Consider the following 130,385-nt stretch of genomic DNA (forward strand, 5'->3'; position numbering starts at 1 on the left):
TTCCCATCAATAGTGGAAAAGCGTTCCTTTCTCGCCACAGACCCTCCAGCATTTGTTATTGGTTGATTTCTTAATAGCCGCCATTCTTTCTGGTGTGAGATGGAATCTCAGGGTTGTTTTAATTTGCACCTCTCTAATGACCAGTGATATTGAACATTTTTTCATATATTTTATTTGACACTTCTTCATCTGAGAAGTGTCTGTTCACTTCAAATGCCTATTTTTGTCTTGGGTCTTTAAATTTGGGGAGTCTGATTTTTTTGAGTTCTTTACATATTCTAGATGTTAGTCCTTTGTTGGAGCATCAGCTGGCAAAACATTTCTTCCCACTCTGTGGATTGTCTCTTCACTCTGTTGGTAGTTTTTGCTGGGTAAAAGCTTTTTTTTGGTATCAGGGATCGAACTCGGGTCCCTGCGCTTGCGTAGCAGGCGGCAAAACGACTGAGCTAAATCCCCGGCCCAATAACGTTTTTGTATTTTTTTTTTTTTTTTTGTACCGGGGATCGAACTCTGGTCCTTGCGCTTGCAGGGCAGGCGGCGGAACCACCAAGCTAAATCCCTGGCCCTGCATAAAAGCTTTTTAATAAGATGAGATGCCAACTGTTGATTCTTTGTAATATTTCCTGTATGATGGGGTTCTGTTCATAAAGTCTTTGCCTACACCTGTGTCCTCTAGAGTTCTACCTATTCTGTCTTCCAACAGATACAGTGTTTCTGTTTTAATATTTAGGTCTTTGATCTATTTTGATTTTAGTTTAGTGCATCGTGAGAGATATGGGTCTAGTTTTAATCTTAGGTGTGTGGAAAGCCAGTGTTTCCAGCACCATTTATTAAAGAGGCTATCTTTCTTCCAGTGAAGGTGTTTGGCCCCTTTGTCAAAGATAAGGTGGCTGAGTGTGTTTGGAGTTGTTTCTGCATCTTCTAATCTGTTCCACTGATCCTTAGGTATGTTTTTTTGCCAGTACCATGCTGTTTGTTATCACAGTAGCTTTGTAGTATAATTTCAAGCCAGGGATTGTGATGCTCCCTGTCTTGCCTTTGTTGCCCAGAATTGCTTTTGCTATTCTAGGACTCTTCTGGTTCCAAATGAATTTTGGGATTGTTTTTCTAATTCTGTGAAGTATGCTATTAGTATTTTGATAAAGATTGCACTAAATCTGTATAACAATTTTGGAAGGATGGTCATTTTCACTATATTGGTCCTTGAACCTAAGAATAAGGGATATCTTTCCATTTTCTGGTATCCTTTTTGATTTCTTTTTTCAGAGTACTATAGTTTTCAATGTAAAGGTCTTTTACTTCCTTTGTTAGACTGATTCCTAGATATTTCTTTTTTTTTTTTGGATGCTATTGTGAAAGGTGTTGTTTCCCTAATTTCTGTCTCAGTAAGTTTGTTATTTGTGTACAGGAATGCTATTAGTTGTGTTTTTTTTGGTACTGGGGATCAAACTTGGGACCTTGAGCTTGTGAGGCAGGCGCCAGAACCACTGAGCTAAATTCCCGGCCCCGCTATTAGTTTTTGAGTGTTGATTTTGTATCCAGCTATGCTACTGAATTGGGTTATTAAATTTAAAAGTATGTTGGTGCAGTGTTTGGGGTCTTAAATCATGTAAATTGCACTTTTATATGTAGTAGTGGGGATTGAACTGAGGGTCTTCACATTGAACTACATCCCCAGCCCTTTTATTATTTTCTGTTTTGAGACAGTGTCTTGCTAAATTGTGCAGGCTGAGTTCAAACCTGCATTCTTCCTACCCCAGCCTCTCTGAGTGCTGGGATTATAAGTATGCCTCACCATGCCCAGCTAATTGAACTTTTTTACCAGTGAAATAATCTTGAGGGGTTTTTTTGGTTTACACTTGACATTATTTAAAGTGATGTTCAGGGCCAGGGATTTAGCTCAGTGGTTCTGCCTGCCTCGCAAGTGCAAGGACCAGAGTTCGATTCCCGGTACCAAAAAAAAATGTACAAAGTGATGTTCAGTGGATAATATTCTCCTAATAATTGAAAATATGGTTGTCATTTTCTTTTTCTATGTAAAATAAAAATTAGCTGGACATTGTGGCACATAACTTGCAATCCAAGCACTTTGGGAAGCTTTAGAGCCTGCTTCTAAGCTAGATCTGAGGCATCAGGTAACCAAGAAAATGGCTGGGAAAGAAGGGAGGGCCTGCCTTGGAGCCCCCTTTCTGGCACTATATCCACCTTGTAAGTTAAACATTAGCCCAGGATCAGGATGCCCAGCTCTAAACACAATGGGAAAGCGTAACCAGGTAACCTAGCTGATACACAGTCAGTCCCCTAGCAGGTGCCTAAGTGTTTTTCTGCAACTCTTGGCCAAGCCTAACCCTAATTACCATGACATTGACTATGATTTGATCCCTCTGTCGGCTTTGTACCCCAGAACAGTTCCTCTATGAGACATAAAAGGTAAAAAAACTCCACTGCTCCACCCCAAACACCTAGCCCCTCTTGGGGCCTTGAGCTCTCTTACTCGAATGCTTACACTTTGTGGAGTGTATCTTGTCTTTTCTCTTGCAAATAAATCATTGATCCTGCTGCAATTCTTGGGTGTCCTGCTCAGTTCTTTGTTTAAGACATCAAGAGCCTGGACAAGAACCCCAACTGGGTAACAGAAGGGCTGGAGTCCAGCCTGGGCAACTCAGTGACTTAGCAAGACTCTGTCTCAAAGTAAAAGATAAAGAAAAGTCTGGAGGGCCGGGGATTTAGCTCAGTGGTTTCGCCGCCTGCTGCGCAAGCGCAAGGACCCAAATTCAATCCCCAGTACCAAAAAAAAAAAAAAAAATCTGGGAATGTAGCTCAGTGCAGAAGCCCTGGATTCAATCCTCAGTGTTGCATAAATTAATACTTGAAGTGATTTTTTTCATCTGTGTATCTCTCATAGCAGTAAATTTGTGTCTTGCAAATACTAGACATCAAATAAACATTTATTAAACCAACACATGAATAATAAAAACTAATTTTACCATTTCTTAAATGCCTATTAGGTGCCAAATGGAGCAAACATATTTTGCATTCACTATTACTTAAGTCCCAAAATAAAGCCATCTGATAAAGACCACCTGTGGTCTGACAAAGTTGGGTTTATTGACTTGCTGCTGCCAAGGAAACTGCCCAGAGGAGGAATCATGTGGCATGTCACCAAAACACAGGAAGAGGGTAAGTCATTCTAGAATTTGGAGGAAAGATGGAGTGTAGGTAGAATTTAAAAGAAGCTGTATTTTGGGAGAGGGTTTGTTTTCTTTTGCTCTTTTCTGTTAAGAGACATGCTGTATAATTTTGAAGGAAAATCGTGTCATAATTAAATTATCGGTAGGGCTGTCTGAGGCCTAATGTCTCTCCATGAGGGCCGGCTATGGCATGTGGAAACATAACTCTGTGTGCCTCCGGTCACAGCTGAGGCCTCAATGGTCCTGTGATGCTGTGACACTCCAGGGCAAAATTACATCAGCTGAAGACATCCTGGTTCCTTGAGAATCCAGTAGTAATAATAAAAAGAAAAAGGTTTCACCTGGGAAAAGGACAAATTCCTTCTTAGCCTGCTATCTCATCCCACCTACAACTGTAAGAATGCTTTGCCCATCTCACCTCAACAGCCTACAATCCTCATCAACCTAAGATCCTCATCAACCTAGGATCCTCATCACCATAGGATTACCACCACCCTCAGAGTCACCTGAAGTGCACCCAATAAATAGTGGCTAACTCAGAGTGTCTTTGTCTTTGCCTACTCTGGCACTCACCTCCCAGCCCCCCATGTACTTTGAAAGTGTGTCTCTTTTTCTTTCTTTAGCCCTCTCCACATCCCTCTATGCAGATAGGAGGACTGATCAGCCCCCAATACTTTTTGAGATACTGGGGATCAACCTTAGGGCCTTGAGCATGCTAAGTAAATGCTTTATGACTGAGCCATTTCTGCAGCCTCGAAGCAATGTTTTGATAGCTTATGTGTAAAGGGATTATCATCAGGCCTGAGCTAACAAGAAGACCCGGGATCCTGTTTCCTCGGAAATTACAATGTGAAGATAAATATGGAATGTTGTATTTGGAAACCTCTTATCTGAGGCTCTGCACCTGGGTTAGAAACTGAGGCTGCTTCTCTGTGTCAAAGTAACTCATATTTTATAGGTAAGAACAGAATATTCTATTCTTACTGACACTTCAAGCAGCAAGTTTTCTAAAAATCTAGGACTTTAGAGAATAAGATCTCTCCACAATATCTTTTTGTTAATTAACAAAAAGTCTTTCCATTGCCCCCATCGAGGTGAGATTAGTGCCCTGGTACAGATAAGGAAACAGAGGTTCTAGGTACTTGGGCAAATGGAAGAATCTGCATTCATATGTATCCCACAACCCAGCAATTCTTCTCCTAAGTATATACTCAATAGATTTGCACATATACATCTTCCAAAAGCCACATTCATGGCAGAATTTTTTAGAACTAAGCAGCATTTTTCAGTACTTAGTTTTATTGAATTATAACTGATACACAATAGAATGCACGGATACAAAATATTCAATCCAGTGAATTTTGACACTTGTGCACATTCTTGTAGTAGCAGCCAAACTGAGATAGACATTTTCATCATCACCCCACAAATTATCTTCAAATTATGCTCCTTTCTAATTAACTACCCTTATCCCCAGGCGTCATTTTCTGATTTTTATCCCTGCAGATTAATTTTGCCAGTTCTGGGACTCCATACTTTATGTATTTTAGTGTCTGTCTTGTTTCAATTAGTGTTTATGAAGTTTATTCATAATGTTGTGTGTATAAGTAATTTGGTCTTTTTTACTGGTGGGAAACATAAGTATACTACAATTTAAAATTGTACATTCTCTTACTGCAAGTTATTAAAAGTCAGGTAATAGTTTTGAGGAAGATAGGGAGTGAGTAGGAATGGGCATATGAGGTGAGCCTACAGATTTCTATTTCTCGATCTGGGTGTTGTTATGTAGATTGTTTACTTTGTGAGAATTCATCCAGCCATTTACTTGGGAGGTGTGCCCTCTTCTTTATGATATGCCTTGTCAACAAGTTTGCTATTTTAAAACTAAAGCATTACTATCACCAGTCTGGTGAGCTTCTCTGGGTAAGGGTCAGTGGAGAAATTAAGTTACAAATAAGACTGCATCAAAATTATGGCATCGATACAATCACTTTGGATAACAGTGTGACAAACTCGTATGAAACTAAACATAAATGTTCCATGCCACCCAATAATCCTACCAATAGGTGTTCACACAAGAATGAAAACATGTGTCAACAGAAAGACCTGCATGCAAATGTTTAAGGCAGCTTTGTTCATAATAACCAAAAAAAAATAGAAACAGCTTATGTAAAACAAAAAAAAGAGAAACAGCTGACATGTCCACCAGCTGCTGAATAGATAAACAAGTTGTCCAGTACTCCCACACAGTGGAAAACTATCAGCTATAAAAAGAAACTACTAAAATGGATGTTTTGGCATATGCCTGTAATCCTAGCACTCTGGGAGGCTGAGGCAGGAAAATAAAGAATTTGAGAACAGCCTAGCAATTTAGCAACTTAGTGAGATTGTCTCAAATAGAGAATAAAAGGGATGGGCCGGGGATGTAGCTCAGTGGTGCCACCACCTGCCTCGCAAGCCCAAGGTCCAGAGTTTGATCCTTGGTACCAAAAAAAAAAGAAAAAAAGAAAAAAAGTAAAAGGGATGGGGATGTACCTCAGTGTGAAGACCCTGGACTCACTCCTCAGTACCACAAAATAGGAAAAAAAAAACATGTAAAAAAATTACTGAGCCATGCAATAAAATGGTGGGATCTCAAAAATATGTCACATGAATGAGGTTACAGAAAAGACCACACACTGTATGATTCTGTTTATATGAATCTGGAAAAGGCAAAGCTTTAGGAAAAAAAGATTGATGTTTGCTAGGGGTGAAGGGAAGGGGATTACCAATGGATACAGGGAAGTTTGGGAGATGATGGAATGCTTTATATTTTGGTGTGGTGATTACACAACAGCATAATTTGCCAAAACTCAATGTTATCTGTTCACAAGCCAGGCATGGTGGTGCATATCTGTAATTGTAGCACTCTGGGAGGCTGAGGCAGGAGGATCACAAGTTCAAACCCAGTTCGGGCAACTCAGAAACTTAGCAATTGCCTGCCTAAAAGGGGGGGGGAGGGGTTTTGGGATGTAGCTCAGTGCAAAGGCACTGGGTTCAATCCCCAGTAGTGCCAAAAGTATTTTTAAAAAATAAAGTTAGAGCTTTTGTCTTGCTTTCTCAGGTCTGGTTTAATTTCAGAATTCACTCCCTGTGTGGCAGATTGTATAAGATGGCCACCACAATAGCTTTTCTGCTTTGTCACTTTCCCTTCAAGGGAAAGGATCTGTTTGTCCTTTCCTTAAATGTAGGTGGGCTTCTTTCTAACTGCTCTGACCAGTAGAGTATGGCGGATGTGAGCTTGGAGTCTTGAGGTACCAGGTAAGAAGTCCATGATCTTGAGGCCGCCATGCTGGGGAGGGTGAACCTATGGGTCACATCAGTTCTCTATAGCACAACCAGACCCCCATTCACTGGTGCTACAGTAGAAGGAAACTGAGCCTTTGGAGAGGAGATTCTACCCCATGGAGTGTCCTTCAGCCTTTGAATCTTGCTGTTACTTGGGAGCTAAGGCACAAGGATTGAAAGTTTGAGTCCAACCTGGCTGATGTAGTAAAATCCTATCTCCAAAGCAAAAAGGGGTGGGGATGTAGCTCAGTGGTAGAGCACTTGTCAGCATGCATATAGCATTAGATTCAATTTCCTAGGAAGAAAAAAAGGAAAGGAAGGAAGCAGGAAGAGGGTGGGGGTGGGGGGATTGTCACACATCTGTAATCTCAGCATGCTGGAGGCTGAAGCAGGAGAATTGCAAGTTCAAGCCTAGCCTAGGCAACTTAGTGAGACCCTCTCTCAAAATTTTTTTAAAAAGGGCTGGGATGTAGCTCAGTGGAAAGGGCATGGGTTCAATTCTAAAATTCCAAGGAAAGAAGGGATGAAGGGAGGTAAGGAAAACAAAAACCAAAAATTTTACTTGTCAATATGAATTTTTATTAACACACATTTGTCAAAGTCTGTACAAACCAAAACATTCCTGTGTTTTAAAATGTCCATTATTATAAACATACAAAGAAACAAAAGGTGTTACCAAAAGTTAGCTACTCAATTTTATGGTAAACAGTATCATGATTTTTAAAAACCAAATTTTAAGACTGAGTTTTCTTCTTTCCCTTTTAAGAACTTATGGAAAGTTAGAAAATGTGTGGATTTGCTTTATATTAAATGCCAAGCCATTAAAAAGAGATTTAGTATAAAACTAAATGTGTTTTTTATATTGTCATACTTCACATAACAGAATTTCTCAGTCTTTGAAATTTAAAAAAAATCATGACTGTCATTTTTTTCACAATCTTTTCCCAATGCAAATGCATCTGAAAAATATTATCTGACGGTTTTATCTCTACCTAAAAGTTTCTCATTCAAAAAGTTACAGAACTATTTAGCACTGTAGTTTCCCTTGCTTAGAAGGAAAAAATTACATCCCCTACTAGGTGATATATAAATAACATGGTCCATTGTATCAGAAGGAAGCCATCCATTTTGTATCTTTGTCCAATTATGTGCATGGCTCCATTTAACGCAAATGCTATTTTAAATTATGGAACATTTGGTTTTAACAAGTTAAATTTACTGCTACAGTTTTGGTAGACTGAGGTGCAAATGTCATCTGCCCTCATGATTACCTTTAATGCCCCTTTGCATTAATGACTCTAGGGTAGTTAGTTCTGTCCTGTTTCATGGCACATACTACACATCCCTAATTTCTTTCAGAAATATCACATTAAGGACCTGAGAGTATGGCTAACAATGCAAATGTATCCCCTTTCCTGGAAAAGTAAATCCACATGCCTATTGGGTGAAGAGAAACACAGCACTCCCGACTCTGGTCAAAGCCACCTGGCCTCTAAGAAGCACCTGTTTCCAATACATTTCCACTGTACAGGAAGTGTACAGGCTGGGGTGGGTGCAGAGGAGTGGGAAGAAGGTACCGTGACATCGTTTCTCCCAGTAAGACCCACAGCCTATTCTTCAGTAGCTTGTACTGACCCCAGAAATGCTCTATAGTTCAAAGACCCCATCTTGTTTTTTTTTTCATTACTGAGGATTGAACTCAGTGCCTTTACACTGAGCTATGCCCCCTGTCCAAGACCCCATTTTGAATCTGCTCATGTAAAAAGAGTTTTCTGACAATAGCTCAGTATGACAACTGATAAGAAGGTAAAGGGTATTAAAAAACAAAAGGAAGTGGCAGTGTGAGACTTTAAAATCAATCATGTAAAAGAATAAGGAAAGGGGTGGGGGAGGGAAGTGTCCAGTACAACCTGGACAACCATTCTTTCTGCCCTTACTTAAAAAGACAGACTGTTCAAATCTTTGCAACCACCTTTAAGTATCTCCTTAAATGCTCTTCTAAGAAATCCTCCAAAAGGCACTTAACTCCACACTTCTGCATTAAATTCAGCTTAGCAATCAGTTTTAAAGACTCTAAAGTAAGAAACAAAAGATCTGATTCTTTTACTAAAAGCTAGAGAATAGGACTGTCCCTCCCCCGCAAAGAGGCATCACTTTTACAAGAACTATCTAGGCTACCACTGTTCCTTTGTCAAGAAAAAGTTTCTTTTTTTAAAAAATAAATAAAACTCTGGCTATACATAGTACAAAGTTCATACATAATATACCTGGAAAAAAACCCAAGAGTATACCCTGAAGCAAAAGGTTTATTGGAGAGAGGAAACCTCTCTCATTGTACCAGTCTTAAAGTGGCAGTTTTCCAAAGTTCAGAGGTGGCAGTGATAGATAATTAATGCCAAACTGTTTGCTCACGGGTATGGCAGGATGCACTGATGGACAGAAAAAAATCATTCTGCACATAACACTGAGCAGTGATCACCACAAAAAAGACAAAGAGTAGTACCAAAACAGAGACAAAGAAGGAGGCGGGGGGGGGGGGGAAGAAAAAGAGAGAAAGGAAGACAGGAGAGGCAGGAGGTAGAGAGGAGGAAGAAGAGTAGAAGGAGCAGATGAGAGAAAGAAGAGGCAAGCCTGAAACCCAAACACTCAAGCATGCAGTCCTAACACAGCATAAACCAGGTGTTTCCATTCAGCCCACCACAAAAAGGGTAACTATAATAAAATAGAGATTTTGTAAGAAAGCCTGCAGTTCCCAGAGAACAGCCAGGTCTCCGACCCTAACCCAAGGTGACTCCATTTGCTGTTGCTGGGGAGCAGCCTGTGGTCTGTCATGGAGAGGTTATAGCTCCTGACTTCTCAGACTTCTTGCTCTTGGACAAGGCAGCTGCCTGCTTCAGGAGCTCTCGGTTTTTGGCCTTAAAAAAAATTAAATTAAGTTTAATGGATAATATTAATAAATAATAGGATAAATATTCCATGCAGATGTGAAATCAGACAACGTAGAGGATCAAGCAGTGATGAACAAAACTAATTTCAGAGCTCAAAAATAACAGAAAGCTCCAGAGTTTGACACTTCAGAGGCTAATGGGGGAATCTCAATCTCTTTAGATCCACTGTTGGGTTTTGTTTTTTTTTTCTGTACCAGGGATCAAACTTGGGACCTTGCGCTTGCAAAGCAGGCGCTGGAACCACTGAGCTAAATCCCCAGCCCTCATTGTTGTGTTTTAAAAAATGTATTTATTATTTATTTGGACAGGGTTTCACTACGTAGGTCAGGCTGGCCTTGAACTCACTTTGTAGCCTAGGCTTGCCTCAAACTCTCAGTGATCCTCCTGCCTCAGCCTCCCATGTGCCAGATTACAGGCGTGCACCACGCCTGGCAGGCCCACTGCTTACACTTGATCTTAGCCAGAAGGCTGAGAAGTGATAGGCCCACTGTTTTAAAAAGGTGCTTTATTCAGTTCAAACAAACCAAGGAGGGCCTTAATGAACTGGAAGAACAGAAACTGTAACTCAGACACCTAAAATCCTATCTGGTACATTAAAAAACTCAAAAAACACATTTATTAATTCTACTATTTTTTTTTTTCTTTTGGTACCAGGGATTGAACTCAGGTCCTTGCGCTAGCAAGGTAGGGAGCATAACCACTGAGGTAAATCCCCAGCCCTAATTCTACTATTTCTGAGAGGAAAAGATCAGAACACATTCAAGAGTAAAACAATAAAATATATCCAAAAAAGGAATTTGTCAATATTTTGAAATTTTTTTTTTTTTCAGAAGAATACTTAAAATACAGTCAGGCAACTACCCCAGATCACCACACAGAGTAAGCAGAGTCACCTGCAATTGTTCTGTGACTTCTTTGTGGGTTTTCTCCATCTGGTTCATCTTGGCCCTCATCTGAGATTCCTGGTACTGAAAATCAGCCTTCAGCTCTGTAATCTAAAGGAAAAAAGGCAGTGACCAGAAGAAATTATTGCACAGTGAAAAATGTTTTGGTATCAGAGAACTAAACAGTCTCCCAAATTCATGAACTCACCAGGGCTCTCCTGTAGCTACACCTATATCAAGACAGGGAATATTCTATTTTTTTCTAAAGCTTACCTAAACTAATATTTCCTTTTCTTTTTTTTCTTCCTTTTTTTTTTTCTTTTAGGAGATAAGTGTCTCACTGTTTTCTTTTCTTTGTTTTCTTTTTTAATTTATTTTTTTATTTTTATCTTTTCCTTTGGTTTTTTGAGACAGGGTCTCCCTATACAGTCCAGGATGGCCTTGAACTCACTATGTAGTCCAGGCTGGCCTCAAACTCATAGTGATTCTCCTACCTCACCCTCCAGAGTAGCTGGGATTACAGGAATGCACCATTCTGTCCAGCACTGAATTAACATTTCTGATACATAACCACTAGCAAGTTTTTAAGATTTTAGATATTTAATATATAACAATTTCTCCAAATAAAATAATATATAACTAATGGTTTGAGAAAAGCCATGAGAGTAAAAGATGCAGCCAATTACTGAACTTTTACCATGTTCCAGAAAACCTGATTTTATTACTTCATTTGTTTTTTTCTTTTTTTGTGACACTGTTTTGTTATGTGTTTCAGGGTATCCTTGAACATACAGAGATCCTCTTGCCTCAGCAACCTGAGTGCTGGGATTATAGGTGTGCACCACCAGGCCTGCCTCCTTTTTTTGGTTTTTTTGAAACGAGGTCTTGCTGTGTTGTCCAGTCTGGCCTCAAACTCATGATCTTCCTGCCTCAGCCTCTGGGGTTATCCATGGGTGCCACCACACCCAGCTTCATTAAATCTTTATGATAACCTTGTAGGGGCAGTGTTGCAATTTTATAGATGGGAAAACTAAGGCTTAGAAAGAATTAAGTAACCTGGGCAAGAACATCCACTGTGTGAGCAAGTGACAGCTGAATGTCAAACTCTAGACTCACTTCTACTGACTATGCTATTCAAGGATCACAGGGGACATTAAACCAGAGAGGTGATGTGTGAGCTGAGTTCTGAGGTACAGTAGCAACAGGCACATAAGGTGAGGAGAAAGGGGACACAAGCAAAGGGAATGGTATGGCCACAAGCAGAGATGATTGAGGATCGACAGGGCAGAAAGTGAGGCCAGACAGGCAGCCATGATGCAGGAAAAGTCTGTTACCCCAGCCATGAGGTGTGACCTTAGTCTTGAAAGTTACGGGACACAATCTTATTACTTGTTTTTGCAACTTTCCAAACCCTAGTTTTGCAAAGCACTAGGAGCAGGTTTTGATTTTATCTCTATTTTGCAAACATCTTTTTATGTGCCATTTTGATCTGGGCACATAAAGTATACTTGGGTCCACTTTCATCTGCTAGTCCCAAGCAAAGCAGAAAGGATATGGGTATCTTCCTGTGATGCTCCACCTTACTGGCAGAATGAAAAGCAGCAGTCTTAGAAAGACTTGTGTTCATTCCCTTGTTCTGTCATTCATTAGCTGAGCAATTTGGACACACTATTCAACCTCTTTAGGTATATTTGCTCATCTGCAAAATGAGATGGAAATTAAGTGAGAAGAATACATGAATTTATTTAATATAAAGTGGATACAGAGGCATATGCTTATAGTTCCAGCACTTGGGAGGCTGAGGCAGGAAGACTGCTTGAGCCCAGGAATTCAATGTCAGCTTAGATGATATAGAGAACCTGTCTCAAAAAAAAAAAAAAGAAAGAAAGAAAGAAAGGAGAAAAATAAAAGAATCTAACAATATAAATGTTTTTGTTAGCCATTTAGAACCAGTCATAGCATTCTGAATTTGGCACAAGACAATATATGATCTTAGGGAAAAAAAATAGAGATGGGGAAGGGATTGAGGCCTAAGAAGGGAAACTACTGGAGGCATTCCTCATCTATGAAATGATGGCAATAATTCTTACTCAAAAGGTTGTTATAAGCTGGGCGTGGTGGCACATGCCTATAATCCCCACACTCAGGAGGCTGAGGCAGGAGAATCACGCAAGTTCAAGGCCACCCTGGGCTACACAGTAAGTTCAAGGCCAGCCTGAAATACATAGTGAGACCCTGTCTTAAAAAACCAAAACCAAAACCAACAAAAAAACAAACAAAATGGTTGTTATAATAATAAAAAGTTGAGACTTCCAGGAAGATGGTGGAGTGGTGAATAGCAGAGAAACAGTTTCTCCAAAATTTGGTGTTGAGATGCTGGAATATAGCAATGTGAAGAGAAGGAGGGAAGTGGGTCCTCTGGACCCAGCAAGGATTGAAGTGAGAATTGAAGCCCACAGGGACAGGGAAGACAGACCTCAGTGCAGAAGGAAGAGGAGGCGAGACTGAGATTGCCTAACAGTCCCAAACAACACTATATGCCAGTGACAAAAATTAGGGGCTGGGCCAAATAGGCAGTAACTGCTCATTCTCAATAATTGAAGAGGTAGGATTTTTAAAAAATCAATTTTACTTTATTTTATCTCATTCTCCTCCTCAACCTAAGGGTTCTCAATACTACCAATAAAGCTACCTACCATGAGCAATTACAAGCACCAATCTAGGAACTAAAAAAAAAGAGAATATAAGAAGACACTTAAACAAGATGCAACCTCAGACTTCCAGCTCACCAAAGGCAAACCCAGAGGGCAATGAGGTGGAACAATTCAAAAGCCACCCACATGAACTCTCTGAAGTGGTTAACAGCGGAAATAACAAAACAGATGAATGAGGCTCTAGAAAAAATCAAATCAGGAGTAGTTTCTCAGATAACTAGAGATGGTGACCATAATGAAAGACATGGATAGTGACTCTAGAGCATATATAGATAATAAAACAGGAGAGCTCAGAGAAAATAATGGAAACTATAAATGCTCAGCATAGGAAAGAAATGGAATCCATGAAACAGATTTAAACAGATATCCAGGAGATAAAAAAGGTCCATTGAAAGTATACACAGCAGAATGAGCCAACAGGACAGAATATCAGATATAGAAGACAGGATTGCAGTTACTTATCCTGAAAAGAAAGTTTTCTTTTTTTTTTTTCATACCGGGGATTGAACTTGGGACCTTGCTCTTGTGAGGCAGGTGACAGAACCACTGAGCTAAATCCCCAGCCCGAAGTTTTCTTAAAAATAACAAGGCCAGGGATTCAGCTCAGTGGCACCGTGCCTGCCTCGAAAGCGCAAGGTCCTGAGTTTGATCCCTGGTACCAAAAACAAAAACAGGGGACCATGAGAAATCCATCCAACATGGGCCGGGGATTTAGCTCAGTGGTTTCGCCGCCTGCTGTGCAAGTGCAAGGACCCAAGTTCGATCCCCAGTACCAAAAATATAAAAGAAATCAATCCAACAGCTGCTAGATGATGCAAAGAATAACAACATAAGACTGATCAGAGTCAATGAAAAAGCAGGAGATAGTGCAAGTGACATAAAAAAAAACAAACCTGTTCACAGAAATAATGCAGAAAACTTCCCAAGCATGGAAAAAAAAATTTGACAAGCAGGTAAGTGAGGCATACAGAATTCCAATTACCCACAATGCAAAAAAAAAAAAAAAAAAAGCTGTTGAGAGAAAAGAAACAAATCACCTCTAAAGGAAAGCCCATCAGAATCACGTCAGACTTCTCAACACAAACCCTGAAATCAAGGAGAGCTTGGAGTGAAGTATTTCAAGTCCTAAAAGAAAACACCTCAAGCCTAGATTGCAAAATTTATGAACTTTTAAAATTGATGAAGAAATAAGATACTTCCATGACAAAGAACACCTGAAGAAATTCATGACCAACAAACCAGCACTCCAAAAAGCTCTGAAGGACATTCTAGAAAGAGATAACCAGGATTACAATTCCAAGAACTCCAACAGAATGAATCCAGGCAAGGCATATAATTAAACAGAGGGGGAAAAAAGGAACCAACAAGAAGAAAATAATATGAGAGGCTGGGGATTTAGCTCAGTGGCACCTGCACATGCCTCACAAGCACAAGGTCCTGAGTTCGATCTCCAGTACCAAAAAGCCAAAACCAAAACCAAAAACAAAAAACACAAACAAACAAAATTAACCTCTGGGCCAGGGATTTAGCTCAGTGGCATTGCGGCCTGCCTCACAAGCACAAGGACCTGAGTTCGATCCCCAGGACCACAAAAAAAAAAGAAAATAACATGATAAGGATAAGTCAGTACATATCAGTTGTAACCAACAATGTAAATGCTCTCCATTCACCAATTAAAAGAAACAGACTGGCAGAGTGGATCAAGAAGCAAGGGCCAAAAATATGCTGCATACGAGAAACACATTTAATTGAAACAGAAATTCACAGACTGAAAGTCAAAGGATGAAAAGCAATGCTCCATGTGACAAGAACCCCCCAAAAAGCAGGGGTAGCTCTTCTATTTACAGACAAAGTGAATTTCAAGCCAAGACTGACTAAGAGAGACAAAGAAGGGGCTGGGGATTTAGCTCAGTGGTGCTGCACCTGCCTCACAAGGCCAAAGTCCTGAGTTCAATCCCTGGTACAGGAAAAAAAAAAGAGAGAGAGAGAGAGGGAGAGAGAGACAAAGAAGGTCACTACATCCTTGCAAAGGGAGTAATCCAAGAGGAACACCTATCAATCATAAATATATATGCTAATTTCCATAATGAACATTGATGCAAAAAATCTTCAATAAAATACTGGCAAACAGAATGCAGCAAATCACCAAGAAGATTATACACCATGACCAAGTAGGATTCATCCCAGGGATGCAGGGATGGTTCAACATATGCAAATCAATAAATGTAATACACTGTATTAACAGAGCCAAGGACAAAAACCATATGATCATCGCAATAGATGCAGAAAAAGCATCTGACAAAGCCCAACACTCATTCATGATAAAAATTAGAATAGATGGTCTTTATTTCAATCTGATAAAAGCCATCTATGACAAACCAATAGTTAACATTATACCAAATGGACAAACTGAAGACTTTCACTCTAAAATCAAGGACAAGGCAACGATGTCCACTGTCACCACTCTTAATCAATATAGCTCTGGAAACATTAGCCAGAAGAATTAGACAAGAGAAAGAGATAAAAGGAATAAGGATAGGAAAGAAAGAAGTTAAATTATCATTATTTGCAGATGACATGATATTCTACACGGAAGACCCCAAAAACTCCACCGAAAGATTTTTAGATTTAATAACCAAATTCAGTAGCATAGCTGGATACAAGGTCAACACTTAAAAACTAATAGCATTCCTGTACACAAATAACAAGCTTACTGAGACAGAAATTAGGGAAACAACACCTTTCACAATAGCATCCAAAAAAAAAAAAAGAAATATTTAGGAATCAGTCTAACAAAGGAAGTAAAAGACCTTTACATTGAAAACTATAGTACTCTGAAAAAAGAGATTGAAAAGGATACTAGAAAATGAAAAGATATCCCTTATTCTTGGGTAGAAAGTCCAATATAGTAAAAATGACTATTCTTCCAAAATTGTTATACAGATTTAGTGCAATCCTGATCAAAATACTAATAGCATACTTCACAGAATTAGAAAAAACAATCCTAAAATTCATTTGGAACCAGGAGAGTCCTAGAATAGCAAAAGCAATTCTGGGCAACAAAGGCAAGGCAGGGAGCATCACAATCCCTGGCTTGAAATTATACTACAAAGCTACTGTGATAAAAACAGCATGGTACTGGCAAAAAAAAAAAAACAGACCTAAGGATCAGTGGAACAGATTAGAAGATGCAGAAACAACTCCAAACACACTCAGCCACCTTATCTTTGACAAACGGGCCAAACACCTTCACTGGAAGAAAGACAGCCTCTTTAATAAATGGTGCTGGAAACACTGGCTTTCCACACACCTAAGATTAAAACTAGACCCATATCTCTCACCATGCATTAAACTAAAATCAAAATAGATCAAAGATCTAAATATTAAAACAGAAACACTGTATCTGTTGGAAGACAGAATAGGTAGAACTCTTGAGGACACAGGTGTAGACAAAGACTTTATGAACAGAACCCCATCACACAGGAAATATTACAAAGAATCAACAGTTGGCATCTCATCTTATTAAAAAGCTTTTATGCAGCAAAAACTACCAACAGAGTGAAGAGACAACCCACAGAGCGCGAAGAAATGTTTTGCCAGCTGATCCTCCAACAAAGGACTAACATCTAGAACTCAAAAAAATCAGACTCCCATAATTTAAAGACCCAATCCAAAAATGGGCATCTGAAATGAACAGACATTTCTCAGATGAAGAAGTAGAAACACCAAATAAATATATGAAAAAATGTTCAATATCACTGGTCATTAGAGAGGTGCAAATTAAAACAAACCTGAGATTCCATTTCACTCCAGAAAGAATGGATGTTATCAAGAAATCAACCAATAACAAATGCTGGAGGGTCTGTGGGGAAAAAGGAACCCTTTTCCACTGTTGGTGGTACTGTAGACGGGTGTAACCACTGAGGAAATCAGTGTGATTTCTCAAAAAGCTAAAACTAGCAGTTCCATTCAACCCAGCTATTCCCCTTCTTGGTATCTTCCCAAAAGAATTAAAAGCATCCTACCACAGTGATATATGCACATTCATGTTTATAGCAGCACAATTTGTAATAGCTAAATCTTGGAAACAGTCCAAATGCTCACCAACCAATGAATGGATAAAGACTTTTTTTATACAATGGAATACTACTCTTCTACAAAGAAGGATAAGGTTGAGACATTTTTAGCTAAATGGATGCATCTTGAGTCCATACTTTTTTTTTTTTTTTTTTTTGGTACTGGGGATAGAACTCTGGTCCTTGCGCTTGCACAGCAGGTGGCAAAACCACTGAGCTAAATCCTCGGCCCTTGAGTCCATACTCTTATGTGAAATAAACTGGGCACACATTGTTTAAATACCACATTGTTTCTCTGGTGTGAGAAACCAAAAGTGTAAATGAGGACCAAAATGTATAGCAGATAGGAGGAACCAGGAAGAAAATGTTCAAATGGGAAAGGGCACAAAGGAAGGAGAAGGAAAGGAAGGAACAAGAAAAAAAAAAAAGAGAATAAAAGGAAATAAATGGAAACAAAGCTTTTATAAATAAGGAGGGGTAGAAGAGTTGAAGGGAGGGAAGGGAAATGGGAAAAAATAGCAAGATATATCATGTACAGGCAGAAATTTTCTATGATGACTGGTATCAATATGTATATCTAAAATGTACGAATAAGAAATAAAAATTAAAACAAAAGAATGAGGTAACACATATCCTAAGATGCTGTACTTAGAATGGAGACAAAGTAAGCATCCAGTAAAAGCTAGCTATTACTGCATTAATGCAAAAATGAGATAATCTCTAAGAAACTGAAAATAAGGTAATAATAAACATGAATTAGAACAAGGACATAAAAAGCTCCCTTCAAGAGAAAGGATAACTCTAAAGACCAAAATAAGACTGATCTTACCATGAAGATATGAATATAATAATAGAAAAATAACATAGCTGGGTACAGCAGCACATGCCTGTAACCCAGCACATGCCTGGGAGGATGAGGCAGGAGAATTCCAAGTATGAGTCTAGCCTGGGCAATTTAACAAGACCCTGTTCTCAAAATGAAAAATAGAAAAGGCTAAGCCAAGCATGGTGGCACCCGCCTATAATCCCAGCACTTGGGAGACTGAGGCAGGAAGACTGCCACAAATTCAAGGCCAGCCTGGGCAATATACAGTAGTAAATTCAAGGCCAATCTAAATTACATAGACCCTGTTTAAACAACAAAAAAAAGTAATATCTTAATGTGAAGATAGAATGTTAATAATGAAGATATTGAATTATTAATGTGTTTGAAGTGGGTCCCTTAGTAAGGGAGCTGCCAGTGATGAAGCAGTAGCATAAGAATCATGGAAGAGGGTCCAGTTGGACACTGTCCAGGGAGGAAGGAGACCTGGCCTACAGACTTTGAGTATTACTGTCCCATGGACACAGCCACCCCATAATAGAGATAGAGACATCGAGTTCTTTGAGCCTGAGAGCATTAAACATTCCAATTACATAAATACTATCTCTTATCCCAACTCCATGTTCACTCAACACCCTCTGATTACATACACTCTCCCAAGGTAGGTCACTCTGACAATAGTATGTTGTTATATACTCCATTGTGAATTAGGATATGAACGCTGTAATTTTATACATTGTCTCTGTGGTTTGGCTAGCCAGTGTCCTCTCTGAGAAGGGGAAGCTCCCTCTAAGTGCTAAGAAAAATCAACTTTCTGAACTTATGTGGCTGAGCAGACTGACCAAGGTAATGCCATCTGTGAGTCATGGTGGCAACATCGAGCCTTGCCCCAAGGTATCCCAACCTTGCTGTGGAATCTCTCTCCAGGCATCAGTGGCCAACAAGTATCAGCTGAAGTGAGTCATCACCTCCCATTTCACACACCTTAACCCTTGCATCATTCTATAAGCCATGTCTTCACTAAACATACCTTCTTCTCTTTCTCTAAAATCATCTGATCCTTTTGATGCAACATCTTCTTCAGAGTAGCCACCTCTTCCTTCAGTTGGGCGATGATGACAAAATGGTCAGTGCCTGGTGAGTCCAGAGCCAGGTCTGGAGAAAAGCTGAGTAGAAAAATGCAAGGGAAAAACATCTTAACTTGGATGGATAAATGTCTCTACCTGAGTGTGCAACCCAGGCCACTTGATTGTGAGCTCCTCCAGTGATAAAATAACTATCTGAATTCCCAGCATTAAGCACATTGCTCCAGACCCACCAGGACTAACAGCATTTGCTGAAGCACACAGCTTGAGTGGTCACCAACACAAACTACAACCCACTTACATTTCTACAGCATCTTCTCTCCCATTCAGTACTAAAATGAATGCCACATTTCCCAGAGCCAAGGACACTGTTCAGGTTGACTAATGATCCAAATTGATTTACTGGTGAAATAGTCATCATGTCCATAGTTGGAGAACTTCCCTAGAATTCTGGATAGATTACAAATTGTAAGCTCAAGTATTTAGGGATGTGCTCCAGAGCCCAGTGATGAGGTATAGCTCTGGAGAAGCTACTGGATTCTGCCTTCGGTATAGTCGCCTTTTGTAAAAAGAAGAAATTAACAGGAAAGAAACCAACTTCCCCTATGCTACAACAGACCTGCAGACTATCATTTCCAGTATAGAGAATTCTGTGACATTTAGTTAGGAAAGGAACAAAGGGGGATTGAACTCAGAGTCACACTGTAGCCTGCTTTTTCAAAGGATTCCTTCTAGTCACTGGAGCTGGGGATGCCACATCCTTTTAGCAGTCTCATAAACAGAGAATCTGTAAACCTCTGAAACTGTAGTATATGTACAATCTTGGCTTCCCATATAATGCACAGTTTTTTGGATTAAGATCCATAGCTTTCAACGGCTGGTCATAGAAGCCTCAGACCCAAATTAAGTTAAAGAATCACTACCAAGAGGGTCAAATTTTGCCCTTCTCCAGAGAATTCCCAAAGGAAGCTCTTTACTTCTTCCAAGACTTTTTTTTTTTTGAGACACGGTCCAAGCTGCCCAGGCTGGCCTCAAACTTGTGATTCTCCTGCCTCAGCCTCTCAGGTGGGATTACAGACAGGCATGCACCATTCTAGGACAATCTTTAAACACAACCCTCTTTTTCCTAAGCAGACTAGAATACTGGAATATTGATTCCCAATTCCCTATGACAATAATGACAATAGAGCAACAACTTATAGTTTCCCTTTACAGCTGGCAGGTTGGTTGATGTATGTATGTATGTATGTATGTATGTATTTGTTGTGGTACTAGGGACTGAACTCAGGGCCTTTACACTGAGCTATATATCTAGCCCTTATTATTATTATTATTTTTTGTAGTACCGGGGATCACACTTAGGTCCTTGCGGTTGCGAGGCAGGCAGTGGAACCACTGAGCTAAATCCCCGGCCCCAGCCCATATTCTATTTTTAGCCAGGGTCTTGCTAAATCACAAAATTGCCTAGGCTGGGCTCAAAGTTGTGATCTTCCTGCCTCAGCACCACAGGCAGCTAGGATTATAGGTGTGTGAGGATGCTGGAATTACAAATGTGCACCACAAATAATGAATATTTCAGAAACAGGACTAATAATACTTGCTATACAAGTACTCAGTAAAAAGAAATTTTTGGTCTATATGACATTAAAAAGGATTATCAAAAATCCTCAAAGGACTGTCAGAATGCTTTTTGAAAAGTGAATGAAAAACAGGAAAAAAAAATCTCCAAAAACTAAAAAGGATGAAAACATGTAATTTATCTTGAGCAATGAATATTTAAAACAAATACAAATAAGAATAGAATGTTAATATTGTGAATGTAGGAACATTCAAATGAAACTTGTACACTGTATGTATAAAAATTTTTGTGGCAACAAACAGAAAATTTTTTCCAAATTACTTTCATAAGTCAGTATGACATTTAGGGTGAAATGATCTTTAATACCCTTTCTGGAGGGTATCATAAAAGCTCATGTAAAGGATCAGCATCTTACATGAGGAAGAGTTGTTGTTAGTGGCCAAATACAATAAAGCAGTCTGAACTGAAAGCCTGAGTTCTAGCTTGGTGAATCCATGGCAATGGACAGGAAGAAGAGCGGCAATATCCCAAGAACGAAATAAGCTAATAAAAAGTAAATTTTATGGATTGTTTGGTTAAATTAGAGGGCATAAACGAACTTTTTCCAGGTCATTCAAACACAGCCTGGATCATAACTGAGGACAAACAGAAATGATGGATCTAAAATATATAGGTCTTGTCTTAAATGTCTGGCCTTTCTATTGTTTTTGTTGTTATTGTTGTTCTATTGTTTTTTTTGTTGTTGTTGTTTTGAGACAGGGTCTTGCTATGTAGCCCAAGCTGACCTTGAACTCTCCATCACCCTGGTTCAGCCTCCCAAGTGCTGAGAATACAGGTGTGCACCACCATGCCTGACTTGAATGCCATGCTTTATAGGCCATTCAAAAGTTCATTCCTAGCAGGGCGGGCATTGTAGGGCACACCTGTAATCCTAGCATTTAAGAAGAAGCAGGAGGATTCCAAGTTGCTACCTGGCAATTTAGCAAGACACTGTCTCAAAATAAAAATTAAAAAACACAGGATTCAGCTCAGTAGTAGTTTCTCTAGGTTTGATTCCTAGTACCATCACAAAACAAAATATAAAAAATAAAGCCAAGTGTGGTAGTGCATGTCTGTAATCCCCGCAGTCAGGAAGCTGAAGGAGGATGATCATAAGTTCTAGGCCAGCCTGGGCTACATAGTGAGTTCAAGGCCAGCCTGGACTACATAGTGAGACCCTGTCTCTAAATCAATCAATCAATCAATCAATCATCTAGATATCAGTACTACAGTGTAACACTCTGAAAAGGTTCACCAATAGCTTAAATTAGCTCCAAAGCACATCCTAAAAATCATTCCTATAGGAACAACATAAGTATTTCAAATGATATATAAAATATAAGTATTTTTTTTCTACAGTGAAAAGTGTTTGGTTCTGACATCCTAGTATCAGTGCAAAGGAGTTACCTAGTGAACTGCTATTCAACTGTTATTAAATCTAGTTAGTTACAACTTCTTATATGTAATGGCAAGATTCAATTGATGAACAGGTATCAGTACTGTAGTGTAGCACTCTGAACATGTTCACTGACAGCTTAGACTAGCTCCAAAGCACATTTTATGTATACGTAAAATGAAAATGAAATGAAATAAAATGTAAGTTCATTCCTACTTGGGAGGAAGTGGGAAGATTGCTTGAACCCAAGAGGTTTTTTTTTTCCTGATACTGGGGATTGAACTCAGGACCTTGCACTTGCCAGGTAGACATGGCGCCGCTGACCTAAATCCCTGGCCTGAACCCAGGAATTTTAAGACCAGTCTGATGACATAGCAAGACAGTGTTACATTTTTCTAGAATGGCTCAGACATCAGTAAAGCTGACTGGAAAGATGGTCATCATGGTTGCTTACCTCATGTTATCTGAATATGTAAGTTAAGCATTTCCAAAAAGTTTAACCCAAGAATATTAAAATCAAACTAGTTGTAAAGAGACACTATCTATGTAGGATCTGAAATTGAGTCAATGAAAAAGGCAATGGGAAAGAGTAACTTCCCAGATGTTTTGTAGTCTGCTAAATTAAAAAATTCAGCCTTGGTATGAATCTGCTTCATATCCACCACTGGCTGGGAGGGAGAACTGTGAATGGAGTAGTTTCAGAATGGGGATGATTCCAAGGATTTTAGGGCAGTGTGTGTCAGGTGGTCTCACTTCAAGATGCCCGGGCCTGGAGGAACAGGAAAATGGTTGGCCCCAAGACGCTGTTGGGAAGCAGCCCATTGCACCAACATGGATGGGGCATTCTGGATATTAGGACAAAGCAGCTCGTAAGAGGAAGCATCGCTGAGAAGGAGAGAGGAAAGCGAGGAATAAAAATGTGCATTCAGACAGGTTGAAAATGAAAACTATTTAAATGCATCTCATTTTCTGCTGATCAAGCATTTGCACTGGGCTGGCTTTCTGAATGCTAAGGAAGTGTGGATCACCCCCCTCACAGACAGAACACTGCCTCAGCCCTGCCTTGTCTCTTGAAACCAACTGCTGCCCTGACTGGAGGAGGCTACAGGCACAGACCACAGTGAAAAGTGTTCAGCTCTAACTTCCTAGAATCAGTGCAGAGGAGTTACCTAGTGAACTGCTATTCAACTGCTATTCAATCCAGTTAGTTATAAGTTCTTTTGTTGGAGACAGGGTCTTGCTATATAGTTCAGGCTGTCCTTGACCTCACTATGTAGCCCAGGCTGGCCTTGAACTGATGGCAATCCTCCTGCCTCAGCCTCCCAAGTGCTGAGATTACAGGAATGTGCCACTATGCCCTGCTTCAGTTACAAGTTCTTATATGTAAAGATAAGATTCAATTGATAAACAGATGATAGCTTAGACTAGCTCCAAAGCACATATGAAAACACATTCCTATAGGAACAATATAAAGCATTTCAAATGATGTACACACAAATTCCAACTGGCTCACCTGTCTCCATTAGTTGTAATTGATTCAAACTTGGATTTTTTCTTTGGGATTTCATTCTGAATTGAAGATGTAGAAAGTGTTTTCTGGCTTTTAACAGCAAAAAGAGATACACACATTAGAAATCAAAGATTAATAAACCACCACGATTAAAATCTGTCAAATGGACCAATGTAAGATAGAGGCTCTTCTGTGCAGAGCTTGTATTTTCAATTATGAAAATCTACCAAAGCATTGATTTTATAGGTTCATAATGCATGGGTAATTTCCATAGGACCAACATTTTGGCTTTTATAAATATTAGATGCTTTATTAATATACATGAGAACAGAACTGTTAAAACTTCAATGACAAGTATAATCTGTCTTATGCTTTCAAAAGCACTTTTCCTTTCACTGGCTCACATATATCTCCCATCTTCGAGGTCTGACAGTTATTTCTATTTTGCTTCCAGAAACTGAGCTCATCAAGGTTAACTGACCTACTCAAGGGTATACGGCTAGTTAGTAGTAAAGCTGTGACTAGAAATCAGATCAAAATATTTGAATTCCTGGTCTTCCTCACTACAAATCTACTACAGGTATCTGAGTCCCACAATAAAATCAGTTTTATCCCCAATAAGGTTATCTAAAATTGGTCTTCAAAGAAAAGCTTGAAGACTTCCTGGTATGCAACCTTTCATTTTGATGGGTGTTCAGTTGTCAAGCCCAGAGGGCTCTCCAGATCTTTCCTTACTTGACCTTTCTCCAGTATATGATTCCACCAATCATCCTTCTTGAAACTTTAGCTTTTCTTTTTGGGAGGAGTGGTACTGGGAATTGAATGCAGGGCCTTGTGCATGCTGTGCACATGCACTACTGCTGTGTTATATCCCCAACCCTTTTTATTTTATTTTGAGACAGAATCTAAGTTGTCTAGGCTAGCCTCAAACATGATCCTCATGTCCCAGCCTCCCAAATAGCTGGGATTACAGCTGCCCAGCTTTCCTCCTACTTTTGTAAGAGCTACTTCTTAGTTCTTTGTCCATCTCTTAAATACTGAATGCTTCCAGAGTTCTGTTCTCAGCCCCAGTCTGAGTTGTATCATCCAAAAACATGGTTTTAACACAGTATTGAACACAGTGTCTCCCAAGATCATTTTCACTAAAATTATCTGGGATGAGGCTGCACATGGTGGTGCACTCCTGTAACCCCAGCACTCAGGGAGCTGAGGCAGGAGGATCACCATAAGTTCAAGGCTATCCTGGGCTACATAGTGAGTTTAAGGCCAGTCTAAACTACACAGCAAGACCTTGTCTCAAAAAGCAAAACAAAAAAATTGTCTGGGATGTTTGTAAAATGATGCAGATTCCTGGACTCTATCCCAGATCCTACTGAATTGAATCCTGGGGCGGAGTTGTAGGAATCTACATTTTTAAATAATCTTACTCCCAGTGATTCTCTTTTTTTGTTTTTTGGTACCGGGGATCGAACTCTGGTCCTTGCGCTTGCACAGCAGGCGGTGAAACCACTGAGCTAAATCCCCGGCCCTTCCCAGTGATTCTTATGTACTACCATGGTCCATGTCCAAATTTCTCTTCTGAGTCTAGGATTAGCTCCTATAATTATTCTTGGTGCTTCAAACTCAGCTTTTCAAAACTAAACCTTTTCTCTTCTCCCATTCTTTTATTCTCTTTCATTCAGTTGAGGACCTAGTAATATTCATCCAAATAAAAAACCTGGGAATTACCTTTACCCATGCAACTCCTGCCCATTTATTTGTACATTAAATTATCCAAATTGCTCCTAATTTTCCTTCCAAAGTACCTTCCCAAATCTGCCTCTTCAGTCTTCAGTCCCACTGTCATTCAGGTGAGGTTCTTATAACATCTCTTATTGGTCTTTTATCAAAAAAGCTTCTTAATTAGCCCCTGGTCCCTTTTTCTTCCCATGCATTCTCCACTAGTCAAGTTTAATTCATCTGAATGCAGATTTGGTTCCTCTCCTGAATAGATCCCTCCCTACAATGGCTGTCCACGAGCCCAGGATCAAGTTCACACTCCTTACCCTGTCTGCAGGACCTTTTCCTCCCAATCCTCACTGCCGAACCACAAGCTCTGGCAGTGTAAAAGGACTTAAAATCTTCCCAGGTTCTGTGAGTTCTCAGGCCCTCCATTGTCTTTGCAAATGCTATTCCTGCAGCTGAGGGGGAACAGCAATCCTTATCTGATGATTCTAACTTATCCTGAGATCCAGCTACACCTCAGCTCTTCCCCAAGCCTGCCCTGTCTGACTTTCTGAGGCAGTTAATTACTACTGCCTCTCATGGCTGTATTTTTTTTATTTTTATTATTATTATTATTATTATTATTATTATTATATAGTTCAGACAGGCCTTGAACTCACTATGTAGCCCAGGCTGGCCAGGAACTCTCAATCCACATGCTCAGATGGAATTACAGGTGTGTGCCTCTGGGCCCAGCTCTTATGCCTGTATCTCCAGGTTTCCACTGTGGTGCTCACTGCATTACCAGATGCAGGTGCAATAATGTGATTACCAGTCTGTCTTCTCTACCCCACTGTATACTTAGAGAGCAGCATGACTCTTTTATTCCTCTGTATTCCTAGCAGAGTCACTGGGCCCTGAGAATACATTAATAATTTGCTGAATAAACAAAGTCATAATAGCAATAATAACAAAAAATAACTACAATGTATGGAATATTTCCTTATATGCTAGTTATAAAACTAATTACTATGCATATACTATATAATTTATCTTCACAACAACTGTATGAGGCAATACTAATATTTCCCTCATTTTATAGACGAGAAAACTTGCCCAAGATTCCCACAGAGAACTCAGAAGAGCCAGGATCCAATCTAGAGCCGAAGCTTTTTTTTAAACTTTCTTTTTTGTGGTACTGGGGACTGAACCCAGAGCCTCACTCACACTAGGCAAGTGCTCTGCCACTGAGCTACACCTCCAGCCCTTTTTTGAGACAAGTCTCACTAAACTGGCCCAGGCTGGGCTTCAATTTGCAATCTTCCTGCCTCAGCCTCACAAGTAATTGGGATTAAAGGTGCATGACACTGTACCCAAAGCATAACCAAAACTCTTAATACTGTAGTTACTCTGAAAGGAAGTTTAAGTCATCAGTGAGAGGACATCTTTTGATTGGTTCTTACTCTGATAAACCTAGAACATCTATTAACCCCCCTAAACAAGTATATATTTAGAAAGGTGAATCCCAAGAAGCCATCCTGGGTATGATGGCATAAGCATTCCAGGAGGCTAAGGCAGGGGCAGTTCAAGCCCAGCCTGGACAATTCAGTATGACCCTGTCTCAAAATTTAAAACTGGCTGAGGATGCACCTCAGTGTGAAGGCCTTGTGTTCAATCCACAATATCTCTCTCTCACACACAGACAAAAAGAAAAGAAAAAAAGTGTATCCCTCAGAAAGTAAAGTGTCCAATTTCCTAAAGAGATATCCCACTCTAAGGCTAAAAACACTACATGTGAAGTAGAGTAAGTGCTACAAATCAAAATTCTTCTTATGGGCTAGGAGAGGAAAAAAAATTAGGAAAGCTTCTACGAGATGGCTTTATCCATGCCCATCTGTGCCTCACATCTCACCTCCCAGCAACCTGGCCTATCTTATGCACCCGGGTCACCTGTTATAATGGCTGCCGCCACTTAAGCGGCTGTACTGCTCCTTCTCCTGGTGGCCGGCCCGAGAAGAGCTGCTCAGGTGCTTCCTTTGCTCTTTGGTCTTCTGAAGGACACGTTTGTATGAAAGTGTGCACAGCCAGCACAGCAATTTCCCATCTACCTGAAAGACAGGAGACAAAGACAAGGAGATGTACTGGAGTAGCTGAGAATGTGGGCACTGAAGCTAAAACTTCCAGGTTAAGCTCTAGCTCTGCCACTTGTGGGGTGTGTGACTATGAGCAAGTCATAGAGAGCTGCTGCAAGGCTTTAGTGACATAATGTACACAAAGTACTCAGAACAGAGCTTGGCATATAAAGGTAACTTAATAAAAACAATCTCTAATTTTGGGGGGTGATAGTACTGGTGATTGAATGCAGGGCCTCATGCCTTAGGCAAGAACTCTCCCATTGAGCTACATCCCGATCCTTTTCTAAAATTTTACTTATTTATTCATTTTTGAGACAGGATCTCACTATGTAGTTCAGGCTAGCCCTGAACTCACTATGTAGTCCAGGCTGGCCTGGAACTCATAGCAATCCTCCTGCCTCAGCCTCCTGAGTGCTAAGATTACAGGTGTTCGCCACCACATCTGGCTAAAATTTTATTTTGAAACAAGGTCTCACTACGTTTCCCAGCCTGGGCTTGAATATGTGAGCCCTCTGCCTCAACCTTCCAAGTACAGTAGCTGAAACTACTATAGGCCTGCACCACCAGGCCTGGTTACAGCCTCTAATTTCATAGATTTTGTTTTGTTTTGTTTTTCTTCGACTTAGCAAATACAGACAGAGGTTCCTATAAGAATTTCTGGGCCGGGGGTTTAGCTCAGTGGTGCTGCTGCTTGCCTTGCAAGCACAAGGTCCTGAGTTCGATCCCCAGTACCAGAAAAAAAAGAATTTCAAAAGACACAAATATCTCTATGCTGCTCATTGAGGAAAACTCATCAGGGAGAAGAAAAGATATAGAAAATGAAATATAAAGTCTATACTTCACTTTTTTTTTTTTGGTACCGGGGATCGAACTCAGGTCCTTGCGCTCGCGCAGCAGGCAGTGAAACCACTTGAGGTAAATTCCTGGCCTATACTTCACTTTTTAAAAAATTTGACAAAAATTGTATAAACTTATCCACAACATGTCTTGAAATGTATATATTGTGAAATAGCAAAATTGAATTAACACAGACATTACCCCATATAGTTTCTTATGAAAACACTTAAGTCTACTCTCATAATTCTTAATACAATTGTTATTAGTCACCATGCTGTACAACAGATCTCTTAAACTTTTCCCTCTTAACTGAAAATGTATACTCCATACTTCAGTTTTGTTTGCACTGCTGGGGATTGAACCCAGGACTGCTCTACTACTAAGCTACATCTCCAGTCCCCTTTTTATTTTAAAAGACAAAGTCTCACTAAATTTCCCAGACTGGCCTCAAACTTGTACCTTCCTGCTGAAGCCTCCAGAGTAGCTGAGGTTACAAGTATAGACCACTCCACTCCATACTTGTTTTAATACCTTATAAATGGCTCACAAAATGGTGTGCTGGATACCTTCTCACTATGGAAAAAACATCCCAAGAGGAAGACCGAGGATGAGTAGTTTTCAGATCCCACTTCCTGGTGGCAGTCTACCATGGCAGTTGGAATTAAAGTTGATTCCTTTAAACAGAAGCAGCTGTGCACCAGGGAGCAGGGCCCAAGCATAGAAAGGCAGAATGCGGCTTCCATGACCTGCTAATGGCCAGGGTGCCTCTGCAAAGACGTTGGACTGCAAAACCATTTGTGGTGCAGTTTCCTAGAGGTGGTGGGGCTGCAGGGCTGGCTGGAATTACTCAGACTAGGGAGGGACTCTGATGCATTTATAGTCTGCATTTCTTTTTCCTGAAATTGGACCTTATGCTCCACCCTGAACGTGGTCGATTACATCATTACTATCTAAAGTATTGTTTGGATTTGGGGGGGTGCTTTGAGACAAGGTCTTATTATGTAGTTCAGGCTGGCCCTAAACTCACTGGGTAGCCCCAGGTGGCCTTGAATTCACTGTGATCCTCCTGCCTCAGCCTCCCAAGTGCTGGGATCACAGGCATGGGTGTGCCACCATGCTTGGCTCCTCCAATTCATGTAAGAGCAAATAGGTTGACTACTAGAATTCAAAATAAACATTGGCTGAGGGGAAAAATGTTATACTTCATTGTTTTGATGTATAGAAGATGGGAACAACTGCTAGAACTAGAATTGAGAATACCAGGGCTAACACTCCTCCAAGTTTATTAGGAACTGAACATAGAATAGAGTACGCAAATAGAAAATATCATTATGGTTTAATATGTTAGGGTGTACTAAGAGGATCTGCAGTTATTTATCTTGGCGACAAAAGCCTCTTTGTTCCCCATCCTCTACCTGGCACGTTCAACCTGTTGCTCACTGTTTCTTTTTTTTTTTTTTTTTGGTACTGGGGATCAAACTCAGGACCTTGCGCTTGCAAGGCAGGCGGCAGCACCACTGAGCTAAATCCCCAGCCCTTTGTTTTGTTTTTTAAGACAGGGTCTTACTATGTAGTTCAAGCTAGCCTTGAATTCACGGTGATCCTCCTGCCTCTGCCTCCCAAGTGCTGGAATTACAGGCATGCTCCACAATGCCTAGCATCTTACCATCTTCTCCCTTTTAACTCTACCATTTATCCTAGTAGAGCTATTCTCATCTCTCACTGCTGCAAGAGCTGCCCAGTGATCAACCTACTTCTACTCCTGGGGCCTTATAAGCTATTTCCACATAGCTGCTAAAGAGGACTTCTTAAATGTAAAACTGATATCTTATCTCCTTAGCACCCAAGGATTTCTCCTTGTACCTAGCATAAAATCCAAACTTTTACCATGGCCCGTGTGACTTATATGTAGCCTATACCTATGTCTATAAGCTCATTTATTTTCTTTTCCTTTTGTTTATTCTGTGATTTTTCTATTCTTCCCACGTACCAAGCTCATTCCTGCTTAGTCTTTGCATAACTAACTGGTCCTCCTGAGTAACTGAGATTATAGATGTGCACTACCTCACCTGGCTCCTCTATTTCATTATAGCATTTACATCTAAAATTTGTTTATTCATCTCTTTTGTCTTTCATTCATTTCTTTCTCTCATATACACATAAGCTCCATAAGTGTTCGGTCCTATTTGTTTATTTCATTAATGTATGTATGGCTTGTGTCTAAATGTCTCCCCAAAGCCTCATGCAGTTATAGGTAGGGCTTTTTCAGAGGTGGCTGGATCTAGAGTATGTGATGCTGGGATTAAGTGTGTGATGCTGGGATCAAGGGTGTGACTACTAAATTAGTCAAATGATTGGTTTGGCATAGTTCTTCGAGAAGATAATAGGAAGGCCCTCCCTGGGTGCCAGTGCTACCCGCCCTAAAGGTAGGTAGCCTAGACAGAATATAAGGGACAAAAAGAGGGCTGCTGGGGTCACCTGTCACTCGCCGCCTTCTGCCATGAACTCTGCCATGCCACCTTGCCATGCCCCCCGCCTCAGATCCAGCCAACTCTGAACTGAAACCTCTACAAATTGTAAGCCAAATAAACTTTTCCTCCTTTAACTTTGCCTGTTGAGTATTTTGTCTCAGCAATGAGAAAAAAGTAACTAAGACAGTGTATTTCCAATATCTAGAACTGAGACTTGGTATTTGTTAATGAATATACAAATGAACTTTGAACCCAAACTCCAATCTAGTTCATGTCATGGTTATGGAGTACGTCCTTATAGTCTGATTTAAAAACACCCTAGAGGACTTTGCCCAGAGAAGAGGTTCCAATCAAGAAAGGCTTTTAGCTGAGGGTGGTGGCACATGCCCGTAATCCCAGCACTTGGAAGGCTGAGGCAGGAGGATTACTGCAAGTTCAAGGCCAGTCTGGGCTACATAGGGAGACCCTGTCTCAAAAAACAAAAAGAAAGGTTTTTAAAACAAAGCAAACGAGAGTAAGCACTGAACATGAAAACTGCACAGAATATCACATGACACTTTATTTTAGATCTCTGCTTTAAACTTTAAAAGATAATTCTCTGTGAATAAAACTATCAAACACAAGGGCCGGGGATTTAGCTCAGTTGTTCCGGCACCTGCCTCGAAAGCACAAGGTCCTGAGTTTGATCCTGGTACCAAAAAAAAAAACCCAAAAAACAAAAAACTATCAAACATAACCACAGAGAACAATGACTGAGCACTTACGACGTACCAGATTCCTTTTTTTTTTTTTTTTTTTTTTGGCGGGAGGCCCAGATTCCATTCAAATGGACTTACACATGATGGCTCAGCCTTTCTAACAACACTGAAGTTATCCCCATTTATAATGAGGAAACTGAGGCACCGACAGATTAACTTGCCCAAAGTTTCACAGCTAATAAGTGACTTAACCAAGTCTTTCACTCCTGCATTAAGTCCAGATTCACACATCCCACCTCCCCCACCAGTACTCAGGATTGAATACAGGGCCTCGCACATGCTACGCAAATTCTACCGTTGAGCTACTTCCTCAGCCCTTTTAAAAATTCAATTTTGAGACAGGAATTTGCTAAACTGTGCAGGTTGGTCTTGAACTTGTAATCCTCCTGCCTCAGCCTCTCAAGTAGTTAGGATTACAGCCATGCACCATCAGGCCTGACTCAGATTACTCTCTGTTTTTCCCACTGTTTAAAATCAGTGCATACTTGATTAACGAGTTGCATTCTGGCAGATGTATACATGCACCTGGCATACTTTAATCATCCCCACTCCTTGTTTCACACTCTTCTGAGCTAGTTCAATGTGTATAATGTATTTTGATCACATTTATGCCCCCTATTAGATCACCCACTCTTCCTCTCTAAATTTAGTCCTCCTCTCCTAAAGTTTATTATCATGTGACTGAGGATATCTGACAATATACAAACGCTTAAGATGGGGTTATAACTAAAGACAAAAACAAACTTAAATTCTAGTATAACTAGATTAACAAAAATTAGCTATTGTGATTAATAATAATACATAATAACTATTTATTCAGTTATATTATGTGCCAGGCTCAAAAATACGTGTTTCGTGTAACTATTTCATTAAATATCTCCGTGTTCCTACAAGTAGCTACTGTTATTCCCATTGGGTAAAATAAGAAAATTGCATTTGAGTGTAACTTGCCCAGGGTCATTTAGCTAGCCCCAGAGGTGGTATGAGACTCAGGTCTAGGGGACTATAAAGCTTGAGCTGTCCCTCAGACCTGGGTAACGTACTATTATAAGCTCTCTCGATTACTATTTCAGCCTCTCTGGTATCTTGATTCAGGGAAAGGTAACCTGGTTGGCAGGGAGGAATACTCTGGTCTGGTCACAGGGAACTTATAAATTATAAGGGAATCCATTATAAATTAATGAATTTGCTTAACAAGTTAGCCCTTGAAAGCCTAAGCACCTCTGGGCACTGAAAAGGAGTTTCTATACTTCATTCTTTTTTTCTCAGTCAGGATTTTGCTATGTAGGGCAGGTTGACCTCAAACTCTTGATCCTCCTGCCTCAGTCTTCCAAGTGCTGGGACTATAGCCATGCACCATTAAATTATACTACATTTTTTAATTCAACAAGTATTTATTAATAACCTACTATGTGCCCAGCCACTGGAAATATAGAAGAGAACAAGATGGACAAAGAGTTCACTTAGTACCGTAATAAGCAAGATCATTTTTCATAATGTTACATACTTTGAAGATAGTAAAACAGAGTGTTAATGATATAGAGTAACTGTGGGGGCTAGGGCTTTATCTCAGTAGTAGAGTAGTTGCCTAGGATGCAACAGGCCCTGGGTTCCATCCACAGCACCACACACACACATACAAAGTAACTGGAAATTAGTAAAAGGTCTGTGTGAGGAGGTGGCATCTGAGTTGAGACCAGACATGAGGAGCCACTTATGACACCCTGGAGAGGGGCACATCAGGCAAAGAGAACAGCCAACACAAGGGAGGGGGAACAAGACTGATGAGACTGGCATGTCTACAGGACTGAAAGGCAGCCATTATGGCCAAACAAGGTGGGACAAGAAGCACAATGGAAGCTGAACAACGTGGGGCAAAAGGCACAGTGGAAGCTGAGATTGAGAGCTGGGTATGAGCCTTGCAGGCATGGATGTGGTTTGGATTTTACTCTAAGTATAACTGGAAAGCAGTGCAGGGTTTTCATCAGGACAGTAATATTCTGACCAAACTCTAAACCATTTTGATTCTACCAAGGCATCACCATTTCAAATACAGCTTCCCTCTAATGTCATTTTCTTGTAATGTGTAACTTCAACAGAAAGATTTACAGAGCCAGACAGCAGTAATGGTCCATTCTATCTTGCTAAGTCATAATCTCTCCTTTACAGAATTCTACAGATGTCTGTCAATTATCACTTACAATACAGTATCCCAATTGCAATGAAATCAATCAGTATAATTTGGATTCTTATAAAAATGCTGGAATATTACGGTTTATGTTTGATAAATGAAGAAAACAGTCTATCTTCTACAAAGTCAACAGCAGAATCAGGAAAGGAATTCTCTTTATATCTTTTTAACACAATTGGCCTATTTTAATTTCTCTGAAAGAAAAAAAACCAAGAAAAACACAGAGGCTTACCTTCTTTCTATCATCCTTTCTGTCAAACGCACACTGCTGTTTGCACTGTTCACAAGAATATGGTGGTCCATACTTCTTCTCTGAATTTGTGCAGCGTTGGCATTTATTGCCTATAAATGCTGCAATTATGTTGCAATACTGACAAGGTTTGGGCTTAAAGAGGGAAAAAAAGGACAAGTAAAGACATTATAAAATAGCTGTACATTTTTAAAAACAATTTCTATTGTGTAGTCCATTGTTCATGGTAAAAATACATTGCTGGCTGGGGATTTAGCTCAGTGGTTCTGCTGCCTGCCTCCAAAGTGCAAGGTCCCAAGTTCAATCCCCAATACCAACCCCCCCCCCAAAATCATAAATTTGCTTTTATATTGATCAAATGAAGCCCCCCCCCCTTTTCTAGACAAGTTCTCGCTACGTAGCCCCGGCTGGCCTCAAACTCGCAGCAATCCTCTGTGCCACCATGCCCAGCTACCTCCAAATTTCTGAAAAGCCCTATTTGGCTCTATCAGTGTATTTACATGTCAGAACTGCAAGGACACAGCGTCCTGAACCCTAACAGTAAGAGGAAAAAAAAATCATTCATCAAAATAAATAGACAACTGTTACCAAACAGAGAGGTCATGATTCTTCTTTCCCCTCTTCTTTTAACTCTGGCCACTGAAGCCACTTGAAGAAAATTATAATCATAATCCCAGCAGAGTGACTATAATATAATCACAGAACTCCATAATAATAAGTATTAACTAAGTCTGAAAGCTGAGAAACTGGAAATATTGACATCATATTCTAATAAAAATATTCTACTGACGTTAATAGTCCATAGAAGACAAGGTGCCAAGAGAACCAAGTACTCACTGTTAGATACAAAGAAATCCAACTTACCGTTCCATACAACTGTACATTCTGAGCACATTTCTTGCATATCGTATTGGTTTTACTGTTAAAGAAGAAAAAGAGACACAAAGATTTGCTTAGAACATCTGAAAATTCATTTCTCCTTAAGCCCAAGGAACTTGTTCATTAGTGAAATATGGACTGGATACTTGGTTAATTCAAGTCTGAGTATCTGGTCAACAATTCTTTTAATTATTATGTGATTATTTATTTTGTTATTCCAAATAAAATAAGGCTTTAGTTAAAATAGCGAGTTATTTCTGATTATGACATTTTGTAAAATGTCCCTGTGTAAAATTATCAGATATGGAGAAGACCCTCAAAAGTATCATGTTAGACTGAAATGGACTAGAAGAAAAGAAATTAATCTCCTTGCTGGGCATGGTAGAGCTCATCTGTAACCCCAGGACTTGGGAGGCTGAGGCAGGAGGACTACCAAGAGTTCAAGGCCAGCCTGTGCTACATAGTGAATTCAACATGTGGTGATGCCAGACATAAAGCACTGAGCCTACCATGGGAGCATGACAAGGGCTGCAGATATCTTTTCAAAGGAGCTCTGAGCCTGAGGATTAGACACATGAACCAGGCTCACTCTCCCATGCTGAAAAAATTTATAAACAAGAAGTTATCATTGAAATTAAATGGTGACAGATATGTCCAAAGAATATTGCAAGGATTTGATCCCTTTATGAATCTTATGACGGATGAATGTGTGGTAACTAGCGGGCAACAGAACAATGTTGGAATGGTGGTAATACAAGGAAACAGTATCATTTTGGAAGCCCTGGAACGAGTTTAAATAATGACTGTTCAGCAGAGAAATCCATCCCCTTCTTCAAAGCACTAGTTTCACTATGATGGCAAATTGGGTCATATACATTTTCATATTAAATTTTTTGTTAAATAAACTTTTGTAATAGTCAAAAAAATATTTTTCACAGCATTTTTCAGCCATTTTTAAAAAGTGGTACAAGAAGTGAAGTACAGAAGCTGGGAATGTAGCTCAATATCAATTTGCTTACCATACATAAGGCCCTGAGTTCAATCTCCAGCATCAAGCAGAAAAAAGATCTCTAGAAAGAGGATTAGTATCAGTTATTCTGTGATGCTGAATAGTATTTAGATTTATACCTGGCTTTGCTACCGAAGGAATGAGGCATATGTTAATATACACCTGACATCTTAGAAAAACGTACAAAGAAAAATAATCACTAGGATTCACCTGCATTTTTTTTTTTGGTACTGGAGATCGAACTCAGGTCCTCGCATTTGTGGGACAGGCGGCTCGCCTCCATTTTTGTGTAGTGTAAATTAAGAGCCAGAGCTCATGACTGGCTCAGTGACACACATGTAATCCTAGCAACTTGAGAGGCTGAGTCAGGAGGACTGCAAGTTAGAGGCCAGCCTGGACAACTTAATGAGACTCTGACTCAAAAAAAAAAAGGGGCTAGGACTGGGGATTTAGCTCAGTGGTTCCGCCGCCTGCCTCGAAAGCGCAAGGTCTTGAGTTCAATCCACTCCCCAGTACCAAGAAAAAAAAAGTGGGGGGGGGGGCTAAAGATACAGCCCCATGCTAGAGCATCTGCCTAGTACTTGTGAGGCCTTGGGCTCAATCTCTAGTACTACTAAAAAAGGAAAGTCAAAGCTCCTAGCTCACCCCCTACCACACTAATTAATTCAAGATGGATCATAGGGCTAAATGCAAAAGTAAAACACAGAGCTTCTGGGCTGGGGATTTAGCTCAATGGTTCCACCGCCTGCCTCCCAAGCTAAGGACCCGAGTTCAATCTCCGGTACCAAAAAAAAAAACCACAAAGCTTCTAATTATATTCTGTATAATTCCATTTGTATGAAGTTCAAGAACAGGCAAAACTAATCAATGGTAGAAATGACAATCAGAATGGTGGTTGCCTAGAGGGAGAAAGGAGAGTAGAGACTGATGGGGATGGAAGATGAGAGGGCTCTAGAATGATGGTCACATTCTGTATTCTGATAGGATTTGAGGTTGGGGATAGGGTCTTGCTATGTAACTCAGGCTGGTCTTGAACTCACTATGTAGCTCAGATTGGCCTCCAACTCCTGGCGATTCTCCTGCCTCAGCCTCCTGAGTGCTGGGATTACAGGTGTGTGGCATGGTGCTGGTTTATACACAAATATTACCTCAAAAAAAAAGTGTATTGATGCACACCTGTGTAACACCAGCACTCGAGAGGCTGAGGCAGGAGGATCGCTGTGTGAGGCTAGCCTGTGTTACACAGTGATTTCAAGGCCAGCCTGAACTACATTGAGAGACCCTGTCTCAAAAAAGTAAATATATAAATTAAAATAAAGAAAGAACTGGGAGGTCTGAGTGTGTAGCTCAGGGGTAGAGTGCATAGTATGCACAAGGCCCTAGGTTCAGGTACCAGGTTCTAACCTAGCACCACAAAAAAATCTTAAATTAAAAATCTTAAAGAACCGTAAACAAATATTTAACTCTAGTAAATGATATGATGCTGAAGTGTTTAAGGATTAGGTACACTGATGTCTGCAACTTTGAAATGCATCAGAAATAGATTGATGTAGCAAATGGCAGATGAAGAGATGGGGAGATGTGAAATTATATTTAAGGCTTGAGTAGGTATACGGATGTTCACTAATTGAAACTTTTTTGTTGCTATTTGGAAAATATCCATAATAAAACTGTGGGGAAAATATTTCTAGAATTGAACTTAGGCTTATTAAAATAGATCTAGTATGGGCTGGGGATTTAGCTCAGTGGTTCTGGTTCCTACCTCGCAAGTGCAAGGTGCCAAGTTCGATCCCCGGTACCAAAAATAAAAAATTTTTAAAATTTTAAAAAATAGATCTAGTATGAGCTAGCAAAAAGACTCCACCCTGGTGAAGGCAGGATCACCTACAATTACAAAGATTTCACCAAAGTTGAACTTGCTATAGCAATAAATCACTTTGCTGCTACTGAAAATTCCCCCAATGATGTGTGTTCCCTCACACCTAAGTGTTTTCACACTTTTAAAAATGAGATTCACACAAGGAAAATGTAAAGGCAAGTGAATTTTGAATGTGACTAGAGTTAACAAACCTTTTAGGATTGTCACATTTCTAAAAAGTATCTTTTTTGGCATTAAGGGTTTCTTCAAGCTTTGTATATATCAATACTTGAGCATGGAGCCCACGTTTTACTGCTGTGGGATTTGTTGCGTAGTGTCAAAAAAATCATAACCGCAATATAAAATGATCAATTGGGCTGGGGATACAGCTCAGTGGTGCCATGCCTGCCTGGCAAGTACAAGGTTCTGAGTTCGATCCCCAGTACCAAAAAAAAAAAAAATTTTTAAGCAATCAGGGGCTGGGGAATGTACTTCAGTGGTGGAACACTGCTTAGCATATCCCAGTCACCAGAAAAAAAGTTTAAGCCATAAGCATTCAAACTGAGCTAGGTGGCAAATGCCTGTATTCTCAGGTACTCAGGAGACTGAGGCAGGGAGAGTGCAAGTCCCAGGGCCAACCTGGGCAACTTAAGAGAGATTCTGCTGGGCCGGGGATTTAGCTCAGTGGTTTCGCCGCCTGCCTGCCTGCCTGCCTGCCTGCCACGCAAGCGCAAGGACCCGAGTTCGATCCCCGGTACAAAAAAAAAAAGAGAGCGATTCTGCCTCAAAAATAAAAGGGCTGGCAGCCAGGCCTGGTGGTCCATGTTTGTAATGCCAGCACTCTAGGAGCATGAGGCAGGTGAATCACAACTGAGGCCCAGCCCAGGCAACCTAGCAAGACTCTGTCCCAAAATTTAAAAAAAGAGCTGAGGATGTAGCACAGTATGACCACTCTGGGTTTGATCTCCAGTACCACAACAAAACAAACAAACAAATGGGCTGGGCATATAGTTGAATGGGAGAGCCCACGCCGAGTATGTACAAAGTCCTGGGTTCAAGCCTCAGTACTAGAAAAAAAAAATTTAAACAATCTGTGGGCAATATCTAGGGAATAAGTGTATTATATGCCCTTTAGTGTAACAGGAAACTGAAGAATCTGTGCATAAAGTATTTGACTACAGATCTGTATTTTACAATGTAACTGATTACAGATCTTTCTATATATGAAATGCAAACAGACTGTAAGAGCCTATTACCATCTTTCATAGTCAACCAAAACTCTACCTCTCCTGCTGGTACTCAGTCCTGCAGTAGGTGCACTTCACAACAGGGTGTGCAATCCGACATTCCTGAAATGAAATGAGGATATCATTTTAAAAGGCACTCAAAAATGGAAACAGCCTTCAGTAGGAAGAATAGCTAGGTACTATCCCTAGCCCAGCCACTATGCTTGAGTGACTAACTTTCTGGGTCTTATTTTCCTCCTCTGAAATATCTGCATCACTGCCCAGCCGTTGATGTGGGAGTTAAGAAAGAATTTATGTGGAACTAGTCATAAACTGTAAAACAAACATAGGAACAATCTCCAGCTTGGGAATCAGATTCCAGTCCTGGCTCTGTTGGTGTGCTTTTGAGCAAGTTTATTTGTGAAATGAAAGTGCTAATTTATTTTTTTAAAGCTAAAAAGCACATTTAAGCACTTGCGTTCTCTTAGAGCCGGTAAACAAGAGCGGTAAAAAAAACAAGTGTGTGTTTTCTCAGACCTGGTAAAAAAGAATAGCCATGGCCCTCTGAGGCACGGTAACATACAATTAAAGAGTTACTTAAATCAGGCAAACTGGATTCTTTGAGGGTTATCCCAATATCACTTTCAGCGAGCTTGCTTTTACCTTCTATCTTACATCAACTCCACTCAAATAGGCAATGTGGGATGAAGGAACTTGAGGAAAAAGGAGAAGTTGGAACTTCAGGTATAAGAATTTGGTTAAAGCAAGGACTGAAAGCCACCAACTGGATGCTGAAAAGTCATCATTCAGATTTGTGTTCTTGGTTGGGAGGGCTCTAATAAAGCCTTGCCACCCCGTTCCTGAGACCAGCCGAAAAGTGCCCGTGAAGCATCGGAGTTCGAAACACCGGAGTTCAGTCCCAGGCGGGACAGGGTGTCGTTCCTTCCTTCGTCTGCAACATGGGCGACCGCGGCGGCAAGGAAGGCAGCTCAAACTGATTCTCGGCACTGCTGGTCAGGGGCATGCAGAGACCCGCTCTTTCCTCCCTAGACCTCACGGGGTCCAAGAACAATCCCCTGCGGTTGCTAAGCACCGGGGTACGCCGGCCGCGGGGGCTCGGACTCGGCCCAGGACTCCGCCGCGAGCCCCGCCCGCCCCCAGCGGGGCAGGTGTAGCTCCTCGGTTAGGCAGGCGGGCGAGCCACACCCAGCCAACCCGAGGGACCACCGCCGCCGTCCCTGAAGAGCCGGGAGTTCCGGGCCGCGCCTCCTGCGTCCCCAATTCCCGGCCGCCCCAGCCCGCGCACCTTGCACAGCTGCTGCCCCTGAGACAGCGCCTCGAAGGGGAAGCGCTGGTGGCACTTGGTGCAGGCGTAGAGCGCCGCCATGTCTGGCCCGGGCCGTGCTCACCGCCCTGCCGGCCCGGCCTGCTGCTTTATCTGACAGTCTGAGAGACAACCTGGTGGCAGCAGCGGGCTGCGGGCTGCGGGCTGCGGGAGGGCCTAGGCGGGCGCAGACAGGCGCGGGCGGGCCGGGGAAAACCGAGGCGGGCGCGAGGGCTCTGGAAGCCGGTTCACTGGTTCACTTTGATGTCGATCACGAAAAGGGGCGGAACACCGAGCTTTTGACTACTCTCCTTCAGTCTGGGCTTTAGTACGCCACTCTGACGCACAAGGAGATGATTATGTAAAGCTCAGTCACGCGGGGGCGCCGCCTGGAGCTAGACAGTCTCCAGACCCAGAGCCCGGTAACGCTTGGACTCCTCCCACTTCTTTCTGCGTTCCCGCCCTTGCTCCGCCCCTCCTGGGCGGTGGCCTCAATGTCGCTTCTCGCGATACTTTGGTGGAGTTGTGTTGCTCTGTTTTCCACGGAGCTGCCTTCTGGGAGGACGAGGAGTTGGATTGGACCACTGAGGGACATTGTTGAAACTGGAACTTGGCCACCTCCCAGCGTCTGAAGATGAAGAAATCCTCGGTCATCGGAGCAGGAGAAGCTCGTGAACCCATCGCATTCAAGGGAGAACAGTAAACTGAGGAGAACTCAGAAAAGTGCTTGAGACCCGCCCCAAAGGAGAGACCTCTCTAGTCATTGAGTCCCGCAGCCTGGAGGCCTGCTCAGAGTGGGATGCAGTTGTCCTAGATCTGCTTCCTCTTTTTTTCGTGTTCCTCCCCCAACCCCAGCTTGTCTGGCATGCAACCACCTGGGGTTTCCTGACAGTAGAGGAAAGGAAGCTGCGCTAGTACCTCTTGCCTCTTGTGGGCTCCCATCCTTGCACTTATAGGGGCTGCCCAAGGAATGATGGGCTTGTTTTTGAGATGTTGGCAACGCCTCCTGCTGTGCTGACCTGTCCAGTTCCTGCCCTTTAACTTCTCTAGGGCTTACTTTTGGCTCTGCCGATCTCCTGTACAGTAGTACTAATTGCAGTTTTACTTCCACATATGTTTTTTGTTTTTTTTCCCCCCGTATGTTTTTTTACAGTTGAATTCGCACAGCTTCAAATTCCCTGCCCTACACAACGTACTGTGTTTGAAACCCAATCCAGCTCCCTCTTGTAAGCTTCCCAAAAAGATGTGTATTAATCAAATGTGTAGGCACTGGAGTCAGAAAAGATTCAAGAGCCGGGCATGGTAGTGCACTCCTGTAATCCCAGAACTTGGGAGGCTGAGGCAGGATAGCCTGGGGTTCGAAGCCACCATGGGCTACATGGTAAGTTCACGGACAGACTGAACTACATATAGAGACTCTGTCTCAAACCAAAAACAAAACAAAAGAATTTTTTGTTTTGTTTTTTGGTACCGGTGATCGAACTCGGGACCTTGAGCTTTCGAGGCAGGCGACGGAACCACTGAGCTAAATCTCCGGCCCTAACAAAAGAATTTTTGAAAGAAATAAAAATTTAAAAGCACTGTTGCACATCTACAGGCCATGTGACCTTGGGCCTACTACTGGACTCATATCCTCATTTTCCTCAATTGTACAGTTGTGCAATTGTACAGGGGCTGCGGAGAGATCATGAGATCAGAAACATTACTTGGTGGAGACTATTGGGAAATTACTGCTTGATTTTAAATCCCAGCTCTAACACTTAGAAGCTGTTAACTTTGGGCACATTAAAACAAAACAAAGCTAGGCATGGTGGCACACCCTGTAATCCAGCTAGAGGGAGCCTGAGTCAGAAGAATGGCAAATTGGAGGCCAGCCTGGGCAACATGGCAAGGCACTGTTTCAAAACAAACAAGAAACAATACACAGAACATGTCACACTAATAAATCTTACTTATTAGAAGAAATTGCATTTCTTCTAAGGAGTTGCTGGTGTCCTGGGTCATCTAAACAGCTTCCCTTCTTACACTATATACACTGCAGTGGGGATCGAGCCTCTCTATGCTGCTGCTGGCCCCAATTCTGATTTCCACTGTACACCAGTTTTACAGTTATCTGTTCGGCATCTGACTGTGGCATTCACAGTATGCCCTGAAAACACTAATTGGGTCCACTCTATTGCCTTTACCCACTACAGGGCTAATTGGCCCATCCATTTAGTAAATCTTATTGAGTGTTTACCATATCCCAGCCTCTGGCTTAGGCACTAGGGGCACACTGGTGTGTAGAACAGCCATGAAACCAGGTGCAGTAGCACATGTTTGTAATCCCAGCACTCTGGGAGACTGAGGTATGAGAATCATGAGTTTGAACCCAGCCTCAGCAACTTAGCAACTTGAGACCTTGTCTTAAAATAAAAAATAAAACAGGGCTGGAGATGTAGTTCAGTGAGAAAGCCTTAAGTTTAATCCTCAGTAAAACAAAACAAAACACAAAAACCAGACATGATCTCAATCCTTGTGAAGCCAACAATCTAGTAGCAAAGACAGCCAAAAAGCAAGGACTGTGGATTGAAAAGACATGCTGCAAGGATACAGAACATCTCGGGATAAGGGACAAGGTAGGTGGAGTCACTTAGGTAGGAAGTTCGGGGAAAAACTTTCTGTGGAGGTGCCAAGATCTGAAGGTCAAGAAGGACTTAGCCAAGAATGTTCTAGGTAGAGGGAAAGGGGAAAACCTTAAGATGGAACAGAGGTTGGCGTGGTCAAGAAGCAGAGAAGTGGGTATAGTTGGGGCTTAGTGTAAGGGCAGAGGGTGAGTGGAAATGTCAGCAGGGAAGGCAGGGCTGGTTATATAGGTCTGTAGACTCTGATAAGAATATGGATTTCTTCAAAGAACAGTGTGCAAAATGCAATGAGAAAGAAACCATTGGCAGTCTTAAGTAACATAATTGAATTTTTTTTTTTGGTACCAGGGATCGAACTCGGGACCTTGCACTTGCAAAGCAGGTGGCAGAACCATTGAGCTAAATCCCTGGCCCCAGACAAATCTTTTAAAAATACAAATTCAAGGGCTGAGTTCAATCCCCAGTACCAAAAAAAAAAAAAAAAGAGATTTGTCTGGCTGCTAGGAGGAGAATGCTAAGAGGTCATGCAGGAGGCTATTGCAGCCATCCAGGTGAGAGGTGATGGTTAAAAGTTTGCAGTGGAGAGAAGTGCACAGTTTCAAGATAAAGTTTGGAGGCGGAATCAACAGACATGGGGATAGACCCGATTTGGAAGGTGGTGAGGGAAAAGAAAAAATTACGGTCAGTGGGCCCAGCTGTTTGCATGGCCACATTTTCAGCAAAAGGAAAGACTAGAAGCACAGGTTCCAGTGACAAACCTAGAGTTGTGTTTGACATGTTAAATTCTAGACAACTATGGGACATTCAAAGGAAGAAATCAGCTAGCAGCAGGCTCTGTTCTACAAATCTCATAAAGAAGAGGTTTAGGATGAGGAAAGATTTTTTTGTTTTGCGAAAATTTTTCATTTTTTAAGAAATGGAAAGTAGGCATCTTAATGCACACCTAGCACTATAGGAAGCTGAGTCAGGAGGATTGCAAGTTTGAGCCCAGCTTGAGAGATCTACTACCTTAGCAAGACCCTGTTTCAAAATAAAAAAAGGAAAAAGGGCTGGGGATGTAGCTCAGTGGAAGGCCTTGGGGTCAATCCCCAGTGCAACAATATACAAAAGACAGAGAGAGAGAGATAGAGAGAGAGAGGGAGGGAGGGAGGGAGGGAGGGAGGAAAGAAAGGTAGAAGGAGGGAGGCAGAGAGAGAAAGAATGGGGAAGAGGGAGAGAAAAGCTTACTGTGTTGCCCAGGCTGGCCTCAAACTCTTGGGTTTCATCAGTCCTCCTGCCTCAGCCTCCTGAGTATCTGTGACCATAGGTGCATGCTACTACATCTAGCAAAAGTAGTTTTGAGCATATTATCAGCACATATGTGAAATTCAGTGCCCTGAGACTAGATGATGTGACTTTGGAAGCCTAGAGAGGGAAAAGAGCAATGCCCTTCCTGAGCAGGAGAAACTCCACCCAACAGTTAGAGGTCTTGTTAAGGAGGAATCACCCGCAGAGCAGCTGTGAACCACGGACCCTGGAGGAGAGTGGGAGACTCTAGTCAACAGGATGTTCAGCCACTGGGAGGGCAAAGCAAGGACACTGACTGATGTTTCCCGGACTGACCTGAACATAAACCTGTCCAGGTTTGCTGAATGTCTGCCCTGCCAAAACTTGTCCCTTCTTATGCCACCTCCCGTGTCTGTAGCAGCAGCCATCGGGCATCCTGGAGAGAGCAGAGAGAAAAGATTTCCAGCAGTTTTGTTCATGGTAGAAAAAGAAGAGTTTTTAGTTTAGTTTGGTTTGGTTTGGTTTGGTTTGGTTTGGTACCTGGGATTGAACTTGGGTCCTTGCGCTTGCAAGGCAGGCGGCGGAACCACTGAGATAAATCTCCGGCCCTTAGAAGAGTTTTTTTATTAAAGGAAATAAGTGTCCACTGGCAGAATAATGGATGAATTAATGTTACCACATACGGGGCATCGTGACACTTTGGGGGGTGGGGCACAGCTTCACCTGGGTCACCTCTTTCAGAGTGTCATTGCTTGCTTCTGTATCCAATCTCCAGAAAATCTTCACATTAAGAAGGATGGCAAGGGGCCCAGGGATTTAGCTCAGTGGTTCCAACATCTGCATCGAAAGCGCAAGGTCCCAAGTTCGATTCCTGGTGCCAAAAAAAGAAAAAAAGAAAAAAAGAAGGACGGCAAGAAACCAGAGACACTTATAGCTAAATGGATGCATAGTGAGGCCATACTCTTAAGTGAAATAAATAGGACACAGATGTGTAAATACCGAATAGTTTCTCTAGTGTGAGAAACTGAAAGTGTAAATAAGGACTAAAAGGTATAGTAGATAATGTGAAAAAGGAAGAAAAGGTCTAAAGGAGTAGGGGAAGTGGGAGGAGTAGGGGAAAGGAAAGAAGGGAAAGGAAAAATTATGAGAAAAGGAAAAAATGGAAACAAAGTCTGTAAATAGGGAGGGATGGAGGGGGTGAAGGGAGGACAGAGAAATGGGGAAAAAATAAGAACCAAGATACATCATGAAAAGGTACAAGTACCCAATGATGAATGTACCTGTAATGTATACCTGAATTGTACCAATAAACTTAATGAAAAAAAGAAAGAAAGACAGCAGAGGTCCAGAATGGAAGTGGAGGAGCTGATAGAAATTATAACTTACTCTGCTACAGACATAAATTCTCATCCACAAACTGAGCCATAAAACATTTAAAAAACAATTTTATTTCTATTTTATTTCTTCAATTAACATGCACTAAACAGCTCATATTGGGCACAGTGCTGGGCCTTAAGAGATAGAGCATAAAATATGACCAAGACCTTCCCTTCGTGGAGCTTCCATTCTAGTGGTGGAGAAGACAGATGATATCTGAGAAAACAAATGAGTGACACAGTTGCAGTTGATGCTGTGTGTTCAGACATAAAGCAAGGAAGGGTACTAGAGGCTGGTGGGAGAGGTTCTATTTCAGGTGGAATGGTCAGCAAAGACTTCCCTGAGCTGGTGGCACCTAAATGGAGTGAAGGAGTCAGTCATATGAAGATCCAAGGAGCGGTATTCCAGGGAGAGGGAACAGGAAGTGCAAAGAATCTGAGGCTTGGGCCGGGGATTTAGCTCAGTGGTTTTGCTGCCTGCTGTGCAAGCTCAAGGACCCGAGTTCGATCCCCGGTACCAAAAAAAAGAACCCGAGGCTGGAAGAGCTATGTATGTGGATAGCCAGAGCACGGAATGGGAGGGTTGGAGCAGATAGAGCAGGGAGGTGGCAGCTGGGAGACAGATTCTCTAGGGCTTTTATGGCCATGGTAAATAGTTTGGATTTTGTTCTTGGTGTGGTAGGAAGTCACTGGAGGGTGCTGAGCTGGAGAGTCTTGCAGTAATTCACATGTTAAAAGATCACTCAAAATAAAGCTAAAGTTTTTGATCACTCTGGGTTTTGTATGGGACACAAGTGAGAATAAAAGCATGGAGGCCAGCTAGATAGCCAGATGCCCTGGCGACTGGAACTTGGCTATGAAAAGCAGCCAGTTTTTTCTCATTTCTTTCTCAGTGTAGTAAAAGACATGATTGAGGGGTGGTGTTGTCTAGCTATATAATTCAGGCTGATCTTGAATTCACTATGTAGCCCAGGCTGGCCTAGAACTTGCAGTGATCCTCCTGCCTCAGCCTCCTGAGTGCTGGGATTATAAGTGTGTACCATCATGCCCCACTAAAATTTTTTTTTTTGGTAATGGGGGTCGAACTCGGGTCCTTACGCTTGCGCAGCAGGCAGTGAAACCACTGAGCTAAATCCCCGGCCCTAAAATTTTATTTTGAGACAAGTTCTTACTAGGTTGCCAGGCTGGGCTTGAATTTGTGACAACACCTGGGTCTAGTAATATTTAAGTGTACAGTTCTGTGGCATTAATTACATTTCACAATGTCATGCAACCACCAACACTATTTCTAGAATGTTTTCATCACTCCTATTTCACTCTACCCTCTTGGCAATCCGTATTTGATTCTCTATCTCCATGAATTTTCTTATTCCAGATACTTTACTGGTCTTCATATAATATCTGTCATTTGTGTCTCTTTGTTTCACGTAGTATAATGTTTTTAAGGTTCATTTGTGTTGTAACATGTGTCAGATCTTCATTCCTTTTTTGTGGCTGAATAATATTCCACCCCATGCATTTACCATATTTTCTTATCCATTCACCTGTTCATGGGCATTTGAATTGTTTCCCCCTGTCTTAATCCATTTTGTGCTACTATGACAAAATACCTGAGACTGGGTAATTTATAAAGAACAGGAACATATTTCTCATCTTTTTTTTTTGGTACTGGGGATCAAACTCAGGACCTTTAGCTTTTGAAGCAGGTGCAGTGCCACTGAGCTAAATCCCCAGCCCTATTTCTCATTTTTTTAGAGGCCAAGAAGTCCAAGATCAAGGCACTAATAGGTTTGGATGTTTAGTGGGAGCTGCTCTCTGCTTCCAAGAAGACACCTTGATGCTGCATCCTCTAGAGGGAAAGATCACTGTGTCCTCACACTTCACAAGGCAAAAAGGCAAAAGAGAGCCCAGGCCTCTTTTATAGGGGCCCTAATTTCATTCAAGAAGAAGGATCCAGCCAGGTGTGGTGGTGTATGCCTCGAATCTCAGCACTCTGGGAAACTGAGGCAGGAGGACTACAAATTTGAACCCTGCTTGGGCAATTTAGCAATTTGGTGAAAACTGGTCTCAATATAAAAAATAACAATAAATAATTTTTAAAAATTTTAAAGGGCTGGGTATGCAGTTCAGTGCAAAGGGCTTGGGCTCAATCTCCAGTATTACTTAATTTTTTTAGAGACAGGATCTCACTATGTTGCCCAGGCTGTTTCGAGGTCATGGACTCAAGAGGTTCTCTTGCTTCAGCCTAGGTACCTGGGACTGCAAGGGTGTGTCACTGCAGCCAGCTTGTTTTCAATTCTTTTGGGCATGCTCCTATGAGTAAGTAAAATTGCTGGATCACATCTTGATTCTGAAAGAGTTTTCTTTCTGAGGAACTGCCAACCCTCCACCCCTACCCGGTGGTCACACATTGTGATTCCCAAGAGCAGTGAAGAAGAGTTCTAATTTCTCTGCATCCTCACCAATATTTATTTCCCATTGTTTTCTGTTATTTTGTTGTAATAGCCACTTAAGTATAAAGTGCTATGTCATTGTGGCTTCTATGCGCATTTCCCTACTGATGATGATGGACATCTTTTCTTGGGCTAATTGGTCATTTGCATATCTCCTTTGGAGAAATGTCTACTCAGATCTTTGCCCATTTTTTTTAGAGTGGATTGTTTGGTTTTTGTCGTTGAGTTGTAGGAATTCTGAATATTAAACCTATATCATGTATATGATTTGCAAATATGCTCTCCCATTCTATGGGTTGTATTTTCATTCTCTTGGGGTGCAAAAGGCTTTAATTTTGATAAGAATTTGATTTATTTAGTTATTTATTCTCTTTTGATGTCTGTGCTTTTGGTGTCATTCTTAAGAAACCATTGCCAAATCCACGATCATGAAGATGGGATAAATTTTGAGACTAGAATTTACATGGCTGGCTGAGCAATTGGAGGTGGTACGAGCAATAGAGAGAAATCCAGGATGCATCCTAGGTTTTTGGCATAAGCAGCTGGGTGAACAGTGATCGGATTTACGGAGATGGGAATAGTGGAGAAGCTGATTTGGAAGGAACAGCAAGGCTTCTGTTTTGGCCATGACAATTTTGGGAGGATTGTGAGATGAGGAGCAGTTAGAGATACAAGCCTGGGGTGCAGGGTAGCAGCCAGGGCTGGAAGTATCATTTGAAATCATGAAGGTATCAATGGATTTAAAAGCCCTGAGATCACCTGGGGAGTAGGTGAAGAGAGAGAAGCGTTCCAAAGACAGAGCCGGAGCTCCCAACATTAGGAGGTTGGGGACTGAGGCTGGCATGGCCGAGGGAAGGGGTGGTAATCCCACAAATGAGACTGAGAAGGTACGGACAGCGAGCACTGAAGAAACCAGGAGAGTTTCAGGTCTCAGGAACCAAGGGAAGAAAGGGCTTCAAGAAAGAAATTATTGGCTGTGTGAAAGGCTGATTAGAGCTTTGGCAGGATATAGATGAGTTCGATGACCTTGGCAAGACTGGTTTCACTGGCTTGGCAAGAGGAAAAGCCTGACTAGAATGGGTTTTAATTCTATTTTAATTATATTTAGATAAAATGGGCGGGGGAGGGGGAGAAAGAGATAAAATGAGAACTGTGCAAGCACAGCCAGTGAGAAGGATTTAGAGAAATTTTGCTACAAAGGAAAACAGAAAAATAGGGCAATGGTTGAAGGAGGCTGGGAGGGTCAGGGGAAGGGTTTCCTTTTATGTTTTAATTTATTTTTTCTTAGATGTGGGCTACTACAGTAAAGGGGGAAGTTAATGATGCAAAAGCAAGAGGAGAAATTTTGCGGGAGCAAACTCTTTGAGTAAGTGGGGGGTGGGATCCACTGTACAAGTGGACAGTTCGTCTTGAACAGGAGCAGCAGGGATAATTTAGGGGGACCCCTGCATATTCTTCGGGAATAGTGCCTAATCTCTGAGAGGTTCTTGAACCAAAACCAGGTGGAATGGAACAGGAGGAGGAGGATCTATTCTTTGCTGTCTGGCTATACCAGCATCCTCTTTCCCATCTGGTGTCAAGTCATAAAGAGAATGAACAACCACTCAGTGGCTTGAACAAGACCAAAGTTTATTGTTTTCCTATAGAATGGTCTAAGGGCCAGTGTGTCAAGTTAGCAGGGGACTGTGCCCCATGTAGCCACCCAGGGAGGGACCCACTCGATCCACTGTTGGCATCGTTGGAGGCTGGTTCCTGTGGGCTCCTGGTGGGAGAAAAGTAGAAAGGGCTTGGCCTTGGCCTTCTCTCTTCTCATCCTAGGTGATCTCATTTAGTTTTTGGCTTTTCTGATGACACTGAAATTTGTCTCCAGTTTGGCCTCTTCCCTGAACTTGGCATCTACATTTAGACATCAGTAAAGCCTCTTAAACTTGATATTGTTCATGATAGGTCTCCCACTACCTCAGCAGCTATTATGTATATTATTATATACATATTATTATGTATATTATATATATTATGCCCTCTTCCTATTATGCCTGGCCCCTCCCCTGTATGATATCATGCCAAGATGGTTGCTCCCACCAAAGAATAAATCCTTCTTCCCAGCATGCACCTGTTCTGCCTAGAAAGTAACCTAATATTTGCTCACCTCCTACCACCTAGTGACATCACCGGATCCTCCATTCCCTAGTCACTACCTCACTCAACCCCGCCTCAGCGCCTACAAACCCCACCCCAGTCTCTATAAAAGACTCTCCCTGCCCCAGCCATATTGCTTTTGTCTCTGCTTTGTTCAGAGACAGCCTGGCAGATCTATTCCCCTCATAAAGGCTTGTTGTGGCCTGGTCTGGTCTTGGGTTTTGGCCCTTTTACCTGACAGTCCAAAGTTCCCTTCTCCTCCTGCTCTCCTCCCTCTTTCAGTTAATGACAGTTCTTCTCTTTCAGTTGTTGAGGCCAAAAGACTTGGTATTATTATTGACTTCTCTTTTTCTCTCAGACCCCCTGTCTAGGCTCTCAGTAAGTACTATTAGCTCTATAATTATTAAAATATCAGATATCCCTCACTAGTTGAAATCCTGTCATCCAAACTCAGAAAGTAGAAATGCAGATAAAATTTTTGAACTATCTTTCAAATTTGAGAGGATTCTGCATATCACAAACTCCCCAAAAATACCCAAAAATAAAGAACCACAGGAGTGCATTTCTTCCTAAGGACGTGACATTCAAGATAAGGGTGTGTTGGTGCCCAACTGTAATCTCAGCACTCGGGAGCTGAGGCAGGATGATCGTGAGTTCAAGGTCAGCCTAGGCTGCATTGCTGCATCCTGAGACCCTGTTTCAAAACAACAGCAATAAAAGGATATAAGCATGGCACTGCTGTTATTGGATGAAGAGTCCTAGGGGAGTTGTTTTATAGGTTCCTAATGTCTCAAATAAAGATTTGAACAGGAGTGATAAGAGTAAGCTTTTGAACATACAAGGTTTTTAGAGGAAGTGTCAAGGTGTCTAAAGCCCATAGGGGAGGGATGGGTGAGGGAGGGTGGGGCATGCGGGGGTCATCAAAATGCTCTGCAATGTGGACTCAGGCCAGGGTCGCGTACTGTACTTGTGGTACCTGTCTGGGGTCTTTAGGGGAACAGGATGACTTTTAGACGTAATTGTCCTTACTCTGTCTGGTTTTCAATTCTTTGCCCCACTGCTTTCTATGGTTTACTTGTCCTTGTTCTCCCTCCTAACTCACTGGCACAGCACAACTTGTAAATCATAAACAACTACTTCAGGATTACCACAGTTAGGCTCCAGGGACTGATTCTAAAATTTCTTGCCCTGTGTCCTGGAAAAAGAAAAGTGGACTATGTTGATTACTGTAAAGGTTCACAGGTAGATACTACTTTGGAGTCTGGGGAAGATGGAGATGTGAAACAGAGTAGGTAAGAGACAAGACAAATTAATTGACTTGCCAAATCCTTTCTGATAGCACGGATGGAACTGATTCTTATATAACAGAAATAACCATTCCTAGTAGTGTCCAGTGCCCATTTTCTTACTTCTCCTCCAGTTTCAGTTAGTATTCCAAACTGGAGATATTCACAGATCACCTTGGTACTCACGCCAGTCATACCCGGCAGCTGAGAGATGTTTTCCAATTAAACAAGTCTTACTACTCATCCTTGTGTGTATAGATCCAGAAGAAACATGTGTGGAGCATCACACCAATTCTTTCTATTGGCATTTAGATGGATAGTGAACACCAAAATGTCAGAACGTTTTATTTGAAAAAAAAAAAAAAAAGATTTCAGAGCCAGGAATGGTGGCACAAATTTGTAATCCTAGCACTCTGTGAAGCTGAGACAGGAAGATTGCAAATCTGAGCCCAGCCTGGGCAACTTAATGAGACCCTGTCTCAAAATTAAAATAAATAAATAAATAAGTAGCTGGAGATGGAACTCATCTCTGGGTTCAACTCCCAGTACCAAAAAAAAATTTTTTTTTGAGGGACTGGGGATTAGCTTAGTGATAGAACATTTATTTAGTTAGCATGTGTGAGGCCCTGAGTTTGATCTCTAGAACTGAGGGAGGGGACAAAAAGAAAGAGATTTGCTTTTTTTTCCCCCTCGCTACCAGGGATCAAACTCAGGAACTTTTGCTTGCCAGGCAGGTGCTGCTGCACCACTGAGCCAAATCCCTGGCCCTTGCTTTTTCTTTTTCTGGAGATAGGGTCTCACTATGCAGTGCAGGCTGGACTTGAACTGACCATGTAGCTCAGGCTGCCCTTGAATTTGTGCCAATCCTCTTGCCTCAGCCTCCTGAGTGATGGGATTACAGGTGTGCGCCACCATGCCTGGCTTGATTAGATTTTTTAAAAGACAAAATATTTCATTTTAAGCTGTTGTCGTTATCATTATTATTATTATTACTGGTGCTGGGGCTCAGATATGCTAAGCACATGCTTTATCACTGAGCTATACTACTAGCCCAATAATTTTCATTTAAAATGTTATAGTAATGTGCCTTTTTTGCTTTATTTTTAATAATCTTAAATATTTTGCAGTAAAAAAATATTTTGCAGTAACTTTAGTAATACCTTAAGTTTTTATTCTCATGTTTATTTTTATTCAATTTTTAAAATAAAAATATATTCAAATTTTGTATACTTTGAAAATAAATAATTATACTTTTTTTTCTTTTTGTGCTGGGGATTGAACCCACAGCCTCCTTTTCATGCTCTGAACTGTACTCACAGCCCCTCAGTGTTAATTCCTTCAATCCAGGGTTGGCAAACTTTTCTGTAGAGGACCAGAAAGTAAATATTTTAGGTTTTGCAGGTCACTGTGGTCTCTGTGGCAACTCCCCTGGCGCTGCAGGACAAAGGCAGCCATGAGGAATACGTAAATGAATGAGCGTGGCTCCGTTCCAATAAAACTTTATATACAAAAACAGCAACAGGTCTGATTTGGCCCAGGGCTACAGTTTGTCAATGGTTGCTTTAGACTGTTACTGTCAAGAAAATACAAATTCGGTGGAAATTTTTTAATTATAATTACATCTTAGTGATTGTGCTGAGACTATGTCAAGAAAAATACATACGAGGTGTCACTGCCCTACAGCCAAAGACTGCCAGAAACACCTGTAATTAAACAGTTGGACTTATTATTCATTGCCCTGAGGGAGAATACACAGCACTGGGAATCGGGCAATATCTCAGAAGGTATCAGGAAAAACCTATCAGGATCTGGGCTTGGGTTGAGTGATTATTTGAAAAAAATTGAGGGGTTGCTGTAGATTGGATGTCAAAAAAGCAGGAACAGGGCCAGGGATTTAGCTCAGTGATTCCGCTGCCTGCCCTGCAAGCGCAAAGATCCCTAGGACCAAAAAAAAAAAAAAAAGGAACAATTCTCTGATTGGGACTCTCAGTAAATCCCACCTATAGGGAGGGGAGATGCACAGGGTGGAGCGTGTATAATTGGTGAGAAGTAGCAGTCACTGAATTTAGCGAAGAGAATGAATTTTGTGAGTAGCACAGAGACCATGTTGTCTGCGCTTGGACAAAGTATAAAATGGCCTTGCTCTGCCTTATTTTATCATGGTCTCAGCATAACTTTTCCTGAGATTGGTGTGCTGTGAGATCATTTACGTTTAATAATGTGGCTTAGTTCCAAATGCCGGGCCAATCTTACAGGGTTAGTGCTGCCTTTTTTTTTTAATAGGAAATGTACAATAATTTATCATTTCTGTACATCATTATGGTTTATGTCTAGATGTCCCCTCAAAGCCTCATGTGCTCATAGGTGGAGCCTTGGGGAGGAGACAGGATCACAGTCTGACCACTACTCAGTGGATTCATCCAGTGATGCATTTATTGCTAAATGTGATTTGGGAGGTGAAGCTTGGTCTTGTCACTGAGCTGGTTCTGAAGGTCACCAGGGCTGAAATAAGGAACCTGTCCCACTCTTGTAGAATAAGTTTGCAGGGTTTTGTTTGTTTGTTTGTTTGTTTTTTGTTGTTACTTGGGATAGAACTTGGGTCTTTCCACTTGCGCAGCAGGTGGCAAAACCACTGAGCTAAATCCCTGGCCCAAGTTTGCAGGTTTGCTGCCTTCTGCCACGGAAAAAGAATTTTCAGAATGTGACTGTAAGAGGCATGAAAAGGGTTTATAAGATAGAGATCTTAGGTTGCACTTAGCAGTGGATTGTGGGTGCTGAGGTGCCTTATGAGCAGAGTTGGGTATATTTAAGGGGGTGTCTTCCAGGTTGGTGATCTAGGATATGTGTTCTTACTGTCCGTCGGGTTACAATGCAAGCCATCTGCACGTGTTTGAAGTTGCCATCTGCTGCCTACCAGTATTGCTTCTTCCTTGGGGGTGAAGAAAGTACAATTTACAGGTAGAAAGGACCTGTCCAGAGCCAGGGTTTACAGGCTTACTGTCTTTAAAACCTTTAGGAATTGTGTTTTTTTTTTAGTGAGTTTCCTGGAAGGGAAAAAGGCCTGAATAACTTTGTGTCTTGAGGCTGCAGGTAAATATAATTTTTAAATCTCAATTTTCTTGTCTCTCTCTCTTTTTTTTTAACCTAGTTTTTATTTCTTTTGTCCTGTCTCAGTTCTTTTTCTTCATTTAGCACTGCCCCTCTGAGACTCATCCATACTGTTGAGGTATCAATAGCACCATTATGCTGGGCATGGTGATGCACACCTGTAATCCCAAATCACTCAGGAGGCTGAGGCAGGAGGATGGCTGTGAGTTCAAGGCCAGCCTGGACTATATAGTGAGTTCAAGGCCAGCCTGAACTATAGGGAGACCTTGTCTCAAAAAACAAACAAACAAACAAACAAACATAGCATCTTTCTGTTGCTCATCTAATATTCCATTGTATGAGTAAAATACAAGTTAGTCTCAATATGACCAGTTCAGACTGGTTCTGGCTCATTTTGCTGTGACCTTATCATAAAAAATAAAACTCATCTTTATAAAGAATATACTTATTTTTTGGCAAACAAGATGTTCTAGTCTTATTTTATTTTATTTGGAAACGGTCTCACTATGTAATCCAAGCTGGCCTTGAATTCACTATGTAGCCCAGGATGGCCTAGAACTCACAGCAATCCTCCTGCCTCAGGCTCCTGAGTGCTGGCATTACAGGTGTGCGCCACAATGCCTAGGCATGCAATCTCATTTTATGTGTGCATGTGGGTGAGGCAAATTCACATACCATAACTTAACCCTTTCAAAATGTACAATTCAGTGGCATTTAGTACATTTGCAGTGTTGTGCAGCCACCACCCTAAATTCTGAAATATTTTCATCATCCCAAAGAGAAAACTTGTACTCATTAATTCCCCACTCCTCATCCTTAATAGCTCTATTCTAATTTCTTCCCCCATGAATTTGTCCATTCAAGATGTTGTATTTCACATACTTGGAGGTACACAATAGATCACCTTTTATAATTGGCTTAGTTTACTTTGTGTTTTTGAAATTCATCCACGTTGTGGTGTGAATCAGTACTCCACTCTGTTCATGACTAAATACTATTCCATTGTATAAATGTACAACATTTTGTTTATCTATTCATCTGCTCACAGGCAGAGGGGCCCTCCTCCCTGGAGGCAGTGACATGGAAGGTGACATTCTGCTTGAATGAAGGAAGGGGTGACCCACATAGCTGACTGGGAGGAAAGTGGTACAGGCAGCAAAGAAATAGAAAGGGTCCATCAAGGAGCCTGGCACATAGTAGTATTATAGACAGCTAAGTTAGGTAGAAATATTATAGGCAGTCAGAGAGGGCTAGGCCCTCGGGAGAGGCAAGGCAAAGGTAAAACACATCACATCCGTGGCAGGAGACACATCTGTTGGAGATCAGGCCTCAAGATAAAGATGAAATGACCAGGCCTGCATACTTCTCCGAAGGGCAAGATAAGTGGCAACACCTGGCCTAAGGAAGTCTACATCAGTCACCCAGGTGGGAGACGAAGACCTCCGGACCCATCATTTCCTAGAAAAAAATCTATGTTCTTTCTATGCACACTTCTTACATGACTTGTTCCCCCATTGGATCACTATTTCCTAAGTGACTATACTTGTGACTTTATTTGTTGATCATAGTTTTAACCAATATTGTACCCGTGTGGTTTTTGCTGTATAAAACTTCCCTGTAAAGTGGGGTCTTTGGCCACCCATTTGGGACCCTTCCTCTCTTTCAGGAGCTATCCTCTTGATATGGAAAAGTTTTAGATAACTTAATAGATTGAATATTAAGGTAGTTGTAGAAACAAAATAAGTAATGTATTCTTTTAAGATTTGCTTATCCCATAACTCCTTGTTTAAGGTGACAATTATCTGACTAATGGGTAACTTCATTAACCTAACAAAGTTACCATGCCAGGGTGAATTTACAATGTATATGGCCTATCTTGTGTCTGACTTGTAAATAGGAACTGGAATTGTATTTACATATCAAAGACCACTAGGGATGAGATAATGACTAAAAAAGATACAAAAAGGGAAATGCTGAACAAAGGGGGAGCAGATACTGACCAGACCGGTTTCTGGCATTCTGTCTGCTCGCGAGAAGAAATTTCATTATTTTATCCGAATTCTTTTTTTTTTTTATCCGAATTCTGTGTCTCTGTGTATTTCTTTCTGAGATTTCTGCAATACTCTTAATAAATATTTCCTACTTTAACCTCCATTGTTCCTAGAATTCACTCTTTGATTTTAGAGAACACAAACTTGGCGTATCAGACATCTAACCGGTTGGGAATTATAACAGTTCCCCTATATCATTTGGAGGTCTGATTTCATCTATATCATCTCTGTATCAGTAGGTGCTCAAGAAATTGTGCACACTGCCATTGTTCGGAGGGAAGGGCCATTTCCTTAACTTTACCTGATGGAAGATTCCAGGTCCCTGCTGCTGTCCCACTGAGGGGTTGGGGTCTGCAGGCTTCACAGTCTCTTCCCACCGCTCCCATCCTGGAGATGACAACTCTAAGGCAGGAGAAGGAAGTGGAGCTTCTACCCAAGATTCTATGCAACCTCTCCCTAGCCTGGCGCACAGTGAGAGACTCCCCAAGCCAAGACCCCTGTCAGTCACAGGCCGTGGTATGCTGGAAAGCCACAGAGGAATGGAGCTCACCTCCCCTGTGAAGACCTATATGAGACGGGCACAGCTCCCAGACACCTCAGGTGGCGTCTACACGTGCAGCAGGGAGCCCACAGCCCTTCCCAATGGACACCTGAGTATCCACATCCTCCTTCCCAAAGTCTCCTCTGACCCTGGCTCTCTGCGAGGTGGTCACTTGGGGTCCCATGAGCATGACCTGGTATCACAGCCACGAGCTCTCCTCTGGGGGTTCATGCCAGGCAAGGAGGCAATGCCCCAGGATGGCTGTTTGGCTGGGTGGACCTTCCGGTGGCGAGGTCTCCAGGGAGCTGCAGGAGGAAGGTTTTCACTCGTCAGAGAGCCCACCTCTGGCCACATCCCTGAGGTCCCTTCAAGACATGCTCAGTCACAGCTCCCTGTGTGATTTCTTCTGATCTCTGTTCCCTGATGAAATATTCTTTCCTTTTTCATTCATTCACCAGCCATGGTGGGCTCAGCACAGGCTCCCGCAGCTCCCAGTGCTTTAGTAACAGAAGAGTCATCATCTGTGATCTGTGCTGCTGATGGCTTCCTGCACGCACAAACAAGGACACCGAAAGGACCAAATCCCAGTGGGAAAACTACAGCCCTGGCCAGGGGACCCCTCCACGAAGACTGCCTGGAGCACGGCTCTCCTTCCTTGATTGGTGGCTGTGACCTTCCCCTTAATGGAACCTCACAAATGTACACCTGGCCCTCGCTGTGCCCCAGGCTGCATCCTAAGCACTTGATGTGCAGTATCTCAGACTTCACAGCGGCTGGAGGAGGCAGAAACCATTACTATCCCCAGCTTACAGATGAATGGAGGCAGAGAGAGGTGTAAGTGATGTTCCCAAGGTCATGGAGACAATGAATATGGGAGCCAGAACTTGAGCCCTAGAGAGCCCTTATTTACAGCAGTAAGCTATGGCAGGCTCGAGGCCGCGCGGAGGATTTTAGCTGCCTTTCCTTCTGGTTCCAGCAGGTGGCACCAAAGCACCTGCCCAACTGTGCACCTGCCCCAGGAAGGTTTGGTCTGGTTTAAAAGGGAACCAGCATCTGCTCAAGAGGAGGAGGTCATTTCCTTCCGGGGATCCAAGCAGTGAGAGGGGGTGGGGAGACAGATTCTGGGTTAGCGTGATTTTGCCAAAAAATAACTTCTGAAATGAGTTTGTCGAGTCACAATATAGTTACTCACACTTGCTTCTGGCTTTTAGGATGAATCAGATAGTTTCCCTCTTGGGGAGCTCACAGACTCCCAAGGATTGAGCGATGTGGAGATTAGTAGCCCCAGAGGAAGTCAAATAAGTTCAAACACAACTATCTCGGAATTTGAAGCTAACAAGTGGGGGAGCTGGAGTCTAACTCAGGCCCAGCTGACCCCAAAGTGCACAGTCTTTCTGTCCAGCCATGGTCCTCGGTTGGTGAAGTCCCCATGCGGATGCTGCTCAGAGTGGGGGTGACAGGGTTTTTCTCCTAAGGGGATTATGATCTAACAGAAGAGGAGGGGAGCCCAGACATTATTCAGGGGTCAGCTCAGGAGAAAATGCTATAATATGTGCCCTCTTCTCAGAGGGATCTTCGTGCTCCCTGTGTCCCCAGGCCCGACACTGGACCTGGCACACTTTAATCCTCATGAATGTGTGACCAGTGGATGAATGAGGAAGAGCCCAGGAGCCCAAGATGGAAGCCATGTTGACAGAGGTGGGCTTTCCTGAGGTGAGATTTGGGTGGGTCCTGAGGATGAAGTAGGAGTTTACAGGTGGAAAAGAGGATGAAAGTGTTCCAGGTATATGCAAATAATGACAGGTTGGAGTGGTGGTCTCTCAACTTTTGTTGAATCACCACCTGCAGACTCACCCCAGGATGGACACACATACACAGTAAATGCTCAGCACACACAGAGCCAAAACCTCACTGTGTGCAATGCCCCGTGGCTTTTTCTGGTCTCCTTTGTTTTGGTAAATGCTAGTAGCAACCCTCTGATTTGTTATGATCTGAGCACAGGACTCTGGAAAAGTGGAGACCATAAGGGTACAGTAGTCCCCTTACACCCAGGGGATGTGTCCCGAGATGCTACTTAGATTCCTGAAACTGCAGATGGTACCAACTACGTATGTAGCACACTAAAATCTATATAACACTCTACCCCAAAACATACCTGTGATAGAGTTTAAGTTGGAAATTAGGCACAATAACAAATAATAGAACAATTATAACAAGACACCATAATGAAAGTTATTCAAAACTTATGAACTGTTCATTTCTAGAATTTACCATTTAATATTTTCTGTAACCGGAACTACAGAAAGCAAAACTGAGAATAAGAGGTATGAATGTCATCTGGAGCCAGACCCTAAATATTTTCAGGTGCTTGGGTGATGAGATTGGACCCTTTCCAGTCCTGTCTGTGAAGGCAGACACGGCAAACTCCTGTCTTGTTCTCTGGCTCCTTCATTGATGTCCTGCCTTTCAGTCTCATCTCTTCAGTCACCTTTACGTGCTCCTCTTCCCCAGCTGGTCTAAGTCTGCTGGCTGCTGGGGCTCTGCACTGGGTGTTCCCCGCTTCTGCTCTGCCTCCCAAGGTGTCCCCTGCCTTGGTCTGAGTGACAGCCAGCCCACTCCTAGCTGTGAAGACACCAATCACTTTCAATAGCCCAAACCTTCTAATTTAGTTGGATCTGAAATGTTCTCCAAAGGTCCACAAATTGAAGGTGTGGTCCTAGACTGCAGTGCCACTGGGAGATGGTGGAACCTTTAGGAGTGGGGCCTCAGGGGAGAAAATTAGGTCATTGGCTGAGTGACAACAGGCTCTCAGGAAGCCAGGGACCCTCTGCTGCCCTGCTGCCCTAGGGGCCTTGCCCCAGGGGGGAAAAGGGTGCTTTCAGTGGCAGACTCACTGGCCCTCCTACTTGAGACCAGAGGCAAAGGTTCAGGATCTGAGGGGGATAGAGGTGATGCCAGGTGTGCCTGGCCCTCCAATATCAAGAATGTGACCATTCCACAGTCATATTTCCTTAACCTCAGGGATTCGGTTATCTTCAGAGGGTCCATTCGGGCCATGACGTCCAGGATCGTGGTCTTCCTGTGCTTGGGGAGCAGCTCGGAGCCCTAGGACCCAGGAGGGTAGTGACGGACAGCTGAGTAGGACTAGGGTGGCACCCTGCCCGAGGGACCAAGGGCCTCTAAAACACAGAGGCCACACTTCTAGCATGGTGGGACACACAAGCCTCTTCCACTCTCCAGTTCCCTGCCTTTCCCTGATAACTAATATCAGAGAGCTCAAGTCTTTGAGATGGGGAAAGAGAAGAAAGAAAAAAATGAAGAGCCTTTAGGCTGAGCTTACTGGAGTCAAGGTCTCCGCAATTTCCATGCCTTTTTTTTAACCTCCTACCGCTGGTTTGCCTTCCAGAGACAGGGCTGCTTTTTTTTTCCTTTTTAAAATAGGAAATGTACAATAATTTATCATTTCTGTACACCATTATGGTTTATGTCTAGATGTTCCCTCAAAGCCTCATGTGCTCATAGGTGGGGCTTTTGGGAGGTGACCGGATCATGGTCAGTGGATTAGTCCAGTGATGGGTTTATAGCTAAATGTGATTTGGGAGGTGAAGCTTGGTCCAAGGAGGTGGGTCACAGGCATGGCCTAGAAGGGTCTATCTCCCTTGGTCTCTCTCTGCTTCCTGCCACCATTCCACGAACTGTTTCTCCTCTGCCCCACCCCTCTGCCATGCCACCCTGCCTTTGAGCCAGCCCTACGGACTGAAACCTCTAAAAACCTGAGCACCAAAATAAACCTTTCTTCTTCAGAGCTGTAAGTGTTGGGTGTAATGCCTCAGCAATGAGAAAGTTAAGACAGACATTTTTTTTTTGGTGATGGGGATTGAACTCAGGGCCTACTGCGCTAGGTAAGTGATCTCTCACTGAGCTACATCCGAAGTCATTCATTCGTTCATTCTGTGTGTGTGTGTGTGTGTGTGTGTGTGTGTGTGTGTGTGTGTGTGTGTGTGAGACAGGGTCTTGCTATGTAGTTCAGGCCAGACCTGAATTCACTATGTATTCCAGGCTGGCCTGGAACTCACTATGTAGCCCAGGCTGGCCTAGAATTGGCAGTGATCCTCCTGCCTCAGCCTCTGGAGTAGTTGAGATTGCAGTCATGTGCCACTGGGGACCAGGTTTTTTCACGAACTCATTAAATATAGTTGCCACCCCGTCATCCATGTTTGAACTTGACATAAGTTGCCTGAAATCCAGTCTTATCCCATCACCTTTGGCCTAGTTAAAACTTCCCCTTCCTGTGTGGTTATTTGTGATATAGCCCACTTTTTCCTCATTCCTGCAATTCAAAACACATCCCACAGTTGCTGACCACGATAAAACTTACTGATTAACACCAGAGTCATATAAATAAGTGCCACCTGTGTTGGTTGGTTGTTTTGGTTTGTTTTTTAAGAGACAAGGTCTCACTATGTTGTCTGGACTGGAACCAAACTCCTGGGCTCAAGCGATCCTCTCACATCCTCTCTAGTAGCTGGGGCTAAGGTCATGAACCACCACACCCGGCTTCCTGAGCTTTCTTTAAATCAGCCTAACCCAGTCAGGAGGACGGCCTCAGGGATAATGCCCAGGTTCCTAATAGTTCCACAGGTCCATTGTCTCTCTTGCTGCCCCCACACACTGGTTGAGCTGGAGTGTCCTGGATGTCCCCCATCCCATGGGCTCTGGGAAGCGTGCTGTGCACTACTTTCTGGAATCTATCAGCAATAAAACTGCCTTCATTTCATGACTTTTGTTGTGCTGTGCTGCCTCTTTTGTGTTTTACCGTACCCACACACCTGAACCTAACTATCCTCCCAGTCAGTGACTTTTGATAGGAATAAACTGAACACAGGTCAAACAAGAGCCGCAAGGGTTTCTACCAGTATAAACGAGTTTCCTGTGAGAGCGACATCTGATCACAAGTCATACACACCTAGAGACTGGGCTGTTTGCCAGGATAAAGTAGCCATTGAAAAGCATGCTGTAAACATCCATGACCACCTACCTCCCATTAGGGGTGTGGCCAGAAACAACAGTCACCCTGAGCCTTCAAGACCAAATTAGAAAAAATCACAGCAGGTTTCAACTTATGAATTTGGAGAGGACACAAACAGTCGGCACATCGCAGTCACATAAAAACTACAGGTCTACACATATTTTTCATTTTATTGTTATAAAGGTATATTTGCTAAGGTATAAAGGTAGAAAATATTTACTAGTTTGCTATCTTAATTTATAGTTTTTAAATATTAAGAGGTGTGGTTTATGAGCCTCTGTTGGTCCATTTGTCCCAGGTCCTGCAGATGTGAAGGGAAGGCCTGCTTTTTCTTCTGAAACAAACTTAACTTCACTTGAACTCAGATCCCACCATCCAAATTCAGGGATGAGAGAGGATAAGAGAGTGAAGAGTGTTCGAGGTACTTCCGGAATTCAAGGCCTTTTCCCGCCCCTGCTGCCGGTCCTGCTGTCCAGGCCACCTTAACTTCTCACCTGGCCCGGGGCTTTAGGATTTTTGCCAATTTAGCTAAGCTGGAACTTCGTTTCCCAGAATTCTCTTTCCTGTGCAGTTTTGGGTGAGAATTTCCCCAAGAGGGAGATTTGGGCAGGATTTGGAAAGCAAAAGTGTTTACACTTGGAAGCCAGTCTAGGGTCAGGTGGTCCTGCAGCTCACATGCATTTTGCTGATCCACTGGCTTCCCTTGTTGATGTGAGGCAGCAACTGGGCCCACAGCCACTACAGCAGTCCCTGGACCTCTACTTCAGCCTCTCAGACTCCTGAGCTGTGTGTAGATAGGGCAGCAGCTTCTCCTGCATGTCATCATCAAAACTGGAAACCAAGAGCCAGGGACATAGCTGTGGTTGAGCGCTTGCCTAGCATGCACAAGGCCCTGGTTCAATTTCCAGCACTGTGAAAAAATTTTAAAAATAATTGGAGGCTTAGAGGTGGGATAAACCTATGCAAAACCTAGTTTGTTTTTACGGATTCCAGTTCATTTTCTTGGGTTCCACCTTTCCTTGCCCTTCCTTCTTCACATCCTGTTCTGTTTTGGCCACTTCCTGCTCACTTCCAGCCTAGCACCCATAACTGCATTAGGTCAAATCTCCATAACAAATCCCTTATTTTTAATTAATAATTTGTTTTTTGTTTTTGAGACAGAGTCTTGCTACATAGTCTAGGCTGGCCTCAAACTCTCAATCCTCCTACCTCAGTTTCCCAAGTATTGAGATTACAGGCATGCGCCACTACATCCAGCTATAAATCCCTGATTCTGTATCACTGCTAGTGCTCCTGTTTCCCCGACAGAACCCTGATCCTTGCCCCTGGATTCCTGCCATGGACCTCCCCTGGCCCCCGGACAGAGGGTGATCTTCTTAAAACTTGTCAGATGTGCCACTCTCTGCTCAAATCCCTTCAGAGCTTCCCTTCTCATTCTAAGTAAATGCCAAAGTCCTCACTCAGACTGTGCCAGGCTCGGTTAGCCGACACCCATTGGAAGGCGCCATTGGCCGTTGCTGCCGCATGTGCAGGCATCATTGGCACTGCTGCCATGCTGGGAGGCAAGCGCTAGTCTTCAGCATGAGCTCCATTAAGCCTGCGATAGTGGGGGCTGCAGCAGCTTCAGCACTCATGTCTGACCCAACTGGGCCTCTGAGGCTCTGGTTTCCCCAGCAACGGCCCAGTAAAATGAGTTAACAGAATCCCGAAGTCCAGGTTTTTGCCACCTTAGGAGTGCAAGCCCCAAGGAAGCATTATTGTGTGACCTCTGATTCAGACCCTGTTGCCCAGGGAACGTAGGCTGACATTTAGTATCAAAAGAGGTCCTCAGCACTGGGGGTACAGGCCGGTGGTACAGCACTTACTTAGCATGTGCAAGGCCCTGGGTTTGATCCTAGCACTACAAAACAACAACAAACAAAACAAAAACCAAAAATGATCTTCAGGGCATGATTTGGGGGCTGGATCTTGCACCTATGTGAAGGCAATAGGGACCTCACGTCACGACTGGTGGTAAGTGAAGGGACAGTAACCCTGGCCCTCTGTGGGCATCACAGTAATTAAGTCTTGTACTTGTGGTGTGGGGAAAATGTGTCAGAAATCAAATCCAGGGTCAGTTTATAAGGAGCAGAGTGGCAGAAGGTTCTAAATAAATAGCTTCTATAGGTCCTGTGTCCAAGTCACTGCCTGGTAGGACCCTGAGGCCTGGGATGGGAACACGAAGGTGAACAAATTTAAGAATCTTTGTCTACTAAATTCTGCTGTGTTCTTCTGGATGGCAGAAGCAGCTCCTCCCCTCTCACCAGGAGAACAACAGTTTCCTCTTTCCTTGAGATTATGCAATGATCTCGTGCAAGGCAGGTGCCTCCTAAAATGGTACTTGTTCTCCCTCAGACCTGTTTCCACCACACTGCAAATAACTGGGGTCAGTTCCTGGCAAATGCTGAGTTGGGCAGTAGAAATCCTGACCTGGGAAAAAAAAACTGCATAACAGAGGACTAGAAAGACCGGGCTGATATATGTGGGGATGATCTTGGCGGTATTAGACAAAGGCATCAGGGAGGGGAGCAGTCAGGACAGAACATAAGACTGGCTAGCTGAGTGTGATGGCATGCTCCTATATTCCCAGCTATTTGGAAGGCTGAGTCGGGACTGCTTGAGCCCAGGAGTGCAGAGCCAGCCTGGGAAATACCCTGCTTCAAGAAAACCAACTAGGTGGGCATGGTAGCACACGTCTGTGATTCCAGCAGTGGGAGGCTGAGTTAGGAGAATTACTGTGAATTTGAGGTCACCCTGGGCTACATAATGAGTTCAGGACCAGTCTGAACTACATAGCAAGATGCTGTCTCAAAAAAAAAAAAAAAAGAAAGAAAGAAAGAAAACCAACCAAACAAAACCAAAAAATAAAAAGTAGGTGGGGATGTAGCTAAGTGGTATAGGACTTGCTTATTACAGTATGCACAAGGCCCTGGGTTTGATTCCCTGCACCACAAATAAAAAGGAAAGAGAAAAAGAGAGAGAACTATTTCCCCCTGTCCTTTTTTGTTGTTGTTGTTTTGTTTGAGACGTGGTCTCACTATGTCATTCACGCTGCCCTGGCCTTGAACTCACTATGTAGCCCAGGCTGCTCTGGAACTCCTGCTGGTCCTCCAGCCTCAGCCTCCTGAAGCTGGGATTACAGGTATGTACCATCACCCAGCTCCCCCGTCTTTTCTAGACTGGTTTTGTAACTTGTCCTAACCAATAGAATGTGGTAGAAGTGACACAGGCCCAGGAGAAGACTAGAAGCTTCTATTTTCTCCTGCTTGGATGCTAGCCACCATGAAAGAAACCCAGCCACATGGAGACACCATGTTGGGAAAGACAGATGCACATGTGGCCCCCAGAGATTATGTCCATCCAGCCAGGTGTCATTTATGGAAGTGACAAAGTCATCTTGGACATTGCCACTCCCTCAAACACCAACTGAGCCTCCCTCAGATTTCAGAATTGTGAGAAATGATAAATGGCTGCTGTCCTAAGTCTTTAGATTTGGGCAATTTGTTATTCAGCAACAGGTAATTGAAATATGAACTTACTAGTTTACAAGGATGATTTCTTAAACCCTGTGTTAGAAGTTAAAACCCAGAGCTGGGCATGGAGGCACACACCTATAATCCCAGCATGCTTGGAGGCTGAGGCAAGAGGACCTCAAATTTGAGCCCAGCCCAGGCAATTTAGCAAGATCCAGTCTCAAAATAAAAACTAAAAAAAGGGCTGGGGATGTAGCTCAGTGCAAATGCCTTGGGTTCAATCTCCTGTACAAAAAAAAAAGCCTGAGCAAGATGAAATCAAAATAATAGAAATACCCTAACAGAGTAAGAAGAAATACAAAAGTTCAGGGAGGTGGGAATGTGAGACTCAGGAACTCAGCCCTTGACTGTGTTCTCTGGGAGAGCGCAGAAGATTCTCTTCACCAAAGCAATAAAGAGTTCACAAAAAGAAAAGGTCTGTCAGTATCTTTGAGTAGTCAGTGATATCCAACTAGGATAATCCTACCACTCTCAGTGGCTGAGACAGGAGGGTCACAAGTTTGAGCCCCTTCTGGACAAATTAGTGACTTGGTTATGCTTGTCTCAAAAATTTTTAAAAAATATTGTTGTTGTTGTTGTTGTACTAGGGATCCAACTTGAACTCAGGTCCTTGCACTTGAGAGGCAGGCAGCATTGAACTCATGGCAATCCTCCTGCCTCAACCTCTTAAGTGCTGGGACTATAGGCATGCGCCACCATGCCCAACTACAAAATAAAAAATTTTTTAAAATCAAGAACTGGCAAGCAGAAGACTCATGGTGGAAAAATCATGGTCCCTCATACAGATTTTTTTATCTAAATTCCTAGAACCAGACCCAGAATCCCAGAACTACAGAGGAGACCATGTCCCCTGCGGGAACAACTCTGCAATGACACCACAACTGTAAATAGTAAATATTCTGCTTCTTCCCCAAGGCTGATCTACTGGTGTGTGTTGGGGTAAATGCACTGGAAGAGATCCATATCCAGACTTTACAAAGGCTGTTAAAGAGATGAGGTCTGAGCTGTCATAGAAACTAGGAGAGGAAATATCATCATAGTTCCCTGGTCAGAGCAGGAGATAAAAGAGGTCAGATGATAGAATTTAGGCTAAATCCAATGGATCTCACAGAAGCTGAGAGAATTTCTACTTGATTCCACAACCTTTGAAGTAAAGGCTATTATGACAGGAAGAGCCAAGTGAAGTCTCCTGAAACTGCTTGTATTAGTCAGTGTTTTCCAAAGAAACAGAGCCAATAGGATGTGTGTGTATGTGTGAACACATGTGCACATACAGAGAAAAAGATTGATTGATTGATTGATTGGTTTTTAGGAATTGGCTCATGCAATTGTGGAGGCTGGCAAGTCCAAAACTTGCACCAAAGGGCTGGGGATTTAGCTCAGTGGTTCCGGCGCCTGCCTCGAAAGCGCAAGGTCCCGAGTTCGATCCCTGGTACCAAAAAACAAAAACAAAAACAAAAACACAACAAAACTTGCACCATAGGCTGGCAGGCTGGAGACACCGGGGAGAGTTGATGTTGCAGCCTGACTCCAAAGGCTGTTGGCTGGCCAGTTCTCTCTTCCACTGGGGTGTCAGTCTTTTACTCTAAGGCCTTCAACTGACTGCATGGGGCCCACCCACATGGAAGATAATCCAATTTACTCAAGCCTACTGATTTAAATGTAAATCTTATCTAAAAACTACATTGGAGCTGGGGATATAGCTCAGTGGTAGAGCACTTGCCTAGTACCCATTTGCCCTGGGTTCCATCCCAGCACCACAAATAAATAAGTAAAAACTACCTTCCCAGAGCTGGGTGTGGTGAGGCAAGAGGATCATTTTGAGTTTGAGGCCAGCCTGGGCTAAAAAGTAAATGCCAGCACCATCTAGACTAGTGAGGCCTTGTTTGTTTGTTTTGTGGCACTGGGGACAGAACCCAGGTTCTTACCACTGAGCTGAGCTATATCCCCAGGCCTTTTTATTTTTATTTATTTTATGTATTTTTTTCTAGACCTGCTACTTTGTTCTGCCTGAACCAGATGATCCATGGGTTGTCTCTGGGCCCACGCTTCTCATTTTGGAGATTCTAAAATATTCCACTTGTTAACTGACTCCTTCAACTCCTTTCCTTAATCTTCACTCTCTCATCATTCAACACAAACCCATTGTCTTAGTCTACTTGAACTGTCACAATGGAATATCACAGAGTGGGTTTTATATAAAGAACAGAAATTCATTTCTTATGGTCCTAGAGGTTGGGAAGTCTAAGGTCAAGGTGCTGGAAAAGCAAATGTCAGTGGGGGCTGTTTCCTAGTTCATAGATGGCACTTTGTCTCCTCACATGGTAGCCGGGAATATTTTTTACTTTTTTGAGACAGGGTCTTACTGTGTAATTCAGGCTGGCCTTGAACTCACTAAGTATCCCAGGCTGGCCTTGAACTTGTGGTGTTATTTTTTATTTTGAGACAGAGTTCATAAATTCCCCAAGTGGGACTCAAACTTGCAGTCCTCTGCTTCAGCCTCCCAAAACACTGGGGTTACAGGTGTGTGTCACAACGCCCTGCTTAGACCAGTTTGACCAAATATCCGGGCACCATGGCCTGGCCATTTCACACACTAAACTCACCATCACACTACCCTGCCCTGCTTCTGCAGTATGTCACCTACTGTTTTGGTTATGCTTATTCTCCATTGGCGCCCACTTTGCTCACTTGCCTGGCCTGTGGGAAAGCAGATGGGTCATGGTGGCTGGTAGATGGGCAACAGCGAACATAACCAGGTGAGAACCAGTCATCAGAGCTGCTCTGGGAAGTGGGCTCTGTCCTGCAGCAGTTAGCGCACTTTCAAGTGCTGTGTATGGTGATTGGGTTGTTAAACGCTTGTTTTCAGTACCCAGGAGAAAAGATGACCAGAGACAACTTCCTTTTATACCACACTGTTGCAATGACAGCACCTCTGCTCTCTCCCACGGACTTTCCATGCCTCTGTGAGTATACAGAAAAACATGCGAGTCCACTACATGGACACCATCATGCTGATGGGACAGGAGCAGAAGATGGCAAGCACCATGTTTGGCAGAAGATAGAAATGTCATGAAGATTCGTGGTCCTGCCACCTTGGTAACAGTCTTAGGAGTTCACTGGTTTGGGGCAGGCCAAGGACGAGCTCTCTTATCACATGTCCTGCTCTTAAAAAGAGCTACAGTGTTTGGTGGTCTCTAGATATCGGCAGAGGCAGAATTTATACATGTAGAAATATTTCTCCAGCCCTTTATTAGGTGGCCTGGAAGGCTGCCAATTGTGAGTGGCGCCCAGAACAAGAGGCAGGAGCAGCAGGTTTAGGCCACAAAACAAGTCACTTGGGATTAGAGGATCCTGCAGATACAATGTTTCTGGAGGTGCCTGAGGATAAAGATTCATGGGAAGTCTCTGAAGGGCCAAATAGAGTTCAGTAAGGGCTCGAAGGGTTCTGGAGTCAGGCCACGCTCGTCATGGTCCATCTGGACAAAAAGGTCCTGATGTGTCTGTCGCCAGTAGTAACAAAGCATCTGACCATTGGCTGCCGGGTGGCTACGTGTTTTAAGCTGGATATTATAGAGACAGGCATATCAGCAATCCAACAGAGATATTCATGGCTGGGCCAGAGGGGCCCCAAAAGCATGAGTAAATTAAATGAACAGGGGCTCAGACTCCCATGGCACCTTGCTGTTGTTCTGACACCTCTTCCTGTTTGTTTTGTTGTTGTTTATTTATTTTTGTTTTCTGAGATAGAGTATTAGTCTGTAGCCCAGCCTGGCCTCAAACTCTTCATCTCCTGCCTCAGCTTCCCAAGTGCTGGGATTACAGACATGCGCCACCATGCCTGGTCTGACACCTGTCTTTTGATAAAGGAGACAAAGAACTGAACCCAATTCAGAGAAATATCAATATGGTATTTTGGCACCAGGTGGAAGTGTGAGTTGGGGGCAGTCCTGAAGGACAGTGGGGAATTGTCCCAGGGCAGAAACATGAGCAGTATACTCTGAGATCCTCTTTGGAGAGAGAGAGAGGGAGAGAGAGAGAGAGAGAGAGAGACACTGACATACACCAATTCCTAATAGGTGGCAGTGGGTCAAGGGCATGGAAATAACAAGACTGGAAGGGGAAGGGGCATATGGATGGACCTACAGGAGTGGGCACAAGACATGTGGATCTCTGTGTCTCACACTAATGCTGACCCGGGATCATTGCAGAGGAGGCTCTAGAGCCAGACGGTCGAGCTGACCCAGCCTGTGCATGTCAGCTGGCCTCTAAACTTCACCCCCTACTGCTCTGTAATAAACCTATCAAAGGGCATCCATGGTGGTGACAATGGAGGCAAGAACCGACCCAACAACCTAAACTCTCTCTCATCAAGGCTGATGTAGCAGCTGCCAACAAATAGCCAGCCTGCCAGCAGCAGGCAGCAGTGTGGCCACATTGCTCAGAGAGAACAGCCAGGCACCTGGGGGAAGGTCAGTTATGCGGATCGGACCCTTCCACTTTGGAGAAGCCAATGATTCATCCTCACTAGAATAATGATTCTCCCAATATAGGCTTCACTGCTTACCCACTGTGCCTCCACAAGCAATGCCACCAGAGGCTTTAAAGAATGCTCCACGTGCTCTACCTATTACCTAAGGCCAGGGAACCCATTTTAAAGTGAAAAAAGAAAAAAAGTATTAAGATGGCCACACAAATATGGGCTTCCCTGTTCTTACCATGTGCCTATCACACAGAAGCAGCCAGCCTGAGAGAACAATGGAATGGAATGAAGCATTTCCAAAGCTTTCTGGGGATTATAAACAGCACATGGTATGTCACAGACCACTGTGGCATTGGAAGGAGCTTGCCGTGTACACAGGGCACTGTACACAGGTCTTGGCATGCAGCAAGTGCTCAATAAATGGGAGGTATTAGCATTGACTGGGTTGGATTGCGCCCCAAGGGAAGCTGGGGGTTGGCTTCACTCAGCCCAGTCTGGCCATGGCTCCCCCTGTGGCCTAACATGCTTGAATACTCTTTGCTGTTCCAAAAGTCCCCAGCTTGAATTCGAGCTGTCTGCCAGCAGGCAGTGCGCAGATGCTGCTGCCGCCGAGCAGAGCTGGAAGACAGGAGAGCAGAAAACTCTGCAGAGTGCAGGAAATGGAAACTCTGACAAGGATTGGATGCCTGGGGCTGGGTGGAGGGGATCCAAATGTGATTATACAAAGCCAGCCTGCAGCCAAAGAGCCGCTTCCTCGCTGCTGCGCCCATCTATCAGCAGGCTCCAGGCGGGGGGGGGGGGGGGATGGCTTCTCTTCTCTCCTCCAAGGTAGCCCAGGAGCTGTGAGTGTGGGTGTCAAGCTGCCACCCTCTGCCAGGCTGCCTGCCTGAGAGCCTTGCGCCTGACAGCTGGGCTGCCTTGGCCCCTGGAGTGCTCAGAGGGGACAGGCAGGCGGGGCGTTTAGGGAGGTGGGATGCAAACCCCAAGACCTAGCTTACTAGGGGCCACGCCTGCTCTCTCTGGCCTTAACCCTGTCACTTTCCCTTGGTTACTTCCTCTGTGAAATGGCGATGAATCCACCTCACCTTCCCAAAGGTCTGGATGATTTCTGATTGCAGGATCCAATGTGACTGTGAGTTCATCTTTAAGGGTAGGTGAAGCCATCTGGAGTGGTTGTTGAAAGTGTGAGTCTGGGCATCAGTCAACTGTGGGTTTAAATCCTGACTGCCTCTTCCTGGCTGTGCAGCCTTGGGAATATTACTTAACCTTTCTGAGTCTCAATTTCCTTGTTTATAACATATGGTTGATAAAAATGGTACCCCCTTGATGGAGTTGTTATGGACATAAGTGACCTTGTGCCATAAAGTACTGAATAAATAATACATGGAAGGTTTTTTGTCTTTTAAGTCCAAGAAACAGCATGGAGTCAGGTGCAGTGGCACATGATATAATCTCAGCTACTCAGGAAGCTGAGGCAGGAGGACCACAAGTTCAAGGCCAGCCTGGGCAACTTACCAAGACTTTGCCTCAAAATTTAAAATTAAAAGAGAAAAAAAAGAAATAGCATGGAACTGACAAAGATCACATTAGAGATGAGCCAGAAGCATATGCACTTTACTATTTTGTGGTATCATGCAAAAAGCACAGGTTTTGAACTCTGATGGTCTTGAATATGTATCTAAGCTACACAATTTGCTGTGTGACCTTGGGCAAGCTCCTTTATATCTCTCTGTACGTTCTTTCTGAAAAATGGAGTTGAGGTATGGCCAGTGTTTGGTGCCTGCCAACATTCACTGCATTGTAATAATATGTTTATTTTGATTGAGAGTACAGAGCCAAGGTAGAACGTATACCTTGCATGCTCCAGTTCCCAGGATCAATCCCCAGCACACACAAGAAAAGTTTATTTAAAAAAAATTTTTTTTTTGCTTTTCTGAGACAGGTCTCATTATGTAGCCCAGGCTGGCCTTGAACTCGCCTTCTGAGTGCTGGGATGACAGGGTGACACTTCGTAAAGCAAATTCAATGTATGAGGCATGGTTCTAAGTACTAAGGATACAGTGCTAAACAGTTTCTAAACTCACAATCACCCTCTAAAATAGGCTCTATTAATATCCCATTTGTACAGTTAACTAAACTGAGATCCAGAGAAACGAAGTACCCCTACCCAAGGTCACTTAGCCAGTGCTAAGGCTAAGGACAAGGACAACCACAGGAATGACTAACACATGTCTAAGCACTCAGGTACCTGTATCACTGAATTTTTGTTTGGTTGTCTTTTTGAGACAGGGTCTCGCTATGTAGCCTCAAACTCGGCAATTCTCCTGCTTCAGCCTCCAGAGTGCTGGCATTACAGGGGTGCACCACCCTGCCTGGCTGCACCACTGAATTCTTTTGACAACCCAGTGGGGCAGGACATCACTGCTGTAGACATCAAGAGGACACAGGCTGGGGATTTAGCTCAGTGATTCCACCACCTGCCTCAAAAGTGCAAGGTCCCGAGTTCGATCCCCCGTACCAAAACAAAACAACAACAAAAAACATACTTAAAAAAAAGAAAGAAAAAAGAGCACACAGACTTCCCCTCTTCCTTTCTGAACCCTCCATCATCTCTCGATTCTGGAAGGCAAAAACCCAAAGAGGCAGCCCAAAAGGAGGAGCCCTTCTCAGAGGTGCCAAAGGGGAAGATACAGAAGCACCACACCCCTGCAGTGGGCAAGGCTAGGGACACCCCTGTGCTGTCAGTCATGTCCTTATGTGCCACAGGACCCTGACAGGATGACTTGATGCCCTCCTTGTAAACCCCCCAGCACCCCACAGGATGGTCTCCACAGCAATGGCTGTTGTTAGCATTATTTATTTTTTTTGGTACTGGGGATCGAACTTGGGTCCTTGTGCTTGCGTAGCAGGCGGCGAAACCACTGAGCTAAATCCCTGGCCTTGTTGTTAGCATTATTAATAACATAGTATTTTTATTCCAGACATGAAGAAAAGGATGATGATGATGATGATGATGATGATGATGATGATGATGATGATGATGATAATTTTCACTTCTGACAGTCATCTCTGGTTTGGGATGGTAACACAGAGGAAATTGGATTCCCCTCTCAGGGCCTCTGCTTCTCCATGTGCAAGTAAGGGGATTGGACTAGACCAATGGTTTCCAGACATTTGGATTCCCAGGCCTAGGGCTTGGGGTTCAGTGACCTGTCTGAGCTCACTTTGGGTGGCAGCAGCATCCTGTCTATGAGCACCTTGAAAAACAGGGAGGAGGAGTAGCCTGTGGTTCTCAAAACCCTTTCATTCCTCCTGCCCTCCCTCTTCCAGCTGGAGTCCAGAACCTTCTCTGTCACTCTCCCCAATGACCTAGATGAGAAAACAGAAGACACTTTGTCCTGTGAATCACCCTTGCAATGAGAAGCCCAACAAGGCCTGGCTCTGGCCTGCCTTATCCTCAGGCTCCCACCCTCATTTTCCTGTCAGGTCAACCACAGCTCCAGGGACAGAGCCAGCTGATTTTGTTTCTGGGCCACAGCAGGGTGGCTCCCAGGCTGGAATGCCCTTCTGAAGCTCACCTTCCTGAAAAACTCCCTATTGTCCTCTGAGCACAGCTCAGACATCCCCTCCCTTGAGACGTCTCTGCGCCAGATCCTCCTGTCACCAGTCAGGGACGGAATGCCCAGGCTTCATTTCCTAGGGTTCTTGGGGGTGAGGGAAGCAGAATGAGGGGTGTTCTCACTAAGAGAAGCCCCCAGCTACTCTTTGGTTAGGCAGGATGGAGAAGCCAGGAGTCCATTCTGTGACAAAGCACAGACTCCCCCAGACAGAGAATATAAGCAGGTTTGGAGGGCTTGGCAAGGTCTTCCTTTCCTCCTCCAACTCAGAGGATAGATGAACAGCTTGCAGGTGGTGCCTATAGGCCTCCTGAATGGAAAAGAAGAGCAACACAAGTTCTGTTGGGGTGATTTAAAGTTTGGGAGACTTATCCAGGGAAATCCTGGTGCCCCGACCAAGACAGGGGAAGGACAGAGAGGCCAAGGAAGTCAAACACCAATAAAGGAGCCAGGCGTGGTGGTGCACACCTGTAATCCCAGCTTTACTGGAAGCTGAGGCAGGAGGATCACTGTGAGTTCGAAGCCAGTCTGGGCTACATAGTGAGTTCTAGACCAGCCTGAACTACATAGCAAGAACCTGTCTCAAAACAAACAAACAAACAAAACCAACCCAAAACAAAAAGAGAGAATCATGCTGTGGTTCTAGTTTGAGTGGGCACACCAGGCCCAGTGTTAGCCTGGCCTGCCACAGAGACCTGTGTGTCTGGGAGGTGGCTGTCTGGGAACCCCAGAAGCTGGTCCCCAATGAGCTGTAACTTCGAGAGGCCTGGAGCCCCTCAGTGGAGAGAAAACAGGGAGGAGGAGCTCTAAGCCAGGTGCCCTCAGGCCTCCCCTACCCAGTCCCTCTTATCCAGAAATGCTTCTTCATCCCATTTCTCCTGTCCCCGTTTCTAATGCTGCCTCTGTAGATGGCAATGGCTTGCCTCAGCTGGTGTCCCCACCCCAGGCCCCAGAGCAGCACTGTCTGTGGCAGAGGTGCATAGATGTCAGTGGAGGCACTGTATGGAAAGGGTTTAACATAGACCCTGGCCCACAGGAAGTGCTTGGTAAATGTCAGCTCCTGTCATGATTAAGGACTTGCATAAAACAGAGATGAGGTGCACTCCTGTAATCCCAGCACTCAGGAGGCTGAAGCAGGAGTATTATGTGTTCTAGGCCAGTCTGAGTGACATAAAAAATTTGAGGCCAGCTTGGAATATAATATCTCGTCTCAAAAAAAAAAAAATCACACACACAAACACACACACACACACACAACCTCCTTCAGGCACCATCAAGGCTGGAGAAAGATGGACAGCTCTGCCCCTGGGACTCTAGACCTCAGGCCTTAGCAGTCCTTGAGCTGAAGGACACTGAAAATGACCTGTCCTTTCAGGGGAGTCTCCACCCCACCCCAGATCCCTCCCCTCTGGGCCTGTGCAGTGTAACTCTTTGCCTTCATTCCACAGGCATTTACTGGGCACTCAGTCCCATGCCAGGCAGCGTGCCAGATGCTGACACCACAGTGGAAGAGACTAGTTCCTACCTACTTGGAGCCCACAGTGCATCCAAGACCCCTCTTCTCCTGGTCACTGCCTCTCAACCCATCCCCTTTGCCTACCCCACCCTCGTCAGCCTTCACGGACCACAGTCACCCCAAAGCACAAAACAACATGGCAAATGGACACCAGAATTTTATTTTATTTTTGCAGTCCTGGGGACTGGAGCCAAGGACTTACACATGCCAGGCTAGCACTTTACCAGTGGTCACATCCCGACCTTTTTTATTTTATTTTGAGACAAGGTCTTGCTAAATTGCCCAGGCTGGCCTTGAACTGACCATCCTCCTGCCTCAGCCTCCTGAGTATCTGGGATTACAGGTGTGTACAACCACACCAATGCTTCACAGGCTAGAAGTAACCAATACAGCAAGTCAAAAGATGCCTCACAATTTTAGACTCCTCCCTGGAATTGGCCTTTGGAGAGACACAACTGAGTCCTGGCCTAGCTGCAGGGCTGGGTGGCTTCAATCAAGTTACTTGCTGTCCCAGAGTGCCAGCTCCCTGCTTTAAACCCAGAGGGTCAGAATACTGTCGCCTCTAGCTTCCTGCTCTAAACATCTGCTGGAGATGAACTGAATGCATCTGCATCCCCTCAGCCCTCTCGGATCCTGGCCCTCTGGGTGGATTTTATTTTTAGAAGCATCCCAGAGACACCTTGTAGTGCCAACTTCTGTGACTAAAGTGGGTGGTGGTGCTGGAAGATGCCATGTTTGGTCACAAATCAGTGACTAGAAACTAGCAGGGGGTCCTCATGCTAGGACCAAACCTTAAAATGACTCCAAAACAGATCCCAGGGGTTGGCAGTGCAGCTCAGTGGTAGAGTCCATCTCCAGGGCCAAATAAGATAAAACAGACCTCATCTCTGACTGCCTTGCTGGAAGACAATGTTGAGGTCCTTTGTCTTCATCGATCCTCTCTAGACCTCAGTTTCTTAGTCTGTGAAATGGGAGACCGAAGGAGTTTGTCTCTCATCTAGGACCAGGAAGTTTTTCCCAAGTGCTTGATTTAGAGGTGTCCCCCACCCCACCCCCCAAGATGGAATCTCGATATGCTGCTCCAGCTGGCCTCAAACTCCGGGGCTCAAATAATCCTGTCTGAGCCTCCTCATCTGAGCATACCATTGCGCCCTGCTTAGAGATACATTGGTCTTTAATAACAATAATCCCTTTATCAAGGAGTTTTGTTATCTTTTAGGGCCTTCCAGACCCCCCTACACTTGAACATCTACCCCTTTTCCCCTCAAAGTGTGTGTGGGAGGAGGCACAATTTCGTAGTACTATGTGCCAGTGTGACCACCAGGTGGCAGTGTAGCCTTAGACTGGACACTTCTTTGGGGCTCATTATCCTTGAGCAGCTCGACAATTACCAACAGTCCTCCCTGGGGCAGGATCCTCCAGGGTCTGAAATGAATAGATGCCTCCCCTGCTCTTTGGCAAGAGCTCCTGGAGCTCACCTGAGCGATCCATCCCAAAGATCCCTGCAGGGCTGCCCCCTCCTCCCCCTTCCAGATGCGCAGTCCTACAATTCCGGGATCTCTGCCTGAGCCCGGCCTGCAGGACCCTCTGCAAATTAGGTATCACTTCCAGGCCCACAGCCTGTGCTTCCAGGTGGAGCCACAGGAATTTAAAGGAAATGAGAGGAGCCCTACACATGCACACACACTTCTGGGCTGGGCACAGAGGGTAATGCTAGGAACAGGGCATCCCTAAATCCAGCCTGGAAAAGGGCCTGGGCCAGCAGGGGCCTGGGCCAGCAGCAGCTGGAGGTTGCTGAAGCAGAGGAGGCCTGTGGCTTCCTGTGAAGAACTGAGGAGCCACTTCCTTTAAGCAGATGGCTAGGGGAGGGTTTAGAAGATTAAGGACAAAGAAATGGGATCCCAGAGATGCCCCATGAAGAGGTTCAGTGGAATGTTCTCTTTACTTTCACCCTGGCATTTCAAAAGAACAGACAGCTGAGACAGGCAGGGCCATTGTGAGAAGCCACATGCTGTGACACCACAAAGAAGAGAGTCATGGAAGGGTTCAGGCTCCTCAATACAGACCAGTAAAGAAATGGAGCCTTGGTTGCTCTGAAAAGGAGGCCCAAGCACCTACCCCCAAGTACCCAAGTACCAGTACCCAGCCTTAGAACCCAGCCCCAAGTACTTGCCCTCAAATACCCCAACCCCTAGTTCCCAGCTCCCAGTGGAGGATCTAGGACCCAGTCAGAGCCTGGCAGGTGCCCAGGGGCCTTTGCCTGTATCTTTACCTTCCTGGAGAGCTGGTCTCAAGTCATTTTCCTAGGATTAACTGGACCGATTCTTCCTCTGTAGCCAACATCAAGGGAAATGCCAGTCCAGCCATGCAAAAAACCACAAAACCCAACTGAGGTCATTTTACTGCTTTTGTTCTATTCACACACACACGCTAGTGCAGGGTGGTGTTAGCCTCCACCCTCCCACACCCCATCCAATGGAGAACCAGATCTCCCCAGCAGGTTAGAACCAAGAAGTTAGGCAGAGAGAGACCTCCCCAAATCAGGCCTAGTTAGCAGAGAAGCAGGGGCTTGGTGTGGGGCCTGTTTCCCCTTAGCATCGCTGCATGACTGACCAGCTGTGTCCCTATCTGGGCCTGTGCTTCGCCACTGTCTGGCCAGCAGACAGCCTGGTCCGCCTCTGTCATTGAGCAGGTGTGAGAAACAGGAAGTGTTAGAGGTTGGCAAGAGGATCTGCCAGGGGCTGCTTAGTTACAAGTCATGGCAGGATGGGGTAGGTGGCAGTAGGGATGATGCCACAGGTGGCGTTCTTGGCAGACCGGTGCCCCAGTGGGTGAGCATGAATTCTTGATGAGTCGGGGGGGGGGTCAACTCCCAGTGCCAACAGCTACCAAGAGTCTCAGGTGCGACCTGTAGAAGGGACACAAAGTCTTCATTCAACCACGGTAACTCACCCATCTCTTGGAACCTACCAACCGCAGTCCCTTTCTCCCTCAGCCTTTCCCACTTCAGGCAGAGGCTCCTCCAAGCATGCAGGGGCCCAAGTCACATGTTTGCTTTTCCCCCTGAATATCTAATGACAGCTCCTTTTCCACTCTTCGGTCTCCATTCAAATATCACCTCCCCAGTGAAGCCCTCCCTGACCTCCTGTTATAAAGTAGCCTCCTTATTTCTTGCTACCATGATGATTCCCAAACCTGCTGTACCTGGAATCACTTTTTTTTTTAAAGACAGGGTCTCAATTTAGTTCAGGTTGACCACGAACTATGTAGTCCAAGCTGGGCTCAGATGATCCTCGTGTCTCAGCCTCATGAGTGCTGGGATTACAGGGATGCACCACGTGCCTGGCTTCTGGAATCACCTGAGGGTTTAAAAAAATACTGCCATCTGTGCTGTGTCTTATCCATAGAAATTGAGATGTAATTGATCTTGGGTGCAGCCTGGACTTTTGGAATTAAAAAAACAAAAGCAAAAACCCAAGTGATCCTAATGTTCAGACAGGAGTGGGAACCACTGCTCCAGCATATCAACCTGCTTCAACTTTCTAGACAAGGGATCTGGGTGTGGTGGCCCTCGCCTGTAATCCCAGCACTCAGGAGGCTGAGGCAAGAGGATCACTGTGAGTTTGAAGCCAGCCTGGACTATATAGAAGGACCCTATCTCAAACAAACAAACTTTCTGTATAAGGGAAGTAAAGAAATGGAAGCGTTGGTTGCTCTACAAAGCAGGCCTAAGCACTCAGCCCCAAGTTACTCAAACCCAAGTCCTCAGCCTCAGAACCTGGCTCTAAACACTCAGATCCAAGGTTTCACATATACCAACTCATTTAACCCTTGCAATAATCCTCTCGTGAATTCTTAGGGTCCCTGTTTTACAGACAAAGAGAGGTTAAATAACTTCCCTGAGGCAAACAGCCAGTGACAGAGCCAGGATTTGATCCCAGAGAGTCTGCCTCCCTCAAACAGTGCCTGGCAACCAGAGGGGACTCTATAAATAATTGTCCAATGAATGAGTGATTTAATATTAACTCCCCTCTGCGTCATCCCCCACCCCCCTCATTCAATCTATCAACCAATCAGCCTGGAGATTGTGTCTTCTAATTATTTCCTGAACCTGTTCACATCTCTCCACCCATGTGTTCCCCCTCTCATCTAGCTGCTACCCTCAGGCCCGAGGGCACCCACAAGGTCACCCTAATAGGTCTCCCAGTGTCTGCTCTTGCTCCCCTGGGTCCACTACTGATATTCTCCACACAGAGCTAAGAAGATCTTAAAACACAAGTACCCACGGGCTGCCCATCACACTTGAAATAAAATCCTACTTCCTTAGCATGGCCTTCAATGTTTTAGATAATCTCTCTCAAACCTCGAGAGCCTTATCTCATCCCCTGCTTCCTTTTCTTTATTGTGCTGACCTCTTTTTCCTTCCCAGAACCCCCCAAGTGCCCGTTAACTTCAGTGCCTTTGCATAAGCTCCTTCCTCTGCCAGGAACACTTGTTGCTTCTGGAGTCAGCTCAGTGTAACTAACTCCTGAGGGACCTGAGTCCCAACCTAAATTAGACGCCTTGTTACTGCAGCAACCTGCACCTTACAGTTCCTAGGGCTGATCCTGATTGCAAGAAAAGCCTGCTTGGTGTGAGCATTTGTTACTCTCAGGCCTCCTTGCTAGACTGTGAGCTCCCTGAGGACAAGCACAGGATTGTTATTTATCGCCAGCACCCAACATAGCATCTGGCTCCACAAAACTTTAGCTCATTTACGGATGGATAGATGGACAGATGGATGTTTGAAGGAGTGACTGAATGAATAAATACACTTTAAAGTTAGACACCTCTCTGCCCTTCCTGTCTTTCTTAGGGCAGTTATGACATGCGCGACTCACGTGGGAGTTATTCTCACCCTTGGAGAGCCCACACCCACCAGTCCCCATCGCTTTTCCCAGGCAAGGCCACTGGGCGGGGCTTCCGGGACCTGTTTGAGTGAAGTCAGAGAGGGCGTGTCTGGAGCCAGCTCCCGCTTCCTGATTGGCGGGCACCAGGCGGCGGCGACCCCACCCACGGTGGCTGCGGTAGCTGTGGATGCTGCGCGAGCGTAGGAGGAGACGAGGCGTCCGCGCCTACTGCCACCCGACGGGACAGCAGAGCGCCAGCGCCAGCGCGTCGGTGTTGCCCGCTGGCGCGTTCGAGGAGCCATCGAGGCGAAGAGTGGGCGTCCAGCGTTCCGCGATGCTCACGCGGTTCGGCAGGGAAATGGAGCAGCGCGGAGGACTCGCGGTGCTGCTGGACCGCTTCCGCTGCGCACGGGCAGAGGGTGTGACCCAGCCTCTCCGCGCTTACCCGAGCGGGGCCATTTCAGGGACTCTGACCTCAGCGAGGGAAGTCCCACAAGCACAGCCGCACCCCAACCCCCTCGACATGCTCGGCCTCCCCTTCACCCCAAACTCAGATCCAAGGAGCTGGGAGCAGCGGCTGTGGGCCAGGGTCTCGGCCCTAACTCGGGGTGGCCGGAGCGAACTGCACCTCAGGCTGTGCAGGGATCCGAGCCGGATGGCCTGAGGTGATGCATTAAGTGCCCTGCTCTGGGCTCGAAGCAGGAGGGGCTCGGTAGATACTCTTCCTCCTTGACCCTGCTCTGCCACCGACTTGCTCTGTGACCTAGAGCAGTTTCGCTTAACCTCTGGGGACTCGATTCCCCTTCCTAGGGTGACAGAATTGTCCTAGCCCAGAGGTCCTGGGGGCTGACTTCTGGAGTCATCGAGTCTGTGGTGAGCTGGGAGCAGTACTTTCTGCTTTCATGAACCTCCACCCTTTTCTTTCCCCACACTCTCCCCAACCCCAGCTCTGGGCCCTCTGGCCTCGTCCCTTTGAGGTTTCCACATCCTTCCTGATACGGCTCTGATGAGGCGGTGCCTAAGAGAACTGGATTCCTCAGAGGTTCTTTGAGGTCTTGGGTCTGCAGGGATCCCAGGACTTTTGTCCTGGCTCTTACCGAGGTTGGTCACTCCCTTGCATAAAACCCTTCTGTGGCTCCCTATTACCCTCAGGCCATGCCTGGTTCTCTTTTCTCAGACAGCCCTTCCCCTAGCTCACTCTCTCCCCCTGCCAGGCTCTCGCCAGACTGGCAGCTTTCAGCTCTTTCTTCTCTTAGGTGTTTGCACACATGATTCCCTCTGCTGGGACCACTTCTCTGCTTCCCTATTCCTTCACCTTCCACCTGGCTAATCCTCAACTTCTACCATCAGGGGAGAAGGTGACCCTAAAGCAGGTTCCTGTTCAGCTCAGCACAGTGAGTCACTCCTGACCTCACCTAGGGTGGCTGCTCCCCTTCCTGCTTTCTTCCTTCTGACCAGGCTGAGCTTTCAGCTCCTTGAAACTGCCTGGTTGTCTCTTGCCTCTGGGCTTTTGGCCCTGCTGTTCTCTCAGACAGAAACACTCTTCCCTTCTCTACTTAACTTGCATTGTTCCTTCAAATTTTAGTTTAGAAAAACACTTCCCTGACCCAGGCATAGTGATGCATGCCTGCAGTCCCAGCACTGGGAGGCTGAGGCAGGGCAAATAAAATCCCAGCTGGGGCAACTTAGTGTCTTAGTGAGATCCTGTCTCAAAATAAAAAATTTAAAAGATCTGGGAATGCAAGGGCCCTGGGTTCAATCCCTGGTACAGGGAGAGACAGACACAGAGACACAGAGAGACAGACAGAATCACTTCTGGATGGGGAGAAAGGTTCCAGGATCAGCTCCTACTTATGAAGCATGTACTTCTGTAGACTATTGTATGTCTTTCTCCTCTGTTAGAATGTCAGGCCAGGCATGATGGTGCACGCCTGTAATCCCAGCATTCAGGAGGCTGAGGCAGGAGGATCACCATGAGTTCGAGGTCAGCCTGGACTACACAGCAAGACCCTCTCTCAAAAAACCAAAAACAAAAAAAAAAGAAAAGAAAAGAATGTCAGTTACAGGACAGTAACTACCTACTTGTGACTGTGTCCCTCAATGACAATAATGGGAACAGGTTCAGGCCCAAAGTCAGTTCTCAGTAGAAGCTCATCGAATGAATGAGTGAATCTCTACAGAGTGCCTGTTCTCCCTCAGCTTACATACCTGCAGAGGCAGGGAGCTCACTATTTTTGAAGTAGTCTGCTCCGTTTGCTTGATGAAAAGTCTCCAATTCCTGCCCACACCAGCCAGTGCCCAAGAGATTCCCTGGAGTGAGGCCCAGAGGGGGCAAGTACCTTGTCTGTTACTTGGTACGAAGCCCAGGCCTGCTCACTTGTCCTGAAAACACCTGTAGCCCACCTGGCCCTATTAGGGCCCATGGATAGCAGCACTGGCCAGATGCCCCACAGCCTGGATCCATTTGTTGGCCTGGGACTTGAGACGCCACCACAGCCCATTTTCCCTTTGTCTAGGGGCCACTGATCAGCATCTGAAGGGACAGAGACACCAGGTCCCCAGTGTAGGAGTGGCGAAGCCAAGAAGAAAGCACTTTAAAGTAGCACTGGAACAGGGCCGGGGATTTAGCTCAGTGGTTCCACTGCCTGCTGAGCAAGCGCAAGGACCCGAGTTCGATCCCCAGTACCCCCCCCCAAAAAAACCCACCAAAGAAAAGACATTTCTAATAAAGTAGCACTGGACCCCTACAGCCTTAGTCAACTCCCATGTGAGCCCTGTAAGGGAGGAGATATTGTCCCCATTTTACAGATTCACACACTGAGATTCCTGGATGGTTGCTACTTTCCTAAGGTCACACTGTGAGATGGGCAAAGCCAGGGCTAATTTCAAAGCATGATCTTCCCCTCAGTCTCTCAGCTTAGTGCTTCTTGTCTACCCACCTTGCTCCCAGGCCCGTTCTGCAGAAACATCATGAGGTTTGAAGGGTTTCCTGCTCCTCTTCCCCACAGCTGGGTTTCATCCCCAGTGGGGACTCCACACCTGTGCCTTGGCAACGGCTAAGGGCTGGCTGAACACAAGAGCACCCCTTCCTTCTGCATTCACACTCCCTAAAAGTGCAGAGGGATCCGGGCCAAACTAGGCAGGGGCCAGGAGCCTTCTCCTGTGGAGACCCTGTCCCTGAAATGGGGCTGAGTCACTTGCCATACAACCCTGAATGGTTCCTTTTCGTCTTGGAGACTCAGTTTATCACTTAGAAAGTGGGTGAATTATCCTTCCATGGGGCCTCAGTGTGCCAGGGCTTGGGAACACTGCCCTTCTCTCTCCTGTCCCCTCACCCTTAAACCCTCACCTTGAAGCACAGAGCACTTCTCCAGGGACCCTGTGATGGCAAGGTGCTAGCATTCCAGGTCCCTGATGGGGATCATAGCTCCTAGGTTGTGCAGTGGGGGGCAGGGTCCCCAGCCTCACCTCCAGCTTCAGCCCGGTTGGCCTTGCTCAGCCTGTGCTGGGGAACTGGCTTTCTCATGTCTGCCTCTGCTTCCTGTGGCCTTGACAGAGCCATTCCCCAGGGTGCTGCCTCTCCTGCCTCCCTCTTTTCTCCTCTGCCCTCCCTCCCTTCCTCCCCCCAAGAAGGTGTATCCATTATCCCTGCCACCCTGTGCCTGGCACTGGTGCCCTTTTGAAGCTCACAGCTTGGTGGGGGGAAATGGACAAGAAAACCGAGGTATTATTCCCTCCTCCATCCCAAATCCTCCCCCTCCTGCCCTGCCCCTGCCCACACACTCACCCAGCAGCAGAACTGAACTGCAAACACAAAGGTCGGAACATGTCACTCCCCTGGCCAACCGCCTCTCAAGCCTCCTGGTGTGGAAGGAAAACCCAGTGTCCTTGCCATGACCTGCAAGGCCCTGTGTGTGCTCCCTCATTGCCTCCCCGCTCCATCTTGCACTGCCTTGCTGTTTTCAACGCGCTCCTGCCTCCTGCCTCCTGCCTCAGGCCTTTGCTTAGCCGCTGGGGCTCCTGCTAGCTGCCTCCCCATGGCCTCCTCCTTCGCTCAGGTATCTCCCTCATCCAGGGCCTTTCCCAGCTGCTCACTGAGTGCTCCTCCTCAGCTGTCTCTGGCCATGTGTGTGCTTTATTATTGTTTTGTTCTTAGCACTATCAAATGGCATGTCATTATTTGTTTTCTGTTCCCCTACAGGAGTATAAGTCCTGTGAGATCTCTTGAAGTTTCCAAACACTCAGGAAAAAGAGAAAGGAGAATAAGAGGAAAATTCTAGAAAAGGGGAGGAATGAAGGGAAAGGAAATGAGAAGGAAGGAAGGAGAAAGCAACACTAACCTTAACCTTACTACTACTAGATAATAGTGTTTGAACCTTCAGGCTGGAGTTGTATAGCTCAGTGGTAGAGTGCTTGCCTAGCATGTGTGAGCCCCTGGGATCGAACCCCAGTGTTACAGTGCACACATACACATGCACACACAATTTCAATTAAAACAATTTAGAATGGGCTCAGGAAGAAACAGTCCAACAGACTAAAAGAGGAAGTCCAAAAATAGACCCAAATGCACGTGGGGATTTAATAGCTGATACAAGTGGCATCTCAAAGTGGAGAGCCAACTCTTCAATGCATGGTGTTGGGACAGCGAGGTGGCCAACTGTGAAAAGAAAAAACCCCCACCAGATCTGTGCTCATACGGAGCACCAGGATGGGCTCCAAAGGGATCAGAGATTTAAGTGCTGGAAAACTCAAAATAAAACCATAAAAGCACTAGTGGAAACCATGGGAGAATTTATAATCTCATAGTGGGAAAAGTCTAACTGTGACTCAAAAATCAAAAGACCATAAAAAAGGTTGATAAAGTCAACTACATAAAAATCAAAGACGTCTGCATGGGAAAACTCTATACATCAAGCCACAGAGGAAATCATCAACCTGAGGAAACATTTGCAACCCAGATCACAAAGGGTCATTTCTCTAATTTGTAAAGAATTCCTGGGAATTGATCGAGAGGACCAACAACCTAACAGAAACATGGGCATAAACTATGAACTGAGAATTCCCAGAGAGCAAATACAAGTGGCTTCAGACATATGAAAAGAGGCTCAAACTCACTCAAAGGAAACCCAAACTGAGACAACCCTGGTGGGTCCTCTTTCTTACCGATCTGGTTAAAAATTTGCTTAGTAACATCTTTTTTATTGGCAGTACTAGAAATTTAACCTAGGGCCTCATACATGCTAGGCAAGTGCCCTACCACTGAGCTATATCCCTACCCCTTTTTATTTTTAATTTTATTTTGAGCCAGGTATGGTGATGCACATCTATAATCCCAGTACTCAGAAGGTTGAGGCAGGAGGATCGATGCAAGTTCAAGACCAGCCTGGGCTACATAGTAAGTTCAAGCCCAGACTGAACTACACAGTGAGACCCTGTCTCAAATAAAATAAAATTTTGAGTCTCTGAGTAGCCCAGGCTAGGCTCTAACTTGTGACCCTCCTGCCTCAGCCTCCTGGATAACTGAGATTAGAAGTATAGCTCAACATATCTTTTGCGAATATCTCTGCAAGGAAACAGCAGCACTTTCACAATTTCCTCACAGAGTTCTCTCACACCTATGAAGATAAATTAGTAAAGCTTCCCAAAAGAACATTTTGGCAAAATCTATCCAAATTTAAAATGCATACAGATATCTTACTTCTGGGAATTTATTCTTCAGATACTTTTGCATGAGTAAGAAATGATGTATATTTATAAAGTCGTTTTCTATAGCATTGTTTGCAATAGAAAAAGACTGAAAACAGTTCATTAGCAAGATTAGGTACAGCATAGGCCATCCATACAGTGGAACAGTATGCAGCAAAGAAAAAGAATAGGGGTAATCTATGTTTCCCAATAGGGAAAATTCTGTAAGGAGTATGTTTTTGTTTTGTTTTGTTGGTACTGGGGATTGAACTTGGGACCTTGTGCTTTCGAGGCAGGCACTGGAACCACTGAGCTAAATCCCCAGCCCAGGAGTATGTTTAAAAAGCAAGGCACAACTGGGTATGGTGGCACACACCTGTACTCTCAACACTCTGGGAGGCTGAGGCAGGTGGATTGCAAGTTTGAGCCTAACCTGAGCAATTTAGCAACTTAGCCAGACCTTGTCTTCTCTCAAAATTAAAAAAAGAAAGAAAGAAAGACAGACAAAGAAGGAAAGGAAACGAAAAGGAAAAGAAAAAAAAAAAGAAAAAGAGCTGGGGAGGCAGCTCAGCGCAAAGGCCCTAGGTTCAATCCCCAATACCACACATATGCGCGCGCGCGCACACACACACACACACACACACACACAGCAAGGCAGAGATTGGGGTGTAACCAGTGATTAAGAAGCACAGACTTGGGCAGGGATGTAGCTCAGTGATGCTGCCCCTGCCTGGCAAGCACAAGGTCCTGAGTTTAATCCCCAGTATGGGGGGGGGAAAGTGTGCATTAACTAGGGCTGGGGATTTAGCTCAGTGGTTTTGGCGCCTGCCGCGCAAGCGCAAGGACCGGAGTTCGATCCCCAGTACAAAACAAACAAACAAAAAGAAGCACAGACTCAGAAATAGTTTTTTGGGTTTTTTTTTTTTCAGAAGCAGTTCAAATACAAGTCCTGCTACTGTGCTGGGTTGGAGTGTGTCCCACCAAAGTTCAGATTTATCTGGAATCTGTAGATATCACATAGTTAGAAATGAGGTCTCTTTATAAATGTTAAAAGAGTTAAGATGAGGCCATACCTGATTAGAGTGGCCCCATAATCCAATATAATGTGTGTCCTTATAAAAAGGAGAAGATTTGGCCACAGAGACAGACATGCGCAGTTCAAGATGTCACGCAGAGACAGAGACAGAGGCAGAGAGACTGGAGAGAAGTAGCTGCAGTCAAGCAGCTCCAGCCCTCAGGCACCTGAAAGCCAAGAGAGCAAGGAACGGTTGTCTGTGGAGCCTCCAGGAGAAATGAACCTTGCCATTACCTTGATTTTGTACTTCAACTTTCACAGTGATGAATCAATTTCTGTTGTATTAAGCCACCCAGTTGATGTGATAGCAGCCCTAGGAAATTAATAGGCTACTTAGAAACTTTCAGACAAATTATTTAGTCCTTCTGTGTCTTAGTTTCATCTGTAAAATAGACACAATAGTACTTACTTCATAGGATTGGGTTATAGAGTTAATCTTTTAAAGATTTAAAACAGTACTCCAGAGGCTGAGGCAGGAGGATTGCCATGAGTTTAAGCACAAGGCTATGTAGTGAGCACAAGGCAAAAAAATCAAGAAAAAAGTATTTAAAACAAAGTCTGAAGCCAGGTGTGGTACCACACGTATGCCTATAATCCTGGCACTCTTGGAGACTGAGGAAGGAGGTTGGCAAGTTTGAACTCAGCCCAGGCAACTTAGCAACTTAGTTAGACCATGTCTCAAAATAAAATAAGAAAAGCTGGGGATGTAGCTCAGTGCAAAGGGCCCTGGGTTCAATCCCTGGTACAGCCAATCAACCAACCAATCAATCAATCAATCTGACACATAGTAATTACTATATAACTGTTAAATAAATACATGTTTACATTTGCATGGAGAAATCCTGGAGAGGCAAAGAAGAAACTAATAAATGTGGTTGGTAGAAGGGAGGGAATGAGATGGGAGCAAGACTTTGCCTTTTCTAGGCTTTTTATATATTTTTCTTTTGTGAACCATATGAATATACTATCTATTTGAAAACTGAATTAACAATTATTTTAAAACACAAATCATATTATTCTCCTACTCAGAAACTCTCCAGTGGTTTTCCTTCAAGTTTATAACAAAATCACACGTCCTTCCTGAGAGAGCCAAGGCCCCCCAGGATGTGGATCCCTCCTCCACCCACTCCCCCAGCAGCCCGGCCCCAGCTTCAGCTGCCCTTACCTCCTTCACTCTCGGCTAAATGTCACCTCTGCAGAGAGGCCTTTCACCTAAGAAACAATTTTCTTTGTTCAAAAAAAGCTCCAGGCAGAGTGTTGCATGCCTGTAATCCCTGCACTCCGGGAGATGAGGCAGGAGGATTGAAAGTTAGAGCTCACCTTGGGCAATTTAGCAATTTAGTAAGACCCTGTCTCAAAAGGAAAAAAAGAAAAAGAAAAACCTGATTGCCAACACTTTCTATCCCCTTCCCTGCTTTACCTTTTTTTTTGGTACCGGTGATCGAACTCGGGTCCTTGTGCTTGCGTAGCAGGCAGCGAAACCACTGAGCTAAATCCCCGGCCCTGCCTTTCTTTTTTTTTTGCTTTACCTTTTTTCAAAGCAGGTATCAACCCTGACAGTGCATATTGGTGATGGTCTCATCCTATTGCTAAATTCCAAGAAGGGAGAGAGCTGGATGGGGTGGTACGTGCCTGTAATCCCAGTACTGTGGAGGCTGAGGCAGAGCGATAGCAAGTTCAAGATCAGCCTGGGCAACTTAGCAAGAACCTGTGTCAAAATATAAAAATCTAGGATTGTAGCTCAGTGTGATGGCCCTGGGTTCAGTCTCCAATATTGGGGGAAAAGAAAGAGGGGCAGGACTGCCTCTGTCCTGCTCATATCTGTGTCATCGTGTCATTGTCCGAGCACAGAGCCTGGCACAGTCAGTGAGTGTGTACTGAATGACCAAGCTGCCCTCTGCACAGTGCTTACAGTAGAGGTTCTCAGTGTGCCTTCCCTGGGACTTGATCACACTGTCCTCACCCTGCTCCTCCAGGGTACCCTCCCTTTTTCTCCCGGCTCTGCTCTCTCCTTTCCACAAGAGCTTTGCATTGGGCCATTGACCTGAAGGTGTGCCCTGCCTCCTTCCTTAGACAATGGCTCCCCTGTGCAGGGGCTGTGGGAACTGTGGCTCTACCTTGCTCTGGCTCCCTCCCTTCTCAGAGCTCAGCCTATATAACCATTGTGTCACTTCCTGACTGAGAAGGAATTCCCCCTCTGGCTAGTTCCTCCTCTCTGTCAGTAAGTCCCTCCTGCAGTCTAACTGGAATTATTCTTGGTCCAATGAAGAATGAGTTTACTCTTAGTTCCCTAGGGCCTCAGAGAGCAGCTGGACTCTATTTTCCCTGTGTCTTTGGTTGGTTCTCAGGCGCCAGAGAGGTGACACTCACTGTGAAACCTCTGGTCTAAACTCACAGGCAGAGCCACACTGGCCAGGTGCTTGGCAGGAAAGGCTTCCCTTGTTTGGCTGAGAGGATCTCGATGGGCCTCTCTGGGCTGCCAGCTCCCTTGGTAGTGGTCCATGAGGTGGTGGGAACCCAGGCACACGAGATTGCCAAGGTTGTGGGAGTTAATGAACCCAGACAAGTGGAGAGGCTGACACCTGTGACTCTGACCACCTGAGTCCCACACCCCCTTCTTACTTTATCTGTCTATTCACGAAGTCAGTGCAGAGTCACACAGTCAGAGGCACCCACCATGCGCTTGGCACCCTGTGTTTACCTCCCTGGTGTCTCACTTCCCATCTGGGATAAAGGGAGGACAGCACCACATTTCTGGAGTCATTATGAAGATTAAATGAGCTAATGTATCTGAGCCCTTAACATACACTTGACTCCTGGTAAATATTCAATAAATATGTTGGTTTTTCAATTCAATCAACAAACCCTGAGAGATGTCTTTATAAAATAAAGTACAAAGGACTTTAGGTAGCTCAATGGCACCATGCCTACCTGGCAAGTGCAAGGTCCTGAGTTGTTTTTTTGGGGGGGGCGGGGTACCGGGGATTGAACTCAGGACCTTGGGCTTGTGAGGCAGGCGGTGGAACCACTGAGCTAAATCCCTGACCCAAGGTCCTGAGTTTGATTCCCAGTACCGAAGGAAAAAAAAAATTATTGGAGGACAATGCGGGGCTGGGAACCCACTTGGCTGCTGCCCTGCTGGGTGACCACAGAGAAGGCACAGCCTTGGTCCTGCCAGGGCAAAGACAGGAGTTGGAACAGGGATTGATGCTTAAAATGAGGAGGGGTCAGGACCAAGGACTTGGGCTGGAACTGGCCCACCTTGCTTCCAACTCTGCCCCTGGGGAGCTCTTCAAGAGTGACCTTGGATGAGTTCCCCCATCCTCAGTTTCTGCCTCTGAAGAGTAGGGAGCAGCACCCCAGGTGGTAGGGAGCTCTCAGCGATGCAGGAAGAAGAACATGGCAAGCTCAGAGCTGCTGTGCCCCTGCACAGGACTTGGGGTGGCGGCCGAGGCGGAAGTCCTTCCCGAACAGTCCCAGGTCCCACTTGCTGTGTGGCTCCTTCAAGAAGCTGAGGGTCAGGCCCCTGCCACGTCCCATGAAGTCCACCACAGGTCTCCCCAGGACCTGATGCTGCACCTTGTTGGAGGACTTTTGTGAAAAACATATCCTGGGGTGGAGGCACAAGAGCACCCCCAGAATATCACAGCTGCTCCCACCTTGAGCCAGAAAGGACAGCCCTGGTCCTCTTGGTCATTGAATCACTCCCTCCCTGGACCTGCTTCCCCATCTGTAAAGTAGCAAGGAGGAGCTCAACCCTACAGGAGAGTCTTTCACAATGAACTTGCCCTGTTCTCAGTCTGTGGTCTGAATAACAGCGCCTGCCCTCCCTGCCCTGGTGAAGTTATGGGTGTCTGCTGTCGGCTCACTCTCACCTTTCAGCCTGAGGGTTCCCAAATGCAGAGCTTTACCTCTTTTCTAAAATTTGGGGCAGAGCTATCTCACACACACACACACACACACACACACACACACACACACGTTCCAAATGTTGGTCTTATCTAACAGCTGTTCTGCCCTTCTCTATCAGGCACTTCACATATATCATCCCTGTTCATAACACAGAGTTTTATTAAAATACCCATTTTACAGATAAGGAGACTGAGGCTTAGAGAGTTTTTGCAGCTTGTTCAGGGTCACCCTGACCCTTGATGGAGCAGTGAAGATTTGTCCAGAGGCCCGTTTCATTATGAAGAAGAGGCAATGTTAGTTCGTTCAGGTACAGTCTGGGCCAAACCCAAGCCTTTTCATTCATTTGCTGCTGTGTGACTTTCAGCAAGTCTCTGGGGCTCTCTGACCTCAGTTTCCCTATCAGTAAAACAGAAAGCGTGATTATCTCACAGGGAGAGAATATGTGTATGTCAAGTCTAGGACAGGGGCTGGCACACAGTAGATGCTCAGTAAGGATGTTCCCTCCTTCCTTCCTTCTTTCCCTCCTCTAATAGGACTCCAGGTGTGAGCATATGCCAAGCCAAGCTGACCTGGCTAGAGGGGCAATATGTTCCCTCCTCCCATACTGATCAGGCCTAGGGGACTGCTGAGACTCCCCCCCACCCCACACACACACCAGGATCTTTTGACTCCCAGGGAGTACCACTTTGCTGGAGGGTGAGGGGAGGATGGTCTCCAGTCTGATGGAGACATAGCCCAGTCAGAGAGGGGAGACGCTGGCCCCACACTTGACAACAACTGGGGAACCACAGCATTGTGCCATCTCATTGCACAGGGTGTGTGGACACAAGGGTGTATCCTCCGGAGGGAGGTGTCTGGGGCTCTGACCTAGTCCAGGGAGCTACTGGGGCCACTCACCCTGGAAAGGGGAATATGAGGTCATGTAGATGGCACTGGAGAAGCTGGGACCGTCCATCCCGCTGGGACTAGAAAGAGCCCCAAAGGTACTAAAGCCGAAAGCGGTGTAATGGACAGCAACTGTCACCAGGAGGCCTGACATCACTCAGCGTTGGCACACACCTCTTCCACCTGCCACCCACTCTATTGCTGAGCCCTCCATGCCCCAAGGCTGCAGATCTCAGAGGCTGCAGGAGGCCCCAGGGAGCAACGATTCAAAGCAGGCTCCTTACTTCCACATTCAGGAAATAAGCCACTCCACATCCAAGCAGGACAGGCCGCCCAGGGATAGTAGCAAGGAGACCCAGTAATGCTCCATACTGTCCTGGGAGACCCACCCTTGGGAGAGCACTGCTGGGAAGGGAAGGGAGTCCTCCCCAGAGGCAGAGGGATGGCCAGATGCACCCGATCCTTACCTGGAGACCCCAGGGCTCAAGATGATGTTGTGCACTGGGACTGGCTGTTCCTTGGTGCCATTGACTCGCTGACAACAGCAGACATTGGCCCCAAAGGCCATGGTCATTGGTATCACCTTGTAGCCCACACTAAGAACTATCATTGCTGAACGGGAGGATTCAGCCTGGGCCTACCCTTGGGGTCAAGAGGGAGCATAGGACAGGACTCTCAGGGACCTCCAGAATCCTTCGACTGCAGGCTCAGTGTTGAAGGGGGCTCCCTGGGTGGCCTCTGAGGCCATACACCATGCCTGCCACCACTTCTTCACTGCTTAAATATTTCCATGCCACCCTGTGAAAGACTCTGTTCCCCTCCAAAATATTCCTGTTCCCGCTGAAGGAATCCAGCCTCCCTGGAAGACTCCAGCCTTCTCTGTTATTCTAGTCTCTCTCTGAAATATTTAGTCCTATTCCTCTCCCCCAAATACTCTAGAACTTTCCAAAATAACAGAGGCCCAGAAAAATTCTTTGTTATTGCTGTTTGTTTTTTGACACAGCAATCCTCCTGCCTCAGCCTCTCAAGTGCTGGGATTTCAGGTGTGCACCACCATGCCCTGCCCTCTGTGGAATTCCTTAGCTCTCACTGTATAGCACACCAGCCCCTACCAGAATATTCCCCTCATCTCGAACATCTTCTGTGATACTCTAGTCCCCCTGACATATGCCAGTGTCCATTATACTCTGGACCCCTCTTTAATACTCCAGACCCTACTCCCACTTTAGGTCCCCACCCTGCATGCCCCATGGAAGCCCTCTAACCACTTCATAGGAACCCATCCCTGCTCCAATGCTCCAGCCTCCCTGTAATGGTCCGTCCTGCCCTGAGGGAAGGATGGACCCCAAGGCCTGCCCAGAGGGTACACGGAGGCACCCACTTGGGTCCCGCCAGCATTTATGTTCTCCTAGGCCTCCTCTGGCTCCTGGAGCTCAGCAGAGGGGAGCAGAAACACTTCTGGTGGGAAGACTCTGTGAGATCTTCTTCCTCTAGAATCATCCCCTGCCCCTGGGCTAAGTGTCCCCAGACCAGAAATATGGTACAGTCACCAAAGGCAGGGGCACCTAGGCTCTGGGGGACAGCAGGCTCCTCACCGTCAGGCCAGCTTGCCATGAGCCCAGGCTGGCTCATTCTCCCAGGGCAGTTCCATAGGCTAAGTCCGGCACTGGGCCCATTTCTCCATTGTGTCCCTCTGAGACACCTTTCCTGTGACCCAGGCATCAGCCAAGGAACACAGTGACCCAGCAAGAGCTCTGGGTCATCAGGGAGCAGAGATGGGCCCCTGAGGAAGGTTAGGGGACCTCACCTGCCCTGCTATGTGCTTGGCAAAGTGTCACTCCTAGGCCAGCCCCTGATGTGAGAAGGGCATAGGCAGGACCCGGCCAGTCCCTGTCCATAAGGTGGCTGCATTAATGGTGATATGGTGGGTTTTACAACCGAAGGAAATGAGGGTACTGGTTGGAGAGATTCCAAAACATTTTATCAGACCTTAATCCCTGGCTCCCAACAGTCTTTTATATACTTTTTTGTATACAGGTATTTTCAAAGCCCTCATTTCCTTTACTCTTCATCCTAGGAATTAGCTAATTCTAGTTTTATCAGTGTGGAAACTAAAGCCCAGAATTGTTAAGCTGTGATGACAAGGCTAATAACTTGTGGGTCCTACATTTTTTTCTTTTTTTTTGGTACCGGGCATGGAACTCAGACCTTGTGCTTGCAAGGCAGGTGGCAGCACTTTTGGGTCCTAAATTTGAACCTTGCTGCCTTTGGCAAGGAAGGAGGTGAGAGCAATGCCTCCACACAATGGGGCAATGAGCCAGGTCTGCTCCTGGGGGCTCTGGCAGGGGCCTTAGCTAATACCATCCCTGTCCCCTAGGATTCCTCAGTGCTACAAAGGACCAGACTCCAAGCAGAAGCATCTGGAGGTTGGAGGGCTCCTGATGCACCTTATCTCAGCTTGTCTTAGTACAGATCAAAAAACAGGTTCAGAGACAGGCAGATACTTGCTTAAGGTCACATAGCCTGTCAGAGATCCTGCCTATTTACCAGGTAGAAGACTTGCCTGCCTGTGAAAAGCACATCAAATAGCTGCGCACATCTGTAATTCAATTCCTCAGAAAGGCTGAGGCAAGAAGATCCAAGTTTGAGGCCAGCCTGGGCAATGTAATGAGACCCTGTCTCAAAATAAAATTTCAAGAGGGACAGAGATGCATTCAGTGGTGGAGCCCTGGGTTCAGTCCCCAGCACTGGGGGGAGGGGTACCTATACCCAAGGCTCACTCAGGGTTCAGAGAGGAGAGAAAACCCTGCCTGCCCAGATTGCCGAACCTGGGCCAAAAAGGACCAGCGGGTGTGGGTGCCTCTGGGTGAAGGTATAGTGGTGGGGATGGTGCTGAGAATCCCTTCCCTGACCATCCTTTGCCTACACACGATGTCGGTCCACATGGATGCCTTGTGCTGGCTCACCCTGGCACCGCCGTAGCCCAGACATTCGGCTGCTGAGCTGTTCTGATGATCATCGAAGTTCTGCTCCTAGGGTGCAAGTCTGCCTTCCCTAGCTGCCACCTCTATCAAGTTCTGCTGTCTGCAGCCCCAAAGATGAGTGACATCCCGACCTTAGAAGCCACAGACCAGGATTGCACTTGTGGGGGAGCTGCTATTTATCCTTCAGAATCTGAATAGGTACTCCCTCCTCCGGGAAGGTACTGCCCTCAATGCAGGAACATTTATTCTTTCCTTCTTTCATGTTTTCACTCAGCATTCATCAAGTACCCTGGCAGATGTCAGACTCTCATAAACTATATAACTATATTTAACTATGTATATATATAACTATATATAACTACAATAAGTTTTGGTTTTTGTTTTGTTCTGTTTGTAGTATTGGGATTGAACCTTAGGGCCTTCACGCTGAGCTACATCCTCATTTCTTTTTTTTGTATTTTAAAATTTTGAGACAGAGTCTTGCTAAGTTGCCAAATTGCTTAGGCTAGGCTGGAACTTGTGATCCTCCTGCCTCAGCCTCCCAGAGTGCTGGGATTACAGGCATGTGTCACCTTACCTGGCAAGACTACAGTAAGTTAAAGCAACAAAACCCTAGTGGAACTTAAAGTCTAGCAAACCACATCAACAGAGGCTGGAGTGTAGCTCAGTGGCAGAGTGTGCACTTAATATGCACAAGGCCCTGAATGCAACCCCCAGCATTAAAATGGAAAGAAAAACATATCAAGTAATATACATAATGACAATGAGTGTTTCTCCCAAAAGAAATCTAACAAGGTACACACATTACATTTGGTAGTGATATCTCTTTCAAGTTTTTTCTTTTCTTTTTCTTTTTTTTTTAGACAGGGTCTGAATATGCAGACTTCTTATATAAAACAGTCACCCCACCCCTGCCCTTTATTTTATTTTTTATGACAACTTTTTCAAGCGAACAGGCCAAGCCAGGCATGGTGGTGCATGCCTGTAATCTCAGTGCTCGGGAGGGTGAGGCAGGAGGATCATTGTGAGTTCGAGGGCAGCCTAGCCTACCTAGTGAGTTTGAGGCCAGCCTGAACTACATAGTGAGACCCTGTGTCAAAAAATATCAAGTGACCAGGTCTTAGAGAATGTTCCACACTGTGGGTGGGTCTGACGGTTCTCTCAGTGTTGTTTACCTTATTCCACTAAACTCTCGTGCTTTGAAACTAGGAATTAGGTCTAAAGCAGGGCTTGGAAAACTTTGTAAAGGACCAGAGAGTAAATATTTTTGGGTTTGCAGGCCATACGGTCTCGGTTGCTGCTACTTGGCCCTGTCATGGCAACACACAAGCAGCCACACACACTATACGTAAATGGAACTGGGCTGTGTTCCAACCCAACTTTGTTTATGGACATTGAAATTTGGATTTAACATACTTTTCTTATATCATGAAATATTACTCTTCCTTTGATTTTTTTTTTTTTTTTGTCACTGGGGATCAAACTCGGGTCCTTGTTCTTTCGAGGCAGGCGGTGGAACCACTGAGCTAAATCCCCGGCCTGATTTTTTTTTTCTTTTTTTGAACTGGGTTAAAAATGTGAAAACCAGGTCTGGGCTGTAGCTCAGTGGTAGAGTGTGTGCTTGATCCCCAGCACCAAGAAAAAAAAATCCAAAAACCAAAAACTGTTTTTAGTTCACAGAAGGGCCATCATTAGCCCAAAGTTTGCTGAGTACTTGATTTGGTTTAGTTTACACATGTGTGAAGAGGAAGACATCTTCCCAGTGATAGCGTCTGCTTGACAGTCATCCCACGAGAAGGCACAGACTCCCAGCAGAGACCCTCTGTGTAACACCAAGTCATCTGCTGGGCCTGCACTGTGTGAACGGCCGTTCTGCACAATCTTCCACCCAGTGGTTTTAGCACCTTCTGTGGCTGAATTTTGTCATTCCCCCATACATATGTTCAAGCCCTAACCCCCAGCATGACTATATTAGGAGACAGGGCCTCTACAGAAGTAATTAAGGTTAAGTGAAGACAATAAGAATCAAGCCATGGGCGGGAGATTTAGCTCAGAGGAGCAGCACCTGCCTTGCAAGTGCAAGGTCCTGAGTTCCATCCCCCAAACAAACAAACAAACGAAATCAATCCTTGACCTGGTAGGATTAGGGTACCTATAGGAAGAGACATCAAAAGCCGGCCATGGTGATGTACACCTGTAATCCCAGCATTAGGGATGCTGAGGCAGGAGGATCATCTGCGTTTGAGGCCAGCGTGAACTACATAGTGAGACCCTGTCTCATCCGCCCCCCCTCAAAAAAGAGACACCAGAGAGCTTGCTCTGTCTCCCTAACACATGAGGACCAAGGGAAAAGGTGGCCATTTGGAAGCTAGAAAGAAAATCCTCACCAGAAAGCAACCTTGGTGGGCCTTGATCTGGGACTTCCGGTTTCCATGCCTGTGAGAAAATACATTCTTGTTGTCTGTGGTACTTCATCATAGCAGCCCAAGATGACTAAGATGGCATCACTGCATCTTTGCTGGAAACTTTTTAAATCAATGATTTTTTTTTTTGGTGGTGGTGCTGGAGATCAAACCCAAGAACTCACACTTGCTAGGTGAGTGCTCTACTATGGTGCCACACCCACAGCCCTAAATCAGTGACTTGATTGGGATTATGAGATGAAGTTTTTCTAGTTCTCACATCCTTTTATGTTATCAGCTGGAATTTTCCTTTCTTTTTTTTTCTTTCTTTCTTTCTTTCTTTCTTTCGTTCATTCATTCTTCAACAGATATATATTTTTCACAGTTCTGGAGACTGTGAAGTCCCAGATCAAGGACCAACAAGACAGATTTCACTGTTCGCTCTCTTCTCTTGGCCTGGAAGCTGCTACTCTTACGCTTTGTGTACAAGTCCAGCCCACGGTTCTCTCCAAAGAAGAACTTTCCTTCATCAACTAGGAATGGGCTACAGGTCTGCCTAAAAAATCAAGATAGATGCTAATTCTCTAGGAGAAAGTTTTTGATTTTTTCTTTTGAAATGGGATTCTAGAACTGGTTTTTGTACTAAGGATAAGACGATGAGAGAGGGAGACGGATGGTGCAGGAGAGGCGACAGCAGAAATTGTGAAGTCCTAGAAGGTGAGCGACCCAGTGGGGAAGGAGGAGAAGAGGTGGGAAGTTGGAGGACAGCGCAAGGGTGTGAACTGGCCATCTGGACAGGGATTCAGCGCCAGTTTATGGAGAAACCCAACAGAGGCCAGCTGGGCCTGGTTGGTATTCTTTAGAGGCTGGGAGTTTGTGGCCCTGTGTACATTGCAGGTGCTTTTCCTCCTCCCTCGGAGAAGGAGAGTACTTGGATTCCTGCAGGCCGGGGCTTTCCCAGCAAGCACACTGGAGGCTCAGGGAGCCAGGGCAGTGTGGGTCTTTGTAGAAAGGGACTGTGGGAACTGACAAGAGAATCAGTGAAATGCAAATGAAAGCAGAAGTGAAAGCAGGAGAAGGGATGACTATATGGGAACTAGGCTTGCTTTTGTTTGGGGGACTAGTTTTTGACATTGTTTTAAAGAAACGTGCAGGGCCTGGTGGCCTATGCCTGTAATCTCAGTACTCCAGAGGCTGTGGAAGGAGGATCCCTGTGAGTTTGGGGCCAGCCTGGGCTACATAGGCCAGTCTGCACCACAAAGTGAAATCTTGTCTCAAAAACACAAAACAAAACAAATAAATAAATAAAAATTTAAACATAAAGGAACATGTGAGCACAGGCTCTGTACAGAAAGAAGACAGGTCAGCCTGGGCAGTTTCAACACGACCCTCCTGTGACCTCTTTGTCCTATGCTGAATCCTGTGCCACATAAGGCCAAGGACTGCCCATGCTTCCTAGCTGAGGACCAGCTGCCACCGAGTAGTGACTCAAAGGATTGAGGTTTGATCAGATGGATGAGTGAATTAATGAATGAGAGCAAAGTCTTGACTGCGGTGGTGCCCACCTCTGATCCCAGCTACTCAGGAAGCTGAGGCAGGAGGATCATAAATTTAAGGCCAGACTGGGCAACTTAGCAAGACACTGTCTCAAAATTTAAAAAGGGGCTAGAGATGTATCCCAGATGTAGAAATGTAGAGGTGTAGTGTTTGCCTAGCATGTGTGAAGGCCTGAGTTTGATCCCCAGTACAATAAAAAAGCAAAAGCAAGCACTTATATGACATTGGCTGTGGCAAACACTAGCCTAAGAGCTCACTGATTTCTCCCAAGACTTCTGTGAGATGAAGTCTACTATTATTCCCATTTTGCAGATGAGGAAACTGAAGTACAGGAAGATGAATAAAAGGTCATGGAGCTAGGAAGATGCAGAATTGCTCTACAAACTAGGCAGTCTGGGCCCCACACCTGTGTTCCTAACCACGGTGATTCTGAATGGGTGAATGACAACCTGGCATCCACCTATCCCTGTCCTTTGTGGTGACTCCTGAGGTCAGAGCCCTGATCTCACCAAGGCAGTAAGTAAAGGGCAGAGAAATACACAATTACAGATTGTGGTTGCCGTGAAGGAGGAAAGCTGAGAGCTGAGGGCACGAATGAGGGGCCTGCCTTCAATGAGGTGGCCCAGGAGGCCTCTCTAAGGAGATGGTGTTTCAAGTGAAGGAGGGAAAGGAGCCAGGACTGTGACAGCAAGGAAAAGACGGGACAACACACAAGAAGGCCTGGAGGCAAAAATTCAATGTATTGTAGGAACTAAAAAGGGGTTCCAGTGTGGCTAAAGAGGAAGATAGCCCAAGATGGGACTGGAGGTGGCAGAGCCAGACACACAGAGACCATAACAAGGCCTTTGGATTTGATTGTTCTTTTTTTTTTGTACCGGGGATCGAACTCAGGTCCTTCTACTTTTGAGGCAGGCAGCAGAACCACTGAGCTAAATCCCCGGCCCAATTTGATTCTTTTTTTTTTTTTTTTTGGTTACCCCCCCCCCCCGCCCGGGGATCGAACTCGGGTCCTCAGCTTTTGAGGCAGGAACCAGAACCACTGAGCTAAATCCCCAGCTGATTGTTCTTAATAAATATTGTACTATATTATTTTTTCAAGTGAAATGAAAGGCAAGCCATTGGGAGGATATTAGCAAAGGGATAATATGGTCTGGCATGTATTTTTAAGAGTAGAGACACACACCTATAATCTCAGCACCCTAGGAGGCTGGAGCAGGAAGACACCAAATTCCAGCCCAGCCTGGGCAGTTAGCAACTTAGTGAGATGCTGTCTCAAAGTTAAAAGGACTAGGGATGTAGCTCAGGGCAAAGGCCCTAGGTTCAATCCCCAGTACTGCAGAAGAAAAAAAAATGTAATTTTGTTCTTACATTCATTTGATTTTTTGGTCACTGATTCTTGAATTTCTCCACTTATTTTTAAATTTAATAATTTACTTTTTCGTCAGGCTTTTATCTGTTCATTTGCTGTCTTAGTTACTTTCCTTGTCGCTGGGACAAAATACCTGACATCCACAAATTACAGGAGAAGAGTTTTATTTTAGCTCACATTTCAGTCCATGATCTGCTGGCTCCTGAGAAGAAACAGCATGGCAGATGTGCAGAGTAGAGGAAAAGCTGCTCATTTTATGAGAGCCAGGAAGCAGAGAGAGCAGGGAGGAGCTGGGAAAGCAGATGTACCCTTCCGGGTCACACTCAGGTGACCTGCTTCCTCTGACTAGGCCCCACCACCTAATAGCAAGTTGGCCCTACCACCTCCACAACCCAATTGCCTTCCACAAGCCCTGCCTCTGAGCAGCTTGGAGGGGACATTCCAGTTCATTCCCTTGTTCCTTGCCTTCTGATCCATGCCTTTTTCTTTTTTAAACACTGTCTCTCTAAGTTGCTAAATTGCCTAGATTGGGTTTGCACTTATGATTATCCTGTTTCAGCCTCCCAGAGTACTGGGATTACAAGCATGTGCCACCACACCTGGCTGATTCACAAATAGAGAGCCTGCTGTTCTGTGCTAGGCCCAGCATGGGCACTGAAGGTATGGACAAAATCCAGAAGCAGAGCTTGCCCTTGAGGAAAACATTCCTCACACCCACTGCCCGGAGCCAGGAGTACCCCAGGCTGGAGTTGCTGAGCACCTGCAGGAGGTGGGGCAGCCATCCAGAAAGGTGTCCTGGGAAGATTCTTGTGAACCAGGACTTGAAGAGTGACAGGGCAAGCCTGATAGATTGGAGGATCCACCAAGAGCAGGGACAAGTCTTTTTCATCTCTGTGCTCCCCAAGGCTGGCATCTGACTGGCAATGGTCAATGTTCGTCTGTTAATTGAACAGGTAGAGCCTGTTGGTAATGGCCAGCCAAGGGCTTCTTGACAACGGCGAGGTAACGATGAGGCCAACTCCCAAAGTCCCTAGACCTCTGCTGGCTCTCCTTCTTCCTCCTCATCCTTCCTCCCATTTTCCTGAGAGAAAGATGTCCTCATCTGCATCCCACTGCTGTCTGTCATACCACAGTCCCTCTGGGGCACACACACACAACCCTGCCCATGCACAGAAACAACACCTGCCACAGAATGTGTCCCAGCTGTTGATTCCAAAACCAAGGTCATCATTTCATTGCCTACCATCAGCTGGCCCCCCACTTCTGTGTTATACTCTCCCTGCCTCACCACTACATCCCAACACTCTCTCTCACACACACACACACACACACACACACACACTTCTCCACCAGACAACCCTCCCACACACTCCTTTTCCTCCCCAGACAGGAGAGATTTTCCTGGTCCTTGGTTTAAGGCTAAAGAAGTAAAGGTGTGGGGGTGCAGAACCCCAGGTTGGGTAGGGGTCAGGGATTCCTAGTAGGAAAGCCTGAACTGTGATAAAGGATGATGCTCAATTTTTCTAAAAGTTGGATGTGCGGCTGTGGCCTGAGGGCAGATTGCTCTGAAAAGCAGTTTCCTAAGGTCAGGGTCTCCCCCTGTCCCCGCCTCATATAGCCCTGCGGCCCTCAGTGCTCAACCACTGAAGCAAGGCGTGGTGACAGGATCCATGGTGGCTCTGGTGACAGCTGGCTGTGAGAACTTGGGTAAGGCCAGACCTGATCTGGTCCTCGGTTTTCCCAGGGGGCACAGGAGCGGGTTGTGGTAGGGTAGGCGGCTCAGTGATAGGGAAAGGCCCTCCTCACCTCCACGGCAGTGACTCTAAATGAGCAGGTGCTTCTAGGGGTGAGGACCCTGCCCCTTCGGGGGTCTGGGGAAGGAGCTGGGGCGCAGGGAGAGGGCTGGGGAGAGCCAACCCCGGTAACCCCGGGAGGGCGGGAAGTGGGGGCGGGCGGGCCTGGGATCTGGGGGCCCCTCCCCGCTGTGAGCAGCTGGCTTGGGGCTGGGGCGTGACTGCGAATTCTCCCCGCCGCCGCCGTTGCCGCCGCCACCGCAAGAAGAGAAGTCCGAGGCGGCTTCCTCCTCCCTGCCCGGAGGGGGCGGCGGGCAGAGGCGAGCAGCACCCCAGTTCTCCCCCACGTCGTCGGCACTTGTAGCTGCCGGAAGCCGGGGCTCAACCTCTAGCTCGGGTGTAGCGAGCTCCCCTCGGACCAGGTAGGCGGCCGCGACAGGTGGGGGTGGGAAGGGCAGAAGGTGCCCCGCCCCCGGCCCTGCTGAGAGGTCTGGGAGAGCAAGCCTGAACCTGGGGAGACCCGAGGAAGGCTATGGCCGGAGGACCCCATCTCAAAAGGGCTAAGGAACAAAAAAGGAGATCTGGAAGGTGAGACTGATAAAAGTTGGGAAGCAGGCCGATCGCACATGGGGAAAGCAGTCTAAAGGGACCCAAAAAAAGGCCTCATGGGGAAAACCGAGGGACCTCTAGAATGAGGTTGGTGGAATTGGGAAGGGGGCTGAGAGAGTCGAGGGGAAGGACTAACGGGCCCTCCAAAAGGGTCTGGGGGAGAAACTGGGGTAACCTTGAGAGTGAGAAATAGGAAGTTGAGGCGCCTGCAAGAGAGGGGCTAGGCAGGGTTCCTGGGGAGATCAGGTGCGCGAGTTTTCTGGGAGGGGGTCTTGGAGAACTGCTTCTGGAGAGTGGGTCACAGTTCCAGGAGTCTTCGGAGTCCCCCTATCCTGAACAGGCAGAAGTCGGAGTGAAGCCTGGCGCCAGCAGGGTGGACGAGGCAGCTGAAGCAGCCCCCAGACCTCCTTGCCCCTGCAGTGGTGGGCGAGCTCCGGACTGCAGGGGACTCTTTCCAGGCGCTGGAGGCATAGGTCCCGGCTTCCTGGGGAAGTCTCCGCCCTCAGCAGGGATGGCCCTCCCTGGGTCCCCCTCCCCACCCGCCCACAGTGGCAAGGTCTTGGTCCGAGGTCCCCTCGGGATCCGGGAATTGCTGGCCGCCCAGACGGAAATCCTGCCTTTCACCGCGAAAGCTTGGAGGGGACGTCTCCATGGCAACGAGAGGGTGGGGAGGCCAGCTGCTCTGGGCCACTAGTGCTGGCCACCCCCTTTGGTCCCCGCCTTCGCCCCCATTTTGGGTGTGTGGGGGATGCGATGTCCAACTGAGCAGCCAGCAGACAGTGATACTCAGTATTCTGGGATCTTGGGGTAGCAGATCTGCAGTCTGGGTTCTTTAGCAAGACTGGGCCCTCAATTGCTGTGTGGCTGCAAGCAAATTACCAGGCTTCTCTGGGTCTATAGAAATTATCCCTCCCCCATGTGAATCACGTGCAGAAAGCAGTTTGCAAAAAAGGGCTAATGATTATCACTGACCCAGTGAACCTGTCCTTCACCTTCTCAAAATATTGAGGGGGACTAGGAAGACTGGGTCTCACTGATAGGGTTTCCAAGGACCAGCATGTAGCTGGCATCTAACAAGGAAATGTCTGTGGAGGCTCCATACTGGGGAGATAAGCAGGATTGAGCTGTGTCCTCCTCCTCCATGGTGCCATGCTCAGTTGGTGCCACCCTCAGGCATGTAGTCTCTCAGGGACCTGGGAGCCTTTACCATCCTTCCATCTGCGGTGGAAATGGGAGAACAGTGCTCTGTTTCCATATCACAGATGGGAAGGTGGAGGTTTGGGGATCAGTGGCTAGGGCCCCCAGTCCAGGGCATCTCACCTTGATGTGGCAAAGGAGGCAGCTCAACCCCAGGTCACCCCTGCCCAAGCTCAGGTGGCCCTCAGCAAGGTTGAGGGGAGGAAGGGATGGGCTTCCTGGGCTTCACAGTCAGCTCCTGCTCCCCAAAGGGCAGAGAGTGTGAAGCTGTGAGTGAGGGTGTGAGTGTCAGTAGGGTTCCAGCTTTGAGTGAATGAGATTGCACCTGTGAGCTTATGTGTGGGTGTCCCACTGTTCTCTGCAGTCGCCTGGGGCTGATGCGGCAAAGGAAATGGCTAGACCTTGGCGGGCTGGGTAGAAGACCCCAGAGCTGGGGAAGGAAGGAGGAGTTAAAGCCCTTTCCACATGAAGTGGGCTGGTCTGCCTGGAGGTGGGAAAAAGCAAGAAGCTCCACACTGCCCCTAAACTTTTACAGGACCCTGTGGCTTCCCATCTGCTACACGGCGGACTCTATTCCCTTAGCTCCTCCAGGATCACTCATGTTCTTCTCCAAGCCCCAGGCCAAGTAGACATAAAGACCCCCAGTTTAGAGGCTAGCGGGGTTTCAGCAATGGGTAGAAAACCACTTTTCTACTCAGATGCACTGAGCTGATACCCTCAGGACCATGTGGCGGGAAGAGCTAGTGGGTCACAGACAACTGGCTCCCGCTCACGCACACCCTCCCTTGGCCTCCTCAGGGCCCGTCAAGTCTGATGAGTCTTGTCTTAGCCCCAGAGTCCATGGTGGAATGGGTCTTGAGGGCTCAAGAAACAATAGTGTGAGATGGAAGAGGATTACTGAGAGGCATGGCTTCCGGAAGGGAGATGGGGCTCAGTGGGAGGTCTGTGGGGAGGGTGGAAGCCTGGTCAGGGCCCAGGCCAGCCCCTGCCCGGCACTGAGCCCTGGGGAGAAACCTGAACTCTCAAAGGACAGTGGTTTCCTGCTGCTGCCTGAAGTCCCAGTTCCCTTTGGCGAATATCCCCAGGCCTCCTGGGCAGGCCTGGCCGTCTGCCTAGCCTGGGAACTTCTCTTTCTTCTCAGCTTGGCCCAACCCTGCACTCCTGCTCACCTCCCCCCTGCCATTTTAGGGCCATCCTCAAAGGGAAAGGTGGGAAGTGAAGGTTTACTGAGCACCTACTGTATGCCTGGTGTTTTCTGGGCCTTTGATTTGATGCTCAGGAACAACTCCATGTGGTAAAGATTTGTATTCCTTTGTTTTTTGGTTTTTGTTTCCTTCAGTACTGAGGATTGAACCAGAGCCTTCACCTTGAGCTAGGTCCCCAGCCCTTTAAATTTTTTTTTAAATTTTGAAACAGGGTCTCACTTAGCACTAAACTGCCCAGGCTGGGCTTTAACTTGCCACCCTCCTGCCTTAGCCTCCCAGAGTGTTGGGGTTACAGGCATGCACCACCACACCTGGCTCTTATATTCCTATTATATAGGCAAAGAAATTGCAGCCCAGGGCCGGGGATTTAGCTCAGTGGTTTTGCCCCCTGCTGCACAAGCCCAAGGACCCGAGTTCGATCTCCGGTACCAAAAAAAAGAAAAGAAAAAAAAAGAAAGAAAGAAAGAAATTGCAGCCCAGAGAGATGAATGGTCTTGCCCAGTGTCTCAAGCTGGTTGTTATTTGGGGGTAGAATTTGAGCCTAAATCTGTTTCTAGATCTTCAGATTCTTGGCAGGGCTTGGGAAGGGCAGGACAATCCTATGTCTACATCAAAACCTTGACATGGCTGTGAGAAGTGTGACTCTCTAGAAAAGATGGGTGGCTTGGGCACTGTAGTGTACACTTGTAATTCCAGCTACTCAAGAGGCAGGAAGATTACAAGTTCAAGGCCAGCCTGGGGAACTTAGGGATACTCTGTCTCAAAATAAAATTTAAGAGGCCAGGGATTTAGTTCAATGGTGCTAATGCCTGCCTCACAAGCACAAGGTCCTGAGTTCGATCCCTGGTACCAAAATTTTTTTTTTTTTAGTTTTTAAAATAAAATTTTAAAGGCCTGGGGATGTAGCTCAGTGGTAGAGTGCTCATGGGTTCAATCGTCAGTACTCCCCCCTCAAAAAAAAGAAAGAAGAAGAGAAATAAAGTAAAAGGAAAGGAAAAGAAGAAAGAAAGAAAAAAAAAAGATGGGCCTGGGGCTCCTGTGTCTAGGTGTAGGGGTGAGTGAGAGGCAGATTCCCTGTGGGGTCCCTAGCTGCCATGTAAGAGCAGTAGTGTGTTCAGCTGGCCAGCAGCTGGGCCAGAGAATGACATTCACCAGTCAGGGCCAGTGTGATCCTGTTCAGGCTCTGGTGGACACGGACAAGGTCTGGAACAGAACTCTGGAACCAAATTAATAGTCCCAGCATTGAATCTCCCGCCTGGTTGTGTGACCTCGGGTGAGTCACTCCCCATCTGCCACCCCCCCACACACAAGAGGCAGATGGAGTGCTAAGTGTCCCTGGGGACCATGCTACTCTGCTGCTTGTGGTTCTCAGCCTCACTCAGTCACTGCACACTGAGCAAGTGCCTCATCTCATCAAGCCCTCCCAGCTACTCTGCACAGAAGATGCAGACAAGACATTCACCCAAGGCCACAGCACTCCTAAAGAACCGAGCCAGGAAGGCCACACAGGGGCAGATGCTGGGGAGGAGGAGCACTGTGGTCCAGAGTTGGAGCTCAGCTCTGACACCCATAACCTAATTTTGACCTTAGTGGGGCTCTGGGAGCCAGTTTCTGTCAGCCAGATGTTCAAAAGACATATTCAGAGCTGGGAGTATAGGGAAATGGTAGAGTGTGTGCTTAGCATGCACAAAGCGCTGGGTTCAATCCCCAGAACCAAAGTGGAGGGGGAGAGAAAGAGATATATTCATAAACTGACGCAAGTCTCTGCAGTGCCCAGAATGCTCACGGTCACTCTGAGTTGCCCCCTTTCTGGTGTTAGCCGAACAAGTTCAGTGCTTCCAAAAAAAGATCCCTTTCTCTCTCTGGGCCATAACTAGGATTTAGAGCATGTAGCACAGGGCCTGGAATGCAGTGGACAATCATAAAGGGACATGCGTTATTGCTTCTGCCAGGACTGCAAAATAGAGGAGTGCTTAAGGTAGGCTTTGGAGCCAAATTGATTGGCATCGTATTTTAGCTTTTCTTACTCAAAACATAATCTTGGGGGCTGGGGATTTAGCTCAGTGGTTCTGCCGCCTGCCTTGCAAGTGCAGGGTCCTGAGTTTGATTCCCAGTATGAAAAACAAAACAAAACAAAAAAAACATAACTTTGGGCAAGTGATTTAACATCCCTGTGCCTTAGTTTTTCTCATCTGTAAAAGAAGGGTTAAAAATGAAACCTGTCTTGGGCTAGTGATGTAGCTTAGTGGCAAACACTTGGCTAACATGTGCAAGGCCCTGGGTTCAATCATAAGCACAGAAAAAAAAAGAAAGAAGGAAAAAGAAAAGAAAATGTACCTCATAAGGTCACAGAATGAGATCATGCATAGGAATTGCTTGGCTCAGTGCCAGCCACTGCACAAATGTTTAATAAATTAGCACATTTTTACTAACAGCTATTGCCACCCAGACTTCTAGGAAGTCCAATTACTCCCCATAGAATTGGTGGCACGTGGTTGGGATCAGAGCAAGGGGAGGGCGAAGAGACCTGGGGCTGATTTCACTCAGATGCCTAAGCAGAGAGGACCCAGCCTGTGGTTACCCTCCTCGCTTTTGTTTTCTCCTGGTCTGTTTAGTTCTCTACTTCTCACCTTTTCTCTTCATTGCTGCCTTTCTCTTTTCTCGTTTCTGTCTTTCTGTTGCTCTTCCTCTTTCCCTTGCATTTCTGTCTCTACTTGTCTCTTTGTCTTTCTGGAAATGATGGGCTGGAGCCAGCTGGCACTGGCTCCTAGCTGATTCTGTGCATCCTTTCCTGGCCTGGCCTTCAGGAAGTCACTTTGGTAGCTTTAAATCAGTGATGGTGGGACTATTTACACTACAGAAATCAACAAATGTTATAAACCAGGGCTCAGTGGGGTCTTTTTTGGTTTTTTTCCTGAAAGTCAGTTTACCAGTAAACCACACTGTTTCACTTTGGCTCTGTCTCTTCCTTCTGTCTCTCTGTCTTTAGGTCTCTCTGCATTTCTCAGTCTCTTTGTCTCTTTGTCTCTTAGTCTCTGCCTGTGTGTGTCTCCTCTCTTTTGCTGTCTCCTCCCAGCTCTTTGTCTCCTCAGAAGAAACTGCATGAGCATGGTCACATGCAGTGTGGCACCTCAGTGCCTTGGGCCATGCAGATGACAGGCCCAGCATTCCACATCCCCTGAGTCGCTCAGAGTACTGGTCCCAGAGGCCTGGCCCAGGTGGGGCCTTGGTGCCCTCAAGCCTGTGGGTAATAAAGCCCTGAAGGCCACCCACCTCTGCCTGCCGGCCACGCTGACAGCCCTGTTAAAGGAGCCCCGTACCATACCAGGAGTGCAGAATCTGGGGCTCCCCTTGGGCTGATACAGATATGTTGTGGCAATGTGCACTTGGGTATTATTGGAGGTGGCAATGTTGTACCTATGCATGGATGCCAGAGTTGTATAAATCTGCATCCTCTACAGAGGAGCTCTGTGCTGGGCTGTGTCTCAAGGGAAGGGCTATATATAACCATGTGTTCCTACGGGGGCTCTGCATTTGCTGGTGTTTTGGGTACTGGCTGCAACTGTCCTTGTCCAACAGGAAATGGAGAGAGAAGTGGTTGAGGACTCAGGTTTAAGAGCCAAAGGCAGGAGACATCATCTGTGTGACCCTGAAAAACTTTCTAAGCCTCTCTGTGCCTCAGTAACTTCATCTATAATAATACCTAAAATCATAGGGTTGTTGGGAAGATAAAATGAGGTGGGATAGGTAAAGTGCTTAATGCAGTGGTGGGCACATGGTAAGCACTTAACTTCACTGTGTGTGTGTGCGCGCGCGCGCGTGCATGCATGCGTGCGTGTGTAAGACCATGCCTAAGGCCTGTGTGGAGCTCGGTGCACTGCCTGAGGTGTGCGTTTGTCTTCCTGTGAAAAGATCTTCGTTCTCACTCTGTAACCCTTGCTTTCATATTACCCCATCTTTCCTCTCACCTTCCTGAAACTTCTACAGCTTGGCCCTGGACACCCCACCCCCGTCATTCTTACCCCCTTCCCCCGAATCAGCCTGCAGCATCCTGGGATGTTTCTGACACAGTGGCCTCACCCTGGGGAAAGGGTCCCAGGACAAAGATTTCAGTGAGGGACTAGTGAACAGGGACTATTTCATGGCAGGCCTCTCACCACAGCCTGCCTCCAAGCTTGCCACATGGGTGTCACCCCGCACATCCCAGGAGACACAGTGCCTGCGAAGGGTGGCAGGCAGGTGGGGCTGGGCCAGAGATCAGAACCATTTACTGACAGCAGGACCTGCTGGATCCAGGAAAGCTTCCTGGAAGAGATAAGTGGCCCTAGTAGGAAGGACAAGACCTAGAGAGAAGAGGAAGAGGGTATTGGGAAGGGACTGCAGGCCAAGAAAGGCAAGTTGGAGGTCCCTTTCCCTAGGGTTTTCAGGACCCTCTAGGGGAATCGGGGTTCACCAGGTTGCTCCCACCCTACAACATCTTAGGAAACCGAGCCCCCTCCCCAGCCAGTTCCTCTCTGAGTGTCGAAATGGCAGAGTTTCTGGGTGGGGGAGGAGGGCTGGAAGCCCTTGCTCAATAACTTGCCTGCCATGTTGATCGGAGGACACAGATGATAGTGAAGGCTTGGCTTATTAGAGGAGCTCCCCAAAGAACCTTGGTGGCCCCGGTTTCTGACCTGGTCCTTTTCTGATGTGGGAATAGGAGTGGAGCTCTGGAGGTTCATGTCCACTTTCATTCTGGCACCAGGGGTGACCCAGGGGCTGTGGGGCTTGCCCAGCCCATTGCTAGGAGCAGAGGCAGGGTTCCAGGGAAGTGCTTGGTTTTAGGAGGCTGGGGCTTGTGAGGGAGCTGAGGAGGGCTTGATAGAAATCCAGTTAGAGAGAGTTGAGTCTAAATTAAAAAATATGAGTGTTAACTTGAAGGGCAGGCTTATGCACATATGTACTTTTTTTTTCTGGTACTAGGGATTGAAACTAGGGCCTTTGCACTGAGCTACCTCTTCAGTCCTTTTTTAATTTTTAATTTTGAGACAAGTTCTGGCTATGTTGCTATATTGCCCAGGCTCGGCTCAAATTTGCAATCTTCCTGCCCAAGCCTCCCAGAGTGCTGGGATTGGAGGTGGGCACCACCACACCTGGCTGGGCTCCCCCACTTTTCTTTTCTTTTTTTTTTTTTGAGTCAGAGTCTGCTTATATTGCCCAAGCTGGTCTTGAACTCCCCAGTGATCCTCCTGCCTCAGCCTCACAATTGCTGGGACCACAGGCATGTGCCATAGCACCCAGCTTGTATGTATACTATTGTCCATCAGAGTTTGGGCTCATTGGAGAGCTGTGCTGGTGTGTGGTGGTTTTGGCAAACATACTCATACAAGGACATGCTGTGAGTGTTGTGTGCCTGTGTGTTGGTGTGAGTGTGTGCTCATTTGCTGGTGTCAGGTGGGTGTGAGTGTGAGAGAGCTGGTGTGGGTGGCATGTCCTTTGTGAGGGTGGATGGGTAAGTATGCCAGGGGCAGTAGGAAGGAAAATGAAGGCAGAAGTGCTGGGGCAGAGCCCAGGCCTTCTGGCTTCCTGAAGAGGGCGGGAGCTGGGCAGCTGGCTGGCAGGAACACTGGCAGGGCCTTCATCTTTCATGTCCTTCTGTCTCACTCTCAGGTCTCCTGTCCCTTCCAAGGACCATGCTGCAGCCCTGCTGACCCAGGAGTAGGGGCCTGAGGGGTGAGTGGGGGCTAGGGGGTGCTCAGGTTTTCAGGGTCAGGAAACAGAGTGGGGGTGGCCTTCCTGGGCCCCACAGTGCCTAGCAGCCCCCTCCTCCTGCCAGGGCCCTGTTGCTAGGTAACGGAGAGGGGAGCCAGAATGAGGCAGCTTGAGAGGCCGGAGGCTGGACCCACAACAGGAAACGGCCTTGATCCCCCTCTGTGGGGAATCTCCAGGTGCAGGCATACAGCACACACACACACACACACACACACACACACACACACTCTTAGATGTGAGCACAAACAGAGGGACATACACATATGCACAGACCCACACATGTTCACAGCGATCAGGCACAAATGCTTCCACACAGAGCCACATACACAGGCATAGACACACAGACCAGAGAAACCTTCTGACACAGACCTGTGTGCACAGAGGGACACCGCAGACACACTTTTACAGCAACACACACACATACTTGTAAAGATGTGTACACATAGCCAAACACATGGGTAGCAATTTACACACACTCCTATATACACAAATATGCATACACACATTCATCAAGAGCTGTACATGCACACACAAACAAACATACTTAGAGCCACATGAAGACACACATGCACAAAGACCCTGAAGGAGTCACAGAAACACAACATATCAAAGCAGTGGCAGGAAAAAATATATAAATCAGGGCCAGGGATTTAGCTCAGTGGCACTGTGCCTACCTTGCAGGCCCAAGGTCCTGAGTTCTATCCCCAGCAAAAAAAAAAAAAAAATCACACACATACACACACACACATATATATATATCTGTGTTGCTATACATATATCAACACAGCAACGTCCTGATGTAGAAAACTAGTCCCAGAAAACTGGGTGTGGTTTCACACACTCTTGGGAGACTGAAGCAAGAGGATTGTGAGTTCTAGACCAACATAACAAAACAAGACTCTGTCTCAAAAAAACCAGCAAGCCAGGCATGGTGGCACATACCCAGTGCTTGGGAGGCTGAGGCAGGAGGATCGCCAAGAGTTTGAGGCCAGCCTGGGCTACATAGTGAATTCAAGGCCAGCCTGAACTATGTAGTGAGACCCTGTCTCCAAAAAGAAGAAGGAGAAGGAGAAAGAGAAGGAGAAGGAGGAGAAGAAAGAAAATGAAAGAAGAAAGAAAGAAAAAGAAAAGAAAGGAAAACCAGCCTCAGTGATGTAGACTTAAGCAGAGAGGAAGACAAGACAGGAGGACACATACTCTCTCCACACAAAACAGAGGCATCTGGGAGATAAAGCAAAAGGTGGTCCTGCCCACCTTTGTCCCTCACTAGGGAGGACCCCAATCCAGGCCCTTACCCAGCTACTCTCACAAAGGACATACCACCCACATCAGCTTTCACACTCACACCCCCTGACACCAACACACATGTGTATACATGTGTGAGCTTGTGTGCATAGGCTGGAGCACCTGGTGGGGCCCCTGAGTGAGGCATGTCCCCATTCCACAGCAGGGTACCTGGCATGGGCTGTGTGTTCTGCAAGAAGGTGGAGCCGGGGTCCAAGGAGGATGTTGACCTGGAAGAGAAATTCAGGAGCCATGGGGCTGCAGATCACTATGGCCCTGACCCCACTCAGTCCTGGCCTGCATCCTCCTTTGCCCAGATCCCCAACTACAACAACTTCTCCCCTCAGCCCACCAGCCCCGCCTTCCTCGATGGTGGCACTATCAGGGGCATCTCAGGTGAGTCCAGAGGGCTTGAGGCAGGTGCTGCCTGGGGCCTGGAGGCAACTAGTGAAGAGGAGAACTGGACTTTTCTCCAGAAGCCTCCAGATTGATGTGGGAGACATGGCTTGGCTCTTGAGCTCAAGCAGGCTGAGGGAGTGTGTGCAGCCCTACCCTGGAATCCCAGAATGAGGGGTTCTCTGAAAGGGGGATCCTGATGACAGATGCAAGTGGTAAAGAGAACTCCTTTGGCTTCTTAGGTGCCACTGCCCAAGGAGGAAGTCTTGGTGGGGAAGAGTTGGAGTGGGGAATTTAGGGACTCCCCAGGGTGAGAAGGGCATGAAGCTGTGTGTCCTAGACCCATGGGGTTCAAGCTGCGTGGCCCAAACCAGAAATCCACTGGACTCCAAAGGTCTTTGGGCACTGGAGTGTTGCAGCAGTGGGGAGGCTCAGTGCGTGACTGGGGAACAGGAATCTAGGGGTGCAACCCTCCTTTGCTGCATTCTGTGCCCTACTTTGCTGAGTACCCTTGACTCTGCAGGGACCGGGGTGACCCTGTTCACTGCCCTATATGACTATGAGGCCCGGACAGAGGATGACCTTACCTTCAACAAGGGCGAGAAGTTCCACATCCTGAACAATACGTAAGTGACCAGGCCACCTAGCTCAGGGCATGGTTTTGGGCTGGGAGAAGGACCCAGAGAGGAGTCTCACCTGGTCCCTATCTGCAGAAAGCTCCAGCCTAGTTGGTAAAAATCCTCAGTCAGGGGTAGAGGTATAGCTCCATGGTAGAATGCTTAGCTGGCACCCTTCCCCTGCCCTTCAAAAAAACAAAAACAGGGTCAGGGCTTTAACTCAGTGGTTCTGCCCCCTGCCTTGAAAGTGCAAGGTCCCGAGTTCGATCCCCAGTACCAAAAAACAAAAACAATCAAAAAGAAAACCAGGTGTGGTGGCACATGCTTGTAATCCCATCCCCTTGCAAGTTCAAGGCCAGCCTAGGCAACTTAGTGAGAGCCTGTCTCAAAATAAAATTTAAAAAGAGAAAAGGGAGGCTAGGGATATAGCTCAGCGGTAGAGCATTTATCTAGCATGTACAGAGTCCTGGGTTCAATTCCCAGCACTGTCAAAAACAAAACTAAAGAAAAACACACTGGATAATTGCTGGTATGTAGGGGGAAGGAACATGAGAAATTATGGCCACAGATAGAACAACAAACATGGTCTCCAGAGTAGAGGTGATCAGAGAAGTTTTCCAGGAGAAGGTGGGTTTTTTTAAAAACTGAGACAGAAAAGAAGAGGTGAGAAAAGAGGACAAGAGAATGAGAATAAATAATGCTTTCTGGAATCCACCAAGTCGTTCAGTCTAGGTGGATCATAAAGAATGAGATGCAGGCCTGGGGTGGAGCTCAGTGGTATAGCACCTGTCTAGCATATGCAAGGACCTGTGTTCGGTCCCCAGCACCACAGTGGTGTGTGTGTGAGCTGCAGAATGGAAGGAGTAGAAGCTGGAGAGGTGGGCGGGGTAGGATCTGTACAGCTTTTTAAGCCATGCTGAGGAGTCTGGATTTTATCTAGAAGGAAATATGCAGCTCTTGTGGGGTTTTCAGTGGGAAAGTGACCTAGTCAGAGTCTGCTGTATCCCTAAACCCCAGCTCAGCTGAGGAGCAAGGGGAAGCAGCCAGGAGGTCCAAATGTTCTCAAATTAATTTCTTCTTCAAGGGAAAGCTCTCATGGGGCAGCTGCAGTCTGGGGGCTGAGCAGACAAAACCCCCTGCAGTCAATACCTGAGGTAAAGGGTTGGCAGGGCCGGTCTCTGACCGATTGTCTGTGTAGCCCTGCCACTTCCCAGGGAGTCCCAGGGACCAGAACTACTACTGACCACTCCCCTTTCTTGTGCCTACAGTGAAGGTGACTGGTGGGAGGCTCGGTCCCTCAGCTCTGGACATACTGGCTATGTTCCCAGCAACTACGTGGCCCCTGTGGACTCCATCCAAGCTGAAGAGTAAGTGGGTAGCCAGCCAAGGCTGGCCCTATGGATGGGGCCTTGGGGTCCAGACTCTGAGGCCACCTCTTAGACAAGTCATTGCTGCACTCTGAGCCTGCCTCCTTGGCTAGGAATTTTTAAGGGCTATTGTGGGAATCAGAGAAGATAATGATGACAATAATGGTAGATAGTATTTCCATAGCAGGTACTAAGTTTCAGACACTCTAAATTCAAAGTGCTTTTTGTGAATTAATAGTTAGAAGCTATTATTGTCCTATTTCAAAAATAAGGAAACTGAGACACAGAGGGAGTAAATATCCTGCCCAAGTTTATGATGGCTGGTAAGTGGTAGAGGTGATGTATGAACCCAGATATTCTGGCTGCATTTGCTAAGCATTGTACACCTTGCTGCTCAGTGACAACAACAATGATGACCTTAAAAACTGTAAAGTTAGGTCGGAAGGTGTAGCTCAGTAGTAGAGCATTTGCCTATTATTCCTGAGGCCCTCAACACCATAAAACAAAACTGTAAAGTGGAATTTAGGGATGTAGCTCAGGAGTAAAATGAGTGCTTAGGAGGTATTATCAAAAACTGTGTTTAGAGGGGCCAGGGATTTAGCTCAGTGGTTCTGCTGCCTGTCTCGAAACCACAAGGTCCCGAGTTCGATTCCCAGTACCAAAAAAAAAATTATGTTTAGCCAGGCATGGTGGCACACACTTGTATTCTCAGCACTCAGGAGGCTGAGGCAGGAGGATTGCCATGAGTTCAAGGCCAGCCTGCGTTACATAGTGAGCTCAGGGATAGCCTAAACTACAGAGCAAGACCCTATCTCAAAAACAAAACAAAAAAACTATGCTTAAATAAAAATATATGACAGTTAAAGAGACATTGCAATTAATCCCCTTCAAAATACTCCCACTGCTTCAAACACACTTATCCCACCATTCTTGCCACTTTCTGAAGCAGTTCTGGAAATCATTCATGAGTGTCTTTTTGTGGCTGCCTCCATGTCCTGAATCAACTTGAAACATTTACAGCAATTTTTGTCAGAGAAAAATACTATGGTGTGTACTCATCTATCTTATTCACTGAATCTGGCACCATGTGACGTTTGGCTCTCCCCAAAGACAAAATGACCATGAAAGACAAACATTTTGAATGAATTCAGGACACTGAGGCAGCCACGACAGCATAACTAAAGATGCTTAAGACAGAGGACTTCCAAAAATGCTTCAGCAAGTGGCAAGAACAATGGGATAAGTGTGTTTCATGTGAGGAGGAGTATTTTGAGAAAGATTAATGGCAATGAATCTTTTAGTGTAATATTTTTTAAAATTTAGACATTTGCAACCATGACCTCATAGTATGCACAAGATTAAATAAATGTAAGGAAACATTACTTAAAATTAATTATATTAAAGAGCCAGGGAAGGGTTGGGGGTGCAGATCAGTACCAGAGCACCTGCTTAGTATCCACAAGGCCCTGGTTCAATCTCCAGCACCAGAAAAAAGACAGGTAGGGAATTACCATTTACAGGGTAGCTTTGAGACACTGGAACAGGTACTTTACCTACTTTAATTCATTTAATTCTCAAAATAACATTATTGATACTATTAGTGTCTTCCTTTTACATATGAAGAAACTGAATCTCATAAAAGTCTTTTAAGATCTGTTCCTGGGGTTGGGCATGTAGCTAAGTGGTAGAGCCCTTGCCTAGCATGCATGGGGCCCTGGGTTTGACCCCCAAGACCTCAGAAAAAATATTATATCCTCATTTGTACCTTACGTTTATGAAGAAAGAAAGACTGGAAGGGATTTTTCAGAATGGGTACCCCCAGGTCTTGGTATCAATTTGCAGTGGAAGAAATCAAGGATGAATTGAAGTCTTGGACTGAGTGGGTGGTGGAACCAGCTGCTAAGGTGGTGGAAGACACAGGAAAAGACAGAGCTACATGGGCTCTTGGAGGGGCACTTGCTGGATTGAAAGGAGCCCCTAATGGAGGAGGCTGCCAGCAGTTAGATTAGATTGTACTTGGTATGGGAGGTGCTCAACCTAGGCCCGGCCACCTCCCTGCCCATGCCCAGACACGCTGCTGAATTAGCTTAGGGGAAGGGCACATTTTCCTAATAGGCACCAAGACTCCTTTGTGTGGTGTGGCCCTTGTAGCTGACACACCCAGGCTGAGGGAAATTTGGGACTCATCAAGTAGACAGGAAAATTAAAGTTGCATAAGAGGGGTAAGAAAGAGGGAGGGAATTCAGTAAGGGACAGCCCCAGGGCCCAACTTAGAGGAAAGCTACCATGAGCGAAAAGGAGCCCTTGGGTAAGTGAGGAAAACAACGCCAGGCCAACACAGAAGAGCCAAGATGGTGAGAAGGTGCAGGAAACAGAAGAGGAAGTGTCAGGGGTTGCCACTGGATTTGGCAATGGGGGTGAGCTTGAGGAACCATCACTCCTGTGGAGTAGGGGCAGAGGCCAGACAGCAGAGCCGGGGAGGGAGTGGGAGGTGAGGAAGTGGAGCCTCAAGTGTGAAGCATGATTTCAAGAGAGAAGCACAGTGGTGATGACAAGAAAAAACTGAGGACACTTTCCTCGGGGAGAGGAAGAAATGTGGGTATGTGAGGGCTGCTCTTGCACCAGGGCAGGGGCTTCCCTAAGTAGAGGGAAGTGGGCAGGGTCCAGAGCACAAGTGACCTTAAATCTGCAGAGATGGCAGGAGGCAGGAAGGAGAAGAAGGGTGATGAGGAAAGGGCTAGAGGTTTGGGGCTTCATGCTGTGTCCGCCCCTTGGGCACAGTGTCACGTTATCTGAGAGGTGCGTTGCACTGTGGTTAAGAGCAGTGTTGTGGTTAAGAGCTCAGGCCCTACAGCAGACAGCTCAAGTTCCTATTCTGACATCACAGTGTGGCCTCAAGCAAGTCACTTAACCACTAGGTATCTCAATTTCCTCAACTGTCTAATGGGGGCTAATAATAGTACCTACCTCACAGCATTGTCATGAGAATTAAATGAATGCATGTTGTATAAAGCAAAGCCTAGGACAAAATAAGTCCTGTTCTTATCATCTTGATTATTAAGGAAGAAGCTAATGTCATGAGTCTGGGTGGAGGCAAAGCTTTGAAAAAACTTGGGACTATGTCCTGTCTATCCAGTGTTTCCACAGTTCCTCCTTCCCTTCCTGCATACACCACTTGCCAATGCTTTCTTCTGTTTCCCTAATTGTGCCCAGTACTCAGGTGTAGAATGGCCATCCCAGGGTTCTCTGAGACTTCTGCACCACTTGATTTGAAAACTATGCTCCTTTTACTTGCAAATTGGTTTTTTTGTTTTGTTTTGGGGTTTTTTTTTGGTACCAGGGATCGAACTCTGGTCCTTGCGCTTCCGCAGCAGGCAGTGAAACCACTGAGCTAAATCCCCAGCAAAATGAGCTTGCAAACTATGCTCCTTTTAATTCAGCCCATGCTAGTCACAGGCCAAGTTAGTGATTAGATGACATCTGAGTCTTCTATAGCACCTGTGGTCACTTCAGCTTCTCCAGTGTAGGAGGGTGATTTAAAAAATGCAGTGAATGCCTAAATTAAAAATTTAATTACAGTAAAAGACACATTGCCATTAATCACCATCAAAATACTTCCCCTTGTTTTGAACACACTTATCCCCTTGTTCTTGGCAATGTGTCTTTTACTGTAATATTTTTTTTGCAATACATTTTTAAAAAATTAAACATACACTGTAATTTTCAACCACCCCATGTACTTGCATAGTTGATCTAGAGCTACACTTCAATCCCAGAAAGAACCCCCAAGAGAAAGTAGTATGAGTAAAGCCTGAGGTTGAATTTGAGACTTAGGACAACATCCTCAATTTAAGACTGAGGGCAAAGCAACACTCAGAGCTGGGCAGGAACAGTCAGAAAGGGGAAGAGAAGCAAGATAAGTGTTGTTTTAGAAGCCAGAGGAGGGGAAAATTGGGAGTCAGGGGTGGGATAGGAATCTGAGTGATGGCCTGAGGTGGTAGATAAAGACCTAAGGTGGGTGGCAGAGGATTTTAGGTGAAGCACATCAGCCATCCTCCTGGGCAGGTCACTTTCCCTCTTTGAACCTCAAGTTCCTTATCTATAAAATGAGTATATGGAGGACTCTAGTGAGACGGACCAAGAGACCTGTGGCACCCTGATGAGGGCACGAGTGACTGGCTTCCAGCTATTGTGAAACACCCAAAGTACTGAAAACTAACCTTTATTGGGTACCTACTGTATGCCTGGCAACCCCCTCCCTTCTCTGATCCTCGCACCCAAGCTCTGAAGCAGGTGCTGTATGTGAGCCTCTTTTTACAGGTAGGGAAATTCAATCTTGGCTTGTGAGGAGACTGCTCAGGAGCTTGAATTTGGAGTTGAAGGAAGAGTACCTGATTCCTGCCTGCCCTTCCCAACAGGTGGTACTTTGGAAAGATCGGGAGGAAGGATGCGGAGAGGCAGCTGCTTTCACCAGGCAACCCCCAGGGGGCTTTTCTCCTCCGGGAGAGCGAGACCACCAAAGGTGGGGGCAGCATCACTTGCAACCGGGAGGCCCAGCCATCCGTGTGTGTTCAGGGTTGGTAGGGGGTTGACTGGGTCAGGGCCAAGACTGGGATCAACAGGAGAGACAGATCTCAGACTGGCTCTGGGCTCTAGAGATGTGACCTTCAGACTTAAGAGTCTCCAGCTTGTGAGGGAGCCTCTCTCTGCTACCAGAATGGGGGAGAGGGTGACAGTGGATCCAAAGTGACTGTTCCCTACAGGTGCCTACTCCCTGTCCATCCGTGATTGGGACCAGACCAGAGGCGATCATGTAAAGCATTACAAGATTCGCAAGCTGGACACAGGTGGCTACTACATCACCACACGGGCCCAGTTCACTTCTGTGCAGGAGCTGGTGCAGCACTACATGGGTGAGGCAGACTTCAGACCCCTAAGTCAACCCACTGATGTGTTATCCCACTGGGGAGACTGAGACCCAGAGAAGGGAAAGGTTTTCCAAAGTGGTAGTGTCAGAACCAAGTATGAGGTTCCCAGTCCTGGATCCTGCTCTGTAGAGTCCAGAGGAAACTGAGGCATGAATCAGCCTGCGGCCAAGTAGCGCCCCCTAGTGTCTGAGTGGGAAATTGGCCAGAATCTGGAACACGGAGGGACTGCCATTTTGAACACCCACTAAGGCACCAGGGCAGGAAGCCACCACCACAGGGCGCTGACAGAGGATGGTCTGCACATTGGTGAGGAACTTCAAATGCTGGGTCGAGCTTGAATGTCAAAGGGCAAGGTTGAACGAGGGATCCATTAAGAGGCAATGGCCATTGTCCAGTTGAGAGGTAATGGTGGCCAGATTAAATCAGTGGCAATGGAGAAAGGCAGAAGCAGCTGATTCTGAAGCTGGGTAGGAGCAGCGTGAACCTAACCTGATGAAGCACTGGCTGTGCGGTTGAGAAGGTGAGAGTCAATGACCCAGTTTCCACCTTGATTGGATAAACCAAAGACAAAGTCCCTGGAACACAGTGGGCCTCACATCCACAACAATGCCTGCAATTCCCAATCCCATTTCCACCTGTCAGAATTCCACCGTATCTTTAAAGGCCCAGCTGGAGGTCACCTCCTATGAGGTCACAGTTCTTATAGGGATCATCTCTCCCTCTGGGTGCCACTTCTTTCCCTGGGCACCAACATGTTCATCCACTGCTGGCTCATGACCTCACCTGGAGCCTAGTTACTTATACCTGATTTTATTTTATTTTATTTTATTTTATTTATTTATTTTGTACTGGCGATCGAACTCAGGACCTTGCGCTTGAGAGGCAGGCACGGTGGCACTGAGCTAAATCCCCGGCCCTGCTTACACCTGATCTTGAGGCCTGACCTGGGCTGGGGTGGGATGAGGAGTATGGGGGTGTTCTGGCCTGTCTGTGACCTCCCTCCCCTGGTGCACCCCTCAGAGGTGAATGACGGGCTGTGCTACCTGCTTACGGCGGCCTGCACCACCATGAAGCCGCAGACGCTGGGCCTGGCCAAGGACGCCTGGGAGATCAGCCGCAGTTCCATCGCTCTGGAGCGCCGGCTGGGCACCGGCTGCTTCGGGGATGTGTGGCTGGGTACGGAGGTCCAGGATCTCAGGCAGGGGTGGGGTGGGGTGGGGTGGGGTGGGGTGGGGCAAGGGACTGGGCTGGTGGGGAGCGGGTTTTGACGAGAGGTGGCCACCCGGGCAGGCACGTGGAACGGCACTACGAAGGTGGCGGTGAAGACGCTGAAGCCGGGCACCATGTCCCCAAAGGCCTTCCTGGAGGAGGCGCAGATCATGAAGCTGCTGCGTCACGTCAAGCTGGTGCAGCTATACGCAGTGGTGTCAGAGGAACCCATCTACATCGTGACCGAGTTCATGTGCCACGGTGAGGGTCGGGGCCAGGAAGTGGGGCTTGGGAGGGGGGAGTTTGGGGCAAAGCTTAGATGAGTGGACGAGCGACCCTGTGCAGAGTCCCAATCAGGGGCTGGGATGTGCAGAAGTACTCGAGCGCTGGGGAGGGGGGGCTAGTTAGAGGGACGGAGCCTCCACAGTGGCAGGTAATCGGCTGGTAGGTTGGGGTTGGGCAAACCAAGGCAAGGCAGCATCCGGGATCTGGGGCAGAATCTAAGTGGGGCGTGTCCGGGTCAGGAAATGTGGGCAGAGTCGGTGTCCGAGGCAGGGCCTGGGCGAGATAGGAATTGGGGCAACCCACGGGATCCTGAGTCGGCGATCCAGGTGAGACGGCCAGCCAGTCGGGGACGGGAGACAGAGCCAACCTCCACGGGGCCCACAGAGGGAAACCAGACAGGGAGTAGGGTCTTGCTGATTTTCTGACTTTCTCTCCCTAGGTAGCCTGCTGGAGTTCCTCAAGGGCCGGGAGGCCCAGGACTTGAGGCTGCCCCAATTGGTGGACATGGCATCCCAGGTAAACTGGACCAGACCTCCTTCCTGTTATCCTTCCACAGATTTTTCCGCCCAGGAACACCTAGCCTGACCCTGGGAGTGCAGCCTTCCCATTGTATCTGTTGTGACACCTGAGGCAGGGCACTGCCTCTCTCTAGGCCTCAGTAGCCCCATCTGGAGAGCAAATTTTTCAAATGGCCCCTCACCCCTCACACAGGCCAGGGCACTGTTAGCCCACATGAGCTCCCATCTCTCCACACCCTGGCCCCTCCCAGGTAGCTTCCGGCATGGCCTACATGGAGCGCATGAACTACATCCACCGAGACCTGAGGGCTGCCAACATCCTGGTGGGGGAACAGCTGGCATGCAAGATCGCTGACTTCGGGCTGGCCCGCCTCATCACAGATAACGAGTACAACCCCCAGCAAGGTGCCCTGCTTCACCTCACCTCCCCAAAGCTCAGTCCTACTCAGGATCCCATTCCCACCCCTACCTATCCCAGACATCCTGCTGGGTGTAAGAAGCAATTCTGAGTTCACATCCCAGCTCAGCCACTCACTGTCCTCAGTGAGCTGCCTTTCTGATCTGTAAAATGAAAATATTCAGTTTCACTGCCTGCTGTGCAGGCGAAAGGACCCGAGTTCAAGCCCCGGTACCAGAAAAAAAAAAAGCAAAAAGAAAATATTCAGTAGGTCAACAGGTACTTATTAATCACCTACTATATTTGAGCCACTGCTATGATTCCTTTTTTTTTTTTTTCCATTTTGCAGTACTGGGGATCAAATGCAGGGGCATTCTACCACTGAGCCACATCCCCAGCCCTTTTTATTTTTTGTTTTCAGATATGGTTTTGCTAAGTGGCCCAGGTGGGACTTGAACTTTGCTATCCTCCTGCCTCATCCTTCCTAGTGCTGGGATTACAAGCATGCACCACCGTGCCCACTTCGCTGTAATTTTTAAAGGAGAGGCAATAGGACATAGTAGTGTGATCTCTGTAGCCACAATGCTTGGTATGAATTTTAGCTCCTTGCTGGCTGTGTAAACTGGGCAAGTTACCTTATTTGGTGCTTCCTTTTCCTCAGCTGTAAAATGAGGGTCTAAAAGTATCTACCTCAGGGGGTTTTGGGGAGGGTTCAATGAGTTAAGTTATATCACTTAAGACAGAGGGTATAGCAGGAGATTTAGCTCAGTGGTTCCGCTCCCTGTCTCGAAAGCGGAAGGTCTCGAGTTTGATCCCCGGTACCAAAAAAAAAAGGTATAGCTCACTGGTAGAGCATTTGCCTACCATATGCAAGGCCTGTGGCCCAATCCCCAGTGCTTCAAAAGAAAAAGATTAGACACATGACAAGTGATAACTATGTACCAAGTCCTTTCTGCTGTATCCAGAGACCTCTTCTCAGGATCCCCAAATCCCTAATCCTTAAAAACCCATTCTTTTAATCCAGCAGTTCGCAGGGACCCACCACCACCACCACTAATTTTCCCTTCTTTCCTCTACCTCTTCAGGGACCAAGTTCCCCATCAAGTGGACAGCTCCAGAGGCTGCTCTGTTTGGCAGATTCACCATCAAGTCAGATGTGTGGTCCTTTGGGATCCTGCTCACTGAAGTTATCACCAAGGGCCGAGTCCCCTACCCAGGTGTGTCAGGGGTTGGGGAGTGGTCATGGGGAAGGGTTTCTCTGAGCTGCCCCTTTGGGAGGGGCCAGTTCCCTGACTGATGGAGCCCCACCCACCAGGCATGATTAACCGGGAAGTGCTAGAACAGGTGGAACGTGGCTACCACATGCCGTGTCCCCCGGGCTGCCCAGTATCCCTGTACGAGGCCATGGAACAGACCTGGCGGCTGGACCCAGAGGAGAGACCCACCTTCGAATTTCTGCAGTCCTTCCTGGAAGACTACTTTACCTCCACAGAGCCACAGTACCAGCCTGGGGATGAGACATAGCTCCAACAGCCATCAGCCACCTCTTAGCAAGTGCCCACCAGCCCTTGCCAGTCCCCAGGGCTCCGGTCCCAAAGTCCCCAGGTATAGAACCGTATAGAGTCCTAGCATGTCAGAGGAGACCAAGTGCTCTGACCCCATCTAGGGAAACCCACTTGTTTTACAGATGGGCAAATAGAGGCTAAAAGCTCATTCCACCACCACTCTGACCCTCGGCACTGTTTCTCCCCCTTCCTTCTTAAATCTAAATCCAGGACAACCCACTCATTTACAGATAGAGGAAATGGATGCTTACAGGGCATATCTCACCCACTCAGACCCCAAGCACTGTTTCTCCTCTTCTCAACTCAGGCCCTATGTGCTTCTAGCCTCTCTTCCCTTGCCTCCCCAAAATGCTTACAACTTGTCTAGTTATTTATAAAATTATGTAACCCTTCCCTCACTTATCTCCTATCCCTGCTTTCCTGCCCTCCTGTCATCCCACTCTGGTCCAGGACCTAAGAATTTACCTCCTACTATCAGTTCTCTTGTGTATGTAAGTTACAACGATGGGCAGTCTTTGCTGGACACCTTTCCTGCTGGCTGGAAGCTGTGGTCCAGGCCCAGATTTGGGTTCAGCACCTCTCTGGATAGTGTGTGTTTACTGATTGATAAGGAAAATAATATGAATCTTTGAACCATGAAAATTCCCTGAACCTTCCTTTGGGAGGGATGGTGGCTGGTGCGAGGTGAATAGAATAGGTTTGGTCATTGGGAGCAAGAGGGGAAGGTGAGCGAGCTCTAATGCCTACCAAGCATGGGACACAGAGGGTATGGAGTTTTAGGGTGACATCTCAAAGTTCCACTGACCGTCCCCATGTGAATTTAGGGTCATTTGAAGGATGGACACAAAGGACAGGCAACTGGAGATAAGTCAAAATGTCCCCCTGATTGCTGATGTGGCTTTCAGTCTGTGCACAATGGATTTGCTGATTCTTCACTTGATTTCAGCAGATTTACCAGTCGTCACAGGCATGTTGGGACAATCTTTGGGCTTCCTCAGCAGAGGCAGAGGAAAAGACCACAGCTGGCTCTGCAGCTATCAGATTCCCCTGAAGAGGACAGAGGAAGAGGGAGGAAGGGGACAAGATTCATCTAGCTCAGTGGATCTTGCTAGGGGAGTTCTGTCCCCAGGGAGCTTTCAAAGCAGTTTGGAAGCAGTTTTGTTTGTTACTGTGACCAGGGGCTCCTACTTGCTGGAATCAGGAATTCTAAACAACCTGTAATTTCCCACTCTCCTTTGAGAAACTGGAACTAATATGCCTCCGTGTAGAAAGAGGGGAAGCAGAGAATAAGGATTCCCACCTCTCCCTTCAGGAAGTGTTTGTTGACCCTGGGACTTGTTAAGGGAATGGATGGGGGAGGAATCTGGGAGCTCGGCACGGATGTTGCAATTGGCAAACAGTTCCTAGGCATGGATTCTGTGGTGGATTTGCTAAGCAGGAGGCTGGGAACACAAACATGAATAAGATCTGTCCCTGGTTTGAGGAATTTACCTGGGCCGGGGAGGAATAATAGTACTAAGAATAACAAGTCATTTATTGTCCGCTGAATGTCAGATGTGTTTACATCCTTTTTTAAAAAAAATTTAATCCAGTCTTGAATTTGCTTGTATGATTAGCCCCTTTGGTAGAAGAGAAAACTGAGGCTCAGGGGTTACATGATGCGACATCGTCACAGAGCTGTATGTGACACAGCCAGCTTTACACTAAAGCCCAGTGTTTCCACTCAACCTCATTGCCTTGAGGCTTTGGGGAGAGAGTATCTCTGCCGAGTCTGTGCATGCGTGCGAGAGTGCGTGCGCGCGCGCATGCGCTGTGTTCCTTGACTATGTTGAAGTTATTGGCAGAAAGATTCCCTGGGAGTCCTCTGAAATCAAGAGGCCTAAAGAAATGGTGATAAAAATAAATATAAATAAATAAATAAATAAATAAATAAAACAGAAATGGTGATAAGCCCGTCAGGATTCTCTGTGCCCAGCCTTGTGCTGGAGGCTGTTAAAATGAAAGCAAGAGATGGAGACTACAAGTAGCTGCTCAGATTGGTTATTGTAGGAGTGGGAGCCGTAGCTCTGCAAATTCTCAGGGGCCAAAGCTTCCTGCGGGCTATAGCTTCTGGCCAACCAAACTCACAAGAGCCTGATGTGTACTTCAGAGACCTGTGTTTCTACCTGCCACAGAGTTAGTAGCTAAGGCGACAGCTCTTGTAGTACCTGGCATGGATCCTGTTTTTACTATACCCTGGCTGTGTGATTTTGTTAATTAATCTCTCTAAGCCTCAATGTGCTTATCTGTAAAGGAGCAATAAAATGCTCAGGACACGTTAGCTCTCTTTGTCCCTACTGTTTACAAAATGTTTGAGCCATTTCATCCTCACAGAACCCGAGGAAAAAGAAAGCTGTTTTGCCTTCATTTTGCTAACAGTGAAACAGGCACAGTGAAGTAAATCCACATTTTTTTTTTTTTTTTTTTGTATCGGGGATCGAACTCGGGTCCTTGCGCCTGCGCAACAGCCGGCGAAACAACCATTGAGCTAAATCCCTGCCCTAAATCCACATTTTCAAAGTTTACAGGGCATAAGTGGCAGTACAGGGGTTTAAACCAAATCTGGCCCCCAAACCAGTGCTCTTAGTCACTATAACCTTTTCCGGGAAGCAGAATATTCTCATCTGCCTTCTGGGGCTCTGCCTGCTACCTGGATGCCTGGGTGGTCTCAGCAAAGGTTCAGCAGGCCAGCGAACCATGTGGAGTTCATTGGGCTCCTCAGAAGACCAGAGCCTCCCTGTGCCTACTGGCTCCCCATCTCTGCCTCAGAGCAGCTGAATGAATTTCCTTTGCACCCCATTTCAGTGCAGCCTTCTGTTCCCTTCAGATAGAGCACAATGCAATTGATTAGGCTTCTGCTTTCTCAATTTCAATCACATCCTAGCCCTGCCTCCCTGAGATTACAGGCGGGTCACCTTGATTGCGGTTTGCAGGTTTGCACCGTTCACAAAACTCTTCAGTCATTTACAAAACCATCTCTCGCCTCATTCACTCCCCCACCTGGCTCTTTTCCTTCTTGACGCATGGATTTTACTGGCTTAAAACTCAGAGGGCAATTTGATTTCCAAGTTCAAGCTCGGGGAGGAGGACACCTAATTGACTAATGCTGGGTGTTTCGCATGCATGGTCTAATTTGATCTTCACCAGGAGGCAGTGCAGAAGTGAAATTATCACCATTTTACAAAAAAGGAAGTGAAGACTCTGAGAGGCTCCAACACTTGCCCAAGGTCATGCAGCTGAATCACAGAGCTAGGATTTGAACTCATAAAGACTCATGCCACAATGTCACATTCCTTTATTTGATAAAGCAGCATGGGACAGTATAATGGGCCCACGAGGGCATGGTGCAAGTAGGGGCCCAAGGTAGCCCCATACATTGAGTATTGTACTCATAAAAGATCAAAGTCTTTCACTACTTTCAAACACATTTACTGACATCTCCTATAGGCTGGTCCTATCCAGAAGACAAAACAGCAAACAAGTAGCCTAGTGTGGTGGCACATGCCTGTAATCCTAGCACTCAGAACACTGAAGCAGGAGGATTTCGAGCTCAAGGCCAGCCTGGGCTACACAGTAAAGTCAAAGCCAGCATGGAGCATAGTGTGATCCTGTCTCGAAAAATTAAAAAACAGTAAGCAATTACAACACTTAGGAGTAATATCAGCCTGGAAACCAAGGGCAATTTCTTGGAGTATGTGAAAGAAGTCTGTCTGGTGAAGCAGCCAGAGAGCAAGGTCATCTCTGGCTGAGGGAACAGCATGTGCAAAGGCCCAGAGGATAGTAGAAAAAGGCTTGCTCAGGAAAGTGCAAATAATCACGTATGAGAGGACTGAGGGTGCAGATGAGGGATGGAAGAAGATTAAAGGGTGAGAAGCTAGAGTAAAGGGGAGTGGGACGAAGGCATATGTGGCCTCTGAGTTCTGGGGGAAAGTCAGAAGGAAGAAATTGGGTGCCATAGGGGCAGGGATTTAGCTCAGTGGTTCCTCCGCCTGCCTCGAAAGTGCAAGGACCCAAGTTCGATCCCTGGTACCAAAATAAATAAATAGCACTTTAAAGAAATTGGCTGGGATAGGGATCCAATGGGGAGGTTGTGTGTCCAGATATACTCCCACTGCTCCACGACTGAGCTAGGTGGGTCTTCTATCCAGTAATTGTCTCCCAGGTACAGAATGGAGGTCTCCCTTCCTCCCTCCTCCCACACACCATCTATTACACACATTGCCTACCAAGACGGTCCTGTAGTGATGTTCATACTCTCTCTAGTGGACAGTCTTGGAAGTACATCCAAAAGTCCTTAAAACTTTCCCCTGGGACGGAAGGACCAAGTCCTTTCAGAAAGGTCATATCCCAGGACAAAAGATACGGCACATTTCCTGCTCCCAGAAAGCAGGCAGTTTAATGGTGATGGGTGCTCTGGAGATCGACACAGTCAGAAAATGATAATACAGGGTTTGTGGGAGAATGGGCTGGCAGCAGTGTCTGGAAGCTTCTCCGAGAGGTTGCTTCACTAGAAGCAAACAAAAAAAGAGTAAAAGAAAACTCTTTTTTGAGGTCAACCTGGGTAACTTAGTGACACCTTGTGAAATAAAAAAAAAGGAACCGGACAAGGTGGTGCACACTTGTAATTGCAGCACTCAGTGCTCTGAGAGGCTGAGGGAGGAGGATTGTAAATTGAAGGACATCCTGGGCCAACTGGTGAGATCTTGTCTCAAAATTTAAAAATGAAAAGGGCTGGGGATGTAGCTCAATATGAGGCTGTGGGTTCAATCCCCAATATGGGTGGGGGGAGATATTACATTCCAGACTAGACAGAATTAAGTGAGCTCAGAGGCAGGAAATAGGACTGCAGAGTTACAATTAGGTAGATATAACTGGAGTATAAAGTTTGAGGGGATGGGGAAGGGGATGTAAAAAGAATTAAGATGAGTTATGCACATTTACCAACACCTCATGATGAATGTAATCATTATGTACTGCAAACATGTACTAATACAAACAAAAAATTTAAAAATCTTTGAGGAGAGCCTCAGGCATGGTTGTGCCTACCTGTATGTATGTGTGTGTGTGTGTGTGTGTGTGTATATATATATATATATATATATATATATTTTTTTTTTTTTTTTTTTTTTGTACCGAGGATCGAACTCGGGTCCTTCCGCTTGCAGGGCAGGTGGCAGAACCACTGAGCTAAATCACCAGCCCTCTGCCTACCTGTAATGTCAGCACTCTGGGAGTTTGAAGCAGGACGATTGCTAGTTCAAGCCTAGCCTGGGAAATTTAGTAACTTAGCAAGACTTTGTCTCAAAATAAAATTTGAAAGGGCTGGGGATGTAGGTGGGGATGTGAAGGCCCTGGGTTCAATTCCCAGTATGAAAACAAAAACAAAAACTTGAGGAGGGCAGTAGCTAAGAATAAAGATAGTGATGGAGGAAGGAGTGGTTAGCCACGCACTTGGCTGCTGCGCTAAGCCTTGGGCAATTGGAAGCCACTGTAGCTTTTGAATAGGGGAGTAACAAGGTCAGAATCACTTTTCAGAAGGAACCTTCTGGTAACTAATACGAAGAAAGGATAAGAGAAGAGTCAAGAGAGGACACCCTCTTGGACACAGAAAATCACACCAGGTCACACTTATAGAAGAATACATAGCTTTGACCAGGCCTGTGAACCAGGCAAATCAATATGTTTGATGACACCTACAGTTATATCAGTAGGGACCTAGGGTGAGCATCTACAGATAGACAAGTACAGACTCAAAGTCAGACCTCTAACTCAGGTTCAAGAATGGAAAGCAAACCAAGGACACACATTTATCCCCAGACACAGCCAGCCAGCCAGGGCTGTGCACACTGATGGACACAAGAATTCACACACATGCAGTGTGGCTGCCAAGGACTCTACCCTGCCCCCCCCCCCTTCCCCAGGTCCCTCACCACCTCTGGTAGGAACAAAGCTGACCTTTGCCCTCTGGCCCCTGGCCTCTCCTCCCACACCTCCTGCCCCAAAGGGAGGAGCTGTTTGAAGTCTGGGCTGCAGCTGGGTTTCCTGTTGCCTGGAGGAATGTGGGAGGATTTGGGCAGGGGAGGGGAGAGAGGCTAGCCCAGGAGGAGGGTTCATGGGGGCCTGGGGACCTTAGGCTCCACTGTACCACAATGAGGGGAGCTTCCTGATTCCTGGTCTCTTGGGCCCCAGCTGTGAGCTGTTCCCATCTAAAGGAGGGGAAAACCAGGGCTGTAATGGCTCCAGTCCAATGGGCCTCTTGTTCTTGGATCTGCGGCTCAGTGGCTGAGGAAAGGCCTGCACACTCCCTAGGCCTCAGATTCCCCTCCTGTGGACTGGGTTGAGCCACTCTCTAGCAAGCTACACATCCCTGAAGCACCCTTGAGTGTAAGGCCAGCCTCAGAAATTCTATATTCAGAGAGGGAAACTTGTGCCTACCCAAGAGTTACTTTGTCCTGCTCTTTCCACGAGTTCCAGGGGCCTGGCTCCAGGCTGCTGTGACCTGTTAGTTATCATCATCATTATTATTATGACTTGATAATCTATCCTCATCTCTTTGCCAGTTTTCAAAGTGTTTTCACATCCTTGTGCTCAATTAATCTCAAAAGTTCTGCCTCTTTTACACATGGGAAAAATGCGACTCAGGATAAGAACACACCAAAAAGGAGTAGAACTACGCATGTCTGGGCCAGGGATTTACCTCAGTGGTTCCACCGCCTGTCCTGTAGGCACAAGGACCCGAGATACCCGGTACTAAAAAAAAAAAAAAAAAGAAAGAACTACGTATGTCTGGTTCCCAGTCCACACGGCCTCCAAAACCTGAGGCCCACAACTCTATATCTAAAGTTCCAATGAAATTTCCCAGGGGCTGGGTATATCACTTTTTACTTACCCGGAAACAGAAGTGGTTGGAGCAAGTTGAGCCCAGAAAGGGATGATGCAGGTTCTTGGACAACCTAGGTCCCATTCCTCAAATTGCCTTTAGCCTACCGCTGCCGAAGCAGGCATGAAGATTGGACACTAGGTGGCGGCAGCAGCCCACAGGAAGATTCAGCCTGCGCTTTGGGGGGACCCCCCCCCCCCCGCAACAGCAATTTGGGAAGGCTTCATGAGAAAAGCAAGCTCCCAAATGACAGGGAGACGCTGCAGTGCTTAGTGCTCAGGGATAATCAGCATCTTGGGGCCAATAGCACCC

The 130,385-nt window shown here is 45.8% G+C and overlaps 2 protein-coding genes, 2 long non-coding RNA genes and 1 pseudogene across 9 annotated transcripts; 2 read left to right on the top strand and 3 right to left on the bottom strand.

The window, feature by feature from the left end:
* Window positions 1–7,074: 7,074 nt before the first annotated feature.
* Fam76a (family with sequence similarity 76 member A) lies at window positions 7,075–40,432 on the bottom strand. 2 transcript variants are annotated; one of them, XM_004850730.4, is made up of 10 exons: window positions 40,197–40,432; window positions 38,949–39,013; window positions 34,783–34,837; window positions 33,901–34,053; window positions 27,227–27,384; window positions 23,576–23,662; window positions 22,816–22,947; window positions 18,994–19,129; window positions 10,360–10,461; window positions 7,075–9,433 (listed from the first exon to the last, which is right to left on the bottom strand). In XM_004850730.4, the coding sequence occupies exons 1-10, from the start codon at window positions 40,275–40,277 to the stop codon at window positions 9,347–9,349; spliced, it is 1,056 nt and encodes a 351-aa protein (XP_004850787.1). In that variant the 5' UTR covers window positions 40,278–40,432; the 3' UTR covers window positions 7,075–9,346. The 2 variants fall into 2 exon arrangements, with proteins under 2 accessions (XP_004850787.1, XP_004850788.1); XM_004850731.4 differs by lacking the exon at window positions 22,816–22,947.
* LOC110350428 (small nuclear ribonucleoprotein G pseudogene) lies at window positions 35,372–35,593 on the top strand (annotated as a pseudogene).
* A 13,636-nt stretch (window positions 40,433–54,068) lies between the features above and the next one.
* Window positions 54,069–58,420, bottom strand: LOC110350376 (uncharacterized). Its single transcript, XR_002396920.2, has 4 exons — window positions 58,251–58,420; window positions 57,252–57,363; window positions 56,819–56,919; window positions 54,069–54,287 (listed from the first exon to the last, which is right to left on the bottom strand). It is a non-coding gene; the product is annotated as an uncharacterized LOC110350376 (long non-coding RNA).
* A 14,573-nt stretch (window positions 58,421–72,993) lies between these two features.
* Window positions 72,994–80,694, bottom strand: LOC110350427 (uncharacterized). Of its 2 annotated transcripts, none has more exons than XR_002397002.2 (3): window positions 78,480–80,694; window positions 77,548–78,183; window positions 72,994–74,069 (listed from the first exon to the last, which is right to left on the bottom strand). It is a non-coding gene; the product is annotated as an uncharacterized LOC110350427 (long non-coding RNA). The 2 variants fall into 2 exon arrangements; XR_002397001.2 differs by having other exon boundaries at window positions 72,994–76,236.
* Window positions 80,695–102,048: 21,354 nt separating this feature from the next.
* On the top strand, window positions 102,049–123,626 carry Fgr (FGR proto-oncogene, Src family tyrosine kinase). Of its 4 annotated transcripts, none has more exons than XM_004850727.4 (13): window positions 102,049–102,248; window positions 110,487–110,549; window positions 112,036–112,268; window positions 112,792–112,894; window positions 114,154–114,252; window positions 118,671–118,774; window positions 119,016–119,165; window positions 120,201–120,356; window positions 120,471–120,650; window positions 121,114–121,190; window positions 121,444–121,597; window positions 122,675–122,806; window positions 122,905–123,626. In XM_004850727.4, exons 3-13 carry the CDS (start codon window positions 112,049–112,051, stop codon window positions 123,111–123,113), a joined length of 1,584 nt encoding a protein of 527 aa, XP_004850784.1. In that variant the 5' UTR covers window positions 102,049–102,248; window positions 110,487–110,549; window positions 112,036–112,048; the 3' UTR covers window positions 123,114–123,626. The 4 variants fall into 4 exon arrangements, with proteins under 4 accessions (XP_004850784.1, XP_012929846.1, XP_004850783.1 ...); XM_013074392.3 differs by having other exon boundaries at window positions 112,039–112,268; XM_004850726.4 differs by lacking the exon at window positions 102,049–102,248 and adding an exon at window positions 102,255–102,414.
* Window positions 123,627–130,385: the final 6,759 nt, after the last annotated feature.

This window comes from Heterocephalus glaber, unplaced genomic scaffold, assembly GCF_053883595.1.
Source record: "Heterocephalus glaber isolate CG9 unplaced genomic scaffold, H.glaber_assembly_v1.0 deba00001452, whole genome shotgun sequence".
NCBI classification, from domain to species: domain Eukaryota; kingdom Metazoa; phylum Chordata; class Mammalia; order Rodentia; family Bathyergidae; genus Heterocephalus; species Heterocephalus glaber.

Excerpts from the sequence above, each read along its gene's own strand:
- Fam76a (XM_004850730.4), bottom strand. The coding sequence starts at position 40,277 with ATGGCGGCGCTCTACGCCTGCACCAAGTGCCACCAGCGCTTCCCCTTC. Across the intron at positions 34,838-38,948 it reads ACTGAGTACCAGCAGGAGAG|TAAAACCAATACGATATGCA; the intron begins GTAGAGTTTTGG and ends CTTCTTTAACAG. Across the intron at positions 27,385-33,900 it reads GAAAGGATGATAGAAAGAAG|GTAGATGGGAAATTGCTGTG; the intron begins GTAAGCCTCTGT and ends CCTGTCTTTCAG.
- Fgr (XM_004850727.4), top strand. The coding sequence starts at position 112,049 with ATGGGCTGTGTGTTCTGCAAGAAGGTGGAGCCGGGGTCCAAGGAGGAT. Across the intron at positions 121,191-121,443 it reads TGGTGGACATGGCATCCCAG|GTAGCTTCCGGCATGGCCTA; the intron begins GTAAACTGGACC and ends GGCCCCTCCCAG. Across the intron at positions 121,598-122,674 it reads CGAGTACAACCCCCAGCAAG|GGACCAAGTTCCCCATCAAG; the intron begins GTGCCCTGCTTC and ends CTACCTCTTCAG.